The sequence below is a fragment of the Lissotriton helveticus genome, chromosome 5_1 (genome assembly GCF_964261635.1).
Source record: "Lissotriton helveticus chromosome 5_1, aLisHel1.1, whole genome shotgun sequence".
Lineage (NCBI taxonomy): Eukaryota > Metazoa > Chordata > Amphibia > Caudata > Salamandridae > Lissotriton > Lissotriton helveticus.
The window spans coordinates 68757337-68901515 of NC_136065.1; the positions used below are offsets into that span (position 1 = coordinate 68757337).

The 144179-nt window shown below is 47.4% G+C and overlaps 1 protein-coding gene across 1 annotated transcript; it reads right to left on the bottom strand.

The window, feature by feature from the left end:
- Positions 1-39378: 39378 nt before the first annotated feature.
- Positions 39379-115118, bottom strand: LOC144752385 (uncharacterized). Its single transcript, XM_078640319.1, has 5 exons — positions 115003-115118; positions 100208-100246; positions 95627-96316; positions 93056-93177; positions 39379-39456 (listed from the first exon to the last, which is right to left on the bottom strand). The coding sequence occupies exons 1-5, from the start codon at positions 115079-115081 to the stop codon at positions 39379-39381; spliced, it is 1008 nt and encodes a 335-aa protein (XP_078496445.1). The 5' UTR covers positions 115082-115118.
- Between the last annotated feature and the right edge of the window lie 29061 nt (positions 115119-144179).

Genomic DNA, 144179 nt, shown 5'->3' on the forward strand with positions numbered 1-144179 from the left:
CCGCTGCGGGACGGGGCAGTGCTGCGACAAGCGGCTACGCCGGAGCACCTTTTCAATTGTGAGTACTATGTGAGTGATAATGAAGTGAGTGTCAGTGAGGTCAAAAGTGATAAATAGTGAAATAAAATTAAAAAATACCTGGCCTGGTGTTTAGAAAAAATTATCCCCAGCCACGGAAGCCACTGACGAAGGAGGAAGCACTGAGGTGTGGGGGTTGATTGGACCCTCTATACCCTTCGCCCAGCTTGGCTCATGGGGCATTGTCTCATCATTCAATAAGCTTACATCATCAGTATTACTGACCGAGCTTTTACACGTGCATTTAAATTATGTATACACATTGATCGTACTCAACACTCTCTATCTGTGGGAGCGCATTAGTGAGTGACAGGGGGATCTATACATCCCGGTCCTGACGAAGGGGCATGTCGCCCCGAAACATGTTGACCCACACAGGAGAGCAAGACTAGTAACCCGATCTTGCACTCCGTCTCACCCCTTTTAACGATACCAGCCAGTGCCTATTAAATAATTTTTTCTAAACACCAGGCCAGGTATTTTTTAATTTTATTTCACTATTTATCACTTTTGACCTCACTGACACTCACTTCATTATCACTCACATAGTACTCACAATTGAAAAGGTGCTCCGGCGTAGCCGCTTGTCGCAGCACTGCCCCGTCCCGCAGCGGGGGCGGGAAGACCCCGATGATGAAGCATGACACCAAGGGCCCTTTTGGTGTGTGAGGGGTATTTTAACACACTGAGTGTATTCCAACACCATCGGAATATGTATTGTATATTTGTTTCAGGTGGTCTCTGTTGATTATTTTGACGTAAGGTTGGACATAAGACATCAATAAAGATGTCACTAAGAACTGGCCATTCTTACAGTGCTCACAGGAGTTCTAGGACGAAATCAAAACAAAAGCAATGGGGATTTCCCAGGTTGCTGGAGGTTTGGTTTGTTTAGAGAACTTGTTGTGCTTTCTAGGAGTCCCGGGAAGTAGCCTTGCTTAATGTGGACTGCATGGGCTACGACTAAATATGGATATGATTCTTATGCCTTTATAAGGATATTATCTATTATAACCGCATAAAGGCATAAATTAGGAATATCGAATTAGGGTCCTAGATAGAAACACAATACCCACTCCACGATCTAATGTCCATCATTACTAAAACTAAGCAATAGTAAACATATAAAGGTGCATGTGTTTTCCAACCCACCCAAAATACATAATTTGCGTTTGAAATGGTATATGGTAAATACCCGAAAATGATTGGTACTGTACACTTTCCAAGCAGTGTTATCATTCAGTGAAAAAAGATGCATATATATATATCGGCTGAATGAATTTGCGAAAATTACACATGAAATGGCTCTTAATACAGAAAAGAAGGTCGAGACCATTCCATCACATATAAATACAGATGTTGTAAATGTGCTAGAGGCTGAGGTAATATATTGTCTCTAGAGTTCCTAAAAATAGAAGCTCTGTTCTCTAAGAATAGTTCTACTTTAAGCAGAGTACATGTGCCAGAAAAAAAAGTAAATATTTTGAAATTGGAAAAAATAATTTTGCTTTCAGGGGAAAAAAAATAGTTCCAAATATTTTCAGGAGCTTTTGTTTATCAATGCTGAAGGCCGAATTCAGAGTTCAGGGAACGCTGTGTGCTCGTTGCTTAAAACGTTATTCTTTCTGTGCAGGGGAGAACATCATGTCAGACAGACTCTCAAAAAATTGGTCTATGTCTTCAGGTGAAAGTTCGGCCAAGTTTGAATATGCCGCAACACTGCAGTCGTGAGAATGATTGCTATCATCGATGTCAGGATCAGCAATGCTCACAGAAGGTCGTACCTGGGTGATGCTGCTCTCATCTCGTACTTCACTGCCACCTAATCGTAGTGGTGAAGTCTCAACGAATGCCGTCATCAGAATGGGTAGCCGCTGGGGACAACACGATGCATGAGCGGTTACAGGACTTAGCAAAGTATCTGTATCCAATGGTACTGATGATGGTAGTGTAAGACAGACGTCCAACACGCATTCTTCTCCGCATAGCATACATCGAAGCACAGGTAAGATGCAATTCTGCCAGATGGGTCTGAATGAAAGAAACCAGGTCATATTCAGATATCATAGCCGGGCTAATCCAAGGACTTTAGTTATGCGGTCCCGATAGCGTATAGCTAGGATCGTTTCTTCCATCTTTGCTGGAGTCTTGCCTGTGACTTCGCTTGCCATAACGGAGCAGAAGGATCAAAAATAAAATTCCTGCTACGAGTCCCAAAAGAAGTGGTAGGCCGTCAAAGACAGAATGGACAAAATTAGGAAAAATGCCCAGAACTGTTTTAAAGGGTGTTAACAGTCCCGAAAAAATTGTCTTAAATACATGTGGGATACCACTAGTATCTGACATATTTAGGATTTGGCTTAGCATTTCTACGAAATGCACCGGGCAATTTGTTAATAAAAGGGAATGTATCTCTGCCGTTGTCCTTGCAACTTGCAGATCATACGTTTCTTTTGATGAAGTTAAGGGCACAGTTGTCTGTAAAAGAACAGACTTTATTCTGCTTAAAGTATCAATTCGAATAGAAGAGATATTCAAAGAAGGCCAAATTGTCGCCTCCGTATCTGGAGTGCTGTTTGGATACAATACTTGCATACAGCAAGTGACCATGGAACTCACGCTCACGAGATAGGCTTTCCCTGGCACCGTGCCACAACAGCTGTGGTCCACTATTAGAATATAACTCCCGTTAGAAAGCCGTCTAAAGAATGGCTCTATCTGTGTTGCAGGTGTGCCATGCTGGTGACATCAAAGGTTATTTGAAGACCCTTCGCAAGCCCCATGCAAGTTAATGCCTTCACAAAGAAGTCTACTGCTCAGTGATCTTTTACAATTTTTACCACTAAGAAATACATTCCTTTTCTTTTCACTGTAGCATGTGTGTGTATAAGGTAATTTCCATGATGACTTGATGTACCCTTTACCCAACCTTTCATACTGGCCCGCTGGTATATACTCTTGGCAGTATTTCAATTGGAAAGTTGTTATCGGAATTGTAATTGTTCCATGTATTATCCATTCAATGACAGGTCTTTCTGATATTGTCAATGGTAATCTCTCAAGTTTTTCAATGCTCAGAATTGAATAGTCTGCTCCTTTCTGTTCCAAACTGATTTGTTTATCAGTAAGGTTAAAGATAGAGAATAAAGACGTTGTGTTGATTAAACGCCATGGTAAGTAGCCTGAACGCAGATTTTGCAACGTCCAGCCAAGCTGTACAATAGAGCGTAATTGGGACTGACCATGTTGTAACATTAGTAAGTCCTGCTCTATTATATCAATAGCAGATGATACAATACTGTCCAGTGAATATATTCTGGAGGACAGAGTCATTAACCCATTGTCCACAACAGAAAGTGATTTTTCCAAATTAATACGATCAATTTCTCGTATTTTCTCTGCTGTTTCAATTTGCATTTCTTTCCAAGCTTCGTTGTACGCAGCGTATATACCGGCCGCTATGAAACGTTTTTGACGCTGATTGCATGGTCCCATTATGAAATCACGCAAGTCAGCACCGTCTTTAAGTAAAGTCAAGTGTTGCTTAATTTCAGCCAGTGTGGATTTTTGTAGCCATTCAAGGCATAGTTTCCCTACACTGTATGATGTAACTATCCCTGGATGTTATCTCTGGGAGTATCTTGGGTCTGGCCTGGTCATTTTGAACCCCTGTGTTTTGTTCAGGAATCTATCTTGACAGTTATTTGTGTCTGTGGGCCAGATCAACCATTTTTTCCAATCAGGATGTGTTCTGTTTTGGTTAAAAATATGGGATACGTCTATCTCAACATCTGTGGTGCTATTACTGTCAGGTGTTGGCTTTGGAATAGACGGTTTGTTTAAGTCTTTAATCTTGGCTAAGCCAAGACAGGATGTCTGTTGAACGGTGTCATTCAAGAATATTATTTGTTCTGGGATCATGCAGGCTCTAAATAATGCTTCTAAACCTTGGACCTGCCAATCTTTGGTACCCCAGATGGTTTTTGTTTCAATGTTGTTTTTCCAGAAATCAAAACCAAACGTATTCATTTTTTCATAAAATGTTTCCGAATAGATCAATTTAGTATTTGTCAGCATTGTTTTTACCCCTGTCTTATTTAACAGTTTGAAATAAAACGTTTCTGCATCACTTGTGTTAAACCCTGAAAAATATGGGAATTTCTCGTAAAATGTTTTTGACTGCTTTTAGGTGGAGTTGCACATTGTTCCCATTGATTATAATTAAAAACATTTCTAGGTTGAGCAGATTTATGCAAATAGTGATGTGCAAAGTGATTATAACAATACATTTCTTCATAATTTGATGAACCCTGTAAGTAATCATGTTCTGTAAATCTTGCTGACATTACTAAATCTGACATCATATCATTAATACATTCAAAGTCCCAATCATCAGAGAATGTACTCGGTTTTACAAAGTCACTTAATGAAACCTTGAACTGATGTGGATATTTCAAGAGCTCAACCGGGCCACAAATTTTATAATCCGTTTTGTCCCATGCTACCCCACCGGGTATTGGATTGGCTGTGACATTCACTGATGATAGTTCTCTTTTCTCGATGTGAGATGACTTGTGTGGCTTTAGGACCAAGTTGATGTTCTGACTTGCTGTGTCCATTGTACTGTATTTTCCTTCAATTAATTTTCCCAAACAATGACCCATGATGAGCCAAAGCAGGAGGAAAAGTACACCTAACACAATCCAAAATTCAATCCATGGAGAAGTCAGATAGGTTTCTTTGAGTTGATGAAAGAGTTCAGTTACTTTGTCTTTAAACGTTTTTGTTGCTGGTGTTTCTTCTTGTTCGCTTGGAACTTCAGAAAAGTTATCCAAATTGATGACGTAGCCAGATGCAGTTCTGTCAATTGTTGGAATTGCTTCCGGATTTTCTTTTGTTTTTGCATTTTTTGTTTTAATTAGCATAGTCTGAGGCTACATCGTTGTAGACAGGTGTTTCTTGATGAACTGTTGCAATTTGGGTTTCAAGAGGCATAAGTTCCATGGCTTTGTTGCATAGTCCTTTTTTATTTACTGCAGGTTTATCAAATGTGATTAGTCTCTCAGTTTGAACCTCTTGTATTGTAGCAAATGTTGGTACTCTGCTATTTCTTGGGAGTCCACTGGGCCTACTACTTATTATTGGCCACATGATTGTGGTTTTACCAGGTCGATGGATACAACTCGGTTCTCCTTTTTACCAGCAAGGTGCGGTAGTACAACTGATCTTGTTCCGCTGACAGCTAAGACAGGTACTGCTTTTCTGTAAGAAGGCCCAAATTCCTTCTTCACCGCGATCTTCTCTCTGACCAGATCCCCAATCTTTGGAATATAGACAGGCCTTGCTGGGACAGGTGGTTTATCTACAGTGGCTGTTGGCTGCTGTTTTAACTTTATGTTGCTCAGGCCTTTTCTTGTTTCATTTAAGTCCTGTAAAATAGCCAAACGATCTTTGATATCAAAGCATTTTTCTTCTACCACTAAAGTCTGACTATCAAGGTCCTGAATATGCATTCTAGTCCCAAACAATAGTTCGTACGGACTGAAACCTTTTAGAGAATTTCCTGGCAGATTATTAAGACTACGTTGGACACTTGTTAAATGTTGGACCCACCCATCACCCGAACCTAATACCCTCACCGTTATAGATTGCTTTATGTCTCGGTTTTTTCTTTCCACTACCACATTTCCCTCAGGATGGAAGGGACAAGAGTACCGCAATGCAATGCCCATGCTGGTCATGGCCTCCTTATAAGCTCGAGAGCTAAAAGCAGGACCCTGGTCAGAATGTAGCATGCCAATTGCGTATGTGCCGATATGGACTCGCAAATCTTTGTATAACAGTTCTGGCGTCAGCCGAGCGCTGGTGTCTGCATTTTCAAGTGAATCTAGTCTTAAATATTAATGGGACACATTTTTCCTGTTGGATTTTTCATATAGAAAATCTATCTAAACGGAGAGCCATGGCAAAACTCCAGCCGGTTCGCCACTGCGATCTCTGTTGCAGTTTGGACAGCTCATTGCAAATTTGTAATGTTGCAGGCTCATCCCCGGCCACCAGTATTCTGATTGTAATTCTTTCAGAGATTCCTTGATCTCTTGGTGCCTTAGACTCAATCCCATGTGTGCGTCTGCTATTAAAAAGATTCTCCTGCTCGTGTTTGGAATTACTCTATCCCCCACTCCAGGGATTCGAGCAAAAGGAACGGAGTTTGCATCAATTATGTATGTATAATTGAGTGGATAGTTCACGGGTAGTGCTGCACAGTCGCCTTTTGAAGACGTTTTTACTGCCAGCATGGTTTCCCCGTCTATGTATTTTTCTGAACGCTTTTTTGTGGCTACGGAAGCCGGATTAGTTGCTTCCGCTGTGGCTGTGTCAGCCAATGAATTCCCTGCAACGTGAACGCCATCACTCTGATGACTCAGTGTATGTATCACGTGAGTCTTTCGTAGTTCTTTCTGCAAAAGAACTACCTGTTCCCAAAGCCTTTTATGCTTTATTGTAGCACCTGTGTCATCTTTGTAATCGTTTTGAACCCAGTTCTGCATGTCATTATTGTAAGACTGGACGCAGTAATGCGAATCGCACACAATTAGTGTGGGGAATTCGCGATCAGCATTTTCAAGCGCCATCTTTAAAGATCTTATTTCAGCTCGTTGATTAGAGCATTTTCTGAGTGATTCAGTTTTTGTGACTATTGGTCTGAATTTACCAAAGCGCCAGCGACCTTTAACAATCGCGCACGCAGCGTTGTAGGATTTCTTCTCTACATCGTAATGTTGTGCAAATCTGTCCATGTAGATTACACATGTGTACTGTTCGAGAGGCAGAATTTCGATTGGCAGAGGATATTTTTTTTTATATGTTAGATCTATCAGTTTTTTCATTTTCGGGTCAAAATAGTATTTCACGTCTTCTGCAGCAAGAGAATTTTCCCATTCGATCCATTTTGGATCTAATGCCTGAGTAGCACTGATCCATCACCAAACTCAGGCAAGATCAGCCTTCCAAAACAGATTCACAGGGCTGTTCTACTGAGTTCTTACCCCTTGACAGCGACTCTGAAGATATAGTTTGGTCCAAACCCATCACCTGGTGAATCGATAGTAACAGAGTCATCGTCAAAGCCACTCAACCCGTGACTGACCGACGGAGCGAGCCCAAGAATTCCACCATTTCTTTCGGCCCCCATCCTGTTGCCCATTCCTTGGTCTCAGCCCTTCGCAACAGATCCCAGCTCACAGAACATCTAAGAGACTTCCCTTTCCAGGGACACCAAGTATGAGGGAGTCAATCTCAGGCCTTCCCAACTGGGCTCCCTCTGCAGACAGAGAAACTGAAGTCTCGTAAGACTGCCTGGTTCCAAAATGGGATCAAAGTGAGGAACAGGTTCCCTTGTCCAACCTAAACCTGGCTAGTATGTTTTTGTGCCAACCTACATGAGGAACACAGCAGGATCACAGCCCATGTTCCCAAATGTTGACTATGTTAAAGTTTTTTTGGGATCTAATAGTATGACCATTTATGGCTCTGTACACTCCTCGCAAACTGTAATGGTCATGTTTCTGACTGGCCTACATACATCATGTGTACTGTGACTCTCTACCACCCTCAACAGCCTAGGAACATGTTATTAGATAACTTAGAATCAGCAAATACTTTTTGTTAAAGGGGCAGTGAAAGTGACATCTCTCAGGTCCTTGCTGGGTTTGGAGAGGAGAGCTTCATTGCCTCCTAAATATACTGGAGCAAGGTCTGTCTTCAACTTGCTCTTTCAAGTATCTGCAAGGGTAAACAGTCTTTACCAGGCATCCTGAACCTCGCAGTCCCTTTAGAAAGTGGGCACTACAACGAACGCTTCACTGCCAGACATTCCTTTACCACGCAAGTCATTACAATAATTTGCTTTAGGAAACACACTGCTGGACTGATATTGAATTTTAAGTCCTACACTTTCCCTACTGTTGCACAGACTGGAGTTGGAATAGTAAATTATATGAGTCCAAAGTTCAGCGCTTACCCCAGGAAAGTCGTTGTAACCACTTGTGTGTTAACAGAATGCATGGTAAAGGCGCGTTCATTGTATTGACCACATTGCAAAGGCAAAGACTGTCAAATAATGGCAGGTTTACAGTTTGAACAGAAGGTACAGCACCCTACCCACAAGCTGGGCCACCTCCTTGATCCGGTTTTCGCAAACTGGAACCAAGTGGAGGCCCAAACTCCGATCCCCATCCTATGGTCTGATCATCTCCTCATCCCATTTACCATCGGAATGCAGGGACCACGCCCCAGTGACCCCCCCGCTGACAAACATCCTAGGCGGAGATGGACGGCGTTCTCCCAAGCCACATTCAATCTGGCGCTAACTGAGAAGGGTCATCCTGGGGGTGATGGGGTAGATGAAATTAATTCTAACCTAGACCAACGAATTGTGGAAGCCTTGGACCTGGTGGCACCACTTGGTGTGGTAAAAACGGGGGGCCGAGCACATAGATCGGCTCCTTGGTATAATGAGGACATGCGGACGGCCAAAGCCGCATGTAAACGTGCTGAAAGGCAATGGAGGATTGCCTACTCGACCCCCGCCAAAACAGAGTACATAGATTGTAGGCGCAATTACCACAAATTGATTAGAAAGGGTAAATCATTGTACTACTGCAATAAGATTGAAGAAGCTGAACAGTCCACCAAGGAACTCTTCTCAATCTATAAATCCATTGCGGTAGGGAAACCCGCTGCGGTGCCTAAAAAATTCTGCACGACGGAGGGCTGTGACCGCATTGCTGAGTTCTTCGCAAACAAGGTTAATAACATCTACAATTCCTTTCCTCAGAGGGCAGATAACGGTCTTAGACACCCGGAAGCCACTAAAACCAAAGGGGAACAACGTTTAACCACCTTTGTCACCCCCCCTACTGAGGAACTTCTCCGCATTTGTGGGTCGATAAAATCCGGCTCCCCGAGAGACCCGACCACTCCTAGTCGGTTGAAGGGCAGCCTACCAGTACTTGAGCCTTATGTTCGTCATCTACTGGATACCTCCTTTAAATCCCAGGTTGTCCCTAAAGCTTGGAAGCAAGCAGTGGTGCTTCCCCTGCAGAAGAAAGCCAATGTCAGTTTTGAAAAACTCGACAACCTTCGCCCAATCTCCCTCCTGCCCTACATGGCAAAAGTGACGGAAAAAATAGCCAATGTACAACTTATGCAGTTCGTGGAGACGGCTTCGCTACTCCATGACTCGCAATTTGGCTTCCGCCCCCGCCACTCGACAGAATCTGCACTCCTCGTGGCGGTTGAAGCGCTACGACAGGGTGTGGACGAGGGCCAAACCATGGCATTGATTTTACTCGACCTAAGCGCGGCATTCGACACTGTAGCACATTCCATCTTGCTACAGTGTCTGAATGAAGGCGGGGTTACATGAGCAGCGCTGGGCTGGATCGGGTCCTTCCTGTCTGACAGGTGTTTTCAAGTCAGACTAGGTGAATGCTTCTCGAGGGAGATTGAGTTGGGCCAGGGCGTGCCTCAGGGCTCGTCCCTGAGCCCAACCCTATTTAATATCTATGTCTCCCCCTTGGCAGCCATCGTGGAGGGATACGGTCTTCGCCTGGTGTCCTACGCCGACGACACGCAGCTGGTCATCTCCCTATCGCGTGCACCCGGCCTCGCAGCGGACATCTTCAGGAATTGCATGCAAGATCTGGCTGCCTGGATGTCCGCAAACTGCTTAAAACTGAACGGCAGCAAGACCGAGGTGCTCGTGGTGGGGGGAGGGACGTCTGCCTGGTCGTCGGCGTGGTGGCCGCCCTGTCTGGGTGAAATCCCCGTTCCTTGCCGTGAGGCCAGGAACCTTGGCGTGTGGCTGGACAAGGACCTTGCCTTTGGTCCCCAGGTCAGTCGGGTGGCGGGAGTGTGCTTCGGTGTCCTGAGAGCCTTAAGGAAAGTGTTAGACCTTCTCCCGATTTCTGCTTGAAGGACGCTGGTGCATGCCCTCGTCACCGCACGACTTGACTATGGGAACTTGCTTTATCTGGGGGCCATAGGCAAGGCCATGGGTCGCCTGCAAGTCCTTCAAAATGCTGCAGCGCGGCTTGTACTCAGACTCCCTAGGAGGTCATCCTCCAAACCAGCTTTGCGGGCCCTCCACTGGCTTCCCATTGAGAGGAGAGTGGAGTTCAAGGCCCTCACTACATGTCATCGCATTTTGAGCGGTAAAGCACCTGCTCCGCTCAAGAGTCTGGTAACCCACTATGAGCCCACACGCAGTTTACGGTCCTCGCAGACTGGACTGCTAAAGGTCCCCAGAGTATCGAAGGCGCGTATGGGAGGTAGATCTTTCAGATACCTCGCCCCCAGCTGCTGGAATGCCCTTCCATTGGAACTGCGACTAGAACCATCTGAAGTCCTGTTCAGGAAAAAACTTAAAACATACCTTTTCAGCAGGTAGCCTTCTGTGGGAGGGGGGGGGCAGCCATCTCACTTATCACAGCGTGGGGACACGCCAGTGGTGTAACCAGGCGCTTTACAAATGCCCAAATAAATAAATAAAAATGCACAGAAAAGGCATGCGTGGTTCTGTCATATAACCATACACAAGTGATGAATTAATATGTTAGCTCTTGATAGCAACTAGGCTTGTCTCGCGTTCATCACTGCAAGCTATGCAGACTTTTCACCATCGTCTAAGCACATACATTCATACATGTATGCTGGAGGCCTTTTTGTGACATGGATTGAGACCCAGAGGCGGTGTCTGTGGTCTGGAGAAGCACATCAAGTTCACCCTGCTTATCAAGCGTGACTGCAGTCACTTTGCTGGGCTGCAGAGGCCAGGCAGTGGTGGCAGCAACAAGACAGGCCTGTTTTACCTGTTACTGCTGGTTGCCTGCTAGCCTCTCCCACATTTGTAAATTGGCCTGCCAGTTCCCAGCGACAGAGTTCTTTGACCATACATTTTAGACAGGAATGCTCTGTATGTATACATTACTTATATGCGTAGAGAATGTGTGTGGAGAGTGGGACACATGGTTATAACCACAAAGGGTGCAATGTTTTCCATTCATCACAGAGGTATCTAACATAATTCTCCAGTGGCCCCATTACACATAGAACGCACTTTCCCTGTTTGCGCCACGGTGCACCATAAAACAGGTGCACAAGGCACACACAGGGAAAGTGTGCCCTATCACATTAAATGCGCTGCCCCCAGGGAAGCAGCAAACTCACCCTGCCCGGGGGCAGCGCATTTAAGTGAAAAACAGAGCGGCTTTAATCAGCTGCTTCGTGTTTCTCTGTACGGGCAACAGCCACCTGCACGTCTAAGAGGGGAGAGAGATCCCCTCGCAGACAGGTGCAGGGAGTGACTGCACACAACCTGCAAGAGGAGATCTGGGGGGGCCATGGTACACCCCTTACCCCCTGCAGAGGACTGTCATCAGAGGGGCATTGACAGTGTGCCACCTTTTAGGTAGCATCTATAATACGGCCAGGGCACAGAGGCAAAGAGATGCCCTCATTTGTTTGGGTGCACGTCCCCCTGCAATGAGGTAACGCCCCTGAAGATAGCATTGGCAATATATGTGCGCCAGCGCTATCTGTATTACAGAAGGGGCCGCACAAGCGTCTCTGACCCCTTCTGTAATTCATAAGTGCCTCGTTGTGCCTTCAGGGCACTTTCCATAATATTGCCGCAACGATTCTTTGTTATGGGTGAGGCTTCTGGGTGTAGAGCGAGAAGTCAGTGGGACCCTTTGAAGCTTATGAAGGTTACCCTGCCCTTTCCCGCCCCACAGATGAACAGGTCGTTGTTACCTGCACTTGTCTCTCTTTCCTGTGAAACCTTGTCTTGGGTCCCTCCTGACAGGAGCCTCCGACCCCCATGCTACCTTCCTGCTAAGACTTGAGAACAAAGACTGTGGCTGGAGCAGTCTGAACAGAATAAGCAACAAAGAGGAAATGCCTAGAGCTGGTCTCAGACACTGCTCCTGGATACAAAAGTAAACACGTGTCTGAAACTCTGTTAAAAATATGGGACAGGAATTCCCAGCCAGGGAGTCCACATTTTTGTACTGGAATCCAATGGCGACTGAGACAGTCCCGGACTGGCCGTTGCGGGCACCGGGCAATCCCCCGGTGCGCCGCAAGGGTGGGGGCCGGTTTTGGGCCCTGGGGGCCGTTTTTCCAGCATAGCTGCAAAAGCGGCCCTGAAACAAAATCAGCCGAAAACCGGCCCCGCAAAAGAGCTCGGTCGCACCCCCAGGGGGCCGGCCGGGCACTTTGCCAGGGCCAGTTTTGGTTTTCAGTCCGGCCCTGGACTGAGAGACCTGTGCTCCTGGGTTGGGGCACCTACTGACAACTGCAGAAACTTGGAAAGGTCTCCCTAGGTTGCTAGAAAAGGCTGTCTGAAAAAAATAAATTGCAATAAATCCCCTAGGATGTAGAGACAGCAAATATTATCATGGCATATACAAGTGGAGATAAGTAATGTAAGTCTCTACTTATCTAATAGAAATGGGGGTCTCTAGTTGGTAGTGGCTTGAACACTGTCCATGTAGGGACCCTTCCTTCTGGTCAGGATAAGGGACTTACACACCCAAGATAACCCCTGCTCACCCCCTTGGTAGCTTGGCACGAGCAGTTTGGCTCATCTCAGAGGCAATGTGTAAAGTATTTGCACATAGCACACACAGTAACACAATGAAAACACTGCAAATGGACACACACCATTTTAGAAGAATAAAGTATCTTTATCTGAACCAAGCAAGACCAACATGACAAAATCCAACATACCCACATCAAAATACCACTTCTTAAAGGTTTAAATCAGTCCAGTTCATAGAAAACTATGATGCATCACTTTTGTTGCACAGTACAGGCACAGGGAAGGTGAGGCACCGGAAAACACAGAAATTAGTTGGTTCCTTACATGCAGGGACGGTGAAGAAATGGTTCCTTACTCACAGGGAAGGTGATGCATAGGCTCCTTGCTCCAGGAGCTGATGCGTTTGTTTTTTACTGTGAAGAGTGGTGATGCGCCGGTTTCCTTCTGCGTGGGGAGGTTTCTCTGAACACACATGGCCTTGGTTCCTTACTGAAGTCCATTGTCAAAGCAGAGATGGTGCACAGATGCGATACATGGAAAATCCAGACGCTGCGGGTTGATGTGTTTGTGAAACAGGTGCTGTGTTGGAGTCAGGCCAGTGGTCTCGTACTTTGGAGACACAGTGCAGTGGACTCGGGCCGCAGCAGTTTCTTCCGCTGCTGTCAGGCGCTGCATCGATTTCTTCAACTGAACATAAGTGGTGCGTGGAAACTTCTCCAGCTAGCAGTGCTGCATTAGAAAAACCATGAGGCACGGGGTCAGACTGATTTGCATATAGCCATGTCTGAACTGGGGTGGCAGAGTGGGCTAAAGAACGGTGATGGATTAAACCCAGATCTTTTGACTGGGTGTGAGTGTTTGATTGGTTCAGATGCTCCGTCCATCACCACCCCCTTTTGTACTGCTTTTGGCCACCATAAATTGGCAGGGTATGCTCAGACGTGAGTCCCTTGCTCACTTTGCCACTGGATTCAAGAAAGCTGGGCTGAAGACGGCTGTAATGCCAGAAACCTGTCCTCGGAAGCTTGTTTCCGGTCCAGGGAAGACATGGCTGGGCAGTTCGGGCTGGACTGTTCCCATGAAACACAGGGTCAGACTGATTTGCATATAGCCATGTCTGAACTGGCGTGGCAGAGTGGGCTAAAGAACGGTGATGGATTAAACCCAGCTCTTTTGACTGGGTGTGAGTGTTTTATTGGTTCAGATGCTCCGTCCATCACCGCCCCCTTTTGTACCGCATTAGAAAAACAGGCGCTTGAAGGGCAATGCATAGATTTTCAGCAGTAGAAGCAGTACAACAACCTGACATGGCCCGGAGCTGAAATTGGCACCACAAGGCACATCAGAACTCCCAGCAGTGAAGTTCAGCGATGCTGCAGACGAAGATAGCCCTGAGATTTCTTAATAGGAGGCAAGCACACACAAGCACTTGGAGAAACGTCACAAGCAGAGTACACAGAAAGGTCCAGTCCTTTCCCTCTCCAAAGCAGTTGCAACAACCGAAGACCAACCCAGCAAAGTAACACACAGCAAAGGGGCCGTACTCCTCATCACAGCCAGTCTCCTTGGCAGAGGGTCATCTTGATCCAGAAAGTTTCTAAAATCTGGGGTTTTAGGTTCAATACTTATACCCCTTTTGGACTTTGAAGTAGGAATATATCAAAGAGAAGTCTTTGCAGTTTACAAGTTCCTGCCTTGCCTGGCCTTGGCTCCAGCCATACTCCAGGGGGGTGGAGATAGCAGTGTGGGAGGACAGGCACTGTGTGACTGCCTGGAGTGAATGCGCAAACTGCCTCTGTCAGTTTAAACCAGATATTGATTTTGCAGGCAAGTGGAGACAAAAAAGCAAGAAAATGCCCACTTTCTAAAAGTGGCATTTTTAAACACACAATTTAAAAAACAACTTCTGCAATTTAAAAACCACCTTCGTTACAAGATGCCTTTTTATATTCTAAGCTCTGTGAACCCAAACTCCAGATCTCTGTCTCTCACCAATTGAAAGTTAAACTTCTTAAATGTTACAAGGTAGTTCCAATGATAACCTATGGTAGAGACAGGCCTTGCAATAGTGACAAATGAAATTGGCAGTATTTCACCATCAGCACATGTAAAACACACCAGCACATGTCCTACATTTCATATACACTGCACTCTGCCCATGGGGCTACTATGGGCATTAGGGGTGCTTTACATGTAGATAAAGGGACAGTTTGGGCCTGGCAAGTGTGTGCACTGGCCAGGTCGACATGATAGTTTAAAAATGCACACTCAGGCTGCAATGGTAGGCCTGAGACACACTTAAAGAGCTACTCATGTGCGTGTCACTACTAGTGCTGCAGGCTCACTAGCAGCATTTGATTCACAGGCCCTGGACACACACAGTGAACTTTACTAGGGACTGACCAGTAAATGAAATATACCAATCATGGATAATCAATCAGAATCATAATATATACAGGGAGAACTTGCACTTTAGCACTGATCAGCAGTGGTAAAGTTCCCAGAGTCCCCAACCAGCAAAAAACGAGGTTCAGGACACAGTAAACAAATACAGGATGTGGAGGAAAACAGACAGGGGCAACCACACCAAGGAGGCCTGGTCTAACATTACCTATATACACTTACCTTCATTACTCATTTGTAATCGATATTGAAGACCCGATGTTCATGTAGTTTCTGGTAGTCATGGCACATCAACTCCTACTGTCTCCCTCGCAGTCACTTTTACTTGCTCTCACTCCTGGCAGTCACTACATAGCAACACACTCTCTTTTTCTTTTGCTCTCTCACCTGTTTGCTCAGGAAGATGAGAGCATTGAGGTGGGATCCATTTCTGTAACTTGTGCCCAGCTGAGCTTTGTAGAAGCACTCAATCTCCAGCAGTGCCTCGGCACAGCGCCTCTCCAGCAGCGCCTCACTACAGCGCCTCGCAACAGCACCTCGCCACAGTGCCTCGCCACAGCACCTCGCCACAGTGCCTCACCACAGTGCCTCGCCACAGTGCCTCGCCACAGCGCCTCACTACAGCGCCTCACCACAGCGCCTCACCACAGCGCCTCTCCACAGCACCTTGGCACAACGCCTCACTAGAGCACCTCGCCACAGCGCCTTGCCACATCGCCTCACCACAGGCAGCCAGTCCTGTTGGCAGGGCGTGAAACAGATGTACTTGCACGTCTTGTGAGAAGGTGGGGCAGGATCACAGAAAACAGGGCAATCTATTTCCTTGTCCCGAAGGGGAAACAAGCAGATTGTGTACAACATGTAAGTGGCTGTTTGGCCTGGCACCAACTTCCGTCAACTACAGATATAAGTTGGCCCTGTGGGTGAAAATATCAGAGGAGAATTTTAATTAAAGGGCCACTGTGTGCAAGTGTACAGAGGAAAAGATTGCACCAGACTCTCCTTCTGCCTCCCTCAGGAATAGAAGAAAGTGTGGAGCTACTGTGACATGAGGAGGAAGAGAGGATAGGAGCGGTGTGAGACCAGAGCGCAACTGCCAAGCCAGGCTTTACATGAAGATGCAACCCATAACATAATATGTGTATTTGTAAAAAGCATGTTCACCTAGAAGGGTGTCTTGGAGCTCAATAACAGATGTTTATTGTTACCCAAGTCAATGGTTCTAATGTTTTCGACCTCAGAAGGATGAAAGTCTGAGTGGACCCTGTGCTGTAGGGTAGTGTTTGTGTCTCTGAGGGAGCCTGTGGTGGGCCTGAGGCGAGTGTGTAACCCTGTATCTGGGTCTATCAGAGGGCTTGCGCAAGGCCCAAGGGCACCCTCTACGCTTGCGTCTGTGCCTTTGTCTGGGCATACGTGGGAATTGAGGACCAAAGGTTTTCTTGCTTCCCCACACAGTCCCTGCTCAAGGTAGTCAACTTTTACATCATGTTTATGTTCTAAACCATTGAACACAGCAGGGCAAATTGAGTTGCATCTGGGGACTTCCATTTGTGGGCAATACCTACTCTGACAGCCAACAACATATGTGAGGTGAACCAACCTGTTGTCATTGTAAGAGGACAAGTTCCTTCTTCTCCAACATCACCCAGAAGATGCACAAAAGGGTTTTTTTCCTGTTCAATACTAGTAACATCTGTTATGCCTGGGATAACCTTCCAATATGCTACTAGGTGGGTGTGCAAGGTCCTCACATACAAAATAATGTTCCCAGGTGCAGCATATCTCCTAAAGCTAAGGCCAGCTGCTAAAGATGGCCTTTGGGCAGACCCAGGTTCCATGGAACCATTACCTTGGAGTAAGTATGTTAGATGCATTTTCTTTATACATTTGATGGCAAATTGAGGACTTCATCACTCTTGACTCTTGTTCATTGTGATTTCACAAGTTATATCTTCATCGCCCCCCACATTGGCATGCTAAAATGAGGGTACAGGTGTATTTAGTAGTGAATACAGGTCAGAGATGCCCTTTTTAATGAGTCAATCACTGTCGTCTACCTTCCTGCTTCCTTCTTTATCTGTATCCTACCCACTGTAATTTCTGTGCTATACACTTGGGGTCCGATTCCGATTCGGGAAAAACCGCTCCGAATAGCCGTTCGGAGCGTCTTTCCCATACGAATCGTACCCTGCAATGTCCCCCGTACGTACGACGAAGTACGATTCGTACCAGGAGCCGTACTCCGTACGAGTCGTACAGAGACCGTACGACTCTAATCTCAGTACGATACTCCCTTGGAACCCACTGTACGCGACATCTGTACGGTTCGCAGCTGTTTTTTATGACCCAGCAAGTACGATACGTGTCGGGTACGCACCGTATGACCGTATTTCTACGGGAGCTGAAAACAGCCGTAAAAGCAGAGTTCATGCCAAAACAGGTACGGAACGCCCCCGGGTACGGTGCGTACCCCCCATGATCGCAGGGGTACGGTGCGTACCCCTGCGATCATGGGGTGTACGCACTGTACCCCATGTACACTGGGTGTACGCACCGTGCACACTGGGTGTACGCACCGTACGGAGTACGGCTCCTGGTACGAATCGTACTTCGTCGTACGTACGGGGGACATTGCAGGGTACGATTCGTATGGGAAAGACGCTCCGAACGGCTATGGGTGCGTACACCCATCGTACATGGGGTACGGTGCATACACCCATCGTACATGGGGTACGGTGCATACACCCATCTTACATGGGGTACGGTGCGTACACCCAATGTACATGGGGTATGGTGCGTACACCCATCATACATGGGGTGCGGTGCGTACTCCCATCGTACATGGGGTACGGTGCGTACACCCAACGTACATGGGGTACGGTGCGTACACCCATCGTACATGGGGTACGGTGCATACACCCATCGTACATGGGGTACGGTGCGTACACCCAGCGTACATGGGGTACGGTGCGTACACCCAGCGTACATGGGGTACGGTGCGTACCCCCCATGATCGCAGGGGTACGGTGTGTACCCCTGCGATCATGGGGGGGTACAGACCGTACCGTGTGTATGTGTTTGTGTGCTTTTCCATATGACTCGCCCTTACCTGACGTGGACCGTACGGATCGGGTCCTCATACCCCGGTCCGGATCGTACTGGTCGGGTCGTACGGCATGTATACGAGTCGTACGGTTCACGGTTTCAGCCTTGCAATACGTACGGATCGCGACGATTCGGACGGATTCACGGAATACGGATCGTACTACTCGACTCGAACGGACGGGTACGATTCGTACGGAGAGGGCTCCATATACAAATCGTACGGACGTTTTTTTTTCCGAATCAGAATCGACCCCAGAGTGTGTGTTTATCTTGTGTTAAACCTGTCCCTGCAGGAATCAATATCTATATATTTGAGCTCAATGAATATGTGCCTCCACCGTTAAAACCCTGGGTCTGTCCTGCCTGACGTAAAGTCAGGGGTAAACACAGTAGGCAAAAAAGGAGGGGGTATATAGTGATCTTACCACTTGATTTCAGTAATCAGGTGAGATCTGTGAGGAAGGCATAAGTGGGGTGAGGCTCTGTGGTGTCTTTGGTAGGTCCTTAGTGGATAGTGGATATGTTAAAGAGATGGAGCTGGTTCCACTGGCAGCCAGGGGTCGGTATGAGTGGTGAATGACCGGACTAGTGCAGCCCACAGATAGCGAGCTGGAATGCACTGCTTCCACATGCTGGGAAGCCTCCTTGCTGTCTCAAGACATGATTTAAATAGTCTTTGCTTCACTATCCTCAGGAATTTGTTTTTCTGCAGAAAGGAAACTATTGTAGATATCAGTGATTGAGGACCCGATTCACAAAGTGCATTTGCTCCTGCAGTTGTGGGGGCTTCTCTGCACTTGTGGTGGAGGCCCCCGCAGTCGTGGGGATATCTCTACACTGGTGACAGAAGGCCCGCTGTTGTGGGGTCTTCTCAGCACTCGTGGTGGAGGCCCCGCAGTCGTGGGGGTAGCTCTACACTGGTGACAGAGGGCCCACAGTCATGGGGGCATCTCTGCACTTGGGGTGGAGGCCTGGCAGTCGTAGGGGCATCTCTACACTGGTGGCAGAGGGCCTGCTGTTGTGGGGTCTTCCCTGCACTCGTGGTGGAGGCCCGGCAGTGGTGGGGGCGTCTCTACACTGGTGGCAGAGGGCCTGCTGTTGTGGGGGCATCTCTGCACTCGTGGTGGAGGACCCACAGTCATGGGGGCGTCTCTGCACCCATGGTGGAGGCCCGGCAGTTGTGGGGGTTATCAGCACTCGTGGTGGAGGCACTGTAGCTGTAGGGGCCTCTCTGCCTCATGGTGAAGGCCCTGCTGTTGTGGGGGCCTCTCTGCCCCCATGGTGGAGGTCCCGCTATTGTGGGGCATCTCTGCACTTGTGGTGGAGGCTCGGCAGTCGTGGGGGCATCTCTACACTGGTGGCAGAGGGCCCGCTGTTGTGGGGTCTTCTCTGCACTCATGGTGGAGGCCCGGCACTCATGGGGAATCTCTACATTGGTGGCAGAGGGCCTGCTGTTGTGGGGTCTTCTCTGCACTTGTGGTGGAGGCCCCTCAGTCATGAGGGCATCTCCACACTGGTGGCAGAGGGCCCTCTGTTATGGGGGCACCTCTGTACTTGTGGTGGAGGCCTCACCATTGTGGGGGCTTCTTTGCACCCCTGGTGGAGGCCCCGCAGTTGTGGGGGTTTCTCTGCACTTGTGGCAGAGGGCACGCTGTTGTGGGTGCCTCTCTGCACTCGTGGTGGAGGCCTCACAGTTGTGGGGGCTTCGTGGCACCCATGGTAGAAGCCCGGCAGTTGTTGGGGCTTCTTTGCACCCGTGGTGGAGGTCCCGCTATTGTTGTATTTACAACAAGGGGTGGTGATGGACAGAGTCTCTGAATTAAGCAGAATACTCTCAAGCAAGCCGGGCCGACGACGCCTGAAATGGCAGAAACCGGTCCCCGGAAGCTTGTCTCCTTTCTAGTGAAGAATTGATTTGGTAGTTTGGTCTGCCCTGTTCCCATGATGCACTGGGCCAGGGACAGACTAATTTGCATATAGCCAGGTTCTGAGCTGGGATGGGGCAGTGAGCTAAATAACGGTGATGGATCAAGCCCTGATCTTTGGACTGGGTAAGAGTGGTCTGCTTAATTCAGACACTCTGTTCATCACCACCCCCTGTTCTGAATCCGCTATTGTTGTGGCATCTCTGCACTCGTGGTGGAGGTCCCGCAGTTGTAGCAGCATCTCTGCACTTGTGGTGGGGGCCTCGCTGTTGTGGGGGTCTCTCTGCACTCATGGTGGAGGCTCTGCTGTTGTGAGAGCTTCTCTGCACTTGTGGTGAAGGCCCTGCAGTTGTGTGGGCCTCTCTGCACTCGCCATGGAGGGCCTGCAGTCGTTGGGGAGTCTCTGCACTCATGGGGGAGGCCCTGCAGCTGTGGCGACCTCTCTGCACTCGTGGTGGAGGCTTCACAGTTGTGGAGGCTTCTCTCCACACAGTTTTGGGGGCTTCTCTGCACTCGTGGTGGAGGTCCCGCAGTTGTAGCGGCCTCTCTGCACTTGTGGCAGAGGGCCAGCTGTTATGAGGCCTCTCTGCACTCATGGCAGAGGCCCCACAGTTGTGGGGGCTTCTCTGCACTCGTGAGATCAGTGGTCAAAGAACCTCCAGTGCGGAGACACTATAGAGCAGCCGCACGTTCTACAAGTGCAGCCTTGCAGCGCCTCGATACTCTACAGAGCAGCTGCGCATTCTACAAGTGCAGCCTTGCAGCGCCTCGATACTCTATAGAGCGGCCGCGCACTCTACAAGTGCTGCCCTCCTGTGCTGAGACATTTTATAGAGCAGCCATGCGCTCTACAAGTGCCGCCCTGTAGCTCTGAGACACTCTTAAGAGCAACTGCGTGCTCTCCAAGTGTGACCCTCCAGCGCCTCGATACTCCATAGAGTAGCTGCACGCTCCACAAATGCCGCCTGTAGCGCCGCGACACTCTATAGAGCAGCTGTGCACTCTGCAAGAGACGCTCTATAGAGGAGCGGCATGCTCTGCAAGTGCCGCCTGTAGCGCCGAGACCCTCTATAGTCCAGCCTCGCGTTCTACAAGTGCCGCCCTGTAGTGCTGAGACACTGTATAGCGGTACAAAAGGGGGTGGTGATGGACGGAGCATCTGAACCAATCAAATACTCACACCCAGTCAAAAGATCTGGGTTTAATCCATCACCGTTTTTTAGCCCACTCTGCCACCCAATTCAGACATGGCCATATGCAAATCAGTCTGACCCTGTGCCTCATGGGAACAGTCCAGCCTGAACTGCCAAGCCATGCCTTCCCTGGACCAGAAACAAGCTTCCGAGGACCGGTTTCTGGCATTCCAGCCGTCTTCGGCCGGCTTGCTTGAATCCAGTGGCAAAGTGAGCAAGGGACTCACATCTGAGCATACCCTGCCACACTTATGGTGCCCAAAAACGGTACAAAAGGGTGTGGTGATGGATGGAGACACTGTATAGAGCAGCTGCACGTTCCACAGGTGTGGCCCTGTAGCACCAAGACACTCTAAAGAGCAGCTGCATGCTCTACAAGTGTTGCCTGTAGTGCCAAGACACTCTATAGAGTAGATGTGTGCTCTACAAGTGTTGCCCTGTAGCGTCAAGACACTCTATAGAGCAGCCATGTGCTCTACAAGTACAGCCCTGTAGCATTGAGACCCTCTATAGAGCAGCCGCGCGCTCTACAAGTGCCACCTGTAGCGTCGAGACACTCTATAGAGCGGCCCCATGCTCTACAAGTGCCACCTGTCGTGCCGGGATACACTATAGAGCAGCTGCATGCTCTAAGAGTGCTTTTCTGTAGCGCCAAGACTCTCTATAGAGCAGCTGTATGCTTTACAAGCATGGCCCTGTAGCGCCAAGACACTCTAAAGAGTAGCCGCGCAGTCTACAAGTGCTGCCTGTAGCGTCGAGTAACTTGGCTATCCAATCGGAGTGGGCACGTGCCCTGGACCACTAGTGGAAAACGACGTATCCCACCTTAGATATTGCTGTTTAACCAATGATTGTCATCAGCCCCACACATGTCGCTACCAAGTGTGCCCAACACTCTCCAGACTAAGGAGATCGTGTAGACCTCAGTGGTTGTGCCACCAGGAAGCTTGGGGGACCGACGCCTGCCTCCACTGCTCCAGCCCCAGATAACAGTTTCCCACCAGCCTGGCAGGACATATTTCTCAGAAGTGCTGAGACCAACTTGCCTGAAAGCACTTTAGAGGAAAGATGCACTCACCACAGTGGCATGGTGGGCTATTGACATTTTTCTGATTCTCAAAGATGAACCCCAAAGCATGGACGTCTTTGGTCTCTCACACTCATTGGTTGTTTCAGCTGCCTGGAGCCGCCTTGCTGTGCATGCTGGTCCCAAGCACACAAAGATGAAGTGACACAGTCCAGCTGGAGATGCTGCGAATAGGGCGGTCCAACCCTGCCTGCCTGCGCACAGCGGCAGGGGTTGGCCGTGATGCTACTGTGCCCAACAGAAGTAGCTGATTCTCCACTGACAGGAAGCACTACACATCCCACAGCTCTAGTCTAAATGAGGGTGAGAACTGAGTGCTGGGGGTGTTGGGCGTCTGTTGGTTTTGGTAGACACCCTACTGGTGCCCAAGTCTAAATGAGGCCCTTTGATTATTATTGTATCCTTCTTAGTTAACCAGATTGGATGACGTGTGGGTTAGTCATGCGTCCATTCTCACCTCCCTCGTTGGTTTCTGTTCAATGCCGAAGGCAGGTCATTGACTGCCTGTGGTAACCATGGTAACTCCGGATGAAGTTCCATCCCCCAATCTTGCTAGGTAACATTGTGAACAATGTAGCCCTTTACTCTGTCCTGAACTCGTGTCAGCCACATCAATGCCTCCCTGACCAACAAGATGGTCACCATAAGATTAGATTAGATTAGACTAAAATACTTATAAAGCGCATGGCTGCCTCGGCAATGGGGCGTCCCAGCCTGACAGCCAGACTAAGCAGAGAACAGAACAGAGGAAATATCCTGGAACAGAACAGAGACAGGACAGGGGAATTTAGGCCTGGGAAAAAAGCCAAGTCTTCACAAGCTGTCTGAAGGCCTGGTGGTCAGGGTTGCTGCAGATGTAAAGGGGGAGAGAATTCCAAAGAGTGGGGGCCAGGCGTCTAAAGGAGCGACCGCCAGATCTAGCTCTACGTATGTGAGGGATACAAGCAAGACTCTGGTTCGCTGAATGTAGGGCCCGCAGGGGGGTGTACCGGATACAAAGATCACCCAGGAGGTCTGGGGCACTTCCTATCAGTATCATATGCGTAATGCAGAGTGTCTTGAAGCAAACATGCTGTTCAAGAGGCAGCCAGTGCAGGCGGCAGAGAAGATTAGAGGCATGGCTGAATTTAGGAAGGGAAAAAATAGCGCGTGCTGCCGCATTCTGGACCCGCTGCAATCTACTTAGCACGGATAAGAAAAAGACTTGTAGAGCCCCTTAAATAAGAGGGGGGCATAACCAGTAATGAAATATGGAGGATGTCGTCCAAACTCATGGAGACGTCCATTACTGCATTACTCGTTGACGGGAATAACCGAGAATTATTCAATAGCTCTTCCTCGCATAATTAAGAGTAATTTGGAGGGGAAAATCCCACCACAAGAGAAATGTACAAGCGTGAGTGTCTCCTCACGCTACCTACTCATGTTCTGTTGCATTTAGAGCTATTTCTTAGCACAAAGCGCATCCACACGTCCATCTTGCACACCAGAGGGCATTTTTGGGCTGAGGATCAGGGCTAAATGCAGAATTAATATTCTTGCTTATTTCAAGCGTAGCCTCGCAGAATCCTGAGCTAATTCTGACAGAATTATAAGTGTTATGCCCACCACTAATCAATAATGAAGCATTCTTTAAATGCCCTGGGGCTGTCAGCTGAACGCATCTGCCATTTCTCCTACTGTGAAAATATACATTTTACAATGACCAACTGACCAATAAGTGTGGTGATGACGCTAATGATCAAAACAACAAGGTTCCCGGTACTTGTCTCAAACAAGAGAAGGATTATCTTTGTCCAATGAAGCACAGGAATCAAGGTCCAAATGTGTCCTCAGTCTTCAAGTCTTGAATTCTGGACTGATCATAGGTGCAGATAGTTGAGACTTGAACCCTCTTGCATGCATGGTGAATTCTAATGTGTCTCCCTTTGCTCTTTGTCCTCGCTTCAGGTGAGACGTGTCCACATTGTGCATTCAAAGCCACCAATTTTCCCTTTGAATTGTTTGTTTTGGCAGTAATCTCTAGCACGCCTCCACCTCAGCCACCAGAGCGCCTTTAATATTTCATGGCCAGTTCTAGGGGTGTTACAATCTCGTTGAGGATTCTCTTGACTCCTCCAATCTCTGCCTCAAGTCTTCTTTCCACCCTTTGAGCAGATCTTGAAGGCAGCCATAGGATTCTCTTTTGTTGGGTTTCGATCTTCTTTTGTGGGTGTCAATGAAATCACTTCACATCATTGACACACCTATTCAGCGACAGTGTGCACTGGCTCCTGTTGCGGGGCACCCTCGGTGGTAGCGCAGATCTTCTCGTGGCTTCACACCACTCAGGGGGAACTTCCCATTCCAAATCCCCCGGACACGTGGTCTTGATCTGCAGGGCTATATCAGCCTACAACCCGGCGTGCATCAGGACATTTATACCGTTGCCCGACCACTGATGCTGCCTGTTGGACTTGGCCTGTCCCTTGAAATTTTTCGCTTTTGCCCCCCTAATTTGGAATGTCTCCCCCATGGGATTAAACCTGTATAGGCCATGAGTGGTGTGAGAAACCTTGTTAAATTGTAATGCTATGTAATGGTGTGAGCACTTGTAAATTCCCCCCATTGTAAAATGCACCTGACTGAAATGTCCTATGTTTAAAATGGATGCCATGGGTTTTGCCACTGGACTGCCATAGGTCAGCGGTCTAGTTATTATTACCCAGCTACCCCTAGCTTTTGGAGGGAAAGCCTGGTACCCAGGGTGCTCAACCCCTCCCCTTGAGCCAGTTTAGGCCAGCTTTGCCAACATTCTAGAAGGTTCTGGCACTGCCTAGGAGGAGGGTATAAGTAAGGGGGATGTGCCACCAGAGAGTCAGTCAGAGCTGGTACAAGAAAGAGAGGGGACCTGCTGCATGGTGCTACCGCCACATGGGCCTGTGAGCTGGGCCCTGCACCCCTAAAACCCCCCCCTCTGCTGTCCCCACAGGCCCCTGACAGAGGAGGGCCCCTACCCAGGTCACTGACGCTGTTTGGACCGGGTACCACGCCAGCACTGCGTGAAGAAGCGCCCAGAAGGTGAGGAGTGTGCCCCTGAGGAGCTGTTGTGGGACTGTCTGCCCCCCCAGGGTGAAGCTGTGGCCCCTGTGGAAGTGCTGGGTCGTGAGGAGCTGCCCGGGCAGGATTGTGCCCCCGAGGGACTGTGGCATGGTAAAGTACTGTGCCCTGTGACTGGTGTGGCCCCCGAAGTGCTGTTAGCCCTGAGAAATGTGTGGGCAGAGTGAGGAGCGGTGCGCTGTGAATAGCGCCATATAAATAATTAAATAGAAGGGAGCCTACCCCTTATTTCCGCCAATCTCACCGCCGCAGTCCGAGGAGTGTTGGCGCTGCCATGCGCCGGTGGTAAATTGTTGGAAAATCACCGCCGCGGCCCGGCGCTGTCGTGGGGACCCCCCACCGTTGTGGATACCGTCGCGGCGGCCCCCGGTGCCAGGAGAGGGCCGCCGAAGTGAAGGGAGGGCCGCGCTAGGCCCTGAAGCCTTCCTTACCCCCATCACGTGACGGGGGCCTGGCCGCGTCATCGGCCCGCCCCCGCCAACGCCGCGCAGGGATTGGCTGTCGGCCCGGTCGGCCGGGAAGGCAGGAAGAAGCCGAGTCGAAGCCCCGGGTCCCCGTGAGGTAGGAGGGGGACCCGGGTGAAGCGCCGGTGCGGGGCCCCCGTGGTCGAGGGGGAGCCCCGAAGCGAGAGCGACCGGAGCGGGAGCCCACCCCGCCGGTCTGTGCCCCGGAGAGAGAGGCCGGTGGAAGAGGCGGGGCCGGGGCACACTGTTGGTGCCAGCCCCGCCGCCACAGAAGAAGCGAAGCCGGCCGGAGGAATAGAGTGCCTGCGGGGCTCCCGGGAGGAAGAGGGAGCCCCGATTGTGCTGCAGGAGCCTGTGGGAGGTGGGAGGAAAGCCAGGTAGGCTTCCCCCACGCGGGCCAAGTCACCGCGTTTGTCCCCGTTGGCCTCTCCGAGGCTGTTTGGATGCCCCGGGCCCCCTGTGAAGAATAAGGGCCCAGGTAAAGACCCGCAAGGAGAAGCGGGAGGCGGAGCCCTCACGCGCTGAGGAGAGCCCCGCATGTGGAGGGAGACTGGCAGGGACTGCCTAGGCACAGCGTTGGTGCCTTTCCTGCCCGCGACCCACGAGGAGGAGCAGCTGCAGAGGGAGAGGGAGCGTCGAGGCACAGGATCGGTGCCGGTCCCTCCCCCGCATCTAGTGAGAGTCCTAGAGGAGTCAAGAGGCCGGAGTTGAGGGAGCCCCGTGGGGAACAGCGGAGCCTGGGCCTCGAGGCACATTGCCGGTGCCTGCCCTTCCTCATTGTAGCCCCACGCCTGCTGAGGTCCCCGTAACAAAGGAGCCCAGGAGCAGTCGGTGAGTGGGGCCTTGGTCCGACTGTGAGGAGGGTAGAGGGTAGAGGGTAGAGGGCAACGGGGTACATTGTCGGTGCCCGCCCCGGGGACTGTGTTACCTTATCAGGTGCCCCGTCTGGCAGAGGGCACCTGTGACTTGGGCAAGAAGTATTGAACTGCCCTGACTCTCCTGCGCCTAACTGACCTACCAGACAACTCGGGAGCAAGCCGGAGGCCCTGATTGAATATTTTGGGGTAGAGAGCCTCATTCCCCCTCATTGCAAATATAGGTCCCTGCTGTATGGGTTGCCCCGAGGTCCCCCGTGATTACGGAAGCCTGAGGAAGGAAATGTCTAAGGGAGCCTAGAAGTATAAGGGTGCAAATGGTTGCCTACTGAACGTTACCTGCTCATGCCAAGGTTTGATATGCAGAGCCAGGTGAAATGCCTAATGAAATGCACATTTTTACCGGTTGCCTGATGTTCCCTGAAATGTTTAGGCCTGACATCCAATCTATATGTTTATGCCCAGGTGCTCAGGATTAGGTTGATGACCCCGGGTGGATGGGATTAGACCAGCCCGATCCCTGCGGAATGAAGTGTTTATACCAACCGGATGAGATGGTTACCCTCCGGGCTTAATGTGATGTCTAAATATGTGCATTCTGGCTTGATTGGTTTCCGCCCCTTGATTTAGGCCTGCTCCACCTGATGTTTGATACCCCTAGGTTTATGGTAGAGGAAGCCTTGCTATTTCATCAGGAGTATGGCCCCTACCTGATGTTAATGCTGGGTGATTTATGTTCTGCTTACAGGAGACGCCCATGCAGGTGTCCTGCCCCGGTGCTGGCCTGACGTGTCATTCCAGGCCCCCTGGTTATATCCCATGTTAATAAGCAAGCATTGCTGATTTGTTACAGGTGTTCCTGTCTGTTAGGATTTACTGTGATGCCATGAAGTTTTCCTTTACAGGGGACGGGTTGGAGTTATAGTGCACGGTGTGTACTTATGCTGATGGTGTATTTTGCAACTAGAGCCGATCACTAAGGAGGAGAGCCTGAGTTGGCCCCGCCATATTGGCCCCAGGTTCAATGTTAACGTAGTCACATTTCTATATTTCAGATGGACTTACGGACTCAGCCCTTACTTCCCATGTAAATAATCCCCCTTGATACACTTGGCTCTGGTGACAGTTGGCGCCGTGTTGTGATACCACTGTTGATGCATTTTTGCCTTGCAGGTTGGAGATACTAAACTTCTTAATTTTCCAACTCAAACTGGTGTCCTGACTCTTTTGTGGTGTACCTGGTGTGTCGTCTGTGGGTACTGCGTGAGTGCTTCACATGTCCTCCGAAGTTTGGCCTGCCCGCTTGGTTCCGTGCTACCCCCCTGGACTTTTGGTAACCCCATTTCTTACACTGCCTCTCTTCATATGAGTGAAATGGTCTTCTCAACTCTTATTGGTGTGAAAACCTCCCTAAGGCCTCAAGGAAAGATGTGTATATCAGTGGGAGAAGGCTTCGTAACCCGATTTATGAGATTCACGACTGCTTCGTTTCTCCTGTCCATCTAATTTCATCGACAACACCACTGTCTTCAGCCACCAGCCCTCACCCTAGTATGAGAGATCCCATGTCCAAGTAAGTCAGTCTCCCACCTACAACTCGCCCATGATTGCGGCGATCTCCTTGTCTCCTCAAACAAGCAAGAAAGGAGGCTTCGACACAGCTGGCAATCTTCTCTCCCTGGGGATTAAATGCAGAAGGAAAATCCAAATCCTCCTTGGGTTCAATTACCTCCACCCGCTGCCTGTCAGTTTTGGTTCACCCCTGCCCAAGGCTCCATCTTAATCCTATCCCAGGATCTTCATGTTGGCTCATGCCTTCCTAATGCCCAGACTGGGAGTGTTTGAACTTAATCTCATTAAATCTAACTCATTTGTTCACAATTTGTAGATATCATATACATACATTCTATACACACTAGCAACTTCACTCTATGAAGGAAGCCTCTTTCAGTGGTTTTCGATTAAATAAATAGAGAGTAAGCAGATTTCTCTGACAGATAAGTGCCTAGATACCCTATCTGGTGATCAGTTGCGCTTTACAAATCCTGAATGATTGATCAACACAACATCCACATTTAATGAGGTCATCAGATGGGATTGTTTCTTTAACTTTTTCTTTTCCATGGCTGTCAAAGACAAATTTCCTCATGGTGGTATGAGCCTATACATAATACATTACATGGTTTCACCGTTCGGTTCCATTGTTTTTCCACTTGGAAGCCTGCGCTTATTAACACATCTTTGTGCTTGATAGTTACTTACTGCATCAAAAGGGAAATAAGGATAGCCCATTATGCTATCGGCCCATTTCCCTTATTGATGTGACAGTGAAAGTACTAGGTAGGGTCATCCTCAATCGGTTAATGGATTGGGCGGATGAACACCACATAATCACTGACACTCAGTACGGATTCAGGCCTGGACGGTCAACTGCCGATCAAGGCCTTAATCTATATCTATTGGTAGCCAAGTACACTATCGCCAGCCACGAAACAGTGTACTTGGCTTTCATGGACTTGACGGCAGCTTTCGACTGGGTGAACCGCAGGAAATTGTGGGAACTAATGGGGGCCCTTGGTGTAGATCCGGGATTGGTAAACATATTAAGAGCATTGCACCAGAACACTTTTGCCCAGGTTAGATATAATGAGGAGGGAAGCATTACTGACCCTTTTCCATCTTCTAGGGGGGTGAGACAGGGTTGCATCTTGGCGCCTTCCTTATTCACCTTGTATATAAATGGCCCTGGATCAGGCCCTTGGTGCTCTAGGGGTGGACACTCCAAGGATAGGAACGAGAGGGATCCCTGTTCTGCTGTACGCGGATGACGCGTTGCTTCTTGCTCGTACCTCGCGTGGGCTACACTGTCTGACAGATGGTTTTGTCCGCTTTATGGAGAGTTTAGATCTGTCCCCCAATATTTCAAAATCATATATTATGGAAGTGGGAAAAACACCGAAAAGGAAATTTAATTATAGGATTGGTACTCACTGTTTGGAAAAGGTGCATGCGTTCTCTAATTTGGGGATTCGATTTGACACCCGCCTTAGTTTTAAAGCCCTGGCAGAAGAGAAATGCCGCAAACTAGCTAGTTGTTCCAGGGCAATTATGAATTTTGCATGAAGGCTGGGTCATTGGTCCCCGGAGCAAATCTTGAGATTATATAGCTCCATGTGCTGCGCCAAAGTTCTATACGAAAGTGAGGTCTGGGGTTTCACTGATTTACAACACTTACAATCTGAAGAGAATAAATACTTACGGCGGTTGTTGAAATTGCCTCAGAGTACACCTCCCCACATTATCCATGAGGAATTGAGTGTTACTTATATTAGAGATAGGTCGCAACTCAAACCCCTAACATGTTGGATTAAAATGTGGACAAACCCTGAGGCCTTACTGAGCAAGCAGAGCATAATGGATTGTATTGCCCTGACCGGGGCCGGAACATCCCATGGCTTAAGTATGTGAAGGAAACCCTAACAGGCATGGGATGTGCGGATTATTTTAATCATCCGACAAAATTGTTACCCCGGGATAAGGCGTATGTCAAGGCTGAATTTATAAAGCATGTAGTATCTCTTAGGGAAGATAGGGTGCTGATCAAACCATCTGTGAGAGAATACCTTTTGACCAAATATTGTCTGGGCATCGAACCTTATCTGTCTTTTATTCACAAACCCCAGGACAGATTTATAATGACTCATTTTAGGCTGACCCTATTAAATCATATCTTAGCGGTTCCGGCTGGATATACAACATCTACAGAATTGAAGGGCCCGTGTGGCTGCGACCAACGGTCTCCGCAGGACACCCTTCACTTTGTTTTATTATGCCTCTATTATGTGCGCCCTAGGTAGCTATTTTTAAAACTCATTTTATAGAACGCCAGCTTCAAGCAGGCAAAGGGGGCCCTATTGCTTCTGAAATTGTCCACAGAGGTTTTAACACTTTTTTGCACCGTAAACTTTTTAAGGTCGGCTGTGAGACTCAGAAACACAAGAGGCAAGGGGTGAATATACATGGTTGTAGCACTTCTTTGTCAAAAATTTTAATATTGAACTGTGTGGGGGAGGACAATTTTTAGCTTAAAGGGATTAATCATTTGTGCACCTTATGTGACTGATTTTATATGTAACCCCCCTACAAACTTACTTCGACCCACCATAATCCAGGACAATTTACATATGACCCTAATGAAAAATGATTGTGGAGAAGTGGCTCTATTTGTGAAATGATTGCACATGAATTTTAGCCTGGTTTTAATCTCATTTGGTGATGTTCTTTTTAAACTGTACTTTTATGGTATTGTATTTATACAGAATAAAGTATTTTTGATTGAATGATTGATACTTACTGCATCTACTTCAGTTATTTCCTGCTGCCATGCTCTCTTGTTAGGAGATTTTCATGCTGTAGTCTCACTGATGAGGGGTGATACTCCAAAACCTGTCTCAGGATGCTAGTTTCTGGCCCAGGCAGGACCTGGCTTGACAGGTCAGGCTGGACTGTTCACATGAGGCACAGGATCAAGACTGATTTGCATATGGCTCGGTCCAAACTGGGGTGGCATGGTGAGCATAAGAATAATGGATTAAACCTTAATCTTTGAGACTGGTGGTGAATTTTTGCATTCTTCACCATTCCGTCCATCATTTGTTCCTATTGCTTTTGTCGCCCTAAGTCAGATGGGTATGCCCAGACTTGGGTCCTTGCACACTGCACCACTGGATTCAAACTAGCCTGGCTGAGGAGAGGTGATGCCAGAAACCGGTCCGGAAGCTTGTTTCCGGTCCAGGGAAGACCTGGCTAGGTATTTTGGACTGGATTGTTCCCATGAGGCACAGGGTTGAGACTGATTTGCATATGGCTGGGTCCAAACTGTGGTGGCATGGCGAGCAAAAGAACGATGGATTAAACCCAGATCGTTGTGGTTGGGGGTGAATGTTTGCAATTTTCATCATTCCGTCCATCTTTTGTTCCGTTTGCTTTTGTTCGCCCTAAGTTGGCAGGGTATGCCCAGACGTAGTTCCTGTGCTCGCTGCACCACTGGATTCAAGCTAGCCTGGCTGATGAGGGGTGATACCCCAAAACCAGTCCCAGGATGCTTGTTTGCGGTCCAGGGAGCACCTGGTTTGGCAGTTCAGACTGGACTGTCCACATGAGGAGCAGAGTCAAAACTGATTTGCATGTGGCTGGGTCCAAACAGGTGTGGCGTGGGGAGCAAAAGAGCAATGGTTTAAACCCAGATCTTTGTGACTGGGGGTGAATGTTTTCATTAACCAGCATTCCGTCCACCTTTTGCTGTAGTCTCACTTAAAGACACAGTAATATTCTTCCTGTGCTGGAAACAGTGAAATGTTGTGCGGTTATGTTGTTCAGTCCTAAAACAAGAGCTTCCAAATGCCCTCTATAACCAATGATTAGTATTACTGATATGTGCTATGGTCAATTAAATAGGTTACTATCAATTCTAACACAAAAGGATATTTCTTTAACCTCTGCACAGAAACTTCTAACTTTCAGAGGGACATTCTGTAGCAGAACTACAGCTACCTTAGAGTAGCACACAGTTTCTCCCTTTCTTTGCTGATTTGCGTGGTGCTGTATTTTAAGCTGCCAGCACAACCATTGTTGGCAATGTTTTTTTTTTAAAATAGCTACTCTGGGCTATTACAATTCCTTAAGACTGTGTTTGGTACTGTTTCTGTATTTTTGGTTTTGCTGTTATTCAGTGAAATGTTTACAACTTTAATTATTGCATGTGTTTTTGTAGGTGTCAAAGCATTGCTCATACTACTTTAAAGCGATGAGAATGACTACGCAGAATCCATCTGAGCAGCATTCTCACCAAACTACAGGTGTCTACTCTGGAGTAGATCTGCTTGAAGCATCAGTGAGACTGGACTTTGAGCTTTCACAAGTTGTGACCGCCTACAACGAGGCCTGTCTCTCAATGTCTTACTTGTGATCATACTTGGCTATTCGTCTTCAACAACGGGCCGTGATTCTTGTTGAATATTGTGGTGAGATGATTCAACCAATCCTGCAGCATCATTTATACTGCCAAGGAGCTGCCTGTCATTAAGGGCCTGTTTAGATCTTGGGGGATAATTTAATCCTTCACAACGGTCATGGATATCCCGTTCCTCTGAAATGTAAATGCTATTGTATCTCTGGGCCTGATTTAGATCTCAGCGGACGGGTTACTCCATCACAACGGTGACGGATATCCCGTCCTCTGAAATATAAATGCTATTGTATCCTAGGGCCTGATTTAGATCTCGGCGGACGGGTTACTCCATCACAACGGTGACGGATATCCCGTCCTCTGAAATATAAATGCTATTGCATCCCAGGGCCTGATTTAGATCTCGGCGGAGGGGTTACTCCATCACAACGGTGACGGATATCCCGTCCTCTGAAATATAAATGCTATTGTATCCCAGGGCCTGATTTAGATCTCGGTGGACGGGTTACTCTATCACAACGGTGACGGATATCCCGTCCTCTGAAATATAAATGCTATTGCATCCCAGGGCCTGATTTAGATCTCGGCGGAGGGGTTACTCCATCACAACGGTGACGGATATCCCGTCCTCTGAAATATAAATGCTATTGTATCCTAGGGCCTGATTTAGATCTCGGCGGACGGGTTACTCCATCACAGCAGTGATGGATATCCCGTCCTCTGAAATATAAATGCTATTATATCCTATGAGACTCAATTTTGGGTGGATGACATATCCGTCACCGTTGTGATGGAGTATCCCATCCGCCGAGATCTAAATTAGGCTCTAAGTCTGCTTCATTTGGATTACTTATGGACTTGGTACCCATGCCGAAACTATCCGATGGCAATACTACACTTAAGCCACCTTCATCTTATTTGGGTGTTTCACACAAATTCTCCAATGGTTTGGTGCACCATGGTCTCTGACCTTACTCACCTGCACCGTCTATGACTTCGCTCTACAGTCATATGTTTGCCTCTTTGTCATGTTTAGTGACCACTTCTGAGTGACCAGTGCCTCCTCCGCATATACTCTCTTCCAACATCAGCACAACCTTTCATTCTTCATCCCCTCCAAACTTGGATAATGGTTTTGATTTCTCTGATCGCAAAGTCTTGCTTTTGTACATTCAAGCTTGGACTGAAATGAACTCAGTTATTCATGACAAGAGCAATCAGTGGGTATTCTTAAAATGTTTATGTTTAATAATAATGTAAATTAATTTTATACATTTCTGCTTTGAGAAAAGAAAAAAAGTTATAGCACTATTAACATAAATTTGAATTAAATCATTAATTTAAATATCTTAAAATAATGTTCTAAGCTTAAATTAAAAAATATATTCCCATCTAAAGTAAACAATATATATATTTTATGAACTAATTATTATTAAAAGGGGTATTTCGAATTACTTAAAAGTATTTAGTTATATTTTAATATAATTTTATGGTGACATTAAAAAGGTTATTAAAAATGTGTTATAGATAAATAATAAATAGATACTTTTTTCAACAATAAAATATGTTTATTTATATGTGTTACTCTTTTAAATAATGTAATTTTAAATTAACATTATTTCTTAAGGGGTTTCATTTTAAGTCCCTAACTCCATTATTTCCTATGCAAGGGTGTTGCAGTAGCAGTAGTTGGTCCTGTGTGGTGCTGGAGTTACTTCTGCTCTGAGTATGATAAATGTACTCCTTTAGGGGTCCTTTTTGGCTGTAGCAACTTTCGAAGTGCCGTTTGTGAATAGCAGTGGACTTACTCTTTTGTGGGTGGGTGCATGTCCCTACTCAAGCCCCTCCTTATTCCTCTCTAAACCCCTTCCATTTAGTAGTAAGTATGACCCTTTTCAAAGCTAATCCCCTTGTTCCCTCCCACATTTACAAATAAGGGGCCGATTCCGATGTCGACATCGACATCGGTCAGGAACTGGTACCGAACAACCTCTTGTCATTGTTTCAGACATGCAAGTAGAATATAACTGAACCCTGTCATGTATTCTTTTCAATGGGAGCAAGCATTCCGAATGGACTGCATGCTTGCATCGTTAAGTGCAGAGGTGCAGTTCATCCCTGCACCCTGTGGCAGGCACCCCAAGGTGCCTGCCACTGGGTGCAGTGATCAACAGGGGGGCACCGACGATGAGGCTGCCATTCGGTGGCCTCGCACTCATATCGGCCTTGCTGGGGGCCCTAGTTTCCCACTGCCTTTCTGTGTGGGAAAGGCCGGCACAGAAAGGCAGTGGGAAAATGCCATCGTACTCCCTTCGGCCGGAAAGAGCCGTCCGGGGGAGTATTGAAGGATTTCTGGATGGTGGGCATCTATCGGTAGCCATCCGGAAAACCGTGTTGGATTCCTTTCCGACCAAGCCCATTGGAATGGCTTGGTCGGAAAGAAATCCGAATGGGCAAGTCCGATGCGGTTAGGATGGCTCCCACCGAGAGTCGGACCCATTCCTAACTGCATCGGAATCGGGCACTAAGTAATAAACGTATATGAGTGAGAATCTCCTCAGAGATGTAGAGGTGGAGATTCATACTCGTAGTTTTCAAGTAGCATTTTGTAGTACTTTAGTAGTATGTTTTAGTACTCTTGCAGTACTACTTAATGCGCTACAAAATGCAGTTTGTGAATAAGCGCTAGAGTGTGGATTTTATGTGTGTGCGTCCTAAGATGAACGGTATTTGGGAAAACCATTCTAAATAAACCTGCACTTTCCTGAAAGCCTAGAAGAATGTACTGGGTTGTACTCACAAGGGGACTTGTAAGAATGTACCCCTGGAGGAGTGTGGAGGAGTGTCGGGATATGAAGTGAACAACACAACGCAGAGCTCCTCCCCCTGGCCTTTCAGAAGAAGGAATGCCAGTTTAGAGGACAAGGTACCTTCAATGTCATTAAGAGGGCACTTTGATACCTGGGTGTGAAACTGGCCTTTTTGTTCACTTGATGGTATGCAGTTAACATTAGGGGTGGGCGGAATTTGCGTAATCGCGTTACGCTAATCTCCGCGAAACGGTAAAAAATCTCCACAAACACACAGAAATTCCACGAACACCTGGAATTGCTTGTTCGCTATGCTTTTTTCCTATTCGCAATTGCTGTTTGCCTGCTTGAGGGGAAATGTCTCGCGAACATGCATTTTAAGAACGCGAACAAGCAAAAAATTTTGCAAAGTTGCGGAGCGCAAAATTTTGATCAATTTCGCGTTCTCCCTAGAAAGCGAAATTACCCAAATTCCGTAAATTCGACGAGCAGAACGGAATTTACCGCCCAGGCCTAGTTTACATGCACCTTTTTTAAAGACATAGAGGCCCATCTGCAGTGGTGAAAAGATCGTTCTATATCATTAAGCTGCACGGTGATGGTCAAGACATATATAATCCATAGAATGGTGTATGTCTCCCAGGCCATACTGGTACGAGTATAAGAGGAAACACTAGGACCCTGATTCACAAAGACCCTCCACTCTCGTGACGGGGCCCCGCGCTGGTGTGGGGGGATCGCTGTGCTGCAGTTACTCATTGCGGGCCCTTTGTGAATCGGATCCTAGATCTCCCACAGTAGGTCCTGTTTCTGCAGCAGAGGAATCTAGCCGAGCATCAAGAAAGATGTAAAGAGCTCCAAAAGAGAAGGGAGGGAATGAACCCCATGTGTGCTTAATTACTACAGGGCGGCCCTGCTAGGCATAGTAGGAAAAGAGTGGAGGAACGAGTGAGACAAATACTGGATCCAGAGAGACTGGGCTGTGGCTAGGAGATCCCTGTGGCATTTAAGATGACTGCCACTGTCTCAAGGACCCCATAATGTTTATTATAGTGAAATCGCCAGCACACTGTTGGGAGTTGGGAACACAATAGCACAACCCAGCTAGATTACAACAGTGCGGTCTCCGCAGACCCCCATACAGAGACGAGTTCTTCCTTGGTGGGAGTCATTGCTAAAGCCGCAGACCGGAGATCGTCCAATGTGTAAGGTGGGGCCCGAGGCCCTCATGCTGGAAATAACTGGTGACACAGGACACACTGGATACTGGGTGCAACTGGCCCAGAGCACGTGCGCTCGGATACTTTTATTATAGCTGTGTCACCTGACCAGTGACATCAGTGGTGGGTGGGTGCTCAGTGTAATTACATCTTGAGCACTAGAATGTAATGTAATGTAATGTAATGTAATGTGTTTTGTAAAGCGCACTGCTGCCCTGAGGCGTCCTGGCGCTGTAGACCGCTGGGGAACCCTTCCTGGGTATCCCTGTGAGATGGTCCCTTCTGGGTATCTCCAAGGTGAAACCAGGCATCCCCGGCGAATGTGGGGGGCCGTTGTAGAGATGAGGCAAGCTAATGCCCAGAGTTGTGGAGTGTGATCCCTGGTTAGAGTAGGCGCCGAGGCGAGAATTATCGAGTCCGTTGACCCTGGTCCACGACCCTGCCGCGTCGGGAAATGAACCCTGGTCCCGGGCCGTTCTCTGCTTCCGGGTCTGCTGCCTCTAACCAGTGAGCCACACCACTCCACCACACAGAATGCTAACTGTGACTCTGGGTCCTTACACGATGTTATCAGACAAGTTTGTGACTGCGCAAGTGAGACCTTTCAAAGACTGACCGGGTACATTTGGCACATCAGAGATCCACCATTTCTGTCAATAACCAATGTATGGCTGGACCCTGAGGTGAGGGGTGGTGGAAGCGTCCATTAGACCATCAATCCAGGGTGAAGTTGTTTTAGGGTCATATCCAGGCACCGAAACGCGGGTCTCAGTCCTCGCTCGGGTACCAGACCGTCCTCGCCCGCTGTCAGTATCCAGGTCAACTGTTGCCAGGCAACGGAAACAGTACCTGCGCCCCTCCTCGCGTACCTGGCGCTCGAGGCTACCTGAAACAATGGGAGTGAGGCTGTGCAGAGGTGATCCTCTCAGATCAATCAATCAATCGATCTATCAATCAATCATACATTTATAGAGCACAGCGAATCATCTCTGGAGGCCTCAAGGGTCTTTAAATACCCGGGTGACGTCATGGCGGGTTGGCTGCCGGTCCTCAGATGCCTCAACATGAGGTCACGTGACCTGCTAGGGTAAGGGCCCCATCAGACACCGAGGGGCGTCAGATCATAGTATGGATGCGCACGAGGACTGGAGCATGATGGGAGCTCCGTGACTTACCATGGTTGTGACGTCTTATGCTCCGGAGGGGGCGGGGTGGGAAAAGGGGGTGAGCAAGTCGGTTCCCTTAGTTTCCACTTTGATTATAACCTAAATTATAATTAACACTCAGACGGATCAGACCCTCTGTGACCCGCCGCGCTTCACAAATCCGGATTCTGGAAACTTCTTCACGGTTCACGCGCGTTCTGTACACGTTCCGTGCGTGCACCAGAACAAAAACAGTAACGAAAAGCTCTTGCAAACAATTAAGTAATCAAACTATTTTTATGAAAACTATAATTAAAGCAATCATTGTATTATTATGCATATACAATTCCTAAATAACTATGTAAGAATGTAAGAGATTACATATTCTGACCTGCAGCAAGGTTCATAATGAATTAATAGTCGTGTAATACATCTGTAAACCCGTTTAATCCCATGGAAGCCTAAATAGATGTCACAAGCTCTTATAAAACGAAGACAATGATTCGTCAGTTTTATACGAGAGTGCGATCCTGCAAGACTGGAAGGGTTAGCGAGCACGGCTCAGTCTGGACGTGCTGTTTATATACATATAAAACATTTACTATGGCAGACTCAGCAAAGAAGGCAGCCAGGTGCCAAGCCATGAAAATACCTCGCAGTAATCTGTGAGAACGTATGAACCCGCGCACACAGCAATTTGACAAATAGATGGGCATTAAAAGGCTGTTCCCTCTGCCAGCAGCAGGCTTGGCCAGAGGCGACCACGGTGACGCTACAGCTGGACAAGACTATGCCTCCCAGGAGGGGTGTATGTGGGGGGGGAAGCGGAGGTATGAAATTAATTCGTACTTGTATAGCACACTTATACCCTGAGGCCTCTAGGCGCTGTACGCATACCGCTGTGGAACCCATCCTGGCTTTCCCTGTGAGGTGTCCACTCCTGGGCACCCCGAAGGTGGAGGCCAGGCATCCTTAGCGTTGTGGGGGCCATTGTGGAGATTAAGCAAGCTATTGCCCAGAGTTGCAGAGTGGGACCCATGATTGGAATAGGCACCGAGGCGAGAATTATCAGGTCCGTGGAATTTAGAGGCCAAGACCCGCTGAGGTGGGAATTGAACCCTGGTCCCAGGCTAGACCTCTGCATCAGGGTCTGCCACTCTAACCATTGAGCCACACTTCTCCACGGTCACCCCCAGGCCCCAGCTCTTCAAAGATGGGACATGCTTTCAAGGCGGCCTCCTGTGCCCCCGAGCGCTGCTGCACCGCACGCACCTGTCACGCGGAGCGGGAGTAAGTTATCTGTCAGATACTGTCCCATTAACCCCTCTGTCACTGCGGCCAGGACCTGGCTTTCTCCATGACTAGTACACACAGCCCGCCTGCAGCGGAGTAATTCATTTCAATCGTCACGGCGCACTTCTATTAAAGTGGCCTTGTCAGGGCGGGGCGTGAACGGATCACTCTCTAATCCTCTAATCTGATTTAAGCAAGAGGAGCAAATCCAGGATTAAGAAGCGGTGTTTAAATCCGAGTATAAAGGAGCGCGTGGAACCGTCCCTGGCCACGAAGAGCCCTCCGGGCGCGTCTGCTGGAGGTGGACCGTACCGGGTAATTCTAAAGCATTCACAGTATAGTTCGCACCTCACCCATTTGCACCTAGGCGCTTTGCTTTCCCCACCACGGGGCTGCTATGAAAACATGCCAAAGCATCCTTGTGACAACCACCTCTGGTGTCACCCTACTCAGCACTTCATATAGCACTCAACGCCACCTCTGGTGTCACCCTACTCAGCACTTCATATAGCACTCAACACCACCTCTGGTGTCACCCTACTCTGCACTTCATATAGCACTCAACGCCACCTCTTGCGTCACCCTACTCTGCACTTCATACAGCACTCAACGCCACCTCTCGCGTCACCCTACTCTGCACTTCATATAACACTCAACGCCACCTCTGGTGTCACTCTACTCAGCACTTCATATAGCACTCAACGCCACCTCTGGTGTCACCCTACTCGGCACTTCATATAGCACTCAACACCACCTCTGGTGTCACCCTACTCTGCACTTCATATAGCACTCAACGCCACCTCTGGTGTCACTCTACTCTGCACTTCATATAGCACTCAACGCCACCTCTGGTGTCACCCTACTCGGCACTTCATATAGCACTCAACACCACCTCTGGTGTCACCCTACTCTGCACTTCATATAGCACTCAACGCCACCTCTGGTGTCACTCTACTCTGCACTTCATATAGCACTCAACGCCACCTCTGGTGTCACCCTACTCGGCACTTCATATAGCACTCAACGCCACCTCTGGTGTCACTCTACTCTGCACTTCATATAGCACTCAACGCCACCTCTCGCGTCACCCTACTCGGCACTTCATATAGCACTCAACGCCACCTCTGGTGTCACTCTACTCTGCACTTCATATAGCACTCAACGCCACCTCTGGTGTCACCCTACTCGGCACTTCATATAGCACTCAACGCCACCTCTGGTGTCACTCTACTCTGCACTTCATATAGCACTCAACGCCACCTCTGGTGTCACCCTACTCGGCACTTCATATAGCACTCAACGCCAACTCTGCTGTCACCCTACTCGGCACTTCATATAGCACTCAACGCCACCTCTGGTGTCACTCTACTCTGCACTTCATATAGCACTCAACGCCACCTCTCGCGTCACCCTACTCGGCACTTCATATAACACTCAACGCCACCTCTCGCGTCACCCTACTCTGCACTTCATATAGCACTCAACACCACCTCTCGCGTCACCCTACTCTGCACTTCATATAGCACTCAACGCCACCTCTGGTGTCACCCTACTCGGCACTTCATATAACACTCAACGCCACCTCTCGCGTCACCCTACTCTGCACTTCATATAGCACTCAACGCCACCTCTGGTGTCACCCTACTCAGCACTTCATATAGCACTCAACGCCACCTCTGGTGTCACCCTACTCGGCACTTCATATAACACTCAACGCCACCTCTCGCGTCACCCTACTCTGCACTTCATATAACACTCAACGCCACCTCTGGTGTCACCCTACTCTGCACTTCATATAGCACTCAACACCACCTCTGGTGTCACCCTACTCTGCACTTCATATAGCACTCAACACCACCTCTGGTGTCACCCTACTCTGCACTTCATATAGCACTCAACGCCACCTCTGGTGTCACCCTACTCGGCACTTCATATAGCACTCAACACCACCTCTGGTGTCACCCTACTCTGCACTTCATATAGCACTCAACGCCACCTCTGGTGTCACCCTACTCGGCACTTCATATAACACTCAACGCCACCTCTCGCGTCACCCTACTCTGCACTTCGTATAGCACTCAACACCACCTCTCGTGTCACCCTACTCTGCACTTCATATAACACTCAACGCCACCTCTGGTGTCACCCTACTCGGCACTTCATATAGCACTCAACACCACCTCTGGTGTCACCCTACTCAGCACTTCATATAGCACTCAACACCACCTCTGGTGTCACCCTACTCTGCACTTCATATAGCACTCAACGCCACCTCTGGTGTCACCCTACTCTGCACTTCATATAGCACTCAACGCCACCTCTGGTGTCACCCTACTCGGCACTTCATATAACACTCAACGCCACCTCTCGCGTCACCCTACTCTGCACTTCATATAACACTCAACGCCACCTCTTGCGTCACCCTACTCTGCACTTCATATAACACTCAACGCCACCTCTCGCGTCACCCTACTCTGCACTTCATATAACACTCAACGCCACCTCTCGCGTCACCCTACTCTGCACTTCATATAGCACTCAACACCACCTCTGGTGTCACCCTACTCGGCACTTCATATAGCACTCAACGCCACCTCTGGTGTCACCCTACTCGGCACTTCATATAGCACTCAACGCCACCTCTGGTGTCACCCTACTCGGCACTTCATATAGCACTCAACACCACCTCTGGTGTCACCCTACTCTGCACTTCATATAGCACTCAACGCCACCTCTGGTGTCACCCTACTCGGCACTTCATATAACACTCAACGCCACCTCTCGCGTCACCCTACTCTGCACTTCATATAGCACTCAACGCCACCTCTGGTGTCACCCTACTCTGCACTTCATATAGCACTCAACGCCACCTCTCGTGTCACTCTACTCTGTACTTCATATAGCACTCAACGCCACCTCTGGTGTCACCCTACTCTGCACTTCATATAGCACTCAACGCCACCTCTGGTGTCACCCTACTCTGCACTTCATATAGCACTCAACGCCACCTCTCGTGTCACTCTACTCTGTACTTCATATAGCACTCAACGCCACCTCTGGTGTCACCCTACTCGGCACTTCATATAGCACTCAACGCCACCTCTCGCGTCACCCTACTCTGCACTTCATATAGCACTCAACGCCACCTCTGGTGTCACCCTACTCTGCACTTCATATAGCACTCAACGCCACCTCTCGCGTCACCCTACTCTGCACTTCATATAACACTCAACGCCACCTCTCGCGTCACCCTACTCTGCACTTCATATAGCACTCAACGCCACCTCTCGCGTCACCCTACTCTGCACTTCATATAGCACTCAACGCCACCTCTGGTGTCACCCTACTCGGCACTTCATATAGCACTCAACGCCACCTCTGGTGTCACCCTACTCGGCACTTCATATAACACTCAACGCCACCTCTGGTGTCACCCTACTCTGCACTTCATATAGCACTCAACGCCACCTCTCGCGTCACCCTACTCTGCACTTCATATAACACTCAACGCCACCTCTCGTGTCACCCTACTCTGCACTTCATATAGCACTCAACGCCACCTCTCGCGTCACCCTACTCTGCACTTCATATAACACTCAACGCCACCTCTGGTGTCACTCTACTCAGCACTTCATATAGCACTCAACGCCACCTCTCGCGTCACCCTACTCTGCACTTCATATAACACTCAACGCCACCTCTGGTGTCACTCTACTCAGCACTTCATATAGCACTCAACGCCACCTCTGGTGTCACCCTACTCGGCACTTCATATAGCACTCAACACCACCTCTGGTGTCACCCTACTCTGCACTTCATATAGCACTCAACGCCACCTCTGGTGTCACCCTACTCTGCACTTCATATAGCACTCAACGCCACCTCTGGTGTCACCCTACTCTGCACTTCATATAGCACTCAACGCCACCTCTGGTGTCACCCTACTCGGCACTTCATATAACACTCAACGCCACCTCTCGCGTCACCCTACTCTGCACTTCATATAGCACTCAAAACCACCTCTCGCGTCACCCTACTCTGCACTTCATATAGCACTCAACGCCACCTCTGGTGTCACCCTACTCGGCACTTCATATAACACTCAACGCCACCTCTCGCGTCACCCTACTCTGCACTTCATATAGCACTCAACACCACCTCTCGTGTCACCCTACTCTGCACTTCATATAACACTCAACGCCACCTCTGGTGTCACCCTACTCGGCACTTCATATAGCACTCAACACCACCTCTGGTGTCACCCTACTCAGCACTTCATATAGCACTCAACACCACCTCTGGTGTCACCCTACTCTGCACTTCATATAGCACTCAACGCCACCTCTGGTGTCACCCTACTCTGCACTTCATATAGCACTCAACGCCACCTCTGGTGTCACCCTACTCGGCACTTCATATAACACTCAACGCCACCTCTCGCGTCACCCTACTCTGCACTTCATATAACACTCAACGCCACCTCTGGTGTCACCCTACTCGGCACTTCATATAGCACTCAACGCCACCTCTGGTGTCACCCTACTCGGCACTTCATATAACACTCAACGCCACCTCTCGCGTCACCCTACTCTGCACTTCATATAACACTCAACGCCACCTCTGGTGTCACCCTACTCGGCACTTCATATAACACTCAACGCCACCTCTCGCGTCACCCTACTCTGCACTTCATATAACACTCAACGCCACCTCTTGCGTCACCCTACTCTGCACTTCATATAACACTCAACGCCACCTCTCGCGTCACCCTACTCGGCACTTCATATAACACTCAACGCCACCTCTCGTGTCACCCTACTCTGCACTTCATATAACACTCAACGCCACCTCTTGCGTCACCCTACTCTGCACTTCATATAGCACTCAACGCCACCTCTGGTGTCACCCTACTCTGCACTTCATATAGCACTCAACACCACCTCTGGTGTCACCCTACTCAGCACTTCATATAGCACTCAACGCCACCTCTGGTGTCACCCTACTCGGCACTTCATATAGCACTCAACACCACCTCTGGTGTCACCCTACTCTGCACTTCATATAGCACTCAACGCCACCTCTGGTGTCACCCTACTCGGCACTTCATATAACACTCAACGCCACCTCTCGCGTCACCCTACTCTGCACTTCATATAGCACTCAACGCCACCTCTGGTGTCACCCTACTCTGCACTTCATATAGCACTCAACGCCACCTCTGGTGTCACCCTACTCGGCACTTCATATAACACTCAACGCCACCTCTCGCGTCACCCTACTCTGCACTTCATATAGCACTCAAAACCACCTCTCGCGTCACCCTACTCTGCACTTCATATAGCACTCAACGCCACCTCTGGTGTCACCCTACTCGGCACTTCATATAACACTCAACGCCACCTCTCGCGTCACCCTACTCTGCACTTCATATAGCACTCAAAACCACCTCTCGTGTCACCCTACTCTGCACTTCATATAACACTCAACGCCACCTCTGGTGTCACCCTACTCGGCACTTCATATAGCACTCAAAACCACCTCTCGTGTCACCCTACTCTGCACTTCATATAACACTCAACGCCACCTCTGGTGTCACCCTACTCTGCACTTCATATAGCACTCAAAACCACCTCTCGTGTCACCCTACTCTGCACTTCATATAACACTCAACGCCACCTCTGGTGTCACCCTACTCTGCACTTCATATAGCACTCAACACCACCTCTCGTGTCACCCTACTCTGCACTTCATATAACACTCAACGCCACCTCTGGTGTCACCCTACTCGGCACTTCATATAGCACTCAACACCACCTCTGGTGTCACCCTACTCAGCACTTCATATAGCACTCAACACCACCTCTGGTGTCACCCTACTCTGCACTTCATATAGCACTCAACGCCACCTCTGGTGTCACCCTACTCTGCACTTCATATAGCACTCAACGCCACCTCTGGTGTCACCCTACTCGGCACTTCATATAACACTCAACGCCACCTCTCGCGTCACCCTACTCTGCACTTCATATAACACTCAACGCCACCTCTCGCGTCACCCTACTCTGCACTTCATATAACACTCAACGCCACCTCTCGCGTCACCCTACTCTGCACTTCATATAACACTCAACGCCACCTCTCGCGTCACCCTACTCTGCACTTCATATAGCACTCAACGCCACCTCTGGTGTCACCCTACTCGGCACTTCATATAGCATTCAACGCCACCTCTGGTGTCACCCTACTCTGCACTTCATATAGCACTCAACGCCACCTCTGGTGTCACCCTACTCGGCACTTCATATAACACTCAACGCCACCTCTCGCGTCACCCTACTCTGCACTTCATATAGCACTCAACACCACCTCTCGTGTCACCCTACTCTGCACTTCATATAACACTCAACGCCACCTCTGGTGTCACCCTACTCGGCACTTCATATAGCACTCAACACCACCTCTGGTGTCACCCTACTCAGCACTTCATATAGCACTCAACACCACCTCTGGTGTCACCCTACTCTGCACTTCATATAGCACTCAACGCCACCTCTGGTGTCACCCTACTCTGCACTTCATATAGCACTCAACGCCACCTCTGGTGTCACCCTACTCGGCACTTCATATAACACTCAACGCCACCTCTCGCGTCACCCTACTCTGCACTTCATATAACACTCAACGCCACCTCTGGTGTCACCCTACTCTGCACTTCATATAGCACTCAACACCACCTCTGGTGTCACCCTACTCAGCACTTCATATAGCACTCAACGCCACCTCTGGTGTCACCCTACTCGGCACTTCATATAGCACTCAACACCACCTCTGGTGTCACCCTACTCTGCACTTCATATAGCACTCAACGCCACCTCTGGTGTCACCCTACTCGGCACTTCATATAACACTCAACGCCACCTCTCGCGTCACCCTACTCTGCACTTCATATAGCACTCAACACCACCTCTCGTGTCACCCTACTCTGCACTTCATATAACACTCAACGCCACCTCTGGTGTCACCCTACTCGGCACTTCATATAGCACTCAACACCACCTCTGGTGTCACCCTACTCAGCACTTCATATAGCACTCAACACCACCTCTGGTGTCACCCTACTCTGCACTTCATATAGCACTCAACGCCACCTCTGGTGTCACCCTACTCTGCACTTCATATAGCACTCAACGCCACCTCTGGTGTCACCCTACTCGGCACTTCATATAACACTCAGCGCCACCTCTGGTGTCACCCTACTCTGCACTTCATATAGCACTCAACGCCACCTCTGGTGTCACCCTACTCTGCACTTCATATAGCACTCAACGCCACCTCTGGTGTCACCCTACTCGGCACTTCATATAACACTCAACGCCACCTCTGGTGTCACCCTACTCTGCACTTCATATAGCACTCAACACCACCTCTGGTGTCACCCTACTCTGCACTTCATATAGCACTCAACGCCACCTCTGGTGTCACCCTACTCGGCACTTCATATAACACTCAACGCCACCTCTGGTGTCACCCTACTCTGCACTTCATATAGCACTCAACACCACCTCTCGTGTCACCCTACTCTGCACTTCATATAACACTCAACGCCACCTCTGGTGTCACCCTACTCGGCACTTCATATAGCACTCAACGCCACCTCTGGTGTCACCCTACTCGGCACTTCATATAACACTCAACGCCACCTCTGGTGTCACCCTACTCTGCACTTCAAATAGCACTCAACGCCACCTCTCGTGTCACCCTACTCTGCACTTCATATAGCACTCAACGCCACCTCTGGTGTCACCCTACTCGGCACTTCATATAACACTCAACGCCACCTCTGGTGTCACCCTACTCTGCACTTCATATAGCACTCAACACCACCTCTCGTGTCACCCTACTCTGCACTTCATATAACACTCAACGCCACCTCTGGTGTCACCCTACTCGGCACTTCATATAGCACTCAACGCCACCTCTGGTGTCACCCTACTCGGCACTTCATATAACACTCAACGCCACCTCTGGTGTCACCCTACTCTGCACTTCAAATAGCACTCAACGCCACCTCTCGTGTCACCCTACTCTGCACTTCATATAGCACTCAACGCAACCTCTGGTGTCACCCTACTTGGCACTTCATATAACACTCAACGCCACCTCTCGCGTCACCCTACTCTGCACTTCAAATAGCACTCAACGCCACCTCTCGTGTCACCCTACTCTGCACTTCATATAGCACTCAACGCCACCTCTGGTGTCACCCTACTCGGCACTTCATATAGCACTCAACGCCACCTCTGGTGTCACCCTACTCGGCACTTCATATAACACTCAACGCCACCTCTGGTGTCACCCTACTCTGCACTTCATATAGCACTCAACGCCACCTCTGGTGTCACCCTACTCGGCACTTCATATAACACTCAACGCCACCTCTGGTGTCACCCTACTCTGCACTTCATATAGCACTCAACGCCACCTCTGGTGTCACCCTACTCTGCACTTCATATAACACTCAATGCCACCTCTGGTGTCACCCTACTCGGCACTTCATATAACACTCAACGCCACCTCTGGTGTCACCCTACTCTGCACTTCATATAGCACTCAACGCCACCTCTCGCGTCACCCTACTCTGCACTTCATACAGCACTCAACGCCACCTCTGGTGTCACCCTACTCTGCACTTCATATAGCACTCAACGCCACCTCTCGCGTCACCCTACTCTGCACTTCATACAGCACTCAACGCCACTTCTGGTGTCACCCTACTCTGCACTTCATATAGCACTCAACGCCACCTCTGGTGTCACCCTACTCTGCACTTCATATAGCACTCAACGCCACCTCTCGCGTCACCCTACTCTGCACTTCATATAGCACTCAACGCCACCTCTGGTGTCACCCTACTCTGCACTTCATATAACACTCAACGCCACCTCTCGCGTCACCCTACTCTGCACTTCATATAGCACTCAACGCCACCTCTGGTGTCACCCTACTCTGCACTTCATATAGCACTCAACGCCACCTCTGGTGTCACCCTACTCGGCACTTCATATAGCACTCAACGCCATCTCTGGTGTCACCCTACTCGGCACTTCATATAACACTCAACGCCACCTCTCGCGTCACCCTACTCTGCACTTCATATAGCACTCAACGCCACCTCTGGTGTCACCCTACTCTGCACTTCATATAGCACTCAACGCCACCTCTGGTGTCACCCTACTCGGCACTTCATATAGCACTCAACGCCATCTCTGGTGTCACCCTACTCTGCACTTCATATAGCACTCAACGCCACCTCTGGTGTCACCCTACTCGGCACTTCATATAGCACTCAACGCCACCTCTCGCGTCACCCTACTCTGCACTTCATATAGCACTCAACGCCACCTCTGGTGTCACCCTACTCTGCACTTCATATAGCACTCAACGCCACCTCTCGCGTCACCCTACTCTGCACTTCATATAGCACTCAACGCCACCTCTGGTGTCACCCTACTCTGCACTTCATATAACACTCAACGCCACCTCTCGCGTCACCCTACTCTGCACTTCATATAGCACTCAACGCCACCTCTGGTGTCACCCTACTCTGCACTTCATATAACACTCAACGCCACCTCTCGCGTCACCCTACTCTGCACTTCATATAGCACTCAACGCCACCTCTGGTGTCACCCTACTCTGCACTTCATATAGCACTCAACGCCACCTCTGGTGTCACCCTACTCGGCACTTCATATAGCACTCAACGCCATCTCTGGTGTCACCCTACTCGGCACTTCATATAACACTCAACGCCACCTCTCGCGTCACCCTACTCTGCACTTCATATAGCACTCAACGCCACCTCTGGTGTCACCCTACTCTGCACTTCATATAGCACTCAACGCCACCTCTGGTGTCACCCTACTCGGCACTTCATATAGCACTCAACGCCATCTCTGGTGTCACCCTACTCTGCACTTCATATAGCACTCAACGCCACCTCTGGTGTCACCCTACTCGGCACTTCATATAGCACTCAACGCCACCTCTCGCGTCACCCTACTCTGCACTTCATATAGCACTCAACGCCACCTCTGGTGTCACCCTACTCTGCACTTCATATAGCACTCAACGCCACCTCTCGCGTCACCCTACTCTGCACTTCATATAGCACTCAACGCCACCTCTGGTGTCACCCTACTCTGCACTTCATATAACACTCAACGCCACCTCTCGCGTCACCCTACTCTGCACTTCATATAGCACTCAACGCCACCTCTGGTGTCACCCTACTCTGCACTTCATATAGCACTCAACGCCACCTCTGGTGTCACCCTACTCGGCACTTCATATAGCACTCAACGCCACCTCTCGCGTCACCCTACTCTGCACTTCATATAACACTCAATGCCACCTCTCGTGTCACCCTACTCGGCACTTCATATAACACTCAACGCCACCTCTCGCGTCACCCTACTCTGCACTTCATATAACACTCAACGCCACCTCTCGCGTCACCCTACTCTGCACTTCATATAGCACTCAACGCCACCTCTCGCGTCACCCTACTCTGCACTTCATATAACACTCAACGCCACCTCTCGTGTCACCCTACTCGGCACTTTATATAGCACTCAACGCCACCTCTCGCGTCACCCTACTCGGCACTTCATATAGCACTCAACGCCACCTCTCGTGTCACCCTACTCTGCACTTCATATAGCACTCAACGCCACCTCTGGTGTCACCCTACTCGGCACTTCATATAGCACTCAACGCCACCTCTGGTCTCACCCTACTCTGCACTTCATATAACACTCAACGCCACCTCTCGCGTCACCCTACTCTGCACTTCATATAGCACTCAACGCCACCTCTGGTGTCACCCTACTCTGCACTTCATATAGCACTCAACGCCACCTCTGGTGTCACCCTACTCGGCACTTCATATAGCACTCAACGCCACCTCTCGCGTCACCCTACTCTGCACTTCATATAACACTCAATGCCACCTCTCGTGTCACCCTACTCGGCACTTCATATAACACTCAACGCCACCTCTCGCGTCACCCTACTCTGCACTTCATATAACACTCAACGCCACCTCTCGCGTCACCCTACTCTGCACTTCATATAGCACTCAACGCCACCTCTCGCGTCACCCTACTCTGCACTTCATATAACACTCAACGCCACCTCTCGTGTCACCCTACTCGGCACTTTATATAGCACTCAACGCCACCTCTCCTGTCACCCTACTCTGCACTTCATATAACACTCAACGCCACCTCTGGCGTCACCCTACTCTGCACTTCATATAGCACTCAACGCCACCTCTCGCGTCACCCTACTCGGCACTTCATATAGCACTCAACGCCACCTCTGGTGTCACCCTACTCTGCACTTCATATAGCACTCAATGCCACCTCTCGTGTCACCCTACTCGGCACTTCATATAGCACTCAACACCACCTCTGGTGTCACCCTACTCTGCACTTCATATAGCACTCAACGCCACCTCTGGTGTCACTCTACTCTGCACTTCATATAGCACTCAACGCCACCTCTGGTGTCACCCTACTCGGCACTTCATATAACACTCAACGCCACCTCTCGCTTCACCCTACTCTGCACTTCATATAGCACTCAACACCACCTCTCGCGTCACCCTACTCTGCACTTCATATAGCACTCAACGCCACCTCTGGTGTCACCCTACTCGGCACTTCATATAACACTCAACGCCACCTCTCGCGTCACCCTACTCAGCACTTCATATAGCACTCAACGCCACCTCTGGTGTCACCCTACTCAGCACTTCATATAGCACTCAACGCCACCTCTGGTGTCACCCTACTCAGCACTTCATATAGCACTCAACGCCACCTCTGGTGTCACCCTACTCGGCACTTCATATAACACTCAACGCCACCTCTCGCGTCACCCTACTCTGCACTTCATATAACACTCAACGCCACCTCTGGTGTCACTCTACTCAGCACTTCATATAGCACTCAACGCCACCTCTGGTGTCACCCTACTCGGCACTTCATATAGCACTCAACACCACCTCTGGTGTCACCCTACTCTGCACTTCATATAGCACTCAACGCCACCTCTGGTGTCACCCTACTCGGCACTTCATATAACACTCAACGCCACCTCTCGCGTCACCCTACTCTGCACTTCATATAGCACTCAACACCACCTCTCGCGTCACCCTACTCTGCACTTCATATAGCACTCAACGCCACCTCTGGTGTCACCCTACTCGGCACTTCATATAACACTCAACGCCACCTCTCGCGTCACCCTACTCTGCACTTCATATAGCACTCAACACCACCTCTCGTGTCACCCTACTCTGCACTTCATATAACACTCAACGCCACCTCTGGTGTCACCCTACTCGGCACTTCATATAGCACTCAACACCACCTCTGGTGTCACCCTACTCAGCACTTCATATAGCACTCAACACCACCTCTGGTGTCACCCTACTCTGCACTTCATATAGCACTCAACGCCACCTCTGGTGTCACCCTACTCTGCACTTCATATAGCACTCAACGCCACCTCTGGTGTCACCCTACTCGGCACTTCATATAACACTCAACGCCACCTCTCGCGTCACCCTACTCTGCACTTCATATAACACTCAACGCCACCTCTTGCGTCACCCTACTCTGCACTTCATATAACACTCAACGCCACCTCTCGCGTCACCCTACTCTGCACTTCATATAACACTCAACGCCACCTCTGGTGTCACCCTACTCTGCACTTCATATAGCACTCAACACCACCTCTGGTGTCACCCTACTCAGCACTTCATATAGCACTCAACGCCACCTCTGGTGTCACCCTACTCGGCACTTCATATAGCACTCAACACCACCTCTGGTGTCACCCTACTCTGCACTTCATATAGCACTCAACGCCACCTCTGGTGTCACCCTACTCGGCACTTCATATAACACTCAACGCCACCTCTGGTGTCACCCTACTCTGCACTTCATATAGCACTCAACGCCACCTCTCGCGTCACCCTACTCTGCACTTCATACAGCACTCAACGCCACCTCTGGTGTCACCCTACTCTGCACTTCATATAGCACTCAACGCCACCTCTCGCGTCACCCTACTCTGCACTTCATACAGCACTCAACGCCACCTCTGGTGTCACCCTACTCTGCACTTCATATAGCACTCAACGCCACCTCTGGTGTCACCCTACTCTGCACTTCATATAGCACTCAACGCCACCTCTCGCGTCACCCTACTCTGCACTTCATATAGCACTCAACGCCACCTCTGGTGTCACCCTACTCTGCACTTCATATAACACTCAACGCCACCTCTCGCGTCACCCTACTCTGCACTTCATATAGCACTCAACGCCACCTCTGGTGTCACCCTACTCTGCACTTCATATAGCACTCAACGCCACCTCTGGTGTCACCCTACTCGGCACTTCATATAGCACTCAACGCCATCTCTGGTGTCACCCTACTCGGCACTTCATATAACACTCAACGCCACCTCTCGCGTCACCCTACTCTGCACTTCATATAGCACTCAACGCCACCTCTGGTGTCACCCTACTCTGCACTTCATATAGCACTCAACGCCACCTCTGGTGTCACCCTACTCGGCACTTCATATAGCACTCAACGCCATCTCTGGTGTCACCCTACTCTGCACTTCATATAGCACTCAACGCCACCTCTGGTGTCACCCTACTCGGCACTTCATATAGCACTCAACGCCACCTCTCGCGTCACCCTACTCTGCACTTCATATAGCACTCAACGCCACCTCTGGTGTCACCCTACTCTGCACTTCATATAGCACTCAACGCCACCTCTCGCGTCACCCTACTCTGCACTTCATATAGCACTCAACGCCACCTCTGGTGTCACCCTACTCTGCACTTCATATAACACTCAACGCCACCTCTCGCGTCACCCTACTCTGCACTTCATATAGCACTCAACGCCACCTCTGGTGTCACCCTACTCTGCACTTCATATAACACTCAACGCCACCTCTCGCGTCACCCTACTCTGCACTTCATATAGCACTCAACGCCACCTCTGGTGTCACCCTACTCTGCACTTCATATAGCACTCAACGCCACCTCTGGTGTCACCCTACTCGGCACTTCATATAGCACTCAACGCCATCTCTGGTGTCACCCTACTCGGCACTTCATATAACACTCAACGCCACCTCTCGCGTCACCCTACTCTGCACTTCATATAGCACTCAACGCCACCTCTGGTGTCACCCTACTCTGCACTTCATATAGCACTCAACGCCACCTCTGGTGTCACCCTACTCGGCACTTCATATAGCACTCAACGCCATCTCTGGTGTCACCCTACTCTGCACTTCATATAGCACTCAACGCCACCTCTGGTGTCACCCTACTCGGCACTTCATATAGCACTCAACGCCACCTCTCGCGTCACCCTACTCTGCACTTCATATAGCACTCAACGCCACCTCTGGTGTCACCCTACTCTGCACTTCATATAGCACTCAACGCCACCTCTCGCGTCACCCTACTCTGCACTTCATATAGCACTCAACGCCACCTCTGGTGTCACCCTACTCTGCACTTCATATAACACTCAACGCCACCTCTCGCGTCACCCTACTCTGCACTTCATATAGCACTCAACGCCACCTCTGGTGTCACCCTACTCTGCACTTCATATAGCACTCAACGCCACCTCTGGTGTCACCCTACTCGGCACTTCATATAGCACTCAACGCCACCTCTCGCGTCACCCTACTCTGCACTTCATATAACACTCAATGCCACCTCTCGTGTCACCCTACTCGGCACTTCATATAACACTCAACGCCACCTCTCGCGTCACCCTACTCTGCACTTCATATAACACTCAACGCCACCTCTCGCGTCACCCTACTCTGCACTTCATATAGCACTCAACGCCACCTCTGGTGTCACCCTACTCTGCACTTCATATAGCACTCAACGCCACCTCTCGCGTCACCCTACTCTGCACTTCATATAACACTCAACGCCACCTCTCGTGTCACCCTACTCGGCACTTTATATAGCACTCAACGCCACCTCTCGCGTCACCCTACTCGGCACTTCATATAGCACTCAACGCCACCTCTCGTGTCACCCTACTCTGCACTTCATATAGCACTCAACGCCACCTCTGGTGTCACCCTACTCGGCACTTCATATAGCACTCAACGCCACCTCTGGTCTCACCCTACTCTGCACTTCATATAACACTCAACGCCACCTCTCGCGTCACCCTACTCTGCACTTCATATAGCACTCAACGCCACCTCTGGTGTCACCCTACTCTGCACTTCATATAGCACTCAACGCCACCTCTGGTGTCACCCTACTCGGCACTTCATATAGCACTCAACGCCACCTCTCGCGTCACCCTACTCTGCACTTCATATAACACTCAATGCCACCTCTCGTGTCACCCTACTCGGCACTTCATATAACACTCAACGCCACCTCTCGCGTCACCCTACTCTGCACTTCATATAACACTCAACGCCACCTCTCGCGTCACCCTACTCTGCACTTCATATAGCACTCAACGCCACCTCTCGCGTCACCCTACTCTGCACTTCATATAACACTCAACGCCACCTCTCGTGTCACCCTACTCGGCACTTTATATAGCACTCAACGCCACCTCTCGTGTCACCCTACTCTGCACTTCATATAGCACTCAACGCCACCTCTGGCGTCACCCTACTCTGCACTTCATATAGCACTCAACGCCACCTCTCGCGTCACCCTACTCGGCACTTCATATAGCACTCAACGCCACCTCTGGTGTCACCCTACTCTGCACTTCATATAGCACTCAATGCCACCTCTCGTGTCACCCTACTCGGCACTTCATATAGCACTCAACACCACCTCTGGTGTCACCCTACTCTGCACTTCATATAGCACTCAACGCCACCTCTGGTGTCACTCTACTCTGCACTTCATATAGCACTCAACGCCACCTCTGGTGTCACCCTACTCGGCACTTCATATAACACTCAACGCCACCTCTCGCGTCACCCTACTCTGCACTTCATATAGCACTCAACACCACCTCTCGCGTCACCCTACTCTGCACTTCATATAGCACTCAACGCCACCTCTGGTGTCACCCTACTCGGCACTTCATATAACACTCAACGCCACCTCTCGCGTCACCCTACTCAGCACTTCATATAGCACTCAACGCCACCTCTGGTGTCACCCTACTCAGCACTTCATATAGCACTCAACGCCACCTCTGGTGTCACCCTACTCAGCACTTCATATAGCACTCAACGCCACCTCTGGTGTCACCCTACTCGGCACTTCATATAACACTCAACGCCACCTCTCGCGTCACCCTACTCTGCACTTCATATAACACTCAACGCCACCTCTGGTGTCACTCTACTCAGCACTTCATATAGCACTCAACGCCACCTCTGGTGTCACCCTACTCGGCACTTCATATAGCACTCAACACCACCTCTGGTGTCACCCTACTCTGCACTTCATATAGCACTCAACGCCACCTCTGGTGTCACCCTACTCGGCACTTCATATAACACTCAACGCCACCTCTCGCGTCACCCTACTCTGCACTTCATATAGCACTCAACACCACCTCTCGCGTCACCCTACTCTGCACTTCATATAGCACTCAACGCCACCTCTGGTGTCACCCTACTCGGCACTTCATATAACACTCAACGCCACCTCTCGCGTCACCCTACTCTGCACTTCATATAGCACTCAACACCACCTCTCGTGTCACCCTACTCTGCACTTCATATAACACTCAACGCCACCTCTGGTGTCACCCTACTCGGCACTTCATATAGCACTCAACACCACCTCTGGTGTCACCCTACTCAGCACTTCATATAGCACTCAACACCACCTCTGGTGTCACCCTACTCTGCACTTCATATAGCACTCAACGCCACCTCTGGTGTCACCCTACTCTGCACTTCATATAGCACTCAACGCCACCTCTGGTGTCACCCTACTCGGCACTTCATATAACACTCAACGCCACCTCTCGCGTCACCCTACTCTGCACTTCATATAACACTCAACGCCACCTCTTGCGTCACCCTACTCTGCACTTCATATAACACTCAACGCCACCTCTCGCGTCACCCTACTCTGCACTTCATATAACACTCAACGCCACCTCTCGCGTCACCCTACTCTGCACTTCATATAGCACTCAACACCACCTCTGGTGTCACCCTACTCAGCACTTCATATAGCACTCAACGCCACCTCTGGTGTCACCCTACTCGGCACTTCATATAGCACTCAACACCACCTCTGGTGTCACCCTACTCTGCACTTCATATAGCACTCAACGCCACCTCTGGTGTCACCCTACTCGGCACTTCATATAACACTCAACGCCACCTCTCGCGTCACCCTACTCTGCACTTCATATAACACTCAACGCCACCTCTGGTGTCACTCTACTCAGCACTTCATATAGCACTCAACGCCACCTCTGGTGTCACCCTACTCGGCACTTCATATAGCACTCAACACCACCTCTGGTGTCACCCTACTCTGCACTTCATATAGCACTCAACGCCACCTCTGGTGTCACCCTACTCGGCACTTCATATAACACTCAACGCCACCTCTCGCGTCACCCTACTCTGCACTTCATATAGCACTCAACGCCACCTCTGGTGTCACCCTACTCTGCACTTCATATAGCACTCAACGCCACCTCTGGTGTCACCCTACTCGGCACTTCATATAACACTCAACGCCACCTCTCGCGTCACCCTACTCTGCACTTCATATAGCACTCAAAACCACCTCTCGCGTCACCCTACTCTGCACTTCATATAGCACTCAACGCCACCTCTGGTGTCACCCTACTCGGCACTTCATATAACACTCAACGCCACCTCTCGCGTCACCCTACTCTGCACTTCATATAGCACTCAACACCACCTCTCGTGTCACCCTACTCTGCACTTCATATAACACTCAACGCCACCTCTGGTGTCACCCTACTCGGCACTTCATATAGCACTCAACACCACCTCTGGTGTCACCCTACTCAGCACTTCATATAGCACTCAACACCACCTCTGGTGTCACCCTACTCTGCACTTCATATAGCACTCAACGCCACCTCTGGTGTCACCCTACTCTGCACTTCATATAGCACTCAACGCCACCTCTGGTGTCACCCTACTCGGCACTTCATATAACACTCAACGCCACCTCTCGCGTCACCCTACTCTGCACTTCATATAACACTCAACGCCACCTCTCGCGTCACCCTACTCTGCACTTCATATAACACTCAACGCCACCTCTCGCGTCACCCTACTCTGCACTTCATATAACACTCAACGCCACCTCTCGCGTCACCCTACTCTGCACTTCATATAGCACTCAACACCACCTCTGGTGTCACCCTACTCAGCACTTCATATAGCACTCAACGCCACCTCTGGTGTCACCCTACTCGGCACTTCATATAGCACTCAACACCACCTCTGGTGTCACCCTACTCTGCACTTCATATAGCACTCAACGCCACCTCTGGTGTCACCCTACTCGGCACTTCATATAACACTCAACGCCACCTCTCGCGTCACCCTACTCTGCACTTCATATAGCACTCAACACCACCTCTCGTGTCACCCTACTCTGCACTTCATATAACACTCAACGCCACCTCTGGTGTCACCCTACTCGGCACTTCATATAGCACTCAACACCACCTCTGGTGTCACCCTACTCAGCACTTCATATAGCACTCAACACCACCTCTGGTGTCACCCTACTCTGCACTTCATATAGCACTCAATGCCACCTCTGGTGTCACCCTACTCTGCACTTCATATAGCACTCAACGCCACCTCTGGTGTCACCCTACTCGGCACTTCATATAACACTCAACGCCACCTCTCGCGTCACCCTACTCTGCACTTCATACAGCTCTCAACGCAAACGTTTTTTGTGCCAATTATGCTTGTAGATGCCACAAGCAAGGCTTGTTATATCTACAGCACCTTGAGGCACATGAAGATATCCTTAGGGTAATAAATGTTATTCATGCAGCATTAGTAGTGAGATACGGCCTTGTAGTGTGTGCTCTCCGGGAAATGGGGCTCTGGTCATTACCTGCAGCCCTACGGACAGGTACTGTGCACAGGACTGATGTCTGTTCTTGGGGCCTGGCTTACTCCTCACTGTGTTGTTCTTTCTGGGGGACTCCACTCACACTTCTGCTGCTGTTGGCCCCCCCACACCTCCTTCTGCCTGGACGGCCCCTACCTTAAATGTTGTTTCTTACTGAAGCACCCACACATCATCGTGCCACCTTCAGCCCCTGGGCCTGCTGCCCGCTGTGCAGCCGTACGCCTCTGCCCGCCTTGAGGTTGTGCGCCACTGCCCTGTGCATTGCAGAGCTCTCACACCTGGTTGTACCTTCCATGACACACGTCAGAGGCTCATCCTTGCCGAGGCTTGACATTAAGGCAGACTATCTGCTGCAGCGTCTTCTCTGGACTGACACTGGGCTGCCTCGTGGTCTCCATTGTGCGCCCATTGGCACTATCCTAGTTACACCTGCTGCCAGCTTCACTCACTGGAGATCCCTGTCCTCTCACCTCACTGCCGCTGGTCGACCAGGACCCGCTTCGCTCCAGCCACTTCACCACTCCTGTAGTTTCACCTGCAGCTGTTTGCGACTATCCGGACGCCTGTCCCACTGCTAGAGCTGCTCCTGCTGTGTGGTGCTGCACCTTCCTTGAGTGCTCACAAGCAGGCCCTCACCTAAAGATGCAAAGATCGAAAGCAAATTAGTCTGATGAAGTCGTCCACTAGCTACTCTGCAACTCTACACTATAGGGGCACAGACTAAGCTGCACACACTACTAGATCAGCTCTGCTTTTCGGAACATAGGGTGGAGGATGCAGAAGGCCGCTCTTGCAGAAACAATGTTCGTGTTGTGGGTCTTCCGGAGAATGCTGAAGCCCAGGAAGCAGTGGCCTATCTAGAAGCATGGGTCCACCATGTATCCCTTCTGCTGCCCTCACACCTTTCTTCTCAATTGAAAAGGTGCACCGAGTGCCAAGGAGGAGACCCCATCAGGCACCCCCCCGAGATCGCTTCTAGTGCAAGGACTGTGATGCGATCTTGAGAGAGGCTTGCAAATGAATCGATCTGATAGTGGATAATGCGCAGGGGATGATTTTTCCAGACTATGCTGACAGTATAACATCAACAGAGCTCAGTCCTTGCTGTCAAACTCAGACTTCGGGAATCGATCACTCCTTTCTATTCCAGGCGCGGCTCTGGGTGATGATGGATGACAGGTCACTTTTTTATGGATCTACAGGAGACCTGGCCCTAGCAGAGGGTCACTTGGCTGCAGGCTCAGATGCATCACAGCCATTGGCAGACTGCTCAGGGGTTCATGACTGGCCATGCTGGCGCCTAGGGATCCGCTGACCACAGCAACTGTTGCAGTCATTGCGTTCACCCGACTATGAGCAGGTTATACAGGAAAGATGACAGGCCCTGCGAGCAGCGGTGTCATTCTGAGATCCTGCTCCATTCATGGACCCTGATGGAGATGCCTCCAAAACATCCAGCGATTGCGACTCCTCGAGATCTTGCATCCTTTCACCAGGCTCCGCCACATCACCTTCTGTGACTCCACAAACAGCAGACAATATACTCACAACTCTGAGATCATTTCTTCTTTTCTTAGGCCCTAACTGTGATGTACAGTGCCATTTTTCTTTTTTTCAATTTGTCTTGCTCTCCTTCCGAAGGGTTGTACCATTACATGCATGTCTATCTAATTTGGTAACTGTAGTTTGCTCTGAAATCGTCATTGGTTTTGCTTGCAGTCATGCCCACCAGATGCTCTGTTGTGTTTGGCGAATGTTGTTACTAATCTACTTGCTGGCTGCTGGTGTGACTTCCTGCTTCAGGCACAGTAGACCTGTTACTATTGTAAAGATTGCACTACATGGGGCATGATGCTTGGACCACGCTGGCTGGCGGATTTATTTCCACATACTTGAATACTTGTTGTTGCACCCCACAGAGCTTTGCGGACGCCTGCTTCCACCATACCCCAATAGGCAAGCCATGCTCCTGCAGGGCTTACCAACCTGCTGGCTTCCTGCACTTGCGCAATGCTTTGGGTGAGGCATCTAGCTAGGGTCTCTACACCGGAACTGGGCCTTTCAGCCCGGACGCTGGATCAGCAGAGGGCAGGGGCGAATTGGCACTGCGGGCACTTGGGCATGGGCGGAAGGGTTGGTGTCTCAGTGCACTCTGTGGGCCGTTTTTTTCCCCCTTTACTAGTCCACAGAGAGCACTGACAGGGAGAGGAAAGCAGCTTCGCTGTGCGGCCGGCTGTTCAGCGATGATCAGCTGTGGCCTCTCCTGCCCTGCCAAGCAATCACGCTGATGGTGGGCTGGGCAGGGGTGATTATGTGCCAGAATCGGCCTTAGTGGGGGTCAGGTGTTGCTCAGGCCTTTGAGCCATTTTGACCTCGCCCCCCCTGGGGCCCCGCAGCCCAGAAACAGTGCTTGCATTAGTCCTCGCCCACAGCCCTTCTCATTCAGGGCATAGTGGGCGAGGAAGAATGGGTTAGGTGATGTGGGAACTCGCACAATCTTCACCTCAGCCTCTCCCCTCACCCCCATGGATGGCCCAGAAGCTGTGTTTTTGCTTTAGCCCCTCTCCTGGCTGTCACGCCATTGCCCTGAGGCACTGAAGGGCTGGGGAGGGCTGAGTAATTTACAAATAGCTGTGGCCTAGCTGTTTTCGGGTGCTCCTGCGCTGGAGGGCTGGGGAATAATTTTTTAATAGAAATGGGCCTCACTGTTTTCAGGTACCCCTGCGCTGGAGGGCCGGGGAATAACTTTTTAATAGAAAGGAGCCTCGCTGTTTTCGGGTGCTCCTGCGCTGGACGGCTGGGGAATACTTTTTTAAGAGAAAGGGCCTAGCTCTTTTCAGGTGCTCCTGCGCTGGAGGGCTGGGGAATAATTTTTTAGGAGAAATGGGCCTCGCTGGAGGGCTGACGAATAATTTTGTAAAAGAAAGGGGCTTCGCTGTTTTCAGGTGCTCCTGCGCTGGAGGGCAGGGGGACAATTTTTTAATCAATCAATCAATCATTGCATTTGTAAAATGCGCTACATACCTGTGAGGGTCTCAAGGCGCTGGGGGGAGAGGAATTCTGCTACTGCTCGAATAGCCAGGTCTTGAGAAGTCTTCTGAAGGACTGCAGGTCTTGGGTCTGCTGTAGGTGGATGGAGAGGGTGTTCAAGGTCTTTGCGGCGAGGTGGGAGAAAGACCTGTCACACGAGGTTGCACTACGGATGCCGGGGATTGTGGTGAGGGCGAGGTCGGCGGAACGTTGCTGGCGGGTGGGGGTGTAGAAGCTGAGTCGTCTGTTGAGGTACGCTGGTCCGGTGTTGTGGAGTGCCTTGTGTGCGTGGGTGAGGAGCTTGAAACTTATCCTCTTGCTAACGGGGAGCCTGTGCAGGTCTTTCAGGTGGGGTGTGATGTGGCTACGGCGAGGGATATCGAGGATCAGGCGTGCAGAGGCGTTCTGGATGCGATGAAGTCTTTTCAGGAGTTTTGCCGAGGCTCCTGCGTAGAGTGCGTTTCCGTAGTCCAACCTGCTGCTGACGAGGGCCTGGGTGACTGTTCTTCTTGTTTCGGTGGGCATCCACTTGTAGATCTTGCGGAGCATGCGGAGGGTGTTGAAGCAGGAGGAAGAGACGGCGTTCACCTGCTTAGTCATGGAGAGGCTGGAGTCGAGGATGATTCCTAGGTTGCGGGCCTGGTCAGTGGGTGTTGGGGCTGTTCCCGGTGCGGTCGGCCACCAGGAGTCGTCCCATGCCCAAAGGGTGGATCCGAGGATGAGGACCTCCGTCTTTTCCGAGTTTAGCTTCGTCGGCTGTTCCTCATCCATTCGGCGATGGCCTTCATTCCTTCATTCCTTCATGGAGGTTGGTGTGGGGGTCCTTGGTGAAGGAGAGGATCAGTTGGGTGTCATCGGCGTAGGAGATGATGTTGAGGCCGTGTAGTCGGGCGACGTGGGAGAGCGGTGCCATGTAGATGTTGAACAGCGTCGGGCTGAGGGATGAACCCTGGGGTACACCGCAGATGATCTTGGTAGCTTCGGAGCGGAAAGGAGGGAGGCAAACGCTTTGTGTTCTGCCGGAGAGGGAGGAGGTGGTCCAGTCCAGGGCCTTCTCTTGGATCCCGGCTTCGTGGTGGTGTGTTCGTAGGGTGCGGTGGCAGACCGCGTCTAAGGCGGCTGACAGGTCCAGGAGGATGAGGGCCGCGGCTTCTCCATTGTCTAGCAGGGTTCTGATGTCATTGGTGGCGGCGATGAGGGCAGTTTCGGTGATGTAGTTGCTGTGGAACCCGGACTGGGACGGGTCCAGGATGTTGTTCTCCTTGAGGTAGCTGGTCAGTTGATTGTTGACAGTCTTCTCGATGACCTTTGCTGGGAACGGGAGCAGGGAGACAGGCCGGACATTCTTGAGGTCATTGGGGTCCGCCTTGGGTTACTTAAGTAAGGCGTTGATCTCAGAGTTTTTACAGCTCTCCGGGAAGGTCGCTGTCTCGATGGAGGTGTTGATGGCTTTTCGGAGATCGAATGCGATGGTGGTGCTAGCTTTGTTGAAGATGTGGTGTGGGAATCTGACGGGGATCCGGAGTGGATGGTGTTCATGATCTTGATGGTGTCGTCGTCGTTGATGTTGGTCCAGGAGAGCAGGCGGTTGGTGCAGGTGGTGGTCGTGGGGGTGGGTGTCTCCGTGGTGGTTGAGGTTGTAGTGGCATTGAAGCTGTCGTGGATGTCTGCGATCTTGCGATGGAAGAAGGTGGCAAGTGAGTCACACAGGTCTTGCAAGGGTGAGATGTCGTTGTTGTTAGAGCTGGGGTTGGAGAGTTCCTTCACGATGTTAAAGAGCTCTTTGCTGGTGTGTGCGCTGTTGTCTAGGTGGTCTTTGAAGGAGGCCCTTTTGGCCGATCTGATGAGGTGGTGGTGTCTGCGGGTGGCGTTTTTGTGGGCTGCGTAGCTGGCCGGTGTTCGTTCACGGAGCCAGTTATTTTCTGGCTTTCAGCAGGTTTGCTTGGAGGCCTGGAGGTCTTCCGTGAACCAGCTGGCTTTCTTGCTGGTGTGGCTTTTGGAGGGTTTCTTGAGCTGGGCGAGGGTGTTGGCGCAGTTGTGGATCCACTGTCCGAGGTTGTGGGAGGCGGTGTCGGGGTCGGTGGGGTTGCCTGGTGGGCACTGGGCAAGGGTGGTGGTTAGCTGGTCTTTGGTGACTTTGCTCCAGCAGCGGTGGGGCATCTGTTGGGTGCGGTGGTGCATAGTGGGTTTCCGGAAGGAGAAGTGGATGCAGCGATGGTCGGTCCAGTAGAGTTCGGTGGTGTGGCTGAAGGTGACGTGGGAGCTTGCGTAGAAGATGGGGTCAAGCGTGTGGCCGGAGGAGTGGGTGGGTTTTGTGACGAGTTGTCAGAGTCCGAGGTTGGCGAGGTTGTCAATCAGGGTGGTGGAGTTGGCGTTGTTGTTGTTCTCGAGGTGGAAGTTCAGGTCCCCGAGGAGGATGTAGTCCGTGGAGGCGAGGGCGTGTGAGCTGAGGCGATGGAGTCGCTGAGCTGTGGTCAGGGTCCGGGGGGTCTGTAGACGAGGGTTCCTCTGAGTGTGGTGTTGGGGTCGGTTTGGATCTGGAAGTGGAGGTGTTCGGCAGTGCTGAGGGTGTCGTCGGTGTTGGTCGAGACGCAGAGTGTTCCTGTGGATGATGGCGATTCCTCCTCCTACTCCGTTGGTGCGGTCTCTGCGGGTGATCTTGTAGCCTTCCGGGATGGCTATGGCGATGCCGGGTGCCGAGGAGGGGTTCATCCAGGTCTCTGTCAGGAAGACGACATCTGGGGAGGTTGAGTCGAGCAGTTCCCAGAGTTCAACGACATGTTTTCAGGCGGATCGGGTGTTGAGAAGAATGTGTCTGAGGTAGTTGGGTTCTTTCCTGTTGGTTGGGTTGGCGGGTTGGATGCTGGTGAAGCCGCAGTACCGGCAGGAGAAGAGCCCTTGGGTGCGCTTTGGGGCAGCCACGTAGCAGGTTCGTGCTCGTCCTGCGTTGAGTGCGTGGAGGGTGCTGGAGTCGTAGCGGAGACGGGTGCCGTGGCTTTCGTGAGGGCCAGGGGTTCTGTTGCTGGGCACGGTCCAGGCGAGGATGGGAGCAGACAGGTTTGCCTTAAGCGCCTTCGGCGCACCATCGGCGCTCCCGCTGCATGCGTCCGCTGCGCAACCGTGCAGCGGTCGCCATTTGAAGGGGAGGGACGATCAACTGTGAGGCGGGAGTGGGGCGGGAGGGGAGGTTAGGGGTCAGGGATAGGGGTGCAGATGGCGGGAGGAAGGGGGAGAGCAGAATGTGAGCAAGAAGGAGACAAAACAGTGGCAGTCAAAACGAGTAAACCAGAGTAAAAAGGAGAAAAAACAACTGTGGTAGTCAAAACAGTGACAGTCAAAATAAGTAAACCAGAGCTAAGAGTGGTAATCAGGAAAATAAATGAAATGAACTGAACACAGGGAATACCGTGTCAGTCAGGTAGGTGTGAGCTTGGAATGAAGAGAGCACAATCGGTGCAGAAGCAAAAGTGAGAGCAGAGGGCAGGCAGGCTTGAACCCTGCACAGGAGGGCTGGCTGGGTGCGAGGAGGGGCAGAGCCCGGCTGAGCAGCTGAGGAGCAGGTGAGACGAGTGAGATCCCTGGACAAAGGTTAAGAGAAAGGGGCCTCACTGTTTTGAGATGCTCCTGCGCTGGAGGGCTGGGAATAATTTGGTAATAGAAAGGGGCCTGGCTGATTTTCAGGGGCTCAGCTTGTAGGACATTGTCACCTCGGCCCTGTGTCCTTCCCAAGAACAATATTCTCCCACTTCCATCCCTTGTGTGTTTCATGCAAGGACACGCCTGCGAATTTTGGCCCCACCCGCGAATTATGGGCCACCCCTGCGAATGTGGCCCCGCCCCGCAAATGTGGGCCACTTTTTTCGTCAGTGGCCAGGCTAAATTGTGATCCCAATCTGACCCTGGCGGAGGGGCGCTCAAGTTAGCAACATCTGGCCAAGCCTCCCATTTGCCTGGGTGCTGTTTACGTCATCGGCAAGCCTCTGCCTGACTAGACAAGGAATTGACCCTCCTGAAACCCCAGCACTGTCCTCCAGGCAGAGTTTTATAGTTGTCCGCTGCTGCCAAACCCGCTGCATCAGGTAACTTAGTGGCCCATGCTGAGAGTGCTAGGCGCGTCTCACACACATAGCATAAGTGAGCTCTACACTGTCTTTCCATACGGAACTGGATTCCACTCCTTAGACAGCTTTCACAGTGGCCATTACTACCAGACACGACTGGAGCATTCAAGGCATGCAGACTCCATCCTGCAGATATGAGGAGCACTCCTACCTCCACCGCAGGGCGACATACAAGAATCCCATCTCACTAAGGCAGAGGCTGCGCACTTACAGAAACACTAGAGGGACCAGGCCTTCTCAATGAATTATTGTGCTTGTGGGATATTAGTCTGGATAAGAGCGGGGGTTCCCTTCATTGCAGACACCACAATTACCAACCTGGAAGGGTGGAACATCTTTAAGGAGGGCCATCATCTTTTGCTTGATGGAGACTTCAATAGAGTCCTGATTGGTAAGCTGGATCATTCCATCCCCATCTCTCCCTCGCACTATTGCCATATCGAATGGACGCGCACTGTTGGGCGGGCTCAACCGCTGGAGTCTTATAGACATTTGGAAATCGCGTAATGCAAAAGAAGTCTGGAGCTTTAATATATGCACATAGGGATGTACATGCTGATTTCACGAGGCACTATACTTCCCCATACACCTCAGTATCTCCTGTATCAGAGGCAGATATTAGGTCCTTTTTAGCTGATGCGTTGCTCCTTCAGGTGCCACTGGAGTGGAAAGTGGAACTTAACAGTGATATCTCAGATTTTTTAAATCAAAGGAGATATATTCTCACTTACATCCATCAAGACTCCGGGCCCTGATGGGCTACTGCGTGAGTTCCATTAAAAGTACACATCCCTTCTCGTCCCCACGCTTGAAGACACTGCATGATGGGTGTTGGACTTGGCCCTTTTTTGCAGGGTCATCCCTAAACTTTTTGCCTTCCTCATGACTTTTTTCTGACCTGTTTTTGTTGGTTTTATGACTCCGGGCACTTTACAACTGCTGATCGGTGCTAAAGTGCACAAGCTCCTTATTGTAAATTGTTGTAATGGATTTGTGACACCATGATTGGCTTATTTGATTGACTTATCAGACTCTAGTATAGTGCACCATGTGTGCACAGGGCCTGTAAATCAAATGCTGTGGTGGGCTTGCAGCACTGGTTGTGCCACCCACAGAACCAGCTTGTAAAGTGGGGTTCAGGGCTGCCATTGTAGAGCCAGTGTGCAGTTTGGGACTGCCATGTCGACTTCGCAAGTGCACCCCCTTGCCAGTCCCTAAACCTTCCCTTTTCTACATGTTAGTCACGCCTATGGTAGCCCCAAGGGCAGAGTGCATTGTATGTGAAAAGTAGGACATGCCCTGAGGTGTGTGGCATGTCCTGATAGTGAATTACAGCCAATTTAGTTTTTCACTATTGCAAGGCTATCTATTCCCATAGGCCAGAATGGGCACTTTGATTATAACATCTTATAATCATAAATGACTCAGGGAACAAGATAGGAAAATAAAGTTTAGTATGCCTGTACTCAAAATGTTTAAATACATCTTTTAGTGTGAGTTATTTGTACATTCTGTGTTTGAAAATACCCTTTTTGGAAAGTAGGTCTTTTCTTGCCTAACCATCCAGCATGCCTCTGCTAGGTTTGTGTATTCCATGTCTGGTTTGTGAGTGACAGGGGGCTGGAGAGGGCTTTTGCTCCAGCAGTCTGATGGGTCAGGGCTGGGCTGAATAGGACCTGCATTGAATAGAGTGTAGGGGGAGGATAATTCCTTTCACTTGCCTGAGCCTACATAGAATAGAGAGTAGGGGGAAGAGTTTCCTATCTAGGCCAGGTCTACTTTCAACAATTTTGTCTCCACCTCCTGCCGGGAATCTGCACCAGGGAGGACAGAACTGGTTTTGGCTGGGCACAGACACTCACTGCCTTCAGAGGACAAAGGATTTTTCAGTTTAAATATTGGGGCTCACAACTTTAGATCACTTCTGGGAATCAAGACAAACCTTTGCCAAAGAGAGAAACCAAGGAAGGTGAAGGAGGAGACTGCGCCTGTGCTGTTTGCTGTTTGGGGTTGGCCTGCAGTGGTTACTTATTGCCAAGGAAACGAAAAAAGGAACTGTGTGTGTACTTTTACTATCTTGGGGAAGATCTCGAAGGGCCTGAAGCTGAGCTTGCCTCCTGTTCTGAAGTCTCAGGGACACAAAGACTTCACCACCAGCTCCCCCTGAGTTTCCTTACTGGGAATTCTACCTGCAGAGAGGTGCCTGCTGTTGTTTTGGGCCATTTAGAGACTGCCTGCCACTGGGAACTGGAAGTGCTACGCAACAAGGAAGAAGCTTGTCGCTGCTGCAGCAGTTGCCGTCACATTGCAGAGGAAGGGTGTCGCCTTGCAGCTGCTCGCCGGCGCCTTGCAGTGGAAGCATGTCGTATCACCAGAGAAGCATGCCGCCGCCACAGAGGTTGCCATCGCATCACAGGAGAAGCGTGTCACGGGGTCGGTCGCGGCTGAAGAAACTATCGATTTCGTTGCCCGGCCATCGGGCATGCACGCATCGCATCCACGTTATTGCATTGCATCAAAGACGCAATTCTGTCGCATCGCACCGGATAGTCGCATCGCATCGAGGTGCCATTTTTTCACATCACACCCGATCACAGTAAGAAACAGACGCTTTGCCTCCTCTCCGGTAAGGAACATACGCATCACGTCCCCTGCGCTGCAGTAAGGAACAGGTGAGCTGCCTCCCCCGAAGCAAGGAACTGACGCATCGCCTTCCCTGCGACCCTTTTGTTTATGTTGCATGACGCGTCCAAGATACTTTGAGAGTAAAGTGACGCATTTACCATTTACATTGAACTAAGCTATTTCTACCATTTTTAAAGTCATATTCTTGATATTGTGGATTTTTGTTGTTTGGTCTTGTGTTGTACCTTTTTTTCTAAAATGGTGTGGTGTCCATTTGTAGTGTTATCACTGTATTACTGTATGTGGTCACAAATGCTTTACACACTGCCTCTGAGATAAGCCTGCCTGCTCGCGCCAAGCTACCAATGGGGTGAGCAGGGGTTATTTTAGGAGTGTAGCCCCCTTACCCTGACTAGAAGCAAGGGCCCCTACTTGGTCAAAGGTACCTACCTCTGTCAACTAGAGACCCCCATTTCTAACATTGAGGCTCTGACCGCTGCCTGTCTTCCGCTCTTGCTTCGTGAAGCTCTCTGTATCTCCATAACTGAACCAGGCAGGGATCTGCTTGTGCTGACATCATATAGACCACAAGCGGGTCTCAATGCAGATTTCAAAATACTCACTAAGATTCTGGCAGACCGCTTGCCCCCTCAGGTCTCTCATTTGGTTCACAAAACAGGTTTGTACCAGCACGGAGCACATTCCATAACCTGTGCCAGTTTTTTGTATACTGGAGCACGCTCCTACTGCCTGGCACTGGACCGGTTGGCTGGATCTAGAAAAACCTTCAATTCACTTGAGTGGACCTATTTGTTTGAGGTACTTCCGAAACATATGGCCTGGGGACCAGTTTTCTTTGCTTGATTAAACCCTTACACACTCAACTCTTCGCTAGGGTCCAAACAGGACAACTCATTTCTGACCTAATTATCCAAAGTGAGATGTCCTCTGGCCCAAATACCATTCTCTTTAGCAATGGAACTATGGGCTCACATCCTCCGTGCAGAAGGTACACACTATAATAATAATAATACCAGCATTTGTAAAGCGCACAGCTACCTCCAGAGAGGTGTCCCGGCGCTGCGGGCCGTCGGGAAGATTAAGGGACATATTGCCAGAGTCACAAGGTGCTGGGCTAACCTGGCGCTGTCAATCAAGCCATGAGCCCCGTGTTTCAGAGTCAGCCTTCCTGGCCGCAGCACCACACCTCTTCCCTTCCCCTTCACATTGGGGCTGTCTCCTTGGAGATCAAACTCTTCCAATCTCCCTTTACGCAGACGATATGCTCCTTTACCTTAGGGACATACATGATGCTCTGCCTGCCACAGCATGGATGCTCATTGAATTCACATATGTTTTAGGCCTCATGGTTAATTGGGCTAAATATTGGCTCTTCCCATTGGCCACTGTTATGTCTGTAGGGGGGTAGGTAAAAAGACCCCCAACCTCCAGGGTCGACAGCGTGGATGTGCCTTGAGCGCAGTGTATACTCCCTTTTCACAGCTCCCAGTAGCTGTTGTGCTGGCAGTAGGTGCAAGGGTGCCTCAACGCAGGCTACACATCTCCCGAAAACAAATTGCAATATGGCCGACAGCACGCACATGGGGTAGAGCCGCTCATTACCATTGTAGTGTTGTGGGCACTAGACCCACACGCTACTACAAGCAGGGCCATGGACATAGGGAGTAAAGTGGTTAACAGGCTACGAGCATGTGCCTTTTATCGTCCGGCTCACATCACCCGTGATACCTGTGGTGGATTGGTGTGGGATGCAAGTGTGCTCAGCCCTCAAGGGAGTGGTTGGCAATACAAGTGCCTGCAGAGACACTAGAATGTGTCCAGCACAACACTGATGCTTGATCCTGCCCCTAGATGGTACACTCTTACCCTGGCAATCCGTCATGTTCTGCTATTTGAAGATCAGAATGTATCATACACTTGCAGACCTTCTTGATGGCAATCTTACGCAAGCAGTGATCTCGCTGCGTGCACAGATTGCTTCCTAGTGTTCCCTCCCACCATCAGTGGTGGGTCCAATAGCCCTCACAAAAATGGTGATGGTGCCAGGCTTGCTCTACTTCTTTGATACTCTCCCTCTTTATAACCCTAAGCCCTTCTTTCTTTCGATTGCTGGCACAACTGACAGGTGACTTCATTTAACATGCTACAAGAAGTAGGCTTGCAATAGCAAAGCTGTACCTAATCACTGACCAGAGGAGCCTAGCAGTTCCAAATTTTGAGCTTAACCACCTGGTTAACTACTGCATTTGAGGAGCCAGATGGTAATCAGGTTACCAGCTGGACTACACTATAACTACCTCCCCCGGTGGGAATTAACGAAAATATTGCACTTTTCCAAGACAGTATTACCCCCACCCCCTTGTCTGAAGCTAGTCGCGAGCCGCTTCTCCATGTCCCCCTCGCTCTGGCGCTTTCGCTGCTTGTTACGACTAGGGGAAGACCGGTCACGTCCCTGGCAGAGATGGGCACTTGGCATGAAGTTGTTTTTCATAGTCTTGGGGATCTCTATCCCCTAGAGGACCTTACAGCCAATGTTGGGGTTCTCCTGGGCCAGTTTCTACTACACAAGCATTGGGGTGCAATTCAACAGGCGCCCACAATGGTTTTACTGATTCAATGCTTGCATGTCCTATGGCCGGGCCGCCACTTAACAAAATGGTTTGCCAGCTCTTACGTATACACGCTGCAGGGCCTCTAACACTAGTGTGTTACCACTGGTCCTTGAGGTGGGTTGTTCCTGCTGAGACACATAATGGCAGACATCCTGGCTTGCCCTGCTTTGGTGTCTCTTGGAGCTGGTTTTAAATTAATTTAATACTACATATTGCACAGAGCCTACTTCACACCAGACAAAATCATATGAGCGTTCCCTTTGCTCCCCCACTATTGGCTGGTATCACTACTCTTTTACCCCTCTGTACAGGGAACCCCTCACTGCACACATGGGAGGTGGGTCTACTGGGCATGCTCAGGCACACAAGAAAGAACAAAGTAACACTGAGGTTCTTGAGCCTGGCTCTTTTTGTAGCTAAGCATATGATTACTCACAGGTGGAAGTCACCTGCTCCCCCTCAACTCTCTGCCAGGGCCAACATGTTTAATATCTCTACACACCTATAACCCAATAGGAGCATAAACATATTGTAAACACTTTAGCAGCGAGGAGGTTCTACAAATGTAGGTAGAGCACTAGGATCATACGTACCTACCACTGTTCAAAGTATAAAACAAACTAACACATTCATTGGATGATGTAATCAGTGATGTCATCAAGGATGCCATTTGAGACCGAGCACTTTCTGGTACAAAACTTTGATTAGACAGTATGCGGCAGATGAATGGGTTATCGTGCCATGCTAATGCTTCCCAGAAAAAGGACCAGTGGTATGGTATGCTATCAGCGCATGAGTAAAAAGATTGAGGAACTTTTTCCTGCCATCACTGAGCTGTAAAAACGGCACGATGACTGTAATAAACTTTGAGCAATGACATGCTTTGATGGCGGAGATACAATCTGGAAGGATGATTGTGTAATGGTTGTCCTTTCCTGCTTTCACTGTAGTGGAGCCAATCAGAATATGTAACCACCTGCATGTAAATGAATTGTTTCACAAGGGGCATTTGAGAAAGGCTTGATGCCAAAACGCGTCATGCCCAGTGCAAAGAAAGTCAACATTGAACCCGCAAGAGTGCTCCAGTAAAAAAGCTGAACAAAATGAGACCAAATTTGGCAGAAAGTGAGATCTTTACTCAGAAAGGATGTTTTAGGGATTATGTGGAAATCCATTCATTCGTTTTTGACAAATTAAGTTTATAAATGTATTCATATTTACAGCTGCATAGGATCCGTGGACTGGACAGATCAAAAGATACCCTGAAAAATAATTACCCAAACATATAGGGTGACAAGGTAGGGATACGATGGCTAACTAGACCTGATAGAGTGGGGTCCCAGAGTGTTTCCCTGCTGCCAAAAACCTAATTGTATTTTTAATGGTACAGCAGATCTGTTGTAAAGTTAAAAAAATTATTAAAATAAAGCAGGCTCACACCCTTTTCAATTAGAAGTCCACCATGCGGCCAGGGCCCGGTTGGTCGCCATAGTATTATATTAAGGGGAGCGGGATGTGCGGCATCCCCCTCTCTGAGCCATAGTATGGCCAGAGGGCGCCATCCCACCGGGCTTTTTCGCCACAGCCCCAACCGTGAACTTGGCTTTGGATGCCCCAGGTGGGGCCAGAGCACCCAATTAAAAAATAAAGAAGAAAACAACAGAAAAGCGTGGCTGGCCATTGAGCAGTGTCACAGAATGGGGCTGCTTGTAGTGGGCCGCAAGGGCCCTGAAGCTCTCCTTGCAGCCCCCAACAAAAAAGAAAACTGTTGGTGTCACTGGTTTGACCGCCGTGACACACACAAAAAAAAGATAAAGAAACAAATAGAAACGGGAAATTATATTAAATGAGTGGCTAAAGCCACTCATTAAGTACACACTGCTCTTGCAAAGAATGCCCTATAATGCCCTTCATTGGTGGATACACATATATTTTTTTCATGGTGGTGGCCCAATCAGGGCATGGACACCCCCAGCATGTTTAAGTATTGTAAGAAGGGCTGCAGGGAGTACAGCAGTCCCCCAGAAATACTTTACAAAAATTAACCCCACTTTTCCTGGGGTCTGTAGAGCATGACCCCAGGAAACGTTTGTGATGTTTTCAAGCATTCCTGGAGCTACAGTTTTTGCACTTCAGCTCAGACTTCAGGGACCCTTTATGGTTGATTGTATGGCTGCTTTATGTGGTCTGAAGAATGTAAAAGTGCTGACTTATGTTAACTACTGCTTTGAATGCAAATGGCTTATTTACATGTTTATTCACTAACATTGCAATACTTGTTAACAAATATCAATATCTTCATATCTAATTTTGATTGTGATAAGACAACTGTACTTTATGTTTATTTTATATGTACAATAACCAAATAAAGTTATTTGAATTGAATTGAATTGAATATATCCAATATTAAAATTTGTTGGTTTTTATGATGATTCCTAACATGTCAATTTTTTTTTTTTTTAAGGTGGTGAACTTTTAATAAAGCAAATAGATTTGCCTTTACGTTGATGTAGGGATCCCTTGACAAAACCATTAGGCATATCTTGTATATTTATGTAGTTGCCCCTTTACAAAGGCAATAGACACACCTCTTATATATTCGAAGTGACTTACATTAAAAGAACAACCTAGAAATTCACTGAAAAAAGCTAAGGTTAATGCAGCAGTTATAGTTAGGTATTAAAAAATAAACCTTGGAAATTGACTGAAAACAGTTGGATAAAGGGATGCTGTAGTTGGGTGAAAATGTCAATTGCAACATTACATTTTAAACTATAAAAACAATTGAAATCCACAAGTTATAGTTAACTGAAGTAACCATAACTTGCGACCTGAAGTAACTATAACTTTCCCCCGCGCCATGCACGGCTTATTACTTCACACATTGCATCACTCCTGACATTTTCTATGACATCACTGAGACTGATCTTCATATAGTCAATGGTTTCAGGTGGTTATATTCTTAAAATTGGGTCTGGTTATATTTCTTTCAATCAGGTGGTTATTGTCCTTAAAGCCAAGGTGCTCCTCTTTTTAATATCCGCATTACTTATTGGTCTTAGGATGGAAGTTTTACAGATAACACATTGGGGTATTTATTAGGCTTTTATTTGGGTGGCTCTAAATCTTGTCATTGGTGAGGCTTGGAGTTATGTTTCTAAATTGCTAATTCGGAAGGTGACTGTGATCCCGTTGCGCAGCGGATTCTCTCTTGTGATGTAGGCCATCCTGCCGTACACTCAGTAGCCCCTCTTCAGAGACAGCCTGGTGCCCAAGGCTAATACAGGTACTCAGTGACACATGCCCAAGCTCTCATCGCCTCCAAGTCTCAAGTATTGAGAAGAATGGCAGACCACAGATAGATGACCAGGTGACCTTGTGAAGACTTCGGTCCTGATGTCGATTCCGGCGGACGGGTTACTCCATCACAACAGGAACAGATATCCCTTCAGCTGAACTATAAATCCCGTAGGTTATTATGGGGTTTATATTTTTACCGACATGATATCCATCAACGTCATTAAGGAGTAGCCCGTTCACTAAAATATAAATAAGTCTCCCTGTTTTCTGTTTTTACTGATTTTCACCGATAAATGCAGACAGTGAACATTCATTTTCTTGTCTGTATTTATTTTTAAATGTGGATAAAAACGGAAATTGGGTTGCTTTTTTAATCATTCTAAATATTGTCTGCCATGACTGGCAGGCCAATAGATGTGTGGACTAATGTGGAAGAGGTGTGGCGCCGCGGCCAGGGCGACTGACGCTGGAATCTGGGGACCACGGTTCGATCCCCGGCTCCGGCGGCAGATTAACCCAGCACCATGTGACTCTGGGCAATAGCTCGCTTAATCTTCCCGACGGCCCCCCAGCGCCTAGAGACCCTTACGGGTGATTGTGCGCTTTACAAATGTGGACTTTACTTTACTTTACTAATAGATAAGGGGGTTAAAAAAGAAAGAAATCTTAGTAAATAAGCTTTAACAGAAGTAGGTATGCACAAGGTTGATAATGAAATTTGCATGTTTTCATATAAGTGTACTGATTTTTATTCTGCAGGTATTAAAAACACTGAATCCTGGCAGGCATTCAAGCATGAGTGCATATTTATTGGTTAAATAAATGTGGAAATACACTAATTTCTGCTTAATTTTTCCACAAAACCCAAAATAAATATGGATAAATACAGATACAATTAGGACAAAATAAATATGGATAAATACAGATGGAAATGGCAAAAAAATAAAAACCATAAAACTGTTAGTCCTAAATATAAATCACGCCCTAAATGAGACTAACTCATGAAGACTGGCATTAGCGACCAAACTGGGCAGTGGCAGTATAGCGATGACCCACTCTTGAGTATGGAAAATATTTGTTCACAGAAGTATTGTTCCATTGGCTTTATATCTTCTATTCTTAACTCTAAAGGAGCAATATTTTTGTAAATAATATTCAGGACACAATATTTCAGGCAGACGGTATTTTGGTGACTATGTTCTGGTAACATACATACTCCTATCAGCAATCTATGACATTGGGAGAGACAACCTGCATTAGGAAAGACTAAAACAGGAAGAAGAAGAAGCTATTTTCCAAGTCCCTTCATCGTAATGTAGGTGCATGATCTGGTTTGAAGACAGTCTGTGCAGGAAGGATGGCGCCGCCATTTGAGCCAAGGCCACCTCCCATGCCATTGTAGTTCACATTTAATCAGAATGGCTCAATGCATCACAGATGGACAGAGAGTATTTGATTTCGCTGCTCTATAAATATAAATAATAAATATGTTGCACTGCAAGTCAGAACAAAAGATGCCTTTTGAGATATGCGAGAGCCACAGAGCTGTAGTCCTACCAGTAGTAGCTACTCATAGTGGTAGAGTTCACTTGAGTTAAGTATGAGTGTGAGTGGAGACTCTCACCAAAGCCTCTTTCTACTGCACAAGATTGTGTCAGTGAGTGCACTCTTTGCCTTTCTTGTTTGGTGGATAGAATGACTGTAGAGTCCTCACACTCTCCACTGCCAGGAAGTGTTTGGAGTAAATCATAGGCCCAGAGCAGTATTTGTACGAGTAAATCAGCAGCTTCATTAAGGCGTTAGTTAGAACACTAGGAGATGCCAATTCTTGCTCGCCAACTTATTGTTGGTGAGCCACATATGAGAACAACCTCTGCTACGGGGTGGTAGGCGGAGTTTTGCCGAAACTCCAAAACTCAGCAAACTTCACGAGCGGAACAGAATTTATCGCCCACCCCTAATTGCAAGGTTGAATCCTCCGTGTTTTCCTCAAGGGTAAAAGTGATTGGATGTGCCACCACAGTCCCTGGTATTGTCATGGTGGTGCTCCATTCCATGGCAGTGGGGTGGTTCCTGTCGCCCATGAAGTCGACGATCAGATGCGTTATAGGGGTTATTAAATCTCACTGTGTTCGATGTTCTCCCTGCCGTGGCATTCCCGGAGCTGGCAGCTGCTGGGTCAAAGAATCCCGAAGAGAATCCCCCAGAGAATCCTCCGAACAGCCCAGACAATGACCCACTGCCAAGCTGAAAGAGAAGAAAGTTGGCATTTGTAAATATCAACACCAAAACATCTACGATGTAATCAAGGAAAATTGACATTGTTCACAAAATGATTATATTCACTGAAAGGGATTCCTCAAGACTAAAGAAGGGTGACACCAGAAGACTGTTCTCAGTACTAAAAATCTTGCAACATCAGGAGATGCCCCTGTGAACAACAACTTCCACCAGTGACAGCTGCAGCTCTCACACCATGTTCCTCTAAGGGATGTGCTCCTATCAGGCATGACCTCCCTACAGAAGGAAGTGCTCAAGCTATGGAGAGATGTTTATGTGGGAAAAAGTGATTTGATAGCAATCACCTCCCTACAGAATAACATCCCGGAGCTGTGGAGAATTGTTGATATTTGTGTCCTGTCTTATCAGAAGACATGATCTGCTCTACAGAAGGACAAGCTGAAGGTATGAGATATATGTCTTTTGAAAAATCTGATAATGTAGAAATGGCCTCCATACAGAAGGACATCACAAGGCTTTGGAGAGAGATTTCTATCAATGAGATTCTATGCTCCTTTTGCAAAAGCTTTGGGAACATATAAGAGTATATTTGGCAACTAGAAGAAAGGCCTAGACACATGATGATGGTGAAAAACTGGCATGTGTGTTGCTTCCAAACCAACAATTAAGGCCCTTGAACGTCCCGCAAGAGGTCATGTTTGACCTGACTCCACAAATTGCAGGATTGTTGGAGATCAGACAATAAAATGCTGCAAATACTGCATGGAAATCCTGGTGGGATGTTGTTGGTGTCCTGTTGAGAACAGTTTTTGTCTAAAGGAATGATTGTAATGTTTCCTTTAAAGGTGAGCTTTGTTACAGGTTGATTTTAGGACATTAAATGTGTCATCAATAAAGTGATTTATTGGTTATGGAAATTGGTCTCCTTTCCTATAATTAGGGCTCTGACTGTTAGTATTGAGAGATCTCATTGTGGCAAAGGATTCTCTAGATGTTTTTCAGAAAATGCAGTAGCATCTAATACATTGAGGGTGGGTACTGAAATTGTCCAAAAGAGGTAAGTGAGGGGGGAGTATTGCAGTAATCCCTATAGGCGGTGGCGGCCGGTAATTTTAGCAAGAAGGGTGATGGGCACACACGCAAACATACACACTCACCCACACCCATGTATTCACACACAAGGGAACGCATGTATCCATTTCCAACACTCACTCCCAAATGTTTATACATACAGGCACACATGCTCCAAACATTAACAGAATCACACTTACCATGCAGAACTGTCTCACAGGTCCCAGGAGGATTGGGACGGCAGCCTTTGGTTCACCTTAGCTCAGGCACTCAGGAGCCTGCACATTTAGCGAATGTCTAGCTCCTGGGTAAAGAGTGTCTGTCAGGCTATGCATTGCTCATCATGACACTCTTCTTGTTGAGTAAAAGGTGAGTGGGCATCCCCCCCCTACCCATTAGGACACGCAAGGCCTGCCTAAAGGCGTTTTTGTGAGTGGAGTATCCTAAGGCTCTTAAACATAGTCTGTGAGCGTGGAATATAGTGATAGCCCCAAAAGTGTGCTCAGTGATGATAGAGTATTCAAATACACTCCAATGTAGTCTGTGAAGGTGAGTATTGCAATATTTTTCAAAGCCGTCAGTGAGGGTAAGGTCTTTCTATCCTCTAATGCGTCTGTGGGAGTGGAGTACTGTACAAGTCCCTTAAGAGTCCAGTACAGGTAAAATATTGCAAAAGTATCTAAAGTGGTGTGTGGTAGTGGTGAGCTGCAATGGTCCTAAAGGGGCCAGTGAGGGTGGAACATTAAAATAGTCCATAAGGCTGCCTGCGAGTGTTGAGCGTTGGAATTAAAGTTCCCAGTGAAAATAGAGGACTGAAATAGCCCCTAAAGTGGCCTGTGGGAGGAGTAGAGGAATAGCACTGAAAGCACAGAGTCAGCTTTGGAAGCTGCCACAGACAATATCAGGTATATGGTGGATAAGTGAGGTTCTGTGGTGCTCGTATTACTTGACCTGTCTGCAGCATTTGATACCGCCAGCCAGTCCGTGGTAGTGACCCCGCTGGCCAAGTTAGGGATTAAAAACACTCCTCTACAGCTGCTGAAACCGGGAGAGCCCAGGCACTGCTCTGACAACAGTTCAACCCTGAACCCTTCTCTGTCCTGTGTGGGGTGCCACAAGGTTCCTCATCAAGTCCTACTTTATTTAACTCATGTGAATCTCCTTTAGTCGCTCTCATTAGATTTGTTGGCTTATTGGTACATTTCTTTGCAGATGACACTCAAATAGTCCTTCTGATTCAAAAGAACATCCAATGAACAAGCCAGTAGTTTCCAAAATTGTAAGCGGGCAATTAGTAACTGTATGACAAGAAATTGTCTGAAATGAAATGTGGAAAGAGCAGAGGTCCTCATCTTTGGTAATCAACCCAATGTATGGTCTTCAGCTTGGAAGCCCGAAGAGCCGGGAGTGATTCCTACACCAGTGAAATCAGCTGGGAATGTGGGGGTGATGTTTGATCATTTACTGGCTTTTACTAAGCAAGTGAGTTCTGTATATCAACTTGCATCCTTATTTTAGGAATGCTCAAGAAAAGCCTCCCAAATAGCTCTCTGCATTTATTAACTTTACAGATGTTGTTTCCTGGCTCACAAACTAGATCCCCTTTTTGAGAACTATTGGGATGTAATTAGTAAGAGCCTTGACAAAAAATTATACCACCAATTTAGAGTAGGGTCACTACCTGTGAGGTCCTTCACTAAGAACTGGGTTGGCCATACAACAGAGTACTGCTCTCGATGTAAAGACCATAAGGAGAGTGTGGGACATCTCTTTTTTGCCTGTCCGGCCTACCTCGCCGCGAGGAATAAATGGATTAGGCCCATATGTCGTAAATTAAAGGTTGGAGGGTGTACTGAGGCATTGTGGGCTTTAAGAACGAATACCTCCGAGACTGTGGTCGTTGGCGTTGCAAAATTCTTAGGGTGGGCATGGATAATCAGAGCTAGACATCATCATGTATAAACAATTTTAATTTTAAAATATGGTCCCTTTTAATTTATCATACTGAGTCTTTATAATTCACTGTTTAATCATTGTTTAAATGATCTTAACGAACCAAATGAATTTGAAATGAATTGTGATGTTGTTACACTTTATTGTATATAATATTTGGTCCCTTTTATCATGTTTGTAAAGTGTCTTTTATGATGTAAAAATCGAAATAAAGACGTATGAGCTGAACTGAACTTTACAGATGTAAAGAGACGGTAAGCAGTCCAAAATGCAGCGGCCGCCTGATTTTAGCTATCCCTAAACATTGCACGGTTGCATCCGAATGAGATCACCTGCACTGGCTACCAATCAGGAAGAGGTCCGTATTCAAATCTCTGTTAACAGCACATAAAGGACTAGCTGGGCTAGGTGTGAAATATCTGGAGGAAAGATTCCAAAGATATGTACCGCGTAGGGTATAAGGCTCAGGATCCAGAAACAAATGTGACAGTGCAGAAGGTCTGGAGATACCACTGGGGTGAAAGATCCTTCAGGCATGAAACAGCAAACTACTGGAATGCTTTACCCAGAGATATCCAGGCTGCTGACCACCACTTGTCCTTCAGGAAATAACTGACAGGATGGTGTTTCAACTGAGGGTCTAATTCTTTGTTTCAGAGATAAGGTGGGAAGAGTATGTTTGTGGTAACACTCTATAAATTGTTAGTATTCTTCTTATTTTAATACCAATGAGAGAGTAGTATTGCAATCATCCCTAAAGCGGACTTTGAGGGTGAAATTGTTATAGTCTATAAATTGTGAAGGACTATCAAGTGTTGCAATCATCCGGAAATTGGTCAGTGAGAATAGAGTTGTGAAATAACCCTTGAAGCGGCCAGTGAGGGTGGAATATTACAATAGCCCCTAATGTGGCCAGTGATGGAGTACTGTAATAGGCCCTAATGTGGCCAGTGGTGGAGTACTGTAATAGCCCCAAAAGGGGCCTGTAATGGAGTACTGTAATAGCCCCTAAAGGGGCCTGTGATGGAGTACTGTAATAGGCCCTAATGTGGCCAGTGGTGGAGTACTGTAATAGCCCCAAATGGGGCCTGTAATGGAGTACTGTAATAGCCCCTAAAGGGGCCTGTGATGGAGTACTGTAATAGCCCCTAAAGGGGCCTGTGATGGAGTACTGTAATAGCCCCTAATGGGGCCAGTGATGGAGTACTGTAATAGCCCCAAAAGGGGCCTGTGGTGGAGTACTGTAATAGCCCCTAAAGGGGCCTGTGATGGAGCACTGTAATTGTCCCTAATGTGGCCAGTGGTGGAGTACTGTAATAGCCCCTAAAGGGGCCTGTGATGGAGTACTGTAATAGCCCCTAAAGGGGCCTGTGATGGAGCACTGTAATTGTCCCTAATGTGGCCAGTGGTGGAGTACTGTAATAGCCCCAAAAGGGGCCTGTGATGGAGTACTGTAATAGCCCCTAAAGGGACCTGTGATGGAGTACTGCAATAGCCCTTAAAGGGGCCTGTGATGGAGTACTGTAATAGCCCCTAATGTGGCCAGTGATGGAGTACTGTAATAGCCCCTAAAGGGACCTGTGATGGAGTACTGCAATAGCCCTTAAAGGGGCCTGTGATGGAGTACTGTAATAGCCCCTAATGTGGCCAGTGATGGAGTACTGTAATAGCCCCTAAAGGGGCCCTGTGATGGAGTACTGTAATAGCCCCTAAAGGGGCCTGTGATGGAGTACTGTAATAGCCCCTAAAGGGGCCTGTGATGGAGTACTGTAATAGCCCCTAATGTGGCCAGTGATGGAGTACTGTAATAGCCCCTAAAGGGGCCTGTGATGGAGTACTGTAATAGCCCCTAAAGTGGCCAGTGATGGAGTACTGTAATAGCCCCAAAAGAGGCCTGTGATGGAGTACTGTAATAGGCCCTAAAGTGGCCTGTGATGGAGTAATGTAATAGCCCCAAAAGGGGCCTGTGATGGAGTACTGTAATAGGCCCTAATGTGGCCAGTGGTGGAGTACTGTAATAGGCCCTAAAGGGGCCTGTGATGGAGTACTGTAATAGCCCCTAATGTGGCCAGTGGTGGAGTACTGTAATAGCCCCTGAAGGGGCCTGTGATGGAGTACTGTAATAGGCCCTAATGTGGCCAGTGATGGAGTACTGTAATAGCCCCAAAAGGGGCCTGTGATGGAGTACTGTAATAGCCCCAAAAGGGGCCTGTGATGGAGTACTGTAATAGGCCCTAATGTGGCCAGTGGTGGAGTACTGTAATAGCCCCAAAAGGGGCCTGTAATGGAGTACTGTAATAGCCCTAAAGTGGCCAGTGATGGAGTACTGTAATAGCCCATGAAGTAGCCTGTGATGGAGTACTGTAATAGCCCCTAAAGGGGCCTGTGAAGGAGTACTTTAATAGCCCCAAAAGGGGCCTGTGATGGAGTACTGTAATAGCCCTAAAGTGGCCTGTGATGGAGTACTGTAATAACCCCTAAAGGGGCCTGTGATGGAGTACTGTAATAACCCCTAAAGGGGCCTGTGATGGAGTACTGTAATAGCCCCTAAAGGGGCCTGTGATGGAGTACTGTAATAGCCCCTAAAGGGGCCTGCGATGGAGTACTGTAATAGGCCCTAAAGGGGCCTGTGATGGAGTACTGTAATAGCCCCTAAATGGGCCTGTGAAGGAGTACTGTAATAGCCCCAAAAGGGGCCAGTGATGGAGTACTGTAATAGCCCTAAAGTGGCCTGTGATGGAGTACTGTAATAGCCCCTAAAGGGGCCTGTGAAGGAGTACTGTAATAGCCCCAAAAGGGGCCAGTGATGGAGTACTGTAATAGCCCTAAAGGGGCCAGTGATGGAGTACTGTAATACCCCCTAAAGGGGCCTGTGATGGAGTACTGTAATAGCCCCTAAAGGGGCCTGTGATGGAGTACTGTAATAGGCCCTAAAGGGGCCTGTGATGGAGTACTGTAATAGCCCCTAAAGTGGCCAGTGATGGAGTACTGTAATAGCCCCAAAAGGGGCCAGTGATGGAGTACTGTAATAGCCCTAAAGTGGCCTGTGATGGAGTACTGTAATAACCCCTAAAGGGGCCTGTGATGGAGTACTGTAATAACCCCTAAAGGGGCCTGTGATGGAGTACTGTAATAGCCCCTAAAGGGGCCTGTGATGGAGTACTGTAATAGCCCCTAAAGGGGCCTGTGATGGAGTACTGTAATAGGCTCTAAAGGGGCCTGTGATGGAGTACTGTAATAGCCCCTAAAGGGGCCTGTGATTGAGTACTGTAATAGCCCCAAAAGGGGCCTGTGATGGAGTACTGTAATAGCCGCTAAAGGGGCCTGTGATGGAGTACTGTAATAGCCCCTAAAGTGGCCAGTGATGGAGTACTGTAATAGCCCCTAAAGGGGCCTGTGATGGAGTACTGTAATAGCCCCTAAAGGGGCCTGTGATGGAGTACTGTAATAGCCCCAAAAGGGGCCTGTGATGGAGTACTGTAATAGCCCCAAAAGGGGCCTGTGATGGAGTACTGTAATAGCCCCTAATGGGGCCAGTGATGGAGTACTGTAATGGCCCCAAAAGGGGCCTGTGATGGAGTACTGTAATAGCCCCTGAAGGGGCCTGTGATGGAGTACTGTAATAGGCCCTAATGTGGCCAGTGATGGAGTACTGTAATAGCCCCAAAAGGGGCCTGTGATGGAGTACTGTAATAGCCCCAAAAGGGGCCTGTGATGGAGTACTGTAGTAGGCCCTAATGTGGCCAGTGATGGAGTACTGTAATAGCCCCAAAAGGGGCCTGTGATGGAGTACTGTAATAGGCCCTAATGTGGCCAGTGGTGAAGTACTGTAATAGCCCCAAAAGGGGCCTGTAATGGAGTACTGTAATAACCCTAAAGTGGCCTGTGATGGAGCACTGTAATATCCCCTATTGTGGCCAGTGATGGAGTACTGTAATAGCCCCAAAAGGGGCCTGTGATGGAGTACTGTAATAGCCCCAAAAGGGGCCTGTGATGGAGTACTGTAATAGACCCTAATGTGGCCAGTGATGGAGTACTGTAATAGCCCCAAAAGGGGCCTGTGATGGAGTACTGTAATAGGCCCTAATGTGGCCAGTGATGGAGTACTGTAATAGCCCCAAAAGGGGCATGTGATGGAGTACTGTAATAGCCCCTAAAGGGGCCTGTGATGGAGTACTGCAATAGCCCCAAAAGGGGCCTGTGATGGAGTACTGTAATAGCCCCAAAAGGGGCCTGTGATGGTGTACTGTAATAGGCCCTAATGTGGCCAGTGATGGAGTACTGTAATAGCCCCTAAAGGGGCCTGTGATGGAGTACTGTAATAGCCCCTAAAGGGGCCTGTGATGGAGTACTGTAATAGGCCCTAATGTGGCCAGTGGTGGAGTACTGTAATAGCCCCAAAAGGGGCCTGTAATGGAGTACTGTATTAGCCCAAGAAGTAGCCTGTGATGGAGTACTGTAATAGCCCCTAAAGGGGCCTGTGATGGAGTACTGTAATAGCCCCAAAAGGGGCCTGTGATGAAGTACTGTATTAGGCCCTAATGTGGCCAGTGGTGGAGTACTGTAATAGCCCCAAAAGGGGCCTGTAATGGAGTACTGTAATAGCCCTAAAGTGGCCTGTGATGGAGCACTGTAATATCCCCTATTGTGGCCAGTGATGGAGTACTGTAATAGCCCCAAAAGGGGCCTGTGATGGAGTACTGTAATAGCCCCAAAAGGGGCCTGTGATGGAGTACTGTAATAGGCCCTAATGTGGCCAGTGATGGAGTACTGTAATAGCCCCTAAAGGGGCCTGTGATGGAGTACTGTAATAGCCCCTAAAGGGGCCTGTGATGGAGTACTGTAATAGGCCCTAATGTGGCCAGTGGTGGAGTACTGTAATAGCCCCAAAAGGGGCCTGTAATGGAGTACTGTAATAGCCCTAAAGTGGCCTGTGATGGAGCACTGTAATATCCCCTAATGTGGCCAGTGATGGAGTACTGTAATAGCCCCAAAAGGGGCCTGTGATGGAGTACTGTAATAGCCCCTAAAGGGGCCTGTGATGGAGTACTGTAATAGCCCTGAAGGGGCCTGTGATGGAGTACTGTAATAGCCCCTAAAGGGGCCTGTGATGGAGTACTGTAATAGCCCCTAAAGGGGCCTGTGATGGAGTACTGTAATAGCCCCTAATGTGGCCAGTGATGGAGCACTGTAATATCCCCTAATGTGGCCAGTGATGGAGTACTGTAATAGCCCCTAAAGGGGCCTGTGATGGAGTACTGTAATAGCCCCTAATGTGGCCAGTGGTTGAGTACTGTAATAGCCCCTAAAGGGGCCTGTGATGGAGTACTGTAATAGCCCCTAATGTGGCCAGTGATGGAGCACTGTAATAGCCCCTAATGTGGCCAGTGATTGAGTACTGTAATATCCCCTAATGTGGCCAGTGATTGAGTACTGTAATAGCCCCTAAAGGGGCCTGTGATGGAGTACTGTAATAGCCCCTAAAGTGGCCAGTGATGGAGTACTGTAATAGCCCCTAAAGGGGCCAGTGATGGAGTACTGTAATAGCCCCAAAAGGGGCCTGTGATGGAGTACTGTAATAGCCCCTAAAGGGGCCAGTGATGGAGTACTGTAATAGCCCCAAAAGGGGCCTGTGATGGAGTACTGTAATAGCCCCAAAAGGGGCCTGTGATGGAGTACTGTAATAGCCCCTAAAGGGGCCTGTGATGGAGTACTGTAATAGCCCCTGAAGGGGCCTGTGATGGAGTACTGTAATAGGCCCTAAAGGGGCCTGTGATGGAGTACTGTAATAGCCCCAAAAGGGGCCTGTGATGGAGTACTGTAATAGCCCCTAAAGGGGCCTGTGATGGAGTACTGTAATAGCCCCTGAAGGGGCCTGTGATGGAGTACTGTAATATCCCCTAATGTGGCCAGTGATTGAGTACTGTAATAGCCCCTAAAGGGGCCTGTGATGGAGTACTGTAATAGCCCCTAAAGTGGCCAGTGATGGAGTACTGTAATAGCCCCTAAAGGGGCCAGTGATGGAGTACTGTAATAGCCCCAAAAGGGGCCTGTGATGGAGTACTGTAATAGCCCCTAAAGGGGCCAGTGATGGAGTACTGTAAAAGCCCCAAAAGGGGCCTGTGATGGAGTACTGTAATAGCCCCTAAAGGGGCCTGTGATGGAGTACTGTAATAGCCCCTGAAGGGGCCTGTGATGGAGTACTGTAATAGGCCCTAAAGGGGCCTGTGATGGAGTACTGTAATAGCCCCAAAAGGGGCCTGTGATGGAGTACTGTAATAGGCCCTAAAGGGGCCAGTGATGGAGTACTGTAATTACCCCTAAAGGGGCCTGTGATGGAGTACTGTAATAGCCCCTAAAGGGGCTTGTGATGGAGCACTGTAATATCCCCTAATGTGGCCAGTGATGGAGTACTGTAATAGCCCCTAAAGGGGCCTGTGATGGAGTACTGTAATAGCCCCTAATGTGGCCAGTGGTTGAGTACTGTAATAGCCCCTAAAGGGGCCTGTGATGGAGTACTGTAATAGCCCCTAATGTGGCCAGTGATGGAGTACTGTAATAGCCCCTATAGGGGCCTGTGATGGAGTACTGTAATAGCCCCTAATGTGGCCAGTGATGGAGTACTGTAATAGCCCCTAAAGGGGCCTGTGATGGAGTACTGTAATAGCCCCTAAAGGGGCCTGTGATGGAGTACTGTAATAGCCCCTAAAGGGGCCTGTGATGGAGTACTGTAATAGCCCCTAATGTGGCCAGTGATGGAGCACTGTAATAGCCCCTAATGTGGCCAGTGATTGAGTACTGTAATATCCCCTAATGTGGCCAGTGATTGAGTACTGTAATAGCCCCTAAAGGGGCCTGTGATGGAGTACTGTAATAGCCCCTAAAGTGGCCAGTGATGAAGTACTGTAATAGCCCCTAAAGTGGCCAGTGATGGAGTACTGTAATAGCCCCTAAAGGGGCCAGTGATGGAGCACTGTAATAGCCCCTAAAGGGGCCTGTGATGGAGTACTGTAATAGCCCCTAATGTGGCCTGTGATGGAGCACTGTAATAGCCCCTAAAGGGGCCAGTGATGGAGTACTGTAATAGCCCCTAATGTGGCCTGTGATGGAGTACTGTAATAGCCCCTAATGTGGCCTGTGATGGAGTACTGTAATAGCCCCTAAAGGGGCCTGTGATGGAGTACTGTAATAGCCCCTAAAGGGGCCTGTGATGGAGTACTGTAATAGCCCCTAAAGGGGCCAGTGATGGAGTACTGTAATAGCCCCTAAAGGGGCCTGTGATGGAGTACTGTAATAGCCTCTAAAGGAGCCAGTGATGGTGTACTGTAATAGCCCCTAAAGGGGCCTGTGATGGAGTACTGTAATAGCCCCTAAAGGGGCCAGTGATGGAGTACTGTAATAGCCCCTAAAGGGGCCTGTGATGGAGTACTGTAATAGCCTCTAAAGGGGCCAGTGATGGTGTACTGTAATAGCCCCTAAAGGGGCCTGTGATGGAGTACTGTAATAGCCTCTAAAGGGGCCAGTGATGGTGTACTGTAATAGCCCCTAAAGGGGCCTGTGATGGAGTACTGTAATAGCCCCTAAAGTGGCCAGTGATGGTGTACTGTAATGGCCCCTAAAGGGGCCAGTGATGGAGTACTGCAATAGCCCCTAAAGGGGCCAGTGATGGAGTACTGCAATAGCCCAAGAAGTAGCCTGTGATGGAGTACTGTAATAGCCTCTAAAGGGGCCAGTGATGGAGTACTGCAATAGCCCCTAAAGGGGCCAGTGATGGAGTACTGCAATAGCCCAAGAAGTAGCCAGTGATGGTGTACTGTAATAGCCCCTAAAGGGGCCTGTGATGGAGTACTGTAATAGCCCCTAAAGGGGCCTGTGATGGAGTACTGCAATAGCCCAAGAAGTAGCCTGTGATGGAGTACTGTAATAGCCTCTAAAGGGGCCTGTGATGGAGTACTGTAATAGCCCCTAAAGGGACCTGTGATGGAGTACTGTAATAGCCCCTAAAGTGGCCAGTGATGGAGTACTGTAATAGCCCCTAAAGGGGCCTGTGATGGAGTACTGTAATAGCCCCTAAAGGGGCCAGTGATGGAGTACCCGTAATAGCCCCTAAAGGGGCCTGTGATGGAGCACTGTAATAGCCCCAAAAGGGGCCTGTGATGGAGTACTGTAATAGCCCCTAAAGGGGCCTGTGATGGAGTACTGTAATAGCCCCTAAAGTGGCCAGTGATGGAGTACTGTAATAGCCCCTAAAGGGGCCTGTGATGGAGTACTGTAATAGCCCCTAAAGGGGCCTGTGATGGAGTACTGTAATAGCCCCAAAAGGGGCCTGTGATGGAGTACTGTAATAGCCCCAAAAGGGGCCTGTGATGGAGTACTGTAATAGCCCCTAATGGGGCCAGTGATGGAGTACTGTAATGGCCCCAAAAGGGGCCTGTGATGGAGTACTGTAATAGCCCCTGAAGGGGCCTGTGATGGAGTACTGTAATAGGCCCTAATGTGGCCAGTGATGGAGTACTGTAATAGCCCCAAAAGGGGCCTGTGATGGAGTACTGTAATAGCCCCAAAAGGGGCCTGTGATGGAGTACTGTAGTAGGCCCTAATGTGGCCAGTGATGGAGTACTGTAATAGCCCCAAAAGGGGCCTGTGATGGAGTACTGTAATAGGCCCTAATGTGGCCAGTGGTGAAGTACTGTAATAGCCCCAAAAGGGGCCTGTAATGGAGTACTGTAATAACCCTAAAGTGGCCTGTGATGGAGCACTGTAATATCCCCTATTGTGGCCAGTGATGGAGTACTGTAATAGCCCCAAAAGGGGCCTGTGATGGAGTACTGTAATAGCCCCAAAAGGGGCCTGTGATGGAGTACTGTAATAGACCCTAATGTGGCCAGTGATGGAGTACTGTAATAGCCCCAAAAGGGGCCTGTGATGGAGTACTGTAATAGGCCCTAATGTGGCCAGTGATGGAGTACTGTAATAGCCCCAAAAGGGGCATGTGATGGAGTACTGTAATAGCCCCTAAAGGGGCCTGTGATGGAGTACTGCAATAGCCCCAAAAGGGGCCTGTGATGGAGTACTGTAATAGCCCCAAAAGGGGCCTGTGATGGTGTACTGTAATAGGCCCTAATGTGGCCAGTGATGGAGTACTGTAATAGCCCCTAAAGGGGCCTGTGATGGAGTACTGTAATAGCCCCTAAAGGGGCCTGTGATGGAGTACTGTAATAGGCCCTAATGTGGCCAGTGGTGGAGTACTGTAATAGCCCCAAAAGGGGCCTGTAATGGAGTACTGTATTAGCCCAAGAAGTAGCCTGTGATGGAGTACTGTAATAGCCCCTAAAGGGGCCTGTGATGGAGTACTGTAATAGCCCCAAAAGGGGCCTGTGATGAAGTACTGTATTAGGCCCTAATGTGGCCAGTGGTGGAGTACTGTAATAGCCCCAAAAGGGGCCTGTAATGGAGTACTGTAATAGCCCTAAAGTGGCCTGTGATGGAGCACTGTAATATCCCCTATTGTGGCCAGTGATGGAGTACTGTAATAGCCCCAAAAGGGGCCTGTGATGGAGTACTGTAATAGCCCCAAAAGGGGCCTGTGATGGAGTACTGTAATAGGCCCTAATGTGGCCAGTGATGGAGTACTGTAATAGCCCCTAAAGGGGCCTGTGATGGAGTACTGTAATAGCCCCTAAAGGGGCCTGTGATGGAGTACTGTAATAGGCCCTAATGTGGCCAGTGGTGGAGTACTGTAATAGCCCCAAAAGGGGCCTGTAATGGAGTACTGTAATAGCCCTAAAGTGGCCTGTGATGGAGCACTGTAATATCCCCTAATGTGGCCAGTGATGGAGTACTGTAATAGCCCCAAAAGGGGCCTGTGATGGAGTACTGTAATAGCCCCTAAAGGGGCCTGTGATGGAGTACTGTAATAGCCCTGAAGGGGCCTGTGATGGAGTACTGTAATAGCCCCTAAAGGGGCCTGTGATGGAGTACTGTAATAGCCCCTAAAGGGGCCTGTGATGGAGTACTGTAATAGCCCCTAATGTGGCCAGTGATGGAGCACTGTAATATCCCCTAATGTGGCCAGTGATGGAGTACTGTAATAGCCCCTAAAGGGGCCTGTGATGGAGTACTGTAATAGCCCCTAATGTGGCCAGTGGTTGAGTACTGTAATAGCCCCTAAAGGGGCCTGTGATGGAGTACTGTAATAGCCCCTAATGTGGCCAGTGATGGAGCACTGTAATAGCCCCTAATGTGGCCAGTGATTGAGTACTGTAATATCCCCTAATGTGGCCAGTGATTGAGTACTGTAATAGCCCCTAAAGGGGCCTGTGATGGAGTACTGTAATAGCCCCTAAAGTGGCCAGTGATGGAGTACTGTAATAGCCCCTAAAGGGGCCAGTGATGGAGTACTGTAATAGCCCCAAAAGGGGCCTGTGATGGAGTACTGTAATAGCCCCTAAAGGGGCCAGTGATGGAGTACTGTAATAGCCCCAAAAGGGGCCTGTGATGGAGTACTGTAATAGCCCCAAAAGGGGCCTGTGATGGAGTACTGTAATAGCCCCTAAAGGGGCCTGTGATGGAGTACTGTAATAGCCCCTGAAGGGGCCTGTGATGGAGTACTGTAATAGGCCCTAAAGGGGCCTGTGATGGAGTACTGTAATAGCCCCAAAAGGGGCCTGTGATGGAGTACTGTAATAGCCCCTAAAGGGGCCTGTGATGGAGTACTGTAATAGCCCCTGAAGGGGCCTGTGATGGAGTACTGTAATATCCCCTAATGTGGCCAGTGATTGAGTACTGTAATAGCCCCTAAAGGGGCCTGTGATGGAGTACTGTAATAGCCCCTAAAGTGGCCAGTGATGGAGTACTGTAATAGCCCCTAAAGGGGCCAGTGATGGAGTACTGTAATAGCCCCAAAAGGGGCCTGTGATGGAGTACTGTAATAGCCCCTAAAGGGGCCAGTGATGGAGTACTGTAAAAGCCCCAAAAGGGGCCTGTGATGGAGTACTGTAATAGCCCCTAAAGGGGCCTGTGATGGAGTACTGTAATAGCCCCTGAAGGGGCCTGTGATGGAGTACTGTAATAGGCCCTAAAGGGGCCTGTGATGGAGTACTGTAATAGCCCCAAAAGGGGCCTGTGATGGAGTACTGTAATAGCCCCTAAAGGGGCCTGTGATGGAGTACTGTAATAGCCCCTGAAGGGGCCTGTGATGGAGTACTGTAATAGCCCCTGAAGGGGCCTGTGATGGAGTACTGTAATAGGCCCTAAAGGGGCCAGTGATGGAGTACTGTAATTACCCCTAAAGGGGCCTGTGATGGAGTACTGTAATAGCCCCTAAAGGGGCTTGTGATGGAGCACTGTAATATCCCCTAATGTGGCCAGTGATGGAGTACTGTAATAGCCCCTAAAGGGGCCTGTGATGGAGTACTGTAATAGCCCCTAATGTGGCCAGTGGTTGAGTACTGTAATAGCCCCTAAAGGGGCCTGTGATGGAGTACTGTAATAGCCCCTAATGTGGCCAGTGATGGAGTACTGTAATAGCCCCTATAGGGGCCTGTGATGGAGTACTGTAATAGCCCCTAATGTGGCCAGTGATGGAGTACTGTAATAGCCCCTAAAGGGGCCTGTGATGGAGTACTGTAATAGCCCCTAAAGGGGCCTGTGATGGAGTACTGTAATAGCCCCTAAAGGGGCCTGTGATGGAGTACTGTAATAGCCCCTAATGTGGCCAGTGATGGAGCACTGTAATAGTCCCTAATGTGGCCAGTGATTGAGTACTGTAATATCCCCTAATGTGGCCAGTGATTGAGTACTGTAATAGCCCCTAAAGGGGCCTGTGATGGAGTACTGTAATAGCCCCTAAAGTGGCCAGTGATGAAGTACTGTAATAGCCCCTAAAGTGGCCAGTGATGGAGTACTGTAATAGCCCCTAAAGGGGCCAGTGATGGAGCACTGTAATAGCCCCTAAAGGGGCCTGTGATGGAGTACTGTAATAGCCCCTAATGTGGCCTGTGATGGAGCACTGTAATAGCCCCTAAAGGGGCCAGTGATGGAGTACTGTAATAGCCCCTAATGTGGCCTGTGATGGAGTACTGTAATAGCCCCTAATGTGGCCTGTGATGGAGTACTGTAATAGCCCCTAAAGGGGCCTGTGATGGAGTACTGTAATAGCCCCTAAAGGGGCCTGTGATGGAGTACTGTAATAGCCCCTAAAGGGGCCAGTGATGGAGTACTGTAATAGCCCCTAAAGGGGCCTGTGATGGAGTACTGTAATAGCCTCTAAAGGAGCCAGTGATGGTGTACTGTAATAGCCCCTAAAGGGGCCTGTGATGGAGTACTGTAATAGCCCCTAAAGGGGCCAGTGATGGAGTACTGTAATAGCCCCTAAAGGGGCCTGTGATGGAGTACTGTAATAGCCTCTAAAGGGGCCAGTGATGGTGTACTATAATAGCCCCTAAAGGGGCCTGTGATGGAGTACTGTAATAGCCTCTAAAGGGGCCAGTGATGGTGTACTGTAATAGCCCCTAAAGGGGCCTGTGATGGAGTACTGTAATAGCCCCTAAAGTGGCCAGTGATGGTGTACTGTAATGGCCCCTAAAGGGGCCAGTGATGGAGTACTGCAATAGCCCCTAAAGGGGCCAGTGATGGAGTACTGCAATAGCCCAAGAAGTAGCCTGTGATGGAGTACTGTAATAGCCTCTAAAGGGGCCAGTGATGGAGTACTGCAATAGCCCCTAAAGGGGCCAGTGATGGAGTACTGCAATAGCCCAAGAAGTAGCCAGTGATGGTGTACTGTAATAGCCCCTAAAGGGGCCTGTGATGGAGTACTGTAATAGCCCCTAAAGGGGCCTGTGATGGAGTACTGCAATAGCCCAAGAAGTAGCCTGTGATGGAGTACTGTAATAGCCTCTAAAGGGGCCTGTGATGGAGTACTGTAATAGCCCCTAAAGGGACCTGTGATGGAGTACTGTAATAGCCCCTAAAGTGGCCAGTGATGGAGTACTGTAATAGCCCCTAAAGGGGCCTGTGATGGAGTACTGTAATAGCCCCTAAAGGGGCCAGTGATGGAGTACCCGTAATAGCCCCTAAAGGGGCCTGTGATGGAGCACTGTAATAGCCCCTAAAGTGGCCAGTGATGGAGTACTGTAATAGCCCCTAAAGGGGCCTGTGATGGAGTACTGTAATAGCCCCTAAAGGGGCCAGTGATGGAGTACTGTAATAGCCCCTAAAGGGGCCTGTGATGGAGCACTGTAATAGCCCCTAAAGGGGCCTGTGATGGAGTACTGCAATAGCCCCTAAAGTGGCCAGTGATGGAGCACTGTAATAGCCCCTAAAGGGGCCAGTGATGGAGTACTGCAATAGCCCAAGAAGTAGCCTGTGATGGAGTATTGCAATAGCCCCTAATGTGGCTATTGACTCCCATTCAGTGGCTCCTGCTCGTTGATTCCTTTTCAGTTGTTCACAGGCGGTGACTCGATCTAAATGGCTTTTCTTGAGTAATACCAATTCATTGCTTCCCATTCAGGAGGACCTGCCCCATATTTTGAGTATCTCCCATTTGTACAACCCTGCCAATCCTCTGTAATGTTTCGCCACAGCCAAATGTGTCCTTACCAGGAAAAGGAGGCCGGTCAGCACGGCCCCGATCCCAAGAGCCCCCACGATGACGAGGCCGACCTGCCAGTCAGTCAAGCCTAGGACGCTTGCGGAGCCTTCTTCACTCTCTGTGGTTGTCTCTGTGGGAGATGTAAGAAAAAAGAGTTAGGGATGTTGGGTGCAGCAGTCCTTGGCAGTCCGTACAAGGCTTCCACAGTCCTGCCCTGTGGTGTTCTAGATTTGGATGAGGCAGTCTGCAGACCACCTCCAAGGACGTGCTCAAGGAAGAGTAGGGGGTGTCCTTGAGCACTTAGGAAGACTGCGGGCCCCCAGGACTAAAGTCAGTACCATATGCAATCCGGCCACTATTTATTTATTTATTTATTTGTGTATTTTATAAAGCGCACAGCTGCCCCAACGGGGCGTCCCGGCGCTGAGGTCAGTGTTCACTGAGGCAGACATTATGTGGCAGGCGTCAACAAACCCTTTTTGTAATGAGATCTACGTCCTATAAGTGAACATCGTGATGAGCTACTGAAGGCCAACTAACTCGCACACTCTTACAAGACACCCCCTCGCCCGGCTTCATGTTTTAAACCTAGTGTCCATGGAGCCTGCTACTATAGTTTGAACAATGTACTGAACAATTTTTTTTGCCATATGTGACTCTGTTACATGTACAACTTTTTTTTTTTAAATGGAGAGAGTGCAGAGAAATGTTTTGCAAAAATGTTCATAATAAAGAAAATATTCTGCATTTGATGGAACATTTTTCTGCACTTAATATTTCTCCCATTTGAAAAAAATGGCTGCATTTTTCAGTTATAAATGTGGAAGCGTGTCTACCAGCCACTGGGAGCAAGACGCCTGCTGTATGTAAATGTGACATTTTGAAATGGGGGGAAATTCAACTAAGGACTAAACTTTATGTTTATATAAAACTCATCATTTTCATTTTTTCCCTGTCAAAGTGCCTTTACAAACAGCAGGCATTGCACTCCCATGGCCTGTAGACATGGTTCAATATTTGTAGCAGGAAAATGCAGTCATGTGTTTAAAAGTGAGGAATTTATAGTGGAGAAACACGAGTCATAAAACATTAGGACTTAATTGGCTTAGTGTAAAGTAGAGAAAAACCTTAAAACAAAACTTTACTCCACTCTAATCTACACCACTCCACTCTACTCGACTCTATCCCACTGTACTCTGGAATACGCTACTCCATTATATGCTACGCCATTCCACTGGACTCAATTAGACTCTGTTCCACTTTACGACATGTTACTCAACTCTGTGGAACTATACAGCACTCCACTCTACACCGTCCCACTGCATCACACTCTACTCCACAATATGCAACTCCTCTCTACTATGCTACAGTTTGCGCCACCATTAGAACTGTACTCCACTCTATGCCCCTACACTGTACAATTCTTTACTACAGTTTATGTACCTACTGTATGCCCCACTGTACAACACTCTATTCCACATTAGGACACTTTCCAACACTCTACGACACACAACTTCAGTATACTGTACATGTCATTCCAAATTATAAAAATGTACTTGACTTTACACTTCTCCTGTTCACTCTAGTATACTCCATGCCACTATACTATACATATGCCACTACACTACATACAAAAAAACTCCACTATATGGTATGCTACTACACACCACTCTACTCTATCATTCTCCACTCTACACCCCTCCACTCTGCATCACTCCAATTTACACCACTCCACTTGATGCCATTCCACTGTATGCAACTCCACTGTACCGCAATTCACTTTACTACACTCTACAACAGTATACTCTATGACAGTATACTGTACTACGCTATCCTCCACGCTACTATGCAACACTTCTCTTAATAGTATTCAACTTGACTAAAGCAACTGTATGAATTGAAACAAATGTTTATAAAAAATACAAAAACATTGAAAGTCAATGTAAAAAACAAATGTTAACCGTTACTTAAAGACAAGAACCCTCACAGACCCATCTCTCTCTCCTCTGGGAAAAACAGCTGAAATACAAAAAACATATCTACAGAGAGAAACCCTCTTACTTCCGAGCCTAAATTGACCACTCCAGAAATAGTCATAAAGACCATTTGAACAACATCAAACAGCAAACCTCCTCTCTCCCATTACACTCATCTGATGCCGCCGTTAAGCACTGTGAGGAATTTGCATATTTCTTCTCCACAAAAATAACAAACATCAAACTATTATTGGACCCCCCACCTCCTCACCCCCTACCATAGACGCACCTCCGACCAAAGATCACGGTCACACCTCCAGCTAATGACGGGCCAGTCAAACCCACCGCAAGATCCTCCCACTAGGGTCTGATTGGCACAGCCGTCATCCAGATCACTGCAGCAGTCTATTGTGATTTTACAAAGAAAGGCTAAAATAAATAAATGTTCAGAACTGATGCCCACTATTGTAGGGGGAAGACAAACATATAAATTGGTCTGGCCTTTCTGGGCCTGTTGGTTGCAACCACCCTGCACGTATGATGACCACCAAGCCAATGATTCCCATCAAGCTACGCATGCTGGATGAATACAAAATGCATTACCTTCTGAGCTGGTAGCTGTGGTCCCTTCTGTGGTGGTAGTAGTAGAGCCTCTTGTGCTAGTTTGAGTAGCAGTAGCTGTTGTCCCTCCTGTGGTAGTAGTAGTAGGGCCTCTTGTGCTAGGTTCAGTAGCAGGATCTTTGGTCCTTCCTGTGTTGCCATCATCAGTCAATGCTGTGTTTTTATCTGTTATCAGTGCTGTTGGGGTTACAGTAGTTGCTTTTGCTGTGGTGCTTGCTGTGGTAGGTGCTGTCGAGGTAGAAGCCGGTGATGCTGTTGTTTTGGCTGCTGTTGTAGCTGTGGTAGGTGTTGTGGTAGGAGTTGTAGTCACTGTGGTTGTCTTCGTTGTGGTGGCAGCTGGGGTAGAAGCCGTTGATGTTGTTGTTGTGGCTGCTGTTGTAGCTGTGGTAGGTGTTGTGGTAGGAGTTGTAGTCACTGTGGTTGTCTTCGTTGTGGTGGCAGCTGGGGTAGAAGCCGTTGATGTTGTTGTTGTGGCTGCTGTTGTAGCTGTGGTAGGTGTTGTGGTAGGAGTTGTAGTCACTGTGGTTGTCTTCGATGTGGTGGCAGCTGGGGTAGAAGCCGTTGATGTTGTTGTTGTGGCTGCGGTTGTAGCTGTGGTAGGTGTTGTGGTAGGAGTTGTAGTTACTGGTGTTTTCGTTGTAGTGATACGAGCTTCCCATGGATATGGTGGATCTGCATTTTAATGATACATTTTTATTATACTGGATCACTGTATTACTGAAACAGCATTTTTAACATCACCACAACTGTTTGAAATAGTGTGTGACTCTGTTGCCTAACCTCTATTTGTGCATTGCGTATTCACCCTTTTTGCTCCTGTAATTGTAAAATGTTGTGTGCTGTTACAGACTGGGATTGTGCTTCATTTTTTCTCTCAATTCTTTTTGCCTTTCTTTTGCTGTCACTCAGTTCACTCCAGCTCTCGCCACTCTGTGCCACTTTCCCCCTGTCTGCCCACCTTCTGGATAGTGCCTACCACCTCCCAGGGCTACTTCCTGGAGGCCAAAGTACAGAAATAAAAGCAAGCCTGCCTGCGCCCGTCTGTAGCCGTCCTCACCCGTCCGTGCCTGGGCTGCACCCAGTGCCAGGAACCTTGGCCGGACACACTCATACAGGTACACTGCCACAGAACTCCATGCCCTGGACCCCAACAACAACAACTGCTGATTCACATCACCACAATCCACAGCAGAATTCTTCACCACCACACCTCCTTCAACAACTACTTCATCGAACAACACAACGCCAACCCAAGCTGCAGAAACTCTACCAAATCACCTCAACTGCCCCATAATAAATTTCAGATCACTCTGCAAACATGCCGCCAAAATCTGGGACACCATTGCACCATCACCCCTGACGTGACTTTCATCACAGAGAACTATGTCACCCCCACATCGGCCCCAGACATTGCCATGGCAACCCCCAGCGGCTACAAGATGAAAGACCAAGACTGCCCCAACAGACATGGTGGAGGCATTGCCATTGCACACAAAGAATCGATCACCTGCACCATCACTAATAATGACACCATGCCAATTATGGAACACATGAATGTCCAGACCATGCCAATGCCAAATCCACCATCAAAGGCACTCTCGCATACAGGCTGCCAGGACCACAAACCAGCCTCAGCCATGCCACTGCAGAATTTATCACCCCTCTCGCAGTCAAATCTGATCACTACATCTTCATGGAAGATCTCAACTTCCACCTCGAAGACTCCACCAACACCATCGACCTACTGAAAAGCCTAGACAACAATGGCATCAAGCAGGTTGTCACTGAACCCACTAAGAGAGCAGGATACACGCTGGTCCCCATCTTTACGTCCAGCAACAGAATCAGAAACAGCCAAACATCGGAACTCACCTGGACGGACAACTCCATTGTATACTTCACCCTCACTGGATCGCCATACACTACCCCCAACCAGCACAGTGTTCCCAATCGCATCTGGACCAAGGAAATTCAATGGGCAATGGACTGACCCCCTCAGCACAGCTCAGCCCAACACCACCACCAAACTGAACCAGACAGCAGATAGTATCAATGCCTAGATCACCAGCGCTGCCAACCAAGTTGCCCCCACCAAACCAGCCGAAATGCACTGACCCACCAAAAAAGCCAGCTGGTACACACAAGAACTCAGTGCATCAAAAAGTGGGTGTAAACAACTTGAAAGAAGATGGCGAATCATCAGGAAGATGCTGACCGAACCGCCTACAAATCAGCCCTCAACAACTACCTCCGCCAGAACAAATCCTCAAAAAGGGAGGCCCTGACACGCTGCATCAAAACCAGCATCAACCAAACCAAGGAACTCTTCACAATCGTCAGAGAGTTCACCTACCCATCAGCAACAGAAAACTCAACCCCCCCTCACAGGAACTTTGCAAATCCCTCACTGACCACTTCCACAACAAGGTAGCAACAATGTACAGAAACGTCAATTCCCAACCCTTCGACTTCCTCTGCAACACATCAAGCACAGTCACTAACCCCCAATCACAGTATGGAATCAACTTAACACATCAACAATGGGCACGCTGAATACCTCCATCCACTCAGGAGCAACCACCGACCCATGCCCCTATCAACTCTTCAGCATCGGAAGCAACAAGATCAGCTACCAGCTCACCACCATCCTAATACCTCCATAAGTACAGCCACCATTCCCGATACATGGAAACACACAGAGGTCAGATACTTCTTCAAGAAACTGTTGACAGACCCCAGAGAGCTCCAGAACTACCATCCAATCTCCTTCCTCCTGTTCCCCACTAAAACCCTGAAGAAAGACACCAACCTCCAACTAACCAATCATCTGGAAAGAAACAAACTGATGGACCCATACTAATCGGGGGTTAGAGTCAACCACAGCAGCAAGACAGCCCTGATCGCAGCAACAGACGACATCCAAGCCCTACATGATAGAGGAGAATCAGCTGTCCTCCTCCTCCTGAATCTCTCTGCAGCTTTCAACACTGTCTCCCATCACACGTTCATCTGTCGACTATGTCCCCAGGTCAGACTGGTTTAGATCGCAATATAGACATGTGGGTCCAGTACTGGTCACTAGAGAAGGAGGTCAGTGAGGAGCTCAGGTCACCAGGTCAAACTGGCTTTAGTCTCAATATAGACAGGTGGGTCCATCCTGGTCATTAGAGGGCGGTGTGGGGCTTAGGTCACCAGGTCAGACTGGCTTTAGTCCCAATATAGACAGGTGGGTCCAGTCCTGGTCATTAGAGGGCGGTGTGGAGCTCAGGTCACCAGGACAAGACTGGCTTAAGTCCCAATATAGACAGGTGGGTCCAGTCCTGGTCATTAGAGGGGGTGTGGGGCTTAGGTCACCAGGTCAGACTGGCTTTAGTCCCAATATAGACAGGTGGGTCCAGTCCTGGTCATTAGAGGGGGTGTGGGGCTTAGGTCACCAGGTCAGACTGGCTTTAGTCCCAATATAGACAGGTGGGTCCAGTCCTGGTCATTAGAGGGTGGTGTGGCGCTCAGGTCACCAGGACAGATTGCTGTGTTTCCCAATATAGACAGATGCAATGCTCCAGGTCACTGGAGTCAGGTGATTCTGGTCCTGGCCATTAGAGCGGGTAGGGTGTATTGCTCCAGGTCACTGGGGCAGGCGAGTGTGGTGCTGGGCATTAGGGAGGGAGTGAGCGTACAGGTCCAGGTCACTAGGGACAGGCGAGGGTGGTCCTGGGCTTTAGGGCCGATAGGGTGCAATGCTTCAGGTCACTAGGGACAGGCGAGTCTGGTCCTGGACATTAGAGCGGGTAGGGTGTATTGTTCCAGGTCACTGGGGCAGGCGAGGGTGGCCCTGGGCATTAGGGCCGATAGGGTGCAATGCTTCAGGTCACTAGGGCCAGGCAAGGGTGGTCCTGAGCATTAGGGCCGATAGGGTGCAATGCTCCAGGTCACTGGGGTCAGTGAAGTCCGGTCCTGGGAGTTAGGGAGGGTAAGGTGCAATGCCCCATGTCACTAGGGACAGGCGAGTCTGGGCCTGGGCCTTAGGACAGGTAGGGTGCAATGCTCCAGGTCACTAGGCACAGGCGAGTCTGGTCCTGGGCCTTAGGACAGGTAGGGTGCAATGCTCCAGGTCACTAGGGACAGGCAAGTCTGGTCCTGGGCATTAGGGAGGGCAGGTTGCATTTCTCCAAGTCACTGAGATCAGGAAGTCCGCTCCAGGGCATTAGGACGGATAGGTTATGCTGACCTCAGTCACTTGGGACTGACAAGTCTGTTCTTGGTCACTAGAGTGGGAGTGAGTGCAGAGGTCTGGGTCACTGGGTTCAGGCGGGTGTGGTACTGGTCAGTAAGAGAGAGTGGCCCAGAGCAGCCAGTCACTGGCCTTAGGCTAGAGAAGCAGGAGGCACTGGGCTCTGGAAGTTGAAAACTGAGATATGAGATGGCAGGGTTGTTTCAAGTGCTAGAAATGGAAGGAAAGTGTTCAGTGAACCAACAGATGTGTGAGTTTGTGCAGACTTTGAATAATGTGTCTAAAAGAAGCATAAATGTTGAGAAATAAAAGGCACAAGAGGGTTGACTTACTGGCTACTCCAAGGGTGTCATCTGCAGTATCTTGTCCAACTGTGGAGATAAAAAGTTATCATTAAAACATTGCATCTTTGATGACGGGTTCAAAGCTGTGACCATAATTTAACAGATGCACAATCACAAAGTAAGATAAAAAAACACGTAAAGTGCACAAAGGAGGGTAAATTGGGCTGTCAGAAATTCCACGAAATTGATACACAATCATGCTTTTGTTGGGTAATGTGAATTACAGTATCTTGCATTTTTTGTTGTGCTTGACCACGCACCTCACGTAAAAAAGTCACACAAAATACCATCAGGTTCAAATCATCGTGAATGGCACCATGCACAGCGCAAGCGGGCGTTGCTTCCTTTCTGCCGCTTGAGTAGATTTTTACTCGAGTGGCAGCTTTCTCAATGTGAACGGACAGTTTCTCATCGCGGGCGATCACGAGCATACGCGATCACTCGCAATGAGCAATCTGACCACCCGAGTTGAGAAATCTTGCTGGGAGGTTGATTTCCACACTCGGGCTCGCCAACTTGATGTTGGCAATCGCGAATAAGGAAAGATCTTGCCGGGAGGTGGATTTTTCCCGCTTGCTCTCGGCAGCTTGATGTTGAGAAATGCGAGCGAAGAGAAAAACTCAGCTACACGAAGCAGAGTTGTTGGGTACTCCGCAAACTCTGTGTAACGCTGAGTGCAGAAAACTCCACAAACTCCACGAGTGGAGCGGAATTCACCACCCAGACTTAGTTATTTTTACAGTGCACAAGTGCGGCTAGAAGGTATGTGAAATCAGATAGGTTTAACATGAAAATTTGAAAAATGTACACATTTTTCCAGCCTTATTAAAAAATGTTGATAGTTTTGTGTTCCGTATTTGTGCGTCTTGGCTCCTTGCACAAGAGAGGCTGTAAGAGAGCACTAGAGATGTAGAAACCATCCTATGCAGTCCTTCCTACTTCCACTACGGAGCAGATCATGAAGTAGCTGTAGAGCTCCCTCTAGAGGCCAGTACCTGGCCGAGCACCATTCTTTCTGTTCCCTCTGCCTACAGGATGGTATAAAAAAAGTCTGGTGATGTTCTATACCTTGCCACTAGAGGGCAGAGGCTGGGGTGGCCACAGTTGTTGATTATTTTCACTAGGGGAGCGGGTGGTTGTAGAACCACTGTGCTTCTTCTTTCCGCTACATTACAGTTCATGAAATAATCCCAGCTCTCCATCTGGGATTCAGTGCCTGGTCAAGTTGCAGTTCTCTCTCCTTTCACTAGGGGACAGAGCAATGAATTCTTCCTTTGACTAGAATGCAGAGAAGACTAGGGCTGTACTTCTTTATTCTGCTTCTAGAGGGCAGCAGAGTATTGCTAGAGTTCTCTGCACTACCTCTGGTACACTAGAGCTGTAGGTCTCCACCCTACCTCTAGGAGACAGCGTGCTGTACAGCTGCAGTTCTTAGTCCTTCCATGAGGAAGAGAACAGTACAACGGTTGTCTGTCTTTCTTCTTTTAGGGAGCAGATCATGGAGTAGCTTCAGTTCTCCATCCTTTCTCAAGAGGGCACATGGGAGTAGAGCACTGTTTTCAGGGGTGGGAGATAATTTCCGCTCAAGCTGCGGAGTTGGCAGAGATTTGGCCACTCATAAATGTGTGTTTTTTCTCCAAAATCTAGCCTAATTTATTATGCATGACTATCCTCAGAATCACAGCAGGATTAACATCTTCTGCACAATAACTATGTATAAGGGTCATCCCTCTTGTCATTCCCAGCCAACATGACACAGCAAGGTAGAACCCATGAGGGTACCTTTTGGGTATATAAAAACCATATCATTGCTGGGGCAAAGAGAGGAGAAAGACTTCCATGCTGACACACTGATGCAAGACACTGAGATTCCTGCATGCAGACACTCCAGCTCGCAGTGGTCTGACATCCCTTGCAGCGTGTCCATCTCGAGACCAAGACGGGGTCCTTCATTCTCTTACACCAGGTAATAGGGCTGGTTATGTTCTAGGGGAATTCTTGGCTAAACACCTACATACATGCTAGGTACATTTAGGAACATCTAGTTAGGGTTGCATTGTAGGAGTATGCATTATTACTGTCATGTATTTATATGCCTGCATATACTCATTGTATTAGCACGATGGTAGAAATCTACCAGCCTTTTACTCTGTCGCTGCTTATGTTTGTTTATATCTGTTGCAGCACACAAACTTTAATCTAGAATGATGCTGGTTCAATAAATGCGTATTGAAAACGACCCAACCATTTATTCTGTGCATCTCTCTGACACAAACTGAGCAAAAAGTACTGCACTGTTTCCATGAGCCTGAGGGGTCAGGGTTGTCATGTACGATAGTTGCAGGAAACTATTTGGTCCTCAGAAAGAGGAGTTCATAGTGGCACTGTGTGCTAGCTGGAATACAGGCGAACATATCCGGTGGGGGTGTCCAGAATCAGTCTGAAAACCTATCCCACAGCTGTGTTGTCTAAACGCGCAGATCCCATATAGATTTAGAGGATGTATATGACACAGGGCAGCCTTGGGATCTCGGCTGGTGATTGATCATTCGACCGCTTCTGGAGGTGGTCTGTATCCAACAGTTCGGAAGCTCCTCGTCTACTTTCATCCACCCTTAATGTTTGAAACCGTAAGGGCGGTGCCCACGCTTGCCTACTCAGCCAGCATGATTGCAGCTTGATAGACGGTGAATCATCCTGTTAGGCATGAGCTTTATTAGATAGGTGGGATGCATGCCATGACAATCAATCACACACACGAGTGAAGCACTCATCACCTCAATAGCTTGCATTAGTTTGCATTAATCAAGGTCAATTGTTTACAACAATGTATAATGGAAACGGTGGCAGGCAAGCTTCAAAGTCTGAATTTGGGAGAAAGACAACCTAACTCTGGTTACTCTGGTCCAGGAACTGAGCCGGAGGGCTGCTGTCCTGATTGCGCAATCTGAAAACAGGATGGTTAAACGTTCCCTTCTAACATTCCACCTACCTTTGAAAGGTAGAGCTCATTCTACTAATGACGCTTCAAATTGGATTGGCTGGGCATTTCAAAGTTAGGGGACATGTGGGTCGCCACAGGCCTCTTGTCGTTTGATGAACTCCAACAACAATATGAGTTTGCCGACACTCAGCGTACGGCCTCTACTCACAACTTAGGCTTACACTGACTAAATATGCCCTCTGGTGGAGTCCCCGGAGGATGAGTGTTATCTGGAATTTAAACTCTTGACGGCACCACTCTGAAAACATTCTATATCCATATTCAATAGGACACCGATTGCCAAGAGTCATGGCCCGCCTAAGGGTCTTAGGCATTATTGGGAGGGGAAACTAGAGGCGTTGGCAATGGTGATAGGGAGGAGGTACAGCAGATACCAGAGAGATGACGCGATCAGCTTAGACTTCCAGCTCATCCAACTGAAGATCCTCAACAGTTCATATTTAACCAGAATACGTCTGCTTGGAAGCAGAAGGACCGACAGTGTCAGATGCCTTCACTGCGGTCACAAGCCAAGACCCTGGTCCACACTATTTGGGAATGCCCCATGGTGGAGCCCTTCTGGTCTCGGGTAGAACACATACTGTCCCACATCATGGGAGAATCCAATAAAGCTCACCCCACAGCTGGTGCCCCTTGGGATTTTAAGCGATCAAACGCCCCTTACATATGCTTCACCCTTCTGCAAGGTTGCACTGATAATGGTCAAGAGGGACATTGTCCAACTATGGGGCAGTGGGACAATCCTGGAGGTGAACCTAAAATATGGACCTGTGCATGCATGCGGAAGCGACCATATACCAATCCAGGGGGGTGCCCCCAACAAATCTCTGGGGTGTGATAACAATGGAGCGCTCCAATAACTTCGGGTCGAGTTTGCACTATATAAAACTGTAAAAAAAAGACTGTTCCCATGAGGTACAGGGTCAGACTGATTTGCATATGGTCATGTCTGAACTGGGGTGGCAGACTGGGCTTAAGAACGGTGATGGATTAAACCCAGATCTGTTGACTGGGTGTGAGTGTTTGATTGGTTCAGATGCTCCGTCCATCGCCATCCCCTTTTGTACCACTTAGGACTCTTTGATTGGGCTGACATCATCAAACTCTCAAAGCATATTGCTGTACACAGCTCAATGGCACTCAATGTATTGACCTTGAAATGGTGAAAGGCTGAGGTTAACTGTTGGGATTTAAAGTAATTGCTGGCAACTAATGCACTAGTTGGAAAGCACTTTAAGAAGTGAAGCGTTCTTACCTGCCAAGTGAAGATGTAGAACCAGCAGCAGAATGATGCCCACTGAGGGGACTTTTGATCCTCGCCCTCCCCAGGTCATGGCTCCTGAATCCTTTCCTTGGCTGCCTAAAATCCACACTCCACAAATAGCAGGTCCAGCACCTCCAGAAATGTATCCACAAGTGAGTGTGGTGTTTGGTCCCAAGTTTATATATGCACATATATGTATTACACACAGCGGGCGATCATCAACGACACACCCGCATTGTATCTAAGTTCATAGGAGTGGCTCCCAGTGCTGGCACAGGCTCCAGTCACTCACTTTCTGAATATGTAAATCAAGCACCTGACATCACCAAAATAGCTCCTATCGGAAGTGATAAAAGAGTGTAACATCTTGAATGGAGCTGGAATGTTGTGAGTCAGTGATACCTAAAGTCAGATAAAACGTGAGAATCACCCGGCACACAGGTATCGGAACACAGAACTTTAGAGCACATGGCTCATTACATCACTTATCAAGCTGTGTAAACTACCAGCTAACTTTATCAGTATTAAAGGAAGATCCATAACCAAATATAAAACCCAAAAACAGAAACAAAACTTTATTAATGAACATCAATTCTAGATACATTCTATAACCTATAAAACACCGTCCCAAAAATAATCATTACTAAAACAACTTCTAGATAAAACCCATTGTAACAAACTGGGCAGCAAAACCCATTGTAACAAACTGGGCAGCTTTCAGATGCACCCTCCCCCCCACACTCTTTTGCCCCCATTTGAACCGCTAGAAGCTGTGGAAATTGACCTGAAAGTAAGTTAGTTCCCACTAACCAGGCCCAGCACCAGTGCTCTTTCCCTTAAATTGTAAGTGAGAGTTGGTATACCAAACTGGCAAGTAATTTTACACCCCTGTAAACCCCTGGTATATGATATCAGACAAACCCAGGGCAGGGCAGCAAAAGGGGTACCAGGATTGCAGCACTTATTGTGCCATCCTGACTGACCCAAGTAAAGTAAAGTCTGCAGTTCTGCCACGTCAAATCTGCACGAGCAGTTAACCTGCTCGAGTACAACCCTGAACACACCATGTGTGACAGGGTCACTTCATTGCATTTAATATATGTCATTCACCCCTATGGTATGCCTCCTATAGCCCATCAGGCAGGGTGCATTATATTATATGTGTGGAAATATATCTGCCCTGTGGTAGCTTTCTGAATGTAATTCTACCGCAAGTGACCGACCTCCCATAGGATAATATAAACTGGACATTGTACACACCCCAGATGTCCAGCTCCAGAATAGTTGATTCATTTTATTTTTGGTATCAAACACTGTGCTTTCTAACCCCTGACACGATGGTGGTATTGAGGTTTAATCAGTATTATTATTATTAACATTTATAAAGCGCACTGTAACCCTGCGGGCATCCTGGCGCTAGGAGAACAAACCGGCCCAAGAACTGTCAGCTGCACAAGAAAAAGAGGTCCTACCATCCAGCAAATCTACTGCTACACTCAAGTAGAAACATATTATACCCTAGGGAAGAGCCAGGTCTTAATTGTTTTGTGTAACAGCAGCATGTCCCTAGGTGACCCTTTAGACAGTGAACACCAAGTTAACCCAGTGTTCTCGTGCCTTGGCAAGCTTTTCCAAGGGTTTGCCGCCAAGACATAAGTTTGCCCTCATGCTAGGAAGTGTGTGCCACTCCCAGAGGCCAGAGACAAAGGACCTGTGTGCGCAGGTGGTAACACCTCTGCCCACAAAGGATGGCTAGTGAATGGACCATTACGGTGGCGATCCTCAAAGTTTTCACCAACACCATGGAACAAAGGAACGTGTCCCCCACTCGAGGACAACGCCTCCCACTGTTCCAGCCACTGTTTTTCGCGGGCAGGTGGAAACTTCACTATGCAGGAAGCATGCCTCACCACAATTTGAATGTATGCTAAAAATCTGGTTCTTATTAGTTTTAGTGACATACTCCCACTGTATATGATCACTACTGGGGCAGATAAGCAGAAGGGTTAGATACCCATTGCTACTAGTTGTTGAACCCATTAACCCCCATAAATTCAATATTTAAGGGGCACCCCAGACAACAGAATCGTAGATTCAGCGTGATAACAAGGGAGGACTCCACAAAGAGGTGCTAAGCTCTGCACCTGTGGCAGCCACCCTGCACCAGCTAGATTGTGACTCAACCAAGGCATGAGACCAGTTCCAGAAGGTAGGTGAACCCCCTGCAAACTCCGGACTTCACAAGAACTTTCTTGGGCTCGAGGAACTAGTCCCCTGCAGTCTGCAAACTTGAAGTACTGTCCTCTGAGCTATCCTGCTCAAAGTCACTGTGCATGTGGCTTCTTGCAACTGTAGCCCTGACCCTCTGCAAAGCTCAGTTTCCCACACGGTGACCCTGGTCCTCTGGAAGGAAATTTCCTCAATCGCAGTGCTTGCAGAAACCAAGATTTGGTGCCACATGTATGAAGGCAATTTTTCAATCGCAAATGCCGAAATTCACAGAATTTCGGCATTTGCAAATCAGCAGTGACCATTGTATGACACAAAACACCACTCGCAAAATAAGGAATCGCAAATGTTGCTAATCCCCATTTTGCAATTGCATTTAAGGCATCGCACATTACAATTCCTTAAATACAATGTAAGAAGCACAGAACAAGTGCAATTTGGACTTAAGGAATCTCAAATTAACACCAACTTCAAGTTGGTGGTAATTTGCGATTTCTTTGAAAAATGCACTTTATTGCATTTTTGAAAGTGCCATGTGACTCATGCCCTTAGGGAAAGTATGTTTGCCAAATCTGCACCCATGCTCATTTCAGGGGTGCAACAGGGTGTCCTTTTGACACCCTGGCACCCTTGAAATTGCATTTGCAATTTGCGATTCTCTAATTGGGAATCGCAAATTGAGAATGCCTTCCCATTCATTCCTATGGGCCTCTAGGCCCATTGGAATGAATGGGGAGGTATCCCTTAATTGCGATTTGCAATTTGTGATTCGCAATTAAGGAATATGTAGGATTCGCAAAATGTATTGCAAATCCTACATAGTGTTTTACGATTCTCAAATAGCGATTCACAAAAAATCGCTATTTGAGAATCACAAATGGACATTTTCATACATATGGCCCTTGGTGGGGGTTAATCCGACTACTACTTGCTTTACTTGCCACTTCAAGAGGAGAGATTAAACTACACCTCTATGACAGGGTCCGCCAAACCAGGTAGAGGGGATCTGCCTGGTGTCCAGTGCCAGTTCCTTGCTTAAGTTCCAAATGTTTTTGCTCAACACCGACCAAAAGTAGTTTTTTGCTAAGGTAGCCATTTAAAGACCACAAGCCTGATTGACAGCTCAATTTGACAGCTAAAGAAAACCTCTGCACCCTGCTCCGCTGAGCCGGGTAAAATTGTCCAAGCTTTTACGAACTGGTCTAGGGAATCACAAGACCTTAACCTCGAGTGGGTTCAGTTGAACTCTCAGTAACCAATTTCATTTATGTTTTTTTCCCATTGTCTGCAACGTTAATATTTGCTTTACTCTACAAAGAACTGATATATTTAAAGCTTTGAAAGTGATAACACCGGTTGTCCGGTATGAATCGATTTGGTTCTGGTGGCTACAAATATATAAACTTCAAAGCTATTGTTATAAATTGGTGTTGGATTTCTTTCCAGCTGTGTCAATTACTTATTGTCCATGTTGGTGATGTGAAATGCTTAACACCTGTTCCTCTTAGTAGCCTGTCTGCTTCTAGCCTCTCTACCAGGTCCAGGAGAAGTTATACAAGCGAGTACTTGTGGGTCCATCTTTGTGTTTTGAGTATTACATGACAAGGCACCCCTCCATATCACAGAATACTTTCACCTTGCAACAACCATAATTCCAGGCACCAATGTTCACAAACAAAGCGCCATTCCAGGCACCAATGTTCAACAAAAAAACACATTTCCAGGTACCAATGTTTAACAATATAACACCATTCCAAACATCACTGTTCAACAATGAAACACCATTCCAGACACCAATATTCAACAATAAAACACCATTCCAGGCACCAATGAACAATAATAAAACATTATTCCAGGCACAAGTGATCAACAAGAAAACAAGATTCCAGGAACTACTGTTAAGCAATAAAAGATCTTTCCAGGCACCCCTGTTCAACAATAAAACACCATTCCAGACACCAACGTTAAACAATAAAACAACATTCCAGGCACCACTCTTAGACAAAAGTACACAATTCCAGGTACCAATGTTCAACTAGGAAACAACATTCCAGGCACCAGTGTTCAACAATATAACATCATTTTAGGCACAACCGTTCCACAATAAAACACCATTCCAGGCACCAATGTTCAACAATAAAACATCATTTTAGGCACAACCGTTCCACAATAAAACACCATTCGAGGCACGAATGTTCAACAATAAAACACCATTCCAGGCACCGATATTCAACAATAAAACACCATTCCAGGCTCCAGTGTTGAACAATAAAACATTATTCAAGGCACGAATATACAACAATAAAACATCATTCTGCGCAATGAAATGGACTCTCAACGGCACCTGTAAGCCCAACTTTGTCATGGGATAGACTAACTATTAGCTAGCTTCTAGGTCATATCTAACAGTTTTTACTCAAATCACATCTGTCGAATCATAGTACATATTTTCTATCATGGATACTGTAGGAAAGTAGGATCTGCTGTTATGGTTACCCCCACTTTTTGCCTTTTGCTTGCTGTTTCAGACCACTCTAAATGGGATCCTGCTTTTCAGGACCCCTTCCTCTGTGCTTTCTCCCCTAAATTGGTTATGGTAGTACTTAGGTGCATCAACGTTGAGTACTGCTGTACCCATATAAGTCCTTTGTAAATGGTACTGAGGTACCCAGGACATTGGTACCCCAGGGTCTGCCATGGGCTGAAGCATGCATTATGCCACCCATTGGAGACCACTCAAATGGTAACTATGGGACTGTCACTGCTGCCTGTGTAAGCTGGTGCTAGCACCACTTACAACAGATATAGTATTCCCTATATCTGAGGTCACTGCACTTGAAACCTATAAATCACCCCTAAGGCAGGCCTTTCAATCCTGAAGTTAGGGTGCTTGGTTCTAAGTGTGAGGGTGCCCATGCATGAGGAGGACAACCCTACAACCTTTGTAGTCCATTCTCCCGGGTTGTAAGTGCATCAGCCATTACGCTACATAGAGCGACCATGCCTCATTACGCGATGACCATCTCTAAACTGGCTGTAACAAACCCTGTTATGTTTGGTATCACCATGATTCCATGCACTGTAACTCTCCTCCAGGTGGCCCTCAGTACTCTCTGTACCAGTCTTCTAGGCCAGGACAGCATGACACGGCTCCTGCTGACCTGAGACATGATTCTGTCCTCCAGGTCCTGAGCCAAGCTCGAGCAGGGGAAGACAGAACAATAGGTATCTTCTCACAGGGAGGTGTGAAAACTTCCCAAACAGAGTTAGTGTACTGGGGCCATTTGGGGGCACTTGCCAGTGCCACTCAGTCTGCTTGAGGGGCACATTGGGTGCTTGTCTTGCATAGTACAGTTCAAACCAGCTCAGGGAGTTTTTGCCTCCCGCTCTTGTGTGAAAATGGATAAAGGACATGGGAGCATCCTCCCCACCGTCCAACCCCTCCCCTGGGAAGGAACCTTGAATCGTCACAACCCTTTCCTTAGGGTACTTACATTCAATGGGTCCCCAGATTTGGCGTTGGATTTGAATAATCTTCAACTCTTCTTCAACTCTGACCGTCTGGATATCCTGGCCGAGTCGTACTGACCAAGCCAAACTGATCGCATCTTCCTTTGCTCTGGGACCGAGACTGCAACTGAGAAGACTCTGACTACTCCTAACCTCGTAGCCCTGCACATCTGCTGCACCATCAGTGCTTCAGATCCATGCAGGTTCTGTCCTGGGCCTGTGGACATATAAAGACATCCAAAGGAATCTCCCTTGGAGTGAAGGAGTCACTCCCCTGCATCCTCAGGCACCATAACAAGATCGACTGGTCTGCCAAACCTGGGCTTCTGCGGATTCTCCAAGGCTCAGGATTATAGGTGGTGTTTCTGTGTTCCCTCGAGGGCTGGGTTGTCCTCTCGTCGAGTTAAGGCCAGCATCCCTCATAGAACGTACTTCAACCAAACCCCTGTGCACTGTATCATTGCAGTGCTCCTTCACGCGGTAATGGCAATGGTTACTACGACCAACTCACACTGACGGAGTCGGGCGCATTGAAATGTTCTGTTGACAAGTCTATCCCTGCTATAACTGATGCGTGCCGGCGCGGTTGGTTGGCTGGACAGATCCTGCCATCTTTGGCATCCCAGTGGCTCAGGCTGAGCTACCATCGGTGTACCCATACTTGAAGCCTCTTCATCATTTGACCTCTTTCCCTGAACTTGAGTGGCCTTCATCATTCGTGCCTCCTGGACATCCTGGTGTGGCATAGAATCTGTACCCTCTGCTGTCAGATACTGTTCGACACAAACCTGCTCCGGGGTTCCAACATACCCTTTCATCCATCTGCCACAGCGTTCTCGTCCTGAAGTCCTCGATTGTGCTCAACAGTGGTTGTAGGTATCCTGAATCCGAGGGTATCCACAGGTGGGCTGGCTCTCCAAACTACCGTCTTCCATGGGGTGTCCTCAGGGTCCACTGGGAAGGGTCCTTCTTCTTTAATCTTGCAACTGCGACTTCCCCATTGACTTGCATTGATCTCTCTGCTGTGTTCCTAGTCTGTGCACGGCCTCCGTGGGGTTCCCGGTTACTTACCTCAGGTGGTTTCTTGGGTCCTCGGCCATTCAACGTCTTCTAGGCATAGTATTGACTTGAGTCGTGGTTCGCATACATTGAATATGGTTTGGTCTCCACTTTGCGACCACTCAAAGAGCTTCTAATGTTGTCTAAGATCACTAAAATCAGCATAAGGGATGTCTGGATTTGCACAGGGTGCCCTCTTACATAAGTGTGAACCATATTCCAAGCCAGCTTCTCAAAGATACACTGGCTGGGTGATTTGAGGCATCTTTGTAAGGGGCATAGTAAAGCAGATTTCTTTTTCAACCTCCCCTCACATTCCCAATTTTCCATGATACACTTAAACTGATTTTAAAGTCTAATATAGAAGTGCCCTTTTGTCACGAACCCGGTATCATACTCACAGGTATTATTTGGGGTTTTCTAGGGTAGCCTTCTGATCTCAGCTGGTGATTGGTCGTTTGACAGTTTCCTGCTTCTGTAGTTTGTCTGTATCCAACAGTTCGGATGCGCCTCATCTCCTTTCATCCACATTCAATGTTTGAAACCCGAAGGGCGGTTCCTACGCTTGGCTACTCAGCCAGTGTGATTACAGCTTGATAGACGGTGAATCATTCTCTCAAGCATTAGTTTTATGAGACAGGTGAGATGCATGTCATGACAGTCAATCACCCACGCCAGCTGAAGCACTCACCACCTCAAATAGCTTGCATTAATCACGGCCAACTGTTTACAACATAGTGTAATGCAAAGTTTTGCAGGCAAGCTTTCAAAGACTGAATTTGGGAGAAAGACAACCAAACTCTGGTTATTCTGGTCAAAGAACTGTGCCTGAGGGCTGCGGTCTCCAATGACGAAACTCAGAAGGTTCATATTCCCTTCAGACGCTTCCTCTACCTTTGAAAGGTAGAGCTCATTTTACTAATGACACTTCTAGTAGGATTAGTGGGCATTTCAAAGTTAGGGGACATGTGGGTCCCCACAGGCCTCTTGTCCTTCGACGAACTCCAACACCAATATGAGTTTGCCGACACTCAGCGTATGGTCTCTGCGCACAACTTAAGCTTACACTGACCAAATATGGCCTCTGGTGGAGTCCCCGGGGGAGGAGTGTCATCTGGAATTTAAACTCTTGATGGAACCACTCTGAAAACATTCTTTGTCCGTAATCTATAGGACACCGATCACCAAGAGTGATGGCCCGCCTAAGGGTCTCAGGCATTAATGGGAGGTGGAACTAGAGGCGTTGACAACGGGGATAGGGAGGAGGCCAGTGGATACCCGAGAGATGACGCGATCAGCTTAGACTTCCAACTCAACCAACTGTGGGCCCTCCATAGGACATGCTTCACCAGAACACTTCTGCTTGGAAGCGGAAGGACCGACAGTGTCAGATGCCTTCACTGCGGTCACAAGGCAAGACCCTGGTCCACACTATTTGGGAATGACCCTTAGTAGAGCCCTTCTGGTCTAGGGTAGGACACATACTGTCCCACATCATGGGGGATCCAATAAAGCTCACCCCACAGCTGGTGCCCCTTGGGATTTTAAGCGATCAAACGCCCCTTACATATGCTTCACCCTTCGGCAAGGTTACACTGGTGAAGGCCAAGAGGGACATTGAACAACTATGGGGCAGTGGGACGATCCAAGGGTGAACCGATGGGCCCAAAATATGGACCGGTGCATGCATGCGGAAGAGACCATATACCAATCATGGGGGTGCCCCCAACAAATCTACGGATGTGGGAACAATAAAGTGAATATACAGACACTGTTTGATCCTAAAACAGTGCCTGTGGACGCTGGCCAGAGCTGTAGCAAGGGTTCGATGACCCTAAACCCATGGGGTTCCAGACATGAACATGACTGCCTGGAGACCGGGGCTACCCCTGATGCACAGAACTGCACGGGCTCCGATTATACAAAATGAGGCACGTGGGCTCCGATTATAGAAAATGAGGCACGTGGGCTCCGATTCTACAAAATGAGGCACGTGGGCTCCGATTATAGAAAATGAGGCACGTGGGCTCCGATTATTCAAAATGAGGCACGTGGGCTCCGATTTTAGAAAATGAGGCACGTGGGCTCCGATTTTAGAAAATGAGGCACGTGGGCTCCGATTATAGAAAATGAGGCACGTGGGCTCCGATTATACAAAATGAGGCACGTGGGCTCCGATTATACAAAATGAGGCACATGGGCTCCGATTATAGAAAATGAGGCACTTGGGCTCCGATTATACAAAATGAGGCACGTGGACTCCGATTATTCAAAATAAAGCACGTGGGCTCCGATTTTAGAAAATGAGGCACGTGGGCTCCGATTATACAAAATGAGGCACGTGGGCTCCGATTATAGAAAATGAGGCACGTGGGCTCCGATTATTCAAAATGAGGCACGTGGGCTCCGATTATTCAAAATGAGGCACGTGGGCTCCGATTTTAGAAAATGAGGCACGTGGGCTCCGATTATACAAAATGAGGCACGTGGGCTCCGATTATAGAAAATGAGGCACGTGGGCTCCGATTATTCAAAATGAGGCCCGTGGGCTCCGATTATAGAAAATGAGGCGTGTGTGCTCTGATTATAGAAAATGAGGCACGTGGGCTCCGATTATATGCATGGTGATGTCATAGGCCTGGAGTGTGACATATGTTGGTTCTGTTGTGCCTTTGCATGTTTGCTAAATAATAGGAATTATTATTATTATTATTATTATTATTATTATTATTATTTTTTAAATATTGAAATTACACAAAAAACGCGAATCTGGATTTTTTGGGGTGAAAAATAATACTGTAAAATATACATAAGCACAGCGAGCAAGAGCGCCAGACGGCTGGTTATTTAACATGAAGGTTTCTGATTACTGCCCCGTTCCTTTTATATTTGGACTCTTGTGATGTGAACCGAGTGACAACAACACTAGAGCGCAGGAAGTGTGACAGGAAAGGCTGCATGTTTTCTAACGCACAACCACACATAAATACTTGTAAATGAACTAAACAAAATTTCAAAATATAATAGCAGCAAACAAAGTAAAAATGAGTTGCATTATGTTTTCAAATTGTGAAGTGCGAAGGAAAAAATATTATAATAGTGTTAAAACAAACCAAGGCTGTTTACTCATCTTAAGCAAAAAAGGTAAACACGTGCCGAAATCTTATTTTCTCACGCTTCATTTTTGCGCCGCAAAGTATTATGGGTATTTAAGAGGCCTTTTCAATCACAACTGTGCTCTCCGGAAGCGGCAGCAGCACACCATGCTTGTGAAGTATTTAGATCAGTGTGTTACAAAATGCAGCACTGCACGCACTGCCACTGGGGTGCGTTTGCTACACCTGTTTTCTGTGTAACACTTGGATTTTTTATGATCCGTCTAACATTACTGACGTGGCATCGAGGGCTGCAATACCACTATTTAATTGGTTCCAGCACCGCTGCCGGATGTATTTTGCTAGAAAAATCCAGATTTTAATTATTTGCGTAATTACGCAAAAGGAAATTGCACACCACGACAGCCCTATCTGCGTAATTACGCAAAAGGAAATGGCACACCACGACAGCCTGGACCCGCCTGGGACCTCAGATGCATCCTTCATGTGGCATCATTCATTTGATCAGGTTTATCGACCTTGCAAGGATGAAAGGCCACGGTTGCTGGCAGCTAATGCACTATTCGAGTAGGAAGGCGTTTCCAGCAGCTGAGCCTCTTACCTGCCGTGTGGAGACGTAGAAGCAGCAGGAGGAGGAGGCCCACTGAGGGGGCGGCTGGTCCTCGCCTCTCCCGGGTCATGGCTCCTGAATCTGTCCCTTGGCTGCCTGAAAATCCGCACTCCTCAAACGGCCGGTCCAGCAGCTGCAGAGATGCGTCCACAAGTAAGTGTGGTGCTGGGTCCCACCTTTATATGTTTACATATGTACGTGCGCACCGCCGGCGATCATCAAAGGCACGCGAGCAGTGTATCTAAAGCCATGGGAGCGGCTCTCAGCGCTGGCACAGACTCCAGTCACTCACTTTCTGAAAATGTAAATGATGCGCCTGACATCACGTAAATAGCACCTTCGGGAGTGATGAGGGACCATAAAACGGTGGAATGAAACTAGAATCTGTGAGTCAGTGATACCAGAAGCCAGATACAACGTGAGAATCGCCAACGCGCAAGTATCCGAAAATAAACCACAACACAACCCACCGAGAATGAGAAACACGTCAGAGTCAACTGTGCCACAATCAAACAACATTAGAATAAAACAAAATCAACCATAAAACAATACTTCGGAGAACAGGGTATTTACAAAAAGAACGCATCCTACTTAAAATTGTACATTAATAAAACATTCGAAAAACAAGTAACAACTACTTATCCAGAAACAAACAATGAACAGCCAGGCACCATTCTGCCTTAAATTTTCGACAAAATTATGTCTCTCCACATATTACCAGTCAGCGTTCGAAATATTTCCATATAACAATGTCCAACAATAAAGCACAATTCCAGGAACAAGCTATCACAATAACAAAGCATCTTAGCTAAATCTAATAACAACGAAAGTACCATGCAAGCTACAATTGTTCCACCAGAACTGACCACTGTAGACAACAGTGATGTAAACATCAGTTGATAGGCAATGAAATCATCCTAGTGCAGTCAATCAACAATAAATGCTGTTCTAGCCACAGCCGTGTGTTAGAGGAGGCAGACCCGGACGCTGAGATCAGACCCGGGACCAGGGTTCAATTCCCGACGCAGCAGGGTCTTGAGCCCAAAATGTCCACGGGCTTGGTAATTCTCGCTTCGGTGCCTACTCGAATCACAGGTTCACACTCTGCAACTCTGGGCATTAGCTTGCTTAATCTCCACTACGGCCCCCCGCGGCGGGATGCCTGGCTTTCACCTTGGGGATACCCAGTAGGGGCTATCTCACAGGGAAAAACCAGGACGGGTTCCCAATGCAAAGCGCTTTGAGACCTGACGGTGATATTGCGCTATATAAAAACCTATCCATCCATCCATCCGTGTGCACATTAAACAAAGCTAAACTGTATACCAACCAATAACAATAAGGCACCATTCCAGGCACCACTGTTCAACAATAAAACACCATTCCAAACACCACTGTTCAACTATAAAACACCATTCCAGCCACCAATGTTTAACAATAAAAACCCATTCCAGGCACCAATGTTCAACAATAAAACACCATTCCAGGCACCAATGTTCAACAATAAAATACCATTCCATGCACCAATGTTCAACAATAAAACAGCATTCCAGCCACCCATGTTCAACAATAAAACAGCATTCCAGCCACCCATGTTCAACAATAAAACACCATTCCAGGCACCAATGTTCAACAATAAAACACAATTCCAGGCACCAATGTTCAACAATAAAACATCATTCCAGGCACCAATGTTCAACAATAAAACACCATTCCAGGCACCAATGTTCAACAATAAAATACCATTCCAGGCACCAAAGTTCAACAATAAAACACCATTCCAGGCACCACTGTTCAACTATAAAACACCATTCCAAACACCACTGTTCAACAATAAAACACCATTCCAGCCACCAATGTTTAACAATAAAACACCATTCCAGGCACCAATGTTCAACAATAAAACACCATTCCAGGCACCAATGTTCAACAATAAAATACCATTCCAGGCACCAAAGTTCAACAATAAAACACCATTCCAGGCACCACTGTTCAACTATAAAACACCATTCCAGGCACCAGTGTTCAACAATAAAACACCATTCCAGGCACCAATGTTCAACCATAAAACAGCATTCCAGCCACTAATGTTCAACAATAAAAACATGTTTGGGTCCCACTGTTCAACAATAAAACATTATTCGGGTCCCAGTGTTCAACAATAAAACACCATTCCAGGCACCAATGTTCAACAATAAAACACCATTCTAGGCACACATGTTCAACAGTGAAACACCATTCCAGCCACCTATGTTCAACAAAAAAACACCATTCCATCCTCCAATGTTCAACAATAAAACACCATTCCAGGCACCAATGTTCAACATTAAAACACCATTCCAGGCACCATTGTTCAACAATAAAACACCATTCCAGCCACCAATGTTCAACAATAAAACACCATTCCAGGCACCAATTTTCAACAATAAAACATCATTCCAGGCACCAATGTTCAACAATAAAACACCATTCCAGGCACCAATGTTCAACAATAAAACACCATTCCAGGCACCAATGTTCAACAATAAAACACCATTCCAGGCACAAAAGTTCAACAATAAAACACCATTCCAGGCACCAGTGTTCAACAATAAAACACCATTCCAGGCACCAGTGTTCAACAATAAAACACCATTCCAGGCACCAATGTTCAACAATAAAACCCCATTATAGGCACAAATGTTCAACAATAAAACACCATTCCAGGCACCAATGTTCAACAAGAAAACACCATTCCATGCATCAATGTTCAACAATAAAACACCATTCCAGGCACCAATGTTCAACAATAAAACGCCATTCCAGGCAACATTGTTCAACAATAAAACACCATTCCAGCCACCAATGTTCAACAATAAAACACCATTCCAGGCACCAATGTTCAACAATAAAACATCATTCCAGACAGCATTGTTCAACAATAAAACACCATTCCAGCCACCAATGTTCAACAATAAAACACCATTCCAGGCACCAATGTTCAACAATAAAACACCATTCCAGGCACCAATGTTCAACAAGAAAACATCATTCCAGGCACCAATGTTCAACAATAAAACACCATTCAACAATAAAACACCATTCCAGGCACCAATGTTCAACAGTAAAACACCATTCCAGGCACCATAGTTCAACAAAAAACACCATTCCAGGCACCACTGTTCAACAATAAAACACTATTCCAGGCACTAGTGTTCAACAATAAAACACCATTCCAGGCACCAATGTTCAACCATAAAACACCATTCCAGCCACTAATGTTCAACAATAAAAAAATGTTTGGGTCCCACTGCTCAACAATAAAACATTATTCGGGTCCCACTGCTCAACAATGAAACACCATTCCTATTACCAATGTTTAACAATGAAACACCATTCCATGTTCCAGCGTTCAACAATAAAACACCATTGCAAGCACCAATGTCCAACAATAAAACACTATTCCAGGCACCAGTGTTCAACAATAAAACACCATTCCAGGCACCACTGTTCAACAATAAAACACCATTCCAGCCACCAATGTTCAACAATAAAACACCATTCCAGGCACCACGGTTCAACAATAAAACACCATTCCAGGCACCACGGTTCAACAATAAAACACCATTCCATGCACCACTGTTCAACAATAAAACACCATTCCAGCCACTAATGTTCAACAATAAAACATTATTTGGGTCCCACTGTTCAACAATAAAACATTATTCGGGTCCCACTGCTCAACAATAAAACACAATTCCTATTACCAATGTTTAACAATGAAACACCATTCTAGGTTCCAGCGTTCAACAATAAAACACCATTGCAAGCACCAATGTACAACAACAAAAAACCCATTTCAGGCACCAATGTACAACAACAAAAAACTCATTTCAGGCACTAGTATTCATCAATGACACATAATTCTAGGCACCGCTGCTCAACAATAAAGCATCATTCCAGGCACCAATGCTCAACGAAAAAATACCGTTCAAGGCACCAATGTACAACAATAAAGCATCATTTCCAGGCACCACTGTTCAACAATAAAACACCATTCCAGGAACCAATGCACAACAATAAAGCATCATTACAGGCACCAATGTTCAACAAAAAAACACAATTCAATGCACCAGTATTCAACAATGAAACACTATTCCAGGTACAAATGTTCAACAATGAAACACAATTTCAGGGACCAGTGTTCAACAATAAAACACCACTACAGGCTCCACTGTTCAACAATGAAACACCACTCCTATTACCAATGTTTAACAATGAAACACCATTCCATGCACCACTGTTCCACAATAAAACTCCATTTCAGGCACCACTGTTCAACAATAAAACATCATTCCAGACACCACTGTTCAACAATAAAACACCATTCCAGGCACCCATTTTCAACAATAAATCACAATTCCAGGCACCAATGTTTAACAATGAAACACCATTCCAGGCACCAATTTCCAACAATAAAACACCATTCCAGGCACCACTGTTCAACAATAAAACACCATTCCAGGCACCACTGTTCAACAATAAAACACAATTTCAGGCACCAATTTCCATCAATAAAACACCATTCCAGGCACCAATGTACAACAATAAATCATCATTGCAGGCACCACTGTTCAACAATAAAACACCATTCCATGCACCAATTTTCAACAATAAAACACCATTCCAGGCACCAATGTGCAACAATAAATCATCATTGCAGGCACCACTGTTCAACAATAAAAGAACATTCCAGGCACCAATGTTCAACAATAAAACACCATTCCAGGCACCAATGTTCAACAATAAAACACCATTCCAGGCACAAAAGTTCAACAATAAAACACCATTCCAGGCACCAGTGTTCAACAATAAAACACCATTCCAGGCACCAGTGTTCAACAATAAAACACCATTCCAGGCACCAATGTTCGACCATAAAACACCATTCCAGCCACTAAAGTTCAACAATAAAAAAAGTTTTGGGTCCCACTGTTCGACAATAAAACATTATTCGGGTCCCAGTGTTCAACAATAAAACACCATTCCAGGCACCAATGTTCAACAATAAAACCCCATTATAGGCACAAATGTTCAACAATAAAACACCATTCCAGGCACCAATGTTCAACAAGAAAACCGCATTCCATGCACCAATGTTCAACAATAAAACACAATTCCAGGCACCAATGTTCAACAATAAAACACCATTCCAGGCAGCATTGCTCAACAATAAAACACCATTCCAGCCACCAATGTTCAACAATAAAACACCATTCCAGGCACCAATGTTCAACAATAAAACATCATTCCAGGCACCAATGTTCAACAATAAAACACCATTCAACAATAAAACAGCATTCCAGGCACCAATGTTCAACAATAAAACACCATTCCAGTCACCATAGTTCAACAAAAAAACACCATTCCAGGCACCAATGTTCAACCATAAATCACCATTCCAGCCACTAATGTTCAACAATAAAAAAATGTTTGGGTCCCACTGCTCAACAATAAAACATTATTCGGGTCTCACTGCTCAACAATGAAACACCATTCCTATTACCAATGTTTAACAATGAAACACCATTCCATGTTCCAGCGTTCAACAATAAAACACCATTGCAAGCACCAATGTCCAACAATAAAACACTATTCCAGGCACCAGTGTTCAACAATAAAACACCATTCCAGGCACCACTGTTCAACAATAAAACACCATTCCAGCCACCAATGTTCAACAATAAAACACCATTCCAGGCACCACGGTTCAACAATAAAACACCATTCCAGGCACCAGTGTTCAACAATAAAACACCATTCCAGCCACTAATGTTCAACAATAAAACATTATTTGGGTCCCACCGTTCAACAATAAAACATTATTCGGGTCCCACTGCTCAACAATAAAACACCATTCCTATTACCAATGTTTAACAATGAAACACCATTCTAGCTTCCAGCGTTCAACAATAAAACACCATTGCAAGCACCAATGTACAACAACAAAAAATCCATTTCAGGCACCAATGTACAACAACAAAAAAATCGTTTCAGGCACTAGTATTCCACAATGACATATAATTCTAGGCACCGCTGCTCAACAATAAAGCATCATTCCAGGCACCAATGCTCAACGATAAAATACCGTTCAAGGCACCAATGTACAACAATAAAGCATCATTTCCAGGCACCACTGTTCAACAATAAAACACCATTCCAGGAACCAATGCACAACAATAAAGCATCATTACAGACACCAATGTTCAACAATAAAACACAATTCAATGCACCAGTATTCAACAATGAAACACCATTCCAGGTACAAATGTTGAACAATGAAACACAATTTCAGGGACCAGTGTTCAACAATAAAACACCACTACAGGCTCCACTGTTCAACAATGAAACACCATTCCTATTACCAATGTTTACCAATGAAACACCATTCCATGCACCAGTGTTCCACAATAAAACATCATTCCAGACACCACTGTTCAACAATAAAACACCATTCCAGGCACCCATTTTCAACAATAAATCACAATTCCAGGCACCAATGTTTAACAATGAAACACCATTCCAGGCACCAATTTCCAACAATAAAACACCATTCCAGGCACCACTGTTCAACAATAAAACATCATTCCAGGCACCAATTTCCAACGATAAAACACCATTCCAGGCACCAATGTTCAACCATAAAACACAATTTCAGGCAACAATTTCCAACAATAAAACAACATTCCAGGCACCAATGTACAACAATAAATCATCTTTGCAGGCACCACTGGTTAACAATAAAACACCATTCCAGGCACCAATTTTCAACAATAAAACACCATTCCAGGCACCAATGTGCAACAATAAATCATCATTGCAGGCACCACTGTTCAACAATGAAACATCATTCCAGGCAGCAATTTTCAATAATAAAACACCATTCCAGGCACCAATGTGCTACAATAAACCATCATTGCAGGCACCAATGTTCAACAACGAAACATCATTCCAGGCAGCAATTTTCAATAATAAAACACCATTCCAGGCACCAATGTGCTACAATAAACCATCATTGCAGGCACCAATGTTCAACAATAAAACACAATTCAGTGCACCAGTATTCAACAATGAAATACCATTCCAGGCACCAGTGTTCAACAATAAAACACCATTCCAGGCACCAGTATTCAACAATGAAATACCATTGCAGGTACAAATGTTTAACAATGAAACACACTTTCAGGCACCAGTGTTCAACTATAAAACAACATTCCAGGCACCAGTATTCAACAATGAAATACCATTCCAGGTAGAAATGTTCAACAATGAAAAACACCATTACAGGCTCCACTGTTCAACAATGAAACACCATTCCTATTACCAATGTTTAACAATGAAACACCTTTCCATGCACCACTATTCAACAATAAAAAAACATTCCAGGCACCACTGTTCAAGAATGAAACATCATTCCAGACACCACTGTTCCACAATAAAACCCCATTTCAGGCACTGATTTTCAACAATAAATCACAATTCCAGGCACCAATGTTTAACAATGAAACACCATTCCAGGCACCACTATTCAACAATAAAAAAACATTCCAGGCACCACTGTTCAAGAATGAAACATCATTCCAGACACCACTGTTCAACAATAAAACACCATTCCAGGCACTGATTTTCAACAATAAAACACCATTCAAGGCACCAATTTCCAACAATAAAACACCATTCCAGGCACCAATTTTCAACAATAAAACACCATTCCAGGCACAATTTCCAACAATAAAACACCATTCCAGGCACCAATTTCCGAAAAATAAAACAGCATTCCAGGCACCACATTTCAACCAATAAAACACCATTTCAGGCACCAATTTTCAAAAATAAAACACCATTTCAGGCACCAATTTCCAACAATATAAAACCATTCCAGGGACGAGTTTCTAACAATAAAATATCATTCCAGGCACCAATGTTCAACAATAAAACACCATTCCAGGCACTGATGTTCAACAATAAAACACCATTTCAGGCTCCAATGTTCAACAATAAAAAAATATTCCAGGCACCACTGTTCAACAATAAAACACCATTCCAGGCACCAGTGTTCAACAATAAAACACCATTCCAGGCACCACTGTTCAACAATAAAACACCATTCCTATTACCAATGTTTAACAATAAAACAGTATTCCAGGCACCACTGTTCAACAATAAAACACCATTCCAGGCACCAATTTTCAACAATACAACACCATTCCAGGCACCACTGTTCAACAATAAAACACCATTCCAGACACCACTGCTCAACAATAAAACACCATTCCTATTACCAATGTTTAACAATGAAACACCATTCCAGGCACCACTGTACAACTATAAAACACCATTCCAGGTTCCAGGGTTCAACAATAAAACACCATTGCAAGCACCAATGTACAACAACAAAAAACCCATTTCAGGTACCGCTGTTTATCAATAAAACACGATTCCAGGCTCCAGCGTTCAACAATAAAACACCATTGCAGGCACCAATGTACAACAACAAAAAACTCATTTCAGGGACTAGTGTTCAACAATGATACATAATTCTAGGCACCACTGCTCAACAATAAAGCATCATTCCAGGTACAAATGTTCAACAATAAAACACCATTCCAGGCACCACTGCTCAACAATAAAACACCCTTCCTATTACCAATGTTTAACAATGAAACACCATTCCAGGCACCACTGCTCAACAATAAAACACCCTTCCTATTACCAATGTTTAACAATAAAACACCATTCCAGGCACCACTGTACAACAATAAAACACCAACCCAGGCACCAATTTCCAGGCACCAATTTTCAACAATAAAACACCATCCAGGCACCACTGTTCATCAATAAACCACCATTCCAGGCACCAGTGTTCAACAATAAAACACCATCCAGGCACCACTGTTCATCAATAAAACACCATCCAGGCACCACTGTTCATCAATAAAACACCATTCCAGGCTCCAGCGTTCAACAATAAAATACCATTGTAGGCACCAATGTGCAACAACAAAAAACTCATTTCAGGCACTAGTGTTCAACAATGACACACCATTTCAGGCACCACTGTTCAACAATAAAACATCATTCCAGGCACTATGGTCAACAATAAAACATCATTCCAGGCACCAATGTTTAACAATAAAATACCATTCCAGTCTCCAATGTTCAACAATAAAACATAATTCCAGTTAGCAATGTTCAACAATAAAACACCATTCCAGACACCAATTTTCAACAATGAAACACAATTTCAATTACCAATGTTTAACAATGAAACACCATTCCAGGCACCACTGTTCAACAATAAAATACCATCCTAGGTTCCAGCATTCACTATAAAACAACATTGCAGGCACCAATGTATAACAACAAAAAACTCATTTCAGGCACCAATTTTCAACAATAAAACACCATTCCAGGCGCCACTGTTTATCAATAAAACACTATTCCAGGCTCCAGCGTTCAACAATAAAACACCATTGCAGGCACCAATGTACAACAACAAAAAACTCATTTCAGGGACTAGTGTTCAACAATGACACATACTTTTAGGCACCACTGCTCAACAATAAAGCATCATTCCAGCTACAAATGTTCAACAATGAAACACCATTCCGAGCACCAATATACAACAATGAAGCATCATTACAGGCACCAATGTTCAACAATAAAACACAATTCAATGCACCAGTATTGAACAATGAAACACTATTCCAGGTACAAATGTTCAACAATAAAACACCATTACAGGCTCCACTGTTCAACAATAAAACACCATTCCAGGCACCACTGTTCAACAATAAAACACCATTCCAGGCACCAATTTTCAACAATAAAACACCATTCCAGGCACCAATTTTCAACACTAAAACACCATTCCAGGCACCACTATTCAACAACAAAACACAATTCCAGGCTCCAATTTTCAAAAATAAAACCCATTCCAGGGACCAATTTCCACCAATAAAACACCATTTCAGGCACCACTGTTCAACAATAAAACATCATTCCAGGCACTATGGTCAACAAAAAACATAATTCCAGGCACCAATGTTGAACAATAAAATACCATTCCAGTCTCCAATGTTCAACAATAAAACATAATTCCAGGCAGCAATGTTCAACAATAAAACACCATTCCAGACACCAATTTTCAACAATGAAACACAATTTCAATTACCAATGTTTAACAATGAAACACCATTCCAGGCACCACTGTTCAACAAGAAAATACCATCCTAGGTTCCAGCATTCACTATAAAACAACATTGCAGGCACCAATGTATAACAACAAAAAACTCATTTCAGGCACCAATTTTCAACAATAAAACACCATTCCAGGCCCCACTGTTTATCAATAAAACACGATTCCAGGCTCCAGCGTTCAACAATAAAACACCATTGCAGGCACCAATGTACAACAACAAAAAACTCATTTCAGGGACTAGTGTTCAACAATGATACATAATTCTAGGCACCACTGCTCAACAATAAAGCATCATTCCAGGTACAAATGTTCAACAATAAAACACCATTCCAGGCACCACTGCTCAACAATAAAACACCCTTCCTATTACCAATGTTTAACAATGAAACACCATTCCAGGCACCACTGCTCAACAATAAAACACCCTTCCTATTACCAATGTTTAACAATAAAACACCATTCCAGGCACCACTGTACAACAATAAAACATCAACCCAGGCACCAATTTCCAGGCACCAATTTTCAACAATAAAACACCATCCAGGCACCACTGTTCATCAATAAAACACCATTCCAGGCACCAGTGTTCAACAATAAAACACCATCCAGGCACCACTGTTCATCAATAAAACACCATCCAGGCACCACTGTTCATCAATAAAACACCATTCCAGGCTCCAGCGTTCAACAATAAAATACCATTGTAGGCACCAATGTATAACAACAAAAAACTCATTTCAGGCACCAATTTTCAACAATAAAACACCATTCCAGGCGCCACTGTTTATCAATAAAACACTATTCCAGGCTCCAGCGTTCAACAATAAAACACCATTGCAGGCACCAATGTACAACAACAAAAAACTCATTTCAGGGACTAGTGTTCAACAATGACACATACTTTTAGGCACCACTGCTCAACAATAAAGCATCATTCCAGCTACAAATGTTCAACAATGAAACACCATTCCGAGCACCAATATACAACAATGAAGCATCATTACAGGCACCAATGTTCAACAATAAAACACAATTCAATGCACCAGTATTGAACAATGAAACACTATTCCAGGTACAAATGTTCAACAATAAAACACCATTACAGGCTCCACTGTTCAACAATAAAACACCATTCCAGGCCCCACTGTTCAACAATAAAACACCATTCCAGGCACCAATTTTCAACAATAAAACACCATTCCAGGCACCAATTTTCAACACTAAAACACCATTCCAGGCACCACTATTCAACAACAAAACACAATTCCAGGCACCAATTTTCAAAAATAAAACCCATTCCAGGGACCAATTTCCACCAATAAAACACCATTTCAGGCACCACTGTTCAACAATAAAACATCATTCCAGGCACTATGGTCAACAAAAAACATAATTCCAGGCACCAATGTTGAACAATAAAATACCATTCCAGTCTCCAATGTTCAACAATAAAACATAATTCCAGGCAGCAATGTTCAACAATAAAACACCATTCCAGACACCAATTTTCAACAATGAAACACAATTTCAATTACCAATGTTTAACAATGAAACACCATTCCAGGCACCACTGTTCAACAAGAAAATACCATCCTAGGTTCCAGCATTCACTATAAAACAACATTGCAGGCACCAATGTATAACAACAAAAAACTCATTTCAGGCACCAATTTTCAACAATAAAACACCATTCCAGGCACCACTGTTTATCAATAAAACACGATTCCAGGCTCCAGCGTTCAACAATAAAACACCATTGCAGGCACCAATGTACAACAACAAAAAACTCATTTCAGGGACTAGTGTTCAACAATGATACATAATTCTAGGCACCACTGCTCAACAATAAAGCATCATTCCAGGTACAAATGTTCAACAATAAAACACCATTCCAGGCACCACTGCTCAACAATAAAACACCCTTCCTATTACCAATGTTTAACAATGAAACACCATTCCAGGCACCACTGCTCAACAATAAAACACCCTTCCTATTACCAATGTTTAACAATAAAACACCATTCCAGGCACCACTGTACAACAATAAAACATCAACCCAGGCACCAATTTCCAGGCACCAATTTTCAACAATAAAACACCATCCAGGCACCACTGTTCATCAATAAAACACCATTCCAGGCACCAGTGTTCAACAATAAAACACCATCCAGGCACCACTGTTCATCAATAAAACACCATCCAGGCACCACTGTTCATCAATAAAACACCATTCCAGGCTCCAGCGTTCAACAATAAAATACCATTGTAGGCACCAATGTGCAACAACAAAAAACTCATTTCAGGCACTAGTGTTCAACAATGACACATACTTTTAGGCACCACTGCTCAACAATAAAGCATCATTCCAGCTACAAATGTTCAACAATGAAACACCATTCCGAGCACCAATATACAACAATGAAGCATCATTACAGGCACCAATGTTCAACAATAAAACACAATTCAATGCACCAGTATTGAACAATGAAACACTATTCCAGGTACAAATGTTCAACAATAAAACACCATTACAGGCTCCACTGTTCAACAATAAAACACCATTCCAAGCACCACTGTTCAACAATAAAACACCATTCCAGGCACCAATTTTCAACAATAAAACACCATTCCAGGCACCAATTTTCAACACTAAAACACCATTCCAGGCACCACTATTCAACAACAAAACACAATTCCAGGCACCAATTTTCAAAAATAAAACCCATTCCAGGGACCAATTTCCACAAATAAAACACCATTTCAGGCACCACTGTTCAACAATAAAACATCATTCCAGGCACTATGGTCAACAAAAAAACATAATTCCAGGCACCAATGTTGAACAATAAAATACCATTCCAGTCTCCAATGTTCAACAATAAAACATAATTCCAGGCAGCAATGTTCAACAATAAAACACCATTCCAGACACCAATTTTCAACAATGAAACACAATTTCAATTACCAATGTTTAACAATGAAACACCATTCCAGGCACCACTGTTCAACAATAAAATACCATCCTAGGTTCCAGCATTCACTATAAAACAACATTGCAGGCACCAATGTATAACAACAAAAAACTCATTTCAGGCACTAATTTTCAACAATAAAACACCATTCCAGGCTACAGCATTTAACAATATAACACCATTGCAGGCACCAATGTACAACAACAAAAAACTCATTTCAGGCACTTGAGTTCAACAATGACACATCATTCTATGCACCACTGCTCAACAATAAAGCATCATTCCAGGTACAAATGTTCAACAATAAAACAACATTACAGGCTCCACTGTTCAACAATGAAACACCATTCCAGGCACGTATGTTCAACAATAAAACACCATTCCATGCACCAATGTTCAGCAATAAAATATAGTTCCAAGCACCAATTTTTAACAATAAAACATAATTCTCTGCAATGGTTTTAATGATAAAATAGTGTTTTTAGGGGGTGCGGAATGCAAGTACTAGTGTAACGGGTTTTGCCTAAGTGCAGCTTTCACTGATTTCCTGAGGTATGTAATGCAAGGTCACCTCATTATGTATTGAAAGGGGGACAATAGAAATTAAATGGGCCCTCACCTCACCTTTTTCATGGGACCGACAAACTGTTCACTCTCTGCTATCTTGAATATATCAAAGTGTTTTTACTCATTATGCATTAGTTGATTGAGAACACATACTTTTTATCATGTTTTGCGATTTGTGGCATCTTTCTCATAAAAGAGAAGGTGTTTTTTTACCCCCTGATCACATTCCCAAGTTTCCAGGATACTCTTAAACTGATTTTGAAGTCTAGTTTTGAAGCTCCCTCCTGTCATGAACCCAGTTATCATATTTGATTACTCCCTGGCATTATTTGGGACTTTCCAGGGCAACCTTGGTTTTCTAGCTGGTGACTAGCCATTCCACTGGTCCATACCTCTGGGTGTGGTCTGTATCCAGCAGTTAGAAAGCTCCTCATACTATTATTGAAACCTTAAGGGTGGTGCCCTCGTTTCCCTACTCTGCCAATATGATTACAGCTTGATAGACGGTGAATCATTCTCTCAAGCACATGTTTTATTAGATAGATGAGATGCATGCCATGACAATCAATCACCCACACGTGTCCGGCACTGAAAAATAGCTTGCAGTAGTTTGCATTTCTCAAGGCCAACTGTTAACAACATAGTGTAATGCAAAGTGTTGCAGGCAAGCTTTCAAATACCAAATTTGTGGAGAAAGACAACCAAGCTCCGATTATTCTGGTCAAAAAACTGAGCCCGAGGGCTGCTGTCCTTGCTATTCAAGATGAAGATGGGATCGTTAGACATCTCCACTAGATACTCTATCTACTTCCAAACTGTACTACTATTTGCTCTTTACTTATGATTCTATGGATATAGCCTTTACCATGTTGCGTTTATCACACAATAATGTTTTTTCTTTTTTTAAACAACATGCATTTTGATATTATTTAAAAATAAGTGGGTAATAGTGTGAGTAGAGGTAAAGGGAGTTAAGGGTGATTAAAGGATTTAGGAGTGGGTAGAGATAAAGAGAGATAACAGTATTTTTAGGATTTTAGGGTGGGTGAAGGGAGATAATGGTGATCTCTGATATAGACTTCTAGCCTTAGATTCCTTGCCTTTGAATTTTCCCCAGGTATCAGACTGAATCTGATATTTTTTCTTGAGAAGTACTCCTGCCAGGGATGGATCTGGACCGGTGCAGGTCATACCACCTCGATCATCCCCGGCCCCAGTGCACCTGGCATTGCCAGTGCTCCCTGGTGCCGCCATCCCCATTCTAAACCCCGACTCCAACATGAATCCGGAAGGGGGTCGCCCGACGCCGACTTGGACCTTGCCTCTCAGGTCAGATCCTGAACTCTATTCATATGGGTAGGGACTCGGGGAGGAATGGCAACGGTCGCTGGATCCTGAAGAACACCATCCTCTAGATGCAAATATGGACTAGTGGGAGGACCTATCAGATGCCAGTGTGCTAGATACTTCTCCTGATACTAGCATGGTCTCTTCTCTTAACATGGCAATGGAGGAGGGAGCCTCTTTCGTTATAGCAGCTTAGGTCCTAGACCTTGGCCTGCCCTCAGTGGTAATCTAGCCTAATGTCTTGACAGTGGTGATTCAACAGGGAGTGTCGTCTTCAGAAACACTTTTCCCCTTTGAATGAAGTCCTCATGAACGACCTACTAGAGTTTTGGTACACACCCTGAACAGGGGCTCCTGTGAACAGGACGATTACCTCACCCCAGGAGAAAGCAGCTTCCTCACGCTATCCCCGAGAGCTTGTTGGTCCAAGCCTCACCTTCCTGTTTAAATCCTGGCACCTTCCCTACCACCACAAAAGAGAGAGTTACCCAGGTAGACCAGAAAGGACTGGAAAATACAAAGTGATAAAAAATTGTTTCCTTTCTGTGTTGTTCAATTATAATGTGATTAATCACAGCAATATACAGTGAACCATGGGAGATCTAGTTATAAAAATTTGTAGCAACACGTGGAATCATATCCTTCATTTACTGTTTGATATAAAATCACAGAATTAGACACAAGGATCTGCATTGTTGTTTTTAGTATTGATTTATATGAACTGTAATGTACCAACTTTTTATATGTAATGCACTAGTCTATGAAGGTGACAGTTTTGAATGCAATTTGGAAAGAAAAAAATTGTTTTGTATTTCACTAAAATGAGATATTTACATGTTGAACTTTTTATCTCTGTAGTATTATGTACATGTTTATGTTTTTAATTGCATCAAATTGAGTGTTTTGAATCGTAGCAATATCTAATTCTGTGATTTTATATCAACCAATAAATGAAGGATATGATTCCACATGTTACTACATATTTTTATAACTATATCTCCCGTGGTTCACTGTATATTGCTGTGATTAATCACATTATAATTGAACAGCACAGAAAGGAAAAATTTTTTGTTATCACCTTCCCTACCATCCCATTGAATAGAGAATCCAAGACGCTGGACACCTTAGCGAAGAAAATATTTATTTGTTTTCCCAGCCTGGCACTGTGGTCTGTGAAAACGATGTGCCTTTGTGCCTTTTGGCAGCTACTCCCATGCGCTGTGGGATACAGTTGTGCAGGTGCTGCCAACGGTCCCAGAGGAGACACTGGCCATACTCTTCCAAGCTGATGCTTACAGGAGCCAAGTTCACCATCCACTGTGAACTGGACAAAACTGACTCACTAGGCAGAATATTTTCATTGACAGTGGCCTTACAGCGCCACGCCTGGCTGAGGACTGGCTTTTCATAGGATGTTTAGACATTATTTACGGACACGCCCTTTGATTCCACCCGTCTCTTTGGAGACAAGGCAGACTCAGCGCAGGAGCACTTCAAGGACAGTAGCGCCATGGCCAGATCATTGGGTCTATCTATTGCCCCTCCCCAACTGCTCCAATTTTGGCCACCCGTCTTCACACACTCAGCTACCACGGCATGCAAGGTTCCCAGTCTCTGTTTGGCTTGGGGCGCTGTACCCACAGAGCCTTTGGGTTGGGCAGCAAGAGGTTTGGCCAGTCCACCACTCTCCCAGAAGCCGTAGCAATCAAACCCATTAATTTGCGTTTAATCCATTATAGGCACAGAGTGAGAGGTAGTGTGTGCCATCACATTCCCTACTGGTGGTCTATAACATCAGACAAGTAGTCTCTTCAAATTGCTCTGTTGCAGGAATATAAATTTACCTTGAAAAAACAAAAGACAAGAGGCGTTTGGTAAAACAGGAACAGTTTGTTTGATTGAATGCTTCGGCTGGGAAATATTCAGAAATGGGTCTGAGGAATGTCTCAACATACATTTGTTCAGAGTGTCATTACATGCAGTCTTTGGAGCTTTATAAAGAAATTAAGATCTTATTTTAAAGGAAGGAATGCAGGCCAAGTCATTGGGTTGTAAATAAGCCACCTGATGATGAATGCAGTTGGGTCCTGACCCTGCGTGGACAAAATGAGGATCAATGCGTGAAGTTTCCAGATGTCTGGTATGGAGAGCATGTGATTACTACATTTACTGTCACTCAATCAATCCATTTCTAAAGCGCACTACATACCCGTGAGGGTCTCAAAGGGCTGGGGAGGGGGGAAGGGGCACTACTGATTGAAGAGCCAGGTCTTGAGAAGTCTTTTGAAGGCCAGCAGGTCCAGGGTCTGTCATAGGCTATGAGGGAGAGTGTTTCAGGTCTTGGTGGCGATGTAGGAGAAGGATCTGTCGCCGGCGGTGGCTTTCCGGATACGAGGAACTGTGGCGAGGGTGGCTGAGCGGAGGCTTCGGGTGGGGGTGTGGGAGCTGAGTCGGTAGTTGAGGTATGTGGGTCCGATGTTGTGAAGTGCTTTGTGTGCCTGGATGAGGAGTTTGAAGGTGATCCTCTTGTTGATGGGGAGCCAGTGCAGGCCTCTCAGGTGGGGTGTGATGCGGCTGCGTCAGGGGACGTCGAAGATCAGTCGTGCCAAGGCCTTCCGGATTCATTGTAGTCATCTCAGGAGCTTGGTTGTTGTTCCTGAGTAGAGGGTGTTCCCATAGTCGAGTCTGCTGGTGACGATGTGTGCTTTGCTCCGATTGGCCGAGTGTCCCTAACTACATGTGGCATCTAACTTTATGTTTTTTTGGGAATGCATGCACCCATCCAGCCATATGTTCTTTATTAGGCTCAATCACCTCGGACCATTATGGTGTTGCTGCCTATCTGTGGGACTAATCTGGGTTTTTCCTGTTTGTCCAACTGGTTACGTGCCACCCCACCTGTGATCAGTAGCCTCAGGCCTAGGTCGCACAGCCTGCCTGACCATGTATTTCTTACTAGGTGTTCATGGAGATGTCATTTTGGTCGATATCGACAACAATAACTTGCTCACATTTTTTAATATACATATATCTTTGTGTAGATTGACTTCAATATTAACAGTTTGAAGAGGCGTCTATCTCACCTTTGTAACTTCCCCCACCCCCATACTACACAGCTCCGAAAGACTGATGGAGGACCACCTCTACTTCCTCCGCCAGGAGCCATGGAGAGGGTGCTGATGCCAGAAGTAGATTATGGTTGCTATTTCCTCTAATTTCAGGTGCCAGAGAAGGACAGAGGCTTTCGTCCTATCCTGGTCCTGTGCCATGTCAGCTTCTTCCTCAAGAAGGAGAAAATCAAAATGCTCAGCAGGCTCATTTAAATCCTGTCTTCCCTGGACCCGGAAAACTGGATGGTATCATTGGACTTGCAGGATGATTACTTCCTCTTTCCCACCCTGTCTGCTTACAGGCTTTACCTGCAAGGCATGTTTGCAACAAGCACTTTATATGCACCTCTCGGGTGTTCATCAAGATAATGACAGTGGTTGCAGCTCATCTGCGGCGATCAAGGGTGCCAAGTCTTCCCCTATCTGGATGACTAGCTGTTGAAGGTGGTCTCTCCCCAAGCTGCCGACTCCCACCTCCAGACTACGACGGACCTCTGTACTTGCTGGGGTTCACTAATAAAGTGCCAAAGTTACACCTGACTCCCTCTCAGACTCTCCCTTTTTCTGGAAATTATGCGGTTCTGGGCTTATCCTCCCGAACAACGATTCCAAGCTATTCAGGGTATTATACCGATGTTTCAGCCCTTAGTGTAGATTTTGGTGAGACTGACTCTGAGGCTTCTGGGTGTCATGGCATCCAGCATCCTGCTTGTAACACATGCCCGCTGGCATATCTGGGCTCCTCAGTGGGACCTGAAGTTCCAGTTGGCACTTAATCAGAGAATTCTCTCCAACATGGTCCATATCTTGAAGGGAACTGCAAAAGACCTTCACTGGTGGGTTATGATCGACACTTGGGTCAGGGGCAGACCTATATCCCTTCCCCAATCAATCTCACAGTAGTGAAAGATGCATCCCTACTCGGATGGGTCAGCCATCTGGCAAATGGGGGCATCAGGGACTTGCATTGTGGCGTTTGCTGTGGGCTGCTTCACACACCACAATACAAATCATACACATTTAAAACACCCCTGCAGTATGTGACAGGAACCATGCAATGCCTGAAACACGGTGTAGGGTTCTTTAGGGGGGTACCATAGGTGCCTCCTAGGCCCCATGGTGGAGGGCCACGGGCAAGAGGGCCCTGCTAGCGGCCCCCAAAGTCACTTTCCACCTGCCTTTTCATGGCGGGTGAACCGCCATGAAAAGGCAGGTGGAAAGGTACATGCTAATCCCTACAGCGATGCCTTGGCATGCACGTCATCTTTGCAGGGAATAGGAGTCTGACAGCTGCCTTCACAGCATACTTTATCCTGTTGGATGCAGTGGTGTTTCTCCCCGAGAGCCGAGCTCCGACATCCTAATGTGTCATTCAGATCGAATGGGCTGGATTGCCGTGGGACTGCCACCGACAGCCTGAGCCAGACCATAAGAGAGGGATCAGAACGCAGGGCCACAGATGATGCTGAGGAACTGAATTAATGATCACCACAGAGAAGAGATTCGCAGGACGCCTTACCTGAGGAGATCCGGGGAGGGCTGGTACCATGCCCCAGGCTGAGGCCCTGGACTGCCATAAATCGAGGGGCAGCTGCATGTGCAAGACAATATGCAATCTTGAGAGAAGGAGAAGAATAATTGGCTCATGGAAGATTTTTCAGCCACTGTGCCGATTGAAGGACAATGGTGTACAGTAAGACAGTGAGGGGATTTGGTGGCGGGAGGCTTTCTGTTCATTGTGAGCATTGAAGCTGCTCTTATATATTACTGTTGGGGTAACAGGCACTCTGCAATGTTGGGTGATGGGTAGTTCTAAGTCCGCCATGCAGGGATGTGGGGGGGGGGTTGAATGGGAATATTTTTATTGCCGAGTTGGTTGTTTTTTGTTTGGTTTTATGCACTGTCAATTCACACTGGTTATATAAATGCCTTCTAAGCCGATTCAAACTGGCCCTGGTATCTGGCACGGGGTAGGTGGACCCTCAGTACCCCTGGCGCTGGGTATCCTACATTCAGAATGGCTGAGTAACCTTCTTGAGAATACTGCTCTGGAATGGCAATGGGCCCGGGAGACTAGATGAAGAGGGGAATGATACTTCAATATCTTACATGCTATGCTCCTGACATCATTGTGTTACGGGGCACAGACAGGATGGGTAACACATACAGATGGGGTTGCAAAATGGCAGCCCATGCAGGCTAAGCATCGGGCTCGAGTGGAGTGAGGGGGGTTAATGAAATAGAGGATCCATTTTGCTGCCCAATGCACACGGCCGAACACACACAGGAGTGTGATGGGAGGAGCTGACAATCAATATATATTCAATACATGTGCCACCACCTACGCATGCCTCCATGCTCTCTGAATTTAGTGCTCTGCCACTACAATTACCAAATGGAATGCTGATCATGGGGGGTGACTTTAATTTAGCAGTCAGCGATGCCCAGTGGCTCCCAAGGTGCATAGGGATAGATCAAAATCCACTTTCAGAATTTCTAATCGCTCTTGGGATGTTTTTTTACAATTTTATATACCGCAAATTAAACCCGAGACATCAGGTGTCAGAGCGCTTAACATGAGCACCAATTTCATTACAGATTGACTCATTCATTTTTGTTAAGCATGGGGAGATTCATTTGCACAGAATCACAGGATGTTGAGCGTCATTGCCAAGACTCAAACCCGGTGCCCCAGCTTTGAGGTCGACCGCTCTAACCGTAAGGCTACATCCTCTCCTTAAGGTTGATATATGGTTTAAACACAACCTGGAGGGACAGAAATACACTTTTTATTCTGGCACAGAAGGAAGACTCTCATGCATCGACTACCTTCTCACACAACACTGACAGGTACATCATTACTCGGATGTTCGACATTTAGAGAAGGGTATCTCTGACCGCTCCCCGGTATAGGTGGTCTTCGCTTGAGATTAAATGATTTTGAGGTGACCCGATCAATAAATCCCTGGTACCTGAACCATATCTCTGTGTGAGAGGGTCTTATTAAAAGCACAGACTACTACTTTAAAGATAACCTGGCCTTGGTCGACTTGGCACAAACTCCCTAGAAGGCATATAAAGCTGTGGTTAGGGTCAGGCGAGATCCCTTATTTCAGATTGCAAGAGGGACAGGAGCATCAAACTTGATGAACTCTAGGGGGACACACTGTCACTGGAGCAACACCTCACATCAGTGAGGGGCCCAAAAGTGTGGCATACTTTATCCCTAAAACAAAGGGAATATAATGACCTGGCTGCAGAAGCTGCTTGTGCGAACACTGTGCCATGAACCATTGTCTGTATGAAGTAGGGAATAAAACAGGCAAACTTTTGGAGTGGTATGATGAGAGAGATCAGTCCCAAAACTAGGTCTTGGAGGGCAGAACAGGGGTTGGAGAACTGGTCGGGGAGAGAAGTTGGATAGCAGAGACATTCCTAGACTACTACGCCCAGCTATACTCCCCGGCTGTAAATACGACGGCCGACAATGCCTGTGCTTAACTCTAAGAGATGCACCTGCCAAATCTGGCGGGTGCAGATCGGGAATTCTTGGAGTTGGATATTACAGAAGAGGAACTGGTGACTGCGATAAGGGAGCTCCGATCTAAATGAAATCCCTATTAAACTACTTTGGGGAAATAGCTGAAGGACAGTGCCGCCTATAGATTCTTAAATGCTGAAGTCAGAATATTAGGTCAAGTCAAAATATTGGCTAAAACATTAGCCATGCATCTAAATACAGTGATCCAATCCCTGATCCATCCAGATCAGTCAGGATTTATGTCCCACCAGAGCACCAAATTTAATCTCTGGCACCTCCATGGGGTACTGGGGCAGAAGACCAACTTACGTGAGCTGGCCCTGGTGCTGTCACTGGATGTCAAAATGGCATGGGACATAGTGGAATGGGGCTATATCTTAGCAGTGATGGCCAAAATTGGGATTTGGACCCACTTCATGCAATTGGTCCACCTCTTATACAATGGCCCGGTGGTGTAAGTTAGGGTTAATGGTGGGCACTCCTGACGGTTCAGACTCCGGAGTGGTACCAGGCAGGGCTGGCCCTTGATTTTTTGCTCTTGCCCTGGAACTCTTGGCGGCATGGATTCGGCGGGATTCACTGGTTAGAGGATTGCAACAGGGGGCACTTTGGGAAGACAAAATATCACTATATGCAGATGACGTGCAGGTTTATGTGTCTGACGAAGAGTTAACAATGGCTGGTTTAATGCAGAATATTAAATATTTATGGCAAGCATTCGGGCTGCACTATCCACAGGCATAAATCCTTGGTGTATCCGCGTAGGGTTCAGACCTCTGACTGCCGTCGTACACTGTAGCGACAACGCGTGGACGGGCTTTTGCTACCTGGGAATATATGTGACACCGGACATTGAACCCTTTTCCGAGAATAATCTGGCCCCCTTGTAAGATACGTTATGGCAGGATGTACGACACTGGTGGTCTTTGCCGCTCTCTATTAGGGAGAAAGGTCACTATTTAAAGTGTCTTAACCACACTTTTTTAATTATCTGCAGAACACCCTTTTTGAGGTACATACATTTATTTGGCAAAGATTGAGGGGGACGTCTGATCACTGTTATGGAATGGAGGCCCAGCAGGAATAGAGCATCCCAACTGTACAAGAGGTTGGTAAACATTGCTCTGCTGGATATTCAGAAATACTACTGGGTTGCACAGCTGAGCACAATTAATAACTGGGTTTCCTTCCACAGACGGAGCCAGTGTTCTGGATGGATATGTCTGTACTGGACTGTGGAGATACCTCAACACATATTGTGGTGAGAGGGTGGCAGACTGTCCCGAAACCCATCAGGATGGTTGGGAAACTTTGGAAAATCGTTCCAACATAAGTGGGGTGGAAAAACACGGCTACACAAGCTGCTATGCTCTGGGATGCGGAGATTCTTGGGATACAAAGGAAGCAACCGCGGTTTGACAAATGGGAAATCATTGCAATGTCCACAATTGGAGACATATGGACCCAGGGAGATGTTACCACCCTAGCTGACTTACATCGGGAATACCATCTGGCACCTTCCGATACATAGTGGTGAAGCAGCCAGAGAGGCTGACTCCAGCATGCAGGGCTCACGGTCCGATCCCTGGTGCCAGCGGCAGCTTAGCTCAGCACCATCATATGACCCTGGGCAATAGCTCACTTAATCTTCCCGATGGCCCCCAGCACCTTGAAACCGTCACGGGGTGATATGTTTGCACTTTACAAATACGTATTATTACTATTTTATACATACAAGTGTAGGCAACTCTGGCATGCACTCAGAGCTGTGCTTCCAAGGGGGACTGACATTGAAGAATCATCCCGCCTGGAGGATAGAATGTTGGGAGATCCCATGCCTTGGAAGGCCACATCAATGACCTGTTAAAGCAACTGAACCCCATAATTTATGACCTGCAACACCTAAGGGGTCAATGAGATAGGGAGGTTGATGGTCTTGAAGATGAAATGAAATGAAATGAAATGAAATGAAATGGGGTTTTATAGAGCGCAAATCTACCCGAAGGCCTCGTAGCCTGGGAATGGGAGGAGGCCCTCGCAGCCACTGGGGAGGTGGCCAAGTGATCAGGCTTCCGACTGGTCCAGTTAGGTATCATCCACCGCTCCTACTATGCTCGAATGAGTATGGTAAAGATGGGGATGGCTGCTGATGCACATTGTTTACAGACCTGTGGGCAGACTGGTTCCTTCTTGCACATCCTGTGGAAATGCCCGGCAATACACGACTTCTGGTCGGAAGTGGTGAAATGCTTGGGTAAGGTGGGGGGAGAAGATTGGGGGCCGAACAGTGTACGCCAAACAATGTGCTCTTAATATCTTGGGAGAGGCAGGGCTCGGCGGGGTTCAGTGGACATAGATGACATTGGGCCGGTCAGTGGCAAAGAGAAATGTAGCAAAGCCATGGGGTGTTGGTTAGGCTCCGGACCTTGGGGCAAGGAAGTCGGATATGGATTGGTGCATGTTAGCTGAAAAGGTGCTGTATGAGGTTGGAGGATGTCCCCGGAAGTTGGGGAAGATTTGGAATGGATGGAACCTCTATTGGAGCCTTATCCAAGAGAACTAAGGCTTAGCTGACCAAGATGGGGAAAATCGATGGAAAATTCAGAGAGGACCATACAGCAAGTAGGGAGACAAAGTGAGACAGGAGGAGATTGAACCAATGCTTGAAGGTAGTCTGAGATGTAAGACAGTGCTAATGTTAAAGGTTGTTTTGGAATATATACAATATTCAATTAAAAGACATGTTAATAAAAATGAGGAATTACCCGTATAGTCAGGGAACAATTCAGTGTTTCCTTTGAGGAAATTGAACGCAAGAAGAGGGAACACTACTCAACGACAATTTTGGTGAAGTACGTTTTCAGGCTTTTGTGTATACTTGTGTTCAAATATTGCTAGAGCTTTCCGCTTAAACAAATGGTGCAGGGTCATCAAACATGGCAGCCATCTTGATATTCTGTTTTCTCCACAACGGGCTCCAACTGGACACATCTACACTGGCAATTATTTGTTTCATAAAACAATGTGTTTAGTTCCTCTGCAATTGGGTCTTCCAATCAATCAGGCAAATTAATTCAGAATATCAGAACTTTTTTTTGCCTGATACCCCCCCGGAGATCTTACATTACTTTTTAAAGCACTCTGAGTTGGAGTTTCATGCTCCTCAGCTGGAGTGCGGCGACCCCTTGTGGTTGCCCCTATAGCTGCACTTTGTAACATGAATAGTGTCTTAAAAAGAGTCAGACATGGTAATGCTTTTTTTTAAAGGCTTTTTTGAAAATATTTGATGAGTATCACTTTTAATAAACATTGCTATGTGGGAATTTATAAAAGATATATTTGATTAGGGTTATTGGGGACTTTTTGACAAAGTTAGAAGTTCTGCTTTATATATGTTGCCATGGTGACCCATAAAGCCAATAGGTCTGCCTTTTGCATTTGAGTGTTCTGAACCTTTGAGAAAGTCACCAGGCCTTCCATTCTTGAAATTACACATTTTATGTTGTTACATAATTCAGTAATCTGGACGTGCCCATGGTGGATAGGGTGCCTGTGGGAGGTTAGGCACAGGGGCGAGCTGCAGGGCAGACCCTGTGCTCAACCCCACACCATGCACAGTCAAAGGCAGTGGCAGTGGGGGTACTGGGTGCCCAAACCCACATCACACACAATGATGAACATCCTACTTTGTTATAACGCTATAGAAATGTACTGAAAAAAACAGATATTAAAGGAATGTTTTAGTTAGGTGAAAATGTTAGTTAACAAATACCAATTTAAACAAACAAAACCAATAAAATTCACCAGTTAAAGTAATCTCAAGCAACTATAAAGTGAGTATAACTTAAACCGAAAGATACTATAGCTTGCACCTCACCATGGGCTGCCAATTTCCCCTATATTAAATAAAGCATGACATGTTCTATGACATCATTGATAACATCACTGCAATATTTGAAAAAACATCATTTGTCGGGATCCATATGTAGATCTTGCGGAGCATGCGGAGGGTGTTGAAGCAGGAGGAGGAGACGGCAATGACTTCCTTGGTCATTGAGAGCGTTGAGTTGAGGATGATTCCCAGGTTACGTGCGTGGTTGGTGGGTGTCAGGGCTGTCCCCAGTGCCCTCGGCCACCAGCAGTCGTCCTAGGCCGAAGGATTGGAGCTGAGGATGAGGAACTCTATCGGGTTCACCTTCAGATGGCTGGTCTTCATCCCGTCGGCGACGGCCTTCATTCCTTCGTGGAGGTTGGCTTTGGCGGTGATGGGGTCCTTGGTGAGGGAGAGGGTCAGCTGAGTGTCGTCGGCATTGGAGATTATGTTGAGGTCGTGCTGTCGGGCTCCGTGTGCAAGCGGGCCATGTAAATGTTGAACAGCGTCGGGCTGAGGGAGGATCCCTGGGGTACGCGGCAGATGATCTCGTTGGCTTTGGAATGGATGGGGGAGGCGGACTCTATGAGTTCTGCCGGAGAGGAAGGAGGTGGTCCAATCCAGAGCCTTGTCTCAGATCTCTGCGCCGTGGAGGCATGTGCGTAGTGTGCGGTGGCAGACGGTGTCGAAGGCGGCAGAGAGGTCTAGGAGGATGAGTGCTGCGGTCTCGCCGTTGTCCAGCAGGGTCCTGCTGTCGTTGGTGGCGGCGATGAGGGCCGTCTCAGTGCTGTGGCTGCTGCGGAACCCTGACTGGGAAGGGTCCAGGATTCTGTTTTCTTCAAGGTATCGGGTTAGCTGTCTGTTGACGGTTTTCTCGATGACCTTGGCCGGGAAGGGGAGTAGAGAGATGGGCTGTAAGTTCTTGAAGACTCTTGGGTCTGCCTAAGGTTTTCTGAGTAGGGCGTTGATCTCGGCGTGTTTCCAGATCTCTGGGAAGGTCGTGGTCTCGAGGGAGAGATTGATGACATTGCGCAGGTGGGGTGTGATGGAGCTGCTTGCCCTGTTTAAGACGTGGTGCGGGAATGGGTCTGACGGAGAGCCGGAGTGGATTGAGCGCATGGTCTTGATGGTGTAATCGATGTTCATGCTGGCCCAGGCTAGCAGGGGTTCGTGGTCGATGGTGTGCAGAGGGTCTGATGTAATGCTGTCTGTTGGAGCTGTCTGGGTGTTGAAGCTGTTGGCTGTTTGCCAGGCCTTGCTTCAAACCCCATGCAGCACTCGGTCAAAGGGTTGGTCGCCCACCGGCATTAGGTTCAATACAGTGCCAGGCCACTGGCCAGGTCCTGTAGTCAACACCAAGCTGCACACAGAATTAGCCGACAAAAATTAATGAGTTCTTCTAATTAGATATGGTAGAAATATCTTACTTTACATTAAAAAAAGTCTTAAAAATTCTCTGCAAAAAACAAAGCCATAGGAGCTGTTAATGTAAGTTAAAATATAACAGGTTAAGCTAACTATAACTTGCACCCTCACCATGCACTGCTTATCTCACACATGACCTCACATATTACATTACTTATGATATGATCTATGATGTCATTGATAACATCACAGATTACATCATTAATTACATCACTGTGCGTAGTGAGTGCACAAGTTATACATTACATGAATTGCAGTGTTTGTTCTAGTTTAAAATGTTACTTTTTGTTATTAACTTACATTTTCACCTAACTATGATGTCACTTAAACCTTTTGTTTTTTGCATGCGTGGTAACGGCATGCATTGTAAAGGCATACATCCAGTGGCGATGTATTGTAATTTCTCAACATCTGACCCCTTTAGTTCCTGTGTCGGGCTGTGGATGTGGTTAAAAGAGTGACTAAGGAAGAGATCATAAAAGTGCCACTCCAAGGGAAAGACGCAGGGCTCGATGCTCCATCGATGCTCCAGCAATACTCCATTGATCCTCAACATTCCAGCGGAGCTCCATAATAGGATAACCCCAATTCTGTCAGTTACCACAATGATTGCAATGCAGGGGCCAGATTCTAATCCCTTCACTAATATGTGAATAAAGAACCAGCGCCCTATCAGCTGGTAGCCCAGTACTAATTGTGAATGATGCAATTGTTAATTGAAGTTATTTTAGTGAAAAGTCTATCGCCCGGGCATTCAACAATAATTGATTTAAAATATTCACAAATTTAGCACATCTTCCCAGCCCCCCAGGTGGAATTCTGCTCAAGCAGAAGGAAAATGCCCATGCACAAGAACTAACTCCCTCTGCAAAAAAGACTGAGCATCCAAAGGTGCCCTCTCTGCTGCTGCTGGCTGGTCATGGGTAGAAAGACCGGTGACCATATAGCAAATTCCTCATCACATTAAAAAGGCTTCCCATTTAAGTTAGGAACATATCCATCTGTGATCCATCTTCCATGAACCCAGTTATCATATTCATTCCCTCCCCGGCATAATCTGGGATTTTCCAGGGCAGCCTTGAGATCCCGGTTGGTAATTGCTCATTTCACAGCCCATGCTTCTGGAGGTGGTCTGTATCCAACAGTTAGATAGCTCCTCGTCTTATTTCATCCACCCTTAATGTTTGAAACCTTGAGGGTGATGCCCACGATTGCTACTCAGCCAATCTGATTGCAGCTTGATAGGTGGTGAATCATCCTCTCAGGCAAGAGCTTTATGAGATAGAAGGAATGTGTGCCATGACCATTAATCTCCCACGCAGGTATCCAGCACTCACCACCTTCAATAGTTTACATTAGTTTACATGTGTCAAGCCCAGCTGTTTATAACATAGTCTAATGCAAATTCTTTCAGGCCAACTTTTAAAGACTGAATTTGGGGAGAAAGACAACTATACTCTGGGTATTCTGGTAAAATAACTGGGTCCAAGGGCTACAGTCCTTGCTATGCAAGATGAGGATGGGGTGGGTAGACATCTCCATTTGATACTCTATCTGATTTTAAACTGTACTAGTATTTGTTCTGCAGTAGTCATTCTAGGGGCACATCCTTTACCAATTAGCATTTTCCATACAAGTAAGTTTATGTTTAAATACCATACATTTTTATGTTATATAAAAAGGGAAACAACTTTTACAACACAACTTTTACAACGCACTACCATTACAACAAAACTTTTACAACTCAACATCCATTACATCACATGTCATTACAACGCAACCATTACAACGCATGACACTATAACGCATGTCATTACAACGCAGTCATTACAGCACATACCATTACAGCGCATACCATCACAGCGCATAGTACCCTTACACTATCCAACACTCACCCTACTGTTGCACCCCCTGGAGTTAGAATAGTAATTTTTACCCCTACACTATCCAACACTTACCCTACTGTTGCACCCCCCTGGAGTTAGAATAGTAATTTTTACCCCTACACTATCCAATACTTACCATACATGCAATGTAATGGTATGCGTTGTAATGGTATGTGTTGTAAAGGTAGTATGCGTTGTAATGGAATGCG

Coding starts and splice junctions, on each gene's coding strand:
- LOC144752385 (XM_078640319.1), bottom strand. CDS start 115,081: ATGACCCGGGAGAGGCGAGGACCAGCCGCCCCCTCAGTGGGCCTCCTC. Junction 100,247..115,002: donor TCTACGTCTCCACACGGCAG/GTAAGAGGCTCA, acceptor TTATCTCCACAG/TTGGACAAGATACTGCAGAT. Junction 39,457..93,055: donor TGACCGGCCTCCTTTTCCTG/GTAAGGACACAT, acceptor TGCTTAAATCAG/ATTAGAGGATTAGAGAGTGA.